General features: G+C 46.0%; 3 protein-coding genes across 3 annotated transcripts; 1 reads left to right on the forward strand and 2 right to left on the reverse strand.

Moving 5' to 3' along the window:
• The first annotated feature begins 72,061 nt into the window (after positions 1–72,061).
• On the forward strand, positions 72,062–95,052 carry syndig1l (synapse differentiation inducing 1-like). The gene is made up of 4 exons (XM_023802418.2): positions 72,062–72,955; positions 78,759–79,273; positions 87,791–87,928; positions 91,393–95,052. The coding sequence occupies exons 2-4, from the start codon at positions 78,842–78,844 to the stop codon at positions 91,549–91,551; spliced, it is 729 nt and encodes a 242-aa protein (XP_023658186.2). The 5' UTR covers positions 72,062–72,955; positions 78,759–78,841; the 3' UTR covers positions 91,552–95,052.
• Positions 95,053–125,289: 30,237 nt separating this feature from the next.
• vrtn (vertebrae development associated) lies at positions 125,290–129,329 on the reverse strand. The gene is made up of 2 exons (XM_023802187.2): positions 129,050–129,329; positions 125,290–127,887 (listed from the first exon to the last, which is right to left on the reverse strand). Exon 2 carries the CDS (start codon positions 127,883–127,885, stop codon positions 125,864–125,866), a length of 2,022 nt encoding a protein of 673 aa, XP_023657955.1. The 5' UTR covers positions 127,886–127,887; positions 129,050–129,329; the 3' UTR covers positions 125,290–125,863.
• Positions 129,330–132,645: 3,316 nt separating this feature from the next.
• On the reverse strand, positions 132,646–138,347 carry LOC111838830 (uncharacterized). The gene is made up of 6 exons (XM_023802190.1): positions 138,205–138,347; positions 137,420–137,728; positions 136,710–136,985; positions 133,282–133,407; positions 133,110–133,141; positions 132,646–133,021 (listed from the first exon to the last, which is right to left on the reverse strand). Exons 1-6 carry the CDS (start codon positions 138,260–138,262, stop codon positions 132,908–132,910), a joined length of 915 nt encoding a protein of 304 aa, XP_023657958.1. The 5' UTR covers positions 138,263–138,347; the 3' UTR covers positions 132,646–132,907.
• Positions 138,348–144,179: the final 5,832 nt, after the last annotated feature.

Below are 144,179 nucleotides of genomic sequence, written 5' to 3' on the forward strand. Positions count from 1 at the left end.
CTTCCAGCCATGTACCTAGCATAGGGATCTGGTGAGCAGGAACCATATCGCAGGTAGCACAGTGCATATGGCCCCCACACCAGTGCAGTGAAGCTAATTTAGACACATCTCCCCTAACCACATACTTTTGTGGAAGGACCCCGAATCACAAGAAGGAAAATCCTACAGATTTGCCTGTATTTGGAATCACACAAGCAAATTGTGTTGTCGTTTCAGAAACATCCGAGCACATAATTGTCTGAAGATATGCAAAAACCACAAAGCTCTTAGACACAACTTTGTGTTTTTAAACACTGCCTCATTCTACAGAAACTGTGTTGTGGGAGAATTTGAAAGGAAGGTGAGCCTGATACTTTCCTTCCCATTTATGTGTAGAGTTCGTGGGGACCTCGGCCAGCCGCACGCTCCAAGTCTGGCGCCATCGCCTTCCGAGACGGCCTCCTGAATTTCAGCAGATCAGGAAAATCCCGTTAACGCTTGATCTCAGTGACGGCAGACGTTAAACTGCTGTCAGTCAAGATCACAGTATGGCAGTCCAGAACCATCCACTAGCAGTTTTTTTTGAGGCGGGGGAAAGCAGCTAAGCGCCCCCTGTAGGCAGCTAGAAAACTTACGACCTCAGTGCGACGGCGAAGGACCAGGTACAATCATGGAGGAGCACTGCATATCACAAGTGTATCTTACACTGCTTAAGCCCTTCTGCAGAGGCTAAAATCAATGGTCTTTCCATGTCACGTGTACAAACGACGTTTGCCACGCAATCAGCGGGGTGTCCTTGTGAACTGAAACCGCGGCAGCAGATTATCTGGAACCGTGCAGACATTTTGATCTCCATTCACCCTCAAATTAAAACGCTATCAGCGGCCGAACACAGTGGAGCGAGCTCACAGTAGCATTAATGTAATAAGAGAGAGAGATAACGCTTCAATGTGACACAGGCCCTGGACAATAATATAGCTGTATTCACCGGACGCGCATTCAGTGATACAATGTTTGTGTTCCATTATCCCTAACATTTTTAAATTATAAAATCATGTAACATATAAAACATAAAAATGGCATTGCTGCTCATGCTTTATTTACCGCTGTGCTCAGCTAGGATCAGCAGTATCTGCTTTTGCAAATCAGCTTAATTCGCACAAATGGTGATAATTCACACAATCGCGGAACGTCGTGACAGTGCACACCGCCAGCTTCTAAGTGGATGTGCCTGGCAGGGTGAGGGAGAAACCCTTGAGAACAAGATAATTAATTCCAAAGACAATTCACATTTAATCAACTAGCATGACAGCCCTGGGATGCACCAGGATGGGCCACAGATCCCTCAGCATGCCTGCAAAAAGAGTCGCGCTTCTTTCCCCAAAAACATGCAACCCTCCCTATGGCAAACCGAAGCATCTCGTATGTTATGTGGATGCCCACCCCCGCCAAAATGGCTGCTTTCTGCCTGGATGCCAGCCCACCACACGCATCCGCCGTCTTGGTTCCTTCCTTCCCGCATTAACGCCTCGCGATCCGCCTGATGTGACTGCGCCTATAGGATGCTGCTATTCATGTGCGCTCCTGCCGCCGCCGCTGTATCTGACAGCCGGGATCCTCCTTTGATCTCCCCGTGCGCGCGACTCCTCCAGCTTCACCTCCGCCACTGGGTCACGTGACCCCCGGGCTCCTTGCGCCCGCCGGCTTTTCCCAGAAGCCAAAGGGAGGATGTGCTTTTTACTCACATCTAGCTGTCTAACTCGCTGCAATCCTTCAACCAAAATTGACACGATTTACAAATAATTCGGCTGCTTATTACCTTTTTATTGCATGCCATTTACGAAATATTTCACAATAACTCAAGTTCCAATTACTAATTCATTTTCCAAATGGTATAAACTGACCAGCATAATCATCCCTTATAAGAACCAGAGTGTAAATATCTTATTTTTTCCCCACAGTAGCAGAAAATTTAATGAAAACCGGTCAGGGATGCTGGGATTTACATCATGCATACAGTACGACGCATATTGCTCTAGACTGTTGATATACGCAGCATTACATCAAAGCACGCCCTCATAATCATCTTTGAACGTGATCACAGCACGGCTGCATATTATTCTTTTTACAGTGACTTACAAATTGAAAACGTTTTATTCTATTGAGTATTCTGCCTCCGCTATTCCCTGCTCCACAGTAACTCAGAAACTGACGCTCAGTGGAGCTGTCGCATTTTAAACAGTGTCTGTAATTCTCGCCTGGAGAAGGAAACGGTTATTTCACTGTCAGGTGCTGCTGGGTGCTAAAGATTTTTCCACAGACATGTTTCCAAAGTTTTTTTTTTTTTCTCTCCCGAAACAATTTATTGGGGGTAGATTAGAACGTGTCAGTTCAGGGTTTTACACACTTCCTGTCTGCATTTTTCTTAAAGAAAGCAAGGCACCTTCGAGAAAACATTTCCGTTCAAATCCGCAAAAAAAGACTCCTCTTCCACTTCTGGTTAAGAATATTTATGTCACCTTATCCATGTTTTGTTTTATAAATATGAAGGAAGAGCTATATAGATATGTAAATATTGTCCTCAGGTCGTATGAATAGAAATGACTTTTTCACAGCTTTTCCCCATGTTGGTTTTGCATTCCTCCCATCAGAAAGGCAAAAGCCTTCACATACACAGTGTGTGTGTGGGTCTGGGTTGTTCCTTGCTTTGCACCCATAACCTCCGGGATAGGCTCCGTGCCCCCTCTGTCCCTGAATAGGACAAGCAGCCACAGAAAATGGATGGATGGATGGATACCCAACCTCCGGCTCCCTCACATGTCTGTACCTCCTCCCTGCGTGCATCCTCCTCTGGATTACTGAAGGCTCAGCTCAAACCAGGGAAGGCAATAATGCACAAAGAATGGGGGGGAAAAAATGAAACAGCCTGAATTTTTTAAACCTGGCAATAAAAAATGCAGCCTTCACTTGCTTCTGGACCAGCACTATTCATTCTCAGAGTACAATACCTCAAGCTAATGCTACCGGCTGTGTATGTTGATGGACCAGCAGGATGTGCGACCGCAACGAGCGCCAGCATGTTTTGGAAAAGCATATGAACAATGCGGAAAAGCACATCAAAGACAGCGCTCTGGACGTCTGCCTGCCCCAGCAAGCACGTCTGCCTGGGGCATCTCGCCACTCCGCTCCCTCTGCATAACCACACAGACGCTGTGTCGTTCTCCAGTGAAATCGCGATGGCTTAAAGACCCATTAAGGCTGATGCTGCGTTACATAACACAGGGAATTTAATTACCGCCAAACGAGTCCTAAATAATTTACTCTGTGCTTCTGACAGCATCTCTTAATATAAAAGTACTGCCAATTACTGTAAAAAAATGTGCAGCTTCTTATGAGAGAGAAAGACTTCAGGAAACGTGTAAATCTCCACGTATAATAAGACATGTCAAGCAGACAGTTGTTTAAGAACATACTGTAAATATGTTTCCAGATTTGAATTATGCATAATGGACACCCAAACCAAATGTGTGTTGTGAATTGTGGAGGCAGCCATGGAACTGCAGATCTCACACTGCCGCGATCATAGAAGTTCTTCCAGGTTTTAGGTGAAGCACCCACAGCCCTCTAACGCTGCTACTGTCAGGGTACATTTGAATTTATTATGTCACTGGAGGAAAAACTCCATACATCTCAACATCCCAGAGTACTTAAAGAGGCATGCTGCCCTTTTAGAGTGTGAGATATTAGCATACCAGCATGTAGAATAAACCTAGAATGCTGCCCTTTCAGAATGGTAGATATTAGCATATTAGCATGTTAAACAGACCTGAAGACGTGTTCATCAGGATGGGCTGTCCATTTGCTTTTTGACTGTGGGGGCTTTTATAAGCCTTCAGAGGTTGGGCTTTGCTAACGGTTATCGACAGGCTCTGCTGGATGTTGACCTGAGATAATCACATTAAGCACAGCCGCTAAATGGTATTGTTAACCTCTTCCGTAACCCCTAACAGTCGCCACAAGCCCCAACACCCTCCGATGAAATAAAGCAATTGAATGATACCTTTTTGGCGGTGGAGGGGTGTTAGTGCAAGACAGGTCACTTGTGTGGCAGAGTTGGTTTTATTGAGTGGAAACTGCTTAAAATCCAGAGAAATCCAATTGGAGGGAAATGGGTGTTTAATCATGGACTCCAGGCCTCCATTACGCCTTTTCCAGTAATAAATTTTAGGAATAATTCTACATGGATATTATTTCTAATCACCACCCACCTCTAAGCGTAAGAGGAATTACTGCATATCCAATTTAATGCAGACTGAATTACCTTGAGCAAAAAAAAATAAAAAATCTTTCATCCCCTGTTCCTTTAATTTACTGTTACACTTTTGAAATGCGCAGAAATGAAATATGGAGACATTAAGGATTCCAAATAAGCCATTGAGGCCGACACATTTCTTTAAGGATGGCTGTTTAATTCCAGTTACTTGAACTCAGACAAGGTTTTTTTTTGGTCTAATCTGCTTAACGGCAGGCCAGAATACAGGAAGGTTAGAGTAGGTGCGGACAGTCCTTCAGAATTTATATTTTATTTATGTCTATTGAGTACGCTGCTGGTTTTAAAGATTGCAGAGAGTAGCTATTGTGGCCACTGAATGTCTTCCTGTGGATCGGACTTGTGGATCTCCACAATGGAACTTCACACCCTCATCCAGGCCGTCTCTTTCACGGTGGAGGGGGCCGACTCTCCAGGCTGGCGATTACAGACTCCGACATGCAGCATTCAGCACCTCCAGGCCAACGTGGACACTTGTGTTTCGGATCGTAACAGGTCGAATAAACTTGGGGCCGTCCGTAAAATAACTTTTTCTTCTGCGGTGGGTCGGCGCTGTTCTCCGGGAGCCGCAAATTGATTTCTGAGTCAATTAGGTTTAAAAGAGATGAGAAAATTGAGCCCCCCAGATGACAGCAATGTACTCCCCTTGTAATGAATGCTAACTTTATTAAAGCAGAATTCATCTCCCTGGTGTGAGAAATTGATTGGGCCAGAGCAGCAACGGCGTGACGGGGGGGGGGGGGGGGCGTCCTGGTGGGGCGGGAGCCTGTGGGAAGCCGGCCGTGACACGAAATCTGATGCAAAACTCACCGGGTTCTGACAAACAGGAAAGACCAATTAAAATGGCCGCCATATACCCCCCCCCCCCCCCCAATTTTACCGGCCTTCCTCTAATTCTGTGGACCTCGCTGGGGGAGGGGGCAGCCCAGCCCATGCCAGGGCAGGTGCACATTGTTCTTCATTACATTAAGAACCTCAACACTTGCTGCCCATTTGGTTTAGCAAATAACGAATCGAGAAAGAAGTAAATGGACCAATAAACAGCTAAATGAAGCAGTCAGCCTATTGTATGACCGCGGTTGGAATGGGGACATCGCTCAGCTTGGGCTGCTTATGAGCTCTGATTCCCTTTGAGATGTAACTTTAGTGACGCCCTGATATACTGGCCTCAGGGCTGTCCACAGAAAGTAATTGCATTGTTTTGAGGGGAATTGCATGGAACTGTTTTTAGAGTGAATATGCGCAGCTTTTAGCATATGTAATTGTTTTAACCGACCTCAGCTTGGCAAAACACCACCATGCATACATAAAAATGCATTATAATCAACTTCTGGCCCAGCGGTTCAGCCTCAAACAGTGGCAAAGGCTTGGCTTACTCAGTTCACGGTTCACCATGCAGCCCAGAAGCAAGATACAGCTAGCAGATTCCTTTAACCTGAGATCTGGAAGGTTCCGTGCTGGTGTCAAGCACACCCACCATCTCTGATATGCATCAAATAGCTTCTTGGTCCCTTTTGGTCTCCTTAAGACCCTCGTTTTGTCAAGCCGCTTGAAAACGTGGCTGTGTAACAAGCTGCACGGCACTAACAAAACACAAACAGTCACGATCTGGTGACTAATCCTACCAGGAAGCATCAATGGTGCGCTAAAAGAGAGGACAGGCAGGCGCACGTGGTGAACAGATTCCTAATCTGACCTGCAGAGAAATGGGTCCCATTAGCGGAACACACCAGCGACTGGCCTGTTGATCGGTCACAAGACCGACCACCTTGAGTACTTGTTCGCCGTAAGACCCTCTGTGGCATGTGCAGCTGGGATGACACTGGGATGGTGTTCCCATGATTCCCCATCATGCTGGCCTTGTGTGACCATTTTAAATTAGACCGCGTGATAGAAAGACAATTATACCTCATGCAAAGCTTATGTTCACACCCATGAATGCTAACTACCCATAATGCACCCTCCGTTTCCGTCACACCGCATTGGAGGTCCGTAAAAGCTTACAGATATATGTATGTTAATGAAGCAAGGCTGTGGGGGCTGAGGTATACATGGGAAATAGCTTTTAGAGTTTAGACCACTCAACTTCCTAGATCACTGCCTTGAGTTACAGCTAATAAAAATGGTTTCTGAATGTTTACAGCCATAAAATCATGCAAAATATAACATCCTTATTATGCTAAAATATTCTAATTAGTAAATTAATTAGATGTCACCCTTCCACAAAAGGACCTAGTCCTGGATCAGGCCAAATAAGAAACGGTTGCTTGGCAACAGAATCTCGACCCCGCAGAAGATGTAACTGTAATACCACCAGCGTGGTATTACAGCCTCGTCACTTAATTAGCGCTATTCCAGTGTTGCCCGAGGATGTGATAGCTCTTCGTTTTTCCGTGGTCCTTCAACGGGGCCGGGGCACAGACTCGATTTCCTGTGGGACACTTTGGTAGTTGGAAGCGAGGATTATATTTAGAATAGATTAGCAGTAGCAATGCGTTGGGAAAACAAACCAGAAGTAGCAGGACAATGGAAGAGCAGGCAGGATATTTATCTAAATGCGTCATTATAAAACAATAACAAATAGCCCACATTAGCTCTCATTGCTACAGCAACTGTTGGTTTGTCTGCACCTGTTTTCCTGTAGTGGTTCATTCATCATACACAGAAACAAACTGACACGTACTAAACAGATCTGAAAAGCGGCACTGTAGCCTCTCTAGTTCAAACTAGTGTGTAAATATGAAAAAATGTGCATTTTTAAATTATGTATCAAAACCTTCAAGGAACAATTTGCAAAATGAAAGAATAACAATGAAAGATCTGTGTGCTCTGTTGCTGGATACTTTAGTTATTTTCTCTCTTCTTGCATAAGTTTGAAGGCTTCACTGTCTAATGAATGTGTGAAAAGTCCTCCCATGGTAAAAAGATAGACTGTCCGAAACAAACCTGCTACCCTCCTTAAAATGGCCCGGCGTCCCTGTCCTCATATCCCGCCCCCCTCCCCACCGTCACACCCCCAACTCAGCACGGCCTTATCTCTCACAGCGAAGGGGAGATAACACACCAGGGCCTGTGTTCTCCCTCGCAAACCAAAGCATCTTCAACAGATAAACCAGCCGTCCTGATTGGCTGCCGCCCACACTAATCCCCAATCTGCCCCGCCTTCCTCTTGGTCCCCTCATTTTCCCTGCCACACAAGGGTGGGGGTGTCTACAAACTCTTCAGAGTTACAATCGCATGAACGGAGAGGGAAATGGCGTGTGCTCTGGTGTAGTGTGAGGACTGAGTTATAAATTCAAAAATATGCTTCAACTCCTTATCTGCTTGGGCTGCGCCCCTGGGGATTCTGGGTAACGCCAACACCTCTAGATGAATAACAGAAGCAGTGGCACATGGCTGATGGTTTTGCATCTTATCTAATAATGCAGATCTATCTCAGCCTCCCCAAAGGGACCCAGGTACAGCACCACACTCAGGGACAGTACAACCCCGACTCAAGTCTGCCTCATCAGCAACTACATTCTACAGTTTTACACAATATTCCCCTCCCCCCCAACAACCACACAGTAGTGCTAGTCAGCCCTTACAGCTGTTTGATTACAGCCCCTGCAGGCCAGGATGTGGACAGTACTACTGGTATCCCTGGAGTATATTCTCAGACACAAAAAGATAAACCCAGATTGACTGGCTCTCATTGCTATTGGCCCATTTACTTACAGCTCTATAATGGATCACTGCTGTCTCCTTTGTGCCAATGGAGCAGATTATTTCTCTGAAACAGAGCTCGGCCTCTCCTGTCGGCCTGCTTTAAATGGTTTGCTTTAATACTTTTTAACATGTAAAATCGATATACCCATTACGGCATGGATGAAAGCTATTGATTATGGTTTTTAGGCAATGATGCGTAAGTCACAGCCTGTGCCAGAGATGCAGGATTATTTCAAAGAAACTCCCAGAGGTCTTACAATCACAGGAGCTGCAATTCACGCTCCAAGAGACAAAATGAATGGCGTTGGCGAGTATCGGTGCAGGAAAAAGGGTGCGCTTTGAAGAGCTGTGACTGCACTCTGGGGCCCACGCCATGCCTCTGTCACTCTTCCTGCGCCCGCTGTCACCGCCAGCCACCAGTTAAACTTTGGGTCAGTTTAACTATAAATTTGGGTCACAAAAATAAGCCAACTAAAAATGAGCAGAAGACTGCATCATAGTTGTGTGTGTTGCTGCCAAAACAAATCACTCCAGCAGCTGGGAATGTGTGTCTGTCCTCTATAAATGTGCTAATTATTTATGAATTTATGAATTGTGACCCAGTTTACCAACAACACAAAATGGGACAATTTGCATCAAAGGATGTCAAATGAAGTAGGACGTGTTGTCGAAGTTTCAGGGGGACCCTTTATCATGCTGCACCGCGGTGTTAGTGCGTTGACGTTGCCTTGTCACCTTTGGAGGCCGTGTCCCTCAAACGACGTCCAGACTAAACGAAAATTGAATAATCTGTTGCATCCTTTAAATGACATCGCCTCCTTGTTCATTCTGTGTCACTCCACAACCCTAGAGGGTGCAGAATGTTTTAGATGCAGCAGAGTGTGTGTGTGTGTGTGTGTGTGTGTGTCATTTTAATAAAGGAGATAACAGATCTTTTAAAATGGACGTTTCTCTACTATTAAACCAACAGCTACTATTGGTTTAATACCAGAAGCGATACAGACAGAGAAGACAGCAATTTACATCTTATTCACAGTCAGAGTTGGGTAATTCAGGCCCAGAGAGTACAAATCCAGACCAAGATTTTGTTTCAACCAACGAGTTCAGCATAAAGAGTCACAGTCACAGAGTATTCAACTGGTTGGTTGAAACAAAATCCCGGTAAGGTGATTAAGAGTATACGCAAGTACAAAGAACTAGGATACTGGGAGTATGCACGCTACACTGCTATGTGGCGGGAGTAGCAGCCAGAAGTCATACTAGGTGGAATTGGCGCGCAGAAAAAAAAAATTATGTTGCAGATAGGAAACGGAGCCCAATGAACATAGTTTGTTCTTATAGTCCTCTTCATTCGTATGTCTGAAAGTTCGTAAGTTGAAAGTTCGTAAGCACAGGAGCGTCTATATAACAACAACAACAATAGTATCTACAGTACTGGTAGCAGCAGATGTGTGTATTAAGCACTGTGGGCCATCACATGATACAGTTTGGCTGTATGGATGTCCAATAAAATACTTGCGAAATGCACAAAAAATGTCATGGCATGAGAATTGCAGATAAATGGAGCAAAGGGATGACATTTTATACGGCGCCACTTTACGCCGAATGGAACAGACCATGAGAGACATCAGCACCTGAGACATCCGTCATTATCTGGCTGGCACCTTTGGCATTTTCAAGGCCGGCCGGGAGAGCCTGCTTACCTTCTCATCCGAGGCAAATCTCCCGTTTAAGGCGGCCGTGCCATTCTTCATCTGCCTCTGTCCCGTGGCTCCGGTTCAGATTTTTACGCACGCTGAGTTCTTTGGCCCATTTGAGAAGGTGAATTCACCCCATTTTCTAATTACTACAGCTGCCTGCTCAAAGTACATTAATTAGACACCCAAACGTCCCAGAGTTTCAGTCAGGCTGACTATATAAGCAGGTTGTCATGTGTCATTCCATTTATCGACACAATATTACATCATTTATCTTGAGAACCGCGTGTTCTCTTTTACAGTTAGCAAGACAGTTGCGGGATTTGAACTACGATATGCCGAGGTGGAAATTTCAGATGCAGAATCCAGACCAAGATATTGTTTCAACCAACTAGTTGAGTATAAAGAGTCACAGTCTCAGAGTACTCTTCTACTGGTTGGATTAAACAAAATCTTGGTTTGGATTTTTACTCTTTGGACCTGAAATTTCCACCTTTGATTATATGCTTGAGTTCCATACCCAAGTAACGCTGCTTCCTGCTTCATACAGCTGGAGATTTCCTATCAATACTATTTGGGTTAAACACCCCGCAGTAGTGGAACGCCGCCAATCCAAACCCAAGATCTGAACTCAGAGTCCTGATAACAGACTGATAACTCCGGTCTGGCCCACAGTGTTTATTGCCGGCAATATGCATCTCCATGCAGCAGTCTCACACCACAACAGTACAGAGCCTCTCTGGGGACCTCAGCGGGATGAGCTGGAGGTTTAAGGCCTGGGAGGAGCACCAGTACCGAGAAACAGGGTCAATATTTGATGAGGACAGTGCCTAGAATCACAAAAGGCCCACGTTTTCAGTCACGGCACAAATCAGGCTCCTGCAAAAAAAAAAAACAAAAAAAAAAGCGTGCTGTTCGCAGTGCTCAATTTGATATGCAATTTCCTCAGACATCTTAGAAACTGGCAGGGTAATTAGAGTCTGCATGCAAGGCCTATTTGTTAACTTTTTTGGGGCACAATCTTAATTGGAGGAGGCTGCACAGATGAAAAGGTTTCCGCATTTTAATGTGACAGCTTATTGGAGAAGGCTGAGCATGTACCTGTTCTAAGAGAATAAAGACTGGGCAGGTTTGTGAGGAAGAGGAGCACAGGACTCAGCTTAGACATGATTGGAAAAGCAAAGCAGTCGTGATGATTTGTTCCCTGACAGGAAGCGCCTGCTGCAGAATGGAAACACGGACATGTTATTTCAACAGAAAACGCAAAAATTCTCCTTTACTTCACTCAAAGCAGTTTAATTCAAGAATTAATTTATGGCTACAGAGCTATTCAAGACCTTTCTTTCAAGTCCTCTAGGTAGCTGCAAAATAAATTTTGTGAAGTGAAGTTTAGTGCAGATTTGACTTTTGGCTTTATTAGGAAAATCTGAGCTATCAAAGACATGAATAAAAAGGCAAGTGAATTAACTTTTTTCCAGGAAAAATGGAATGACTGAAATGACTAATAGTAAGATATAAAAAGTTGAACCCCCCCCCCCCCTCCCCAGGAATATAAGACTTCTCTGATTGGCTAAGCTCAATGGGAATGTATTCGTTGCCACATTTGTATTTTAACAGCCCTTTGAATATTGAACCTGCTGATTACTTTCTAGTAATGATTCCCAGCTGGTTTGCTGCAAACTAATTGAATCGTATATCTGTACATGATCTAAATGGGCTGAAGACAGGCTAGAGCAGCCAATGACATCTTCACATATGTACAGGAAGTTATGTATTTAGATTTCCTATTCCCTACCAGTGTGTGTGTGTGTGTGTGTGTGTGTGTGTGTGTGTGTGTGTGTGTGGGAGAATTATAGTCAGGAGACCACGTCTGTAGTCATATCGCTGATATACCGTGGCACAGGGTATCCTGAAAGTATGACTGACACGTGTTAAAAGTCACAATGGCAAAAAAGGCAATTGTCACATTTAATCTCCTACATGACAATGACTGGAACTGTCCCATAATCAGATCAGTTGAGCCCATTAATGGAACAATCCTCTAATGTCACTTTAAAATGGGGTCACTGTCCTCCTAATCTCATGAACATGGATCTCTCTTTCGACAAACTGAATTTTACATACTTGTTCATCTCTCCATGCTTGTCCACTGGAAAACCCCAAATCATAAACTTAATAGCATGTTACTTGTAATACTTTTCCTGTTTTGATCTTGTTGAAATTAAAATTTTATTTAATTTATGATTATTTTAATAAATACCTTTGTCCCAGTTCCGCTAATGTGCAAGCAAAACAACAACAACAAAGTATGACTTGCTATGAATTGATAACAAGTAATTCAAGGCTTATCAATTGTTTCAAAACCGGCTGTCTTCTCTTCCTAGTTTTGAAAGTTAATGTAAGAGGACGATAAGTCCATGCCGGATCTATAAATCAGCCTTTTAATTCCCATACTGCATCTGTCAGGAGGGAAACCTTTAAAGATCTACTCCACCAGAACACATTACCGCTGTTACATGTTCCGCTGCGATAAGCCAATATCCTTAATGAGCAAATGGAATAAGACTGATAATTAATATTTTCTCTCCTTTTCTACCAGCACTTTCTGATAAATGATGTATGAGAGTAAAACCTCGAGGAAATGAAAATGTAAAGCAAGTCCATTCATCACCTGGTGGGGAGGTTTCATTGAGGACATAGAAAAGCGGCTTTAAAAATCATCGGCTGGGTTAGCAAGGCCTCCTGGATTCTATCCATCACCCGCCGGGCCCTATGGGGAGGGGGCAGAACCGCTGCGTAATTGCCCTCGTGACATAACGGACCGAGAAGACTTCCTCTCATCCCAGTGGTGCTCCGTCCTGCCGCCCCGTCGTGGAGAAGCGTGGATTTGTAGCAGAGGTCTTTGATCGAGCAGACCTGTGGTGTCAATCATATATCACCATGGCAACAGGTCATCATTTAAAAAGCAACAAAGCAACACAACAGGTGGACCCCGGGGTGTTAGAGGACTCATTATGACCTGATATGACGATGCGGAGTGATGCAAACTGACACTATCTAAGACCTCTTAAATTAATAACGAGACTGTCAGAATCCAACAGGGCAGATGTGGACGGGCGTTAGCACTGATACAGGTGAACTGTTACCTTGACAACAATATGCCTTTTAACAGACGGACTAGTAGAGGGAGATTTCGTTATCACTAGAAGACTCCGCGATCAAACTTCAGGAATTATCAAGACACATTTAATGAGCTCTGTGGTATTCTTAGAAAAGTTGCCTGTTTCCATGCTCTAAAAATCCATCTTTGCAGGTATGAGGAAGACATATTTTACACATTCTGCTGCATTATTATAATGCCTACAGCGCTTACCATTTGTATAACACTGTATAGTAATTACATCAAGCAGCTACACTGTATTGCTCTAGTTTACTTGGCGTGTAATTAGTTTTCAGTTGGTTTGGTCAAAGCATTTTCCCTGTGGTTACTATTTGTTTAAATACACACTTCTGCAAACTGGTTTATAGTCAGAAGACTGTTATTACTGCAACAATTATAGTGTCATGTTTACTAAGCACATACTTTAATCAGAACACCACTTGTTGTGCTGGTTTATTTAAGGCCAGTCACAAAAAAAAGCTGTATTTCAAGTCCAAATAATTATATTTTTACAATTATATTGTAGTTATATACACATCTTAGATGCTGAATGCAGAGACAGATGATGAGAGTCCTTTTATGTGTAACAAATACAGTCGGTGTCTAAATTGTAAAGGGCTTTGATAGTTATACCATGTTAAAGGCTCATCCTGACAGACTGAGATTTCAGCTCAGGTTACAACTGGCCTACAAACTCAACCTCCTGATCCTGTCCTGTTTACGGCAGGAGCTGAATCTGATTCGCTAATTTCCAGACGCGGTTACCACGTGAAGAACACTCCATTGCAGCTACGAGATAAACAAGAACCGCATCTGCCTGCTGCGAATGACAGAGAGCTTGATCAAAACACCGGCGGAACCAAACATGTTCCGTGGGTCCTCGTTATCCTGTCTGTCATAATGAGGATTTGTGAACGAACAGAAGGTCAAACATCCAGCATGGACTGTGATGTTATTGGCTGTTTAAGAGCCTTAAATAAGAAAAAAATGGTGGACTTAGTTAAGAGGCTCCATGTCAAGGGAAATCCCAGTGTCATTTAAGAAACTCACGGTGACTGAGAGGTTGGAAACCTGACCTCTTCTGACTGCATTAGATGTTCATTACGGGCATCTGGCCACGCTCACATCTGCGGTGTCAGCACCCATCCACGAGGATTCCGGGCTGTTAGTGAAACACTCATATTGCTCGACTATTACCACGCCACACCCCAAGAAAGGATACTTGAAGAATGCTCATTCTTTTACCTCTAAAGATAAAACTTATGTTTCTAAACCTCCTTGCTTGAGCAAGCACAGAGAACAACATATGGCATTTTAGTGAATTTCAGCGCAAAGACAGGGTTTCCATTGACACACTGAAGGTCATTTTTTCCTATGTGGTCGAAAAAAGTAACAAAAATGATGGGGGGGGGGTGAAAGTGTCACTTGAAGCGTCAGGCTGAAGGGACCCTGGTTCAGGGGGAGTGACGGGTAATTAAAACGCCCATGACGAGTGTCGCAGCAGCACTCTCCACAACCCCCACCCCCCCCCCCCACCCCAAGCTCTGGCGGCTCCAGACAGGAGCCATGAAGTTTGTGACCTGCTAGTGGGAGTGGTGGGGGGGGGGTGGATTTGCAAATAGCCCAAAGGGGTCAGAAAAGAAAGACAGACGATGAACATTTTTGGATCCATGCCTGGTCTTTCAGAATCGCCATTTTATGTTAGCATCAAATGCTAACAGAATTAGCATTCACTTGTAGAAATTGCCATTATGAATCAATTCCGTTCAGCTGTTCTATAGTACTTGTTTGAGTAGGAGGTTGGAAATTTTCACGTTCCGAGTTGTCCGGACTGCTTCAATACATATGCAATACCACTAACAATGCATTACAGTATATATCCAATATATATAATGTATTTTTCCTTCAGATGATCCATGCATATCGACGTAGAACACCGGTATCTCCAGCAAATGAGGACCCACAGAAGCATAGCATAGCGTGCATGCGGACATGCATCAGGATACGGAGGGCAAACGACGCAGCTCTTAGCATGTTTACGCAGACAGGAAACTCCCCATGTGTCCAGCCTTGGCTCTACTCTCCTTGCTTTTCAATTAAAAGGTTTGCGCTGACATAGAAACTTGCAGCACATACTGACGGTCCCCCCACCCACCCAACCTGTGACGGAAATAATGATTAGAAGATGAGCCCTGACTGAATGAGGGCATGCCTGTCAACGTGGAGATGTAGTCATTCATATGGAGCGGATCAGCACCCAGCATCTACGGATAAAAGTGGAACATCAAGGCAAACACACGTCAAAGATGCCGATTCCTCTGTAACTACAGGCACCGTAAATCTATGTTCAGCATAGTCGTGGCATAGGGTGGCATGTTGAAGGTCTGCCACGTGTATCCCCCACAGAGGGGGAAAGTTCAGGTCCAGAAAGCACAAATCCAGATCAAGATTTTGTTTCAACCAACCAGTTAAATTTAAAGAGTCACAGTCACAGAGTATTCAACTGATTGGTCGAAACAAAATCCTGGTCTGGATTTATGCTTTCTGGACCTGAACTATCTACCTGTGAACCCCCCCAATGCCTTCACATTTACGGACCTCAGGGCCACCCTAAAGAGAGCTGTCTATTGAAACTCTCCCCTCCTCAAGAAAGCAGGACTCGGCACATTTGTCTAAAGCCTCACCTTCCTAAAACAGCCAAGCCTTGCAGGTGGGTGCCGACGTTAATCTCGCTGCACTGCACTTCCCATGATCTCACGCTTAAAAACGACATGATTTGGATCCATTTGCAGAACATTTAGCTGCCTTTACTTTGGAGAGCTGTGGGGGGTTTCAGGCCGATACGTTCCAGGCGCATACGCATGCAAACCCAAAGGGAGCTACAGACATCATCTGTGCGTGCGCAGGGGTACACAGAGTCTGTTAAAGCCTCACAGTGTAGTTCAGGTTCTTGGGTTTGACTTTGTAAGCTGGCAGGAAGCAGAAAGACAGCGATGGGCCAGAATTTTCTTTCGCCTGTCGTGGGGATTCCGCAAGCTGGCAGCCATTTTCTCGCTGGCACCCAGCTGGCTTGCTATTGAAAAGCTTATTGGCAATAAACAAAAACCAGCTGGGCCACGGAAAAGAGAGACGTGTTTCCGGGATGCTCTGAGTCTTAAGGTCTATGTCCAGCTTGGAGCCAGCTGCTACTGTACATATTCTCTAATGTACAAGCAGTAACCTTACCAGCAGCAATTATATTCATTGGCTGAATTCTAAAGGCATCATGTGACCTGCATTTGTTGCTGAAAGTTGCTACTGTTACTATATCACCTATTCAAAGGTTTCTTAATTACCCACAGACAGAAACCTGAAATAAACGTCTGTGTGAAGTAGAGGTGGAGATTTCAGGTCCAGAAAGTACAAATCCAGACCAAGATTTTGTTTTGACCAACTAGTTGAGTACTCTGTGACTCTTTGTACTCAACTGGTTGGTTTAAACAAAATGTTGGATTTGTACTCTCTGAACCTGAAATCTCCACCTCTGGTGTGGAGGAACCCCATGGCTGCACCTCTGATCACATGGTGCCAGTCAGGATTAACACGGAAACAGGCATCGCATGCAATCCTCAGCTAATTTGGCCCATAACTGATGGACTGTCAGCTCTCACTGAGTGTCGTTCGACACCCCACCCGCTCTCTGTGACAAACTGGATGTGAGTGGGACTTGGGGGGGGGGGGATATTAAATTGAAATTCACGGTGTACTTGTTTCACGCTGGTTTCCGTTTCCTGTGCCGTCTTCGCAAAGGATCACTGTCCCTCAAGGCTGTGACTGTAAGTGAGTGAGTAGCAATGTTGGAATGCCAGGTTCTGTGTTCAGAGCGCCTTTAAAAGCTCTGCCCACCCTCTCTCGCATTGTTACATTAACGCTGAGTGGCTGATGCCTGCTGCCATTTCCAGCTCTTTCAAGGATTCGGTGCGCCTTAAAAAATTGGCCTGGTCTGAACCTTGACACAAACACAGCCGGAAAATTATATTTAAATGCACCATGTCCTTGTCATGCTGACCAAGTGAAAGCAGAGTGATGCATGGCCCCAAGTGGAGACTCTCCTTTGGTCCTTCACTTCTGCTCCGTTCCTAAAACATATCTGAAGATGCCCAGGGGCAGAGTGGACAGCTGGCGGACATGGTCAGGTTAGTATGACACGGATTCCTCATCTGCAGTTTGAGAAGATTCCAGAAAGGAAAAAGCTATCACTTCTCCTTCCGAAAGCCCCCAGAGAACAAATGCTGTCCATTTTCTTTTATTTTGCTTTAAGACGCCATACATTTCTCTGGCTTCCTGTCCCACGATGCACCCCGCCCCTCCATCTCCAAAATTAATCTCTGGAACAACAAGTTAACAAACCATAGAGGGAACCGCTAATGAGCCCATGAATCACTTCAAAGAGGTGCTGGATGCTCTCAGGGAAATGTGGACGTGAGCCTTTGTGCCGCTGATGCTTGTGGATATCGACAGAAGCATTTCTGTAACTCAAAGGGGTTTGTCGATCACCCTGTCCAAGGGCACTGTCTGTGCGTGGAGGACATCAGGCATTTAAACCGGGCTCAAATTTCACACACTTGTACAAGCACATCCATCTATCCAGTCATCCCTCACCACTGCTCCAATACAGGCACACAGTGAGCCTGGGGTCTATTCCAGAAAACGCCAGGCACAAGGTAGGGGAGACCCTGGATGGGATTCCAGTCATTCAAAGACACACAGACACACACTTACAAAATCACACATTATTAGCAATTTAGAGACGCTGTTTGCCATGGAATTCAGATTTCCTAGAGGAGCCATCAACATGACATACAGACAGAATCCATCCCCTACACCAGTATTTCCTAACTCGGTCCTCAGGGACCCCCGGAGAGTCCATATTTTTGCTACCAGAGTGCGGGAGCAAAAGTGTGGACTGTCTGGCAGGAAGCTGGGAGGGAGCAAAAACCTTGAGCGTCTGAAGGTCCAGAGGACCGGGTTGGGAAACACTGCCCTACACAGCGCTGCCCCATGAGTCTCTAGACTTCCATACGTACAGCTAGTCAAGGAAAGGGGCCGCAGGTTCAGCTGTAGCCTTTTCAGTTCACACTGACATGAGCAGAAGCCTGGGCCTTTATCGGACGCCACTCTTAAAATAAGTGTGCCACCATTCAATAGCCAATATGATGTGGATCTGGCACGGGGAATGCTGGGAATTGGGAGGTCAAAGAGGTGCTAGCCCGTGGGAAGTGCAAAATAATGGAGCTGGCAAATGGATCCTGGTGATGGGGGGGGGGGGGGAGTACGGAACAGGGGAGGATGGAATGGAGCCTCGCTTTGGGCTTTTGGGGTGCAAAACACTGAGGGGTGGGGAGTCAACACAAATAACAGGCTAAAAAATTGGGACAGCTGCTTCCTCATAGGAAGAGCAGGACATTTCAGTTCCAGAAAGAAAAATTCCAGGCCAGGGTTTTGTTTCAACCAACCACTTGAGTATAAAGAATCACAGTCACAGAGAACTCAACTGGCTGGTTGAAATAAAATCTTGGTCTGGATTTTTACTTTCTGGACCTGAACTATCCACCTCTGCTCCTGGGTGATGTTCCTGCATGACAAGGGCGTAGTGCAGAGAGACAGAGTAAACATGGCAGCCAGGAGCTGCCTCTCCCCCCCAGTCACTCTTGAACGTCGGGGTGCTTCGACATGCTGATCACTCAACAAGTTACAGCAGAGGGGAGTGTCTCTGTCAGACTCCTCACTTTTGTTTTAAGTACGAAGGACCTGCTGTTTCATCCCTAAGTCACAGACGAATCAAGACCTTAGCATCAATCAGACCTGCAATCTAACACAGTCGAGTGTCTGTGAGGCCTCTTAAAGACAGCAGCTTCACACACTCACAGCAGTAGGCAGTGCAGTCAACAGGACCCTGCGCTGCTTGTGTGAGCCTGAGATGGAAGAAGGCAGAACGTAGAGAGGTGAGTGATCCAGTATCTGAGAGTATCTGAAACTCATGATGGGTGACTCACCATCGAACAACCAAAAAATCCTAAAAATAATGGCCTGGGGTCATAATCTCGGACACCGGGTTTGAGCCCTCCCCGTGACGCCCCCCCACAGTGACTGCTGTAGCCGTGGTAGCATATACGTAGACACGGCGTCCTCACAAACACAGGGGCCTGTTTGCAAACGCCTGCTGATTTCAGCCCCCTCCTGTTTAGCGTTCACCACACAGCAACCCCATTACACACCTGTCAGGTCTGCCTCGCTCAGCCGGCCTGTGGGGAGTGAGGGGGGGGGTTAAAGTGTATCCTGCGAGGGGGGGGGGGCAGCAAACTGCCTGTCTTAATTTAGCCCAGTGACTCCCTGTAAAACTGCTGGACACAGTTTCTGAGGACACACAGGGGACAATCTGTAACTTAATTATCAGAGCTGGGTCAATTTAAATGACGGAAATGAAACAGATAATTATTAGTATTGAAGTTTCTTCAGTGTCTGTTTATTGGACAGATCCTGCCTGTTTATACTGCATGGACAGATTTGAGTGTTTTAATATCACATTGTTAGCAGGGACTCTGGCCCCCAGCGGACGGTGACGGCTAAATGGGGGCATGTACAGGAACGCCTCATCCATGGAGGTGGCGAGCTCGTGTTCCGCTGTGTGACAGGGACGTTCGGGGGGCTTTCATGTGACGATCACAACAGAAATGCAGAGTGATGGGAGAAGCACTCTGCTGTCTGTCAGCCCTAATGGCAATAAGCAGATCCTCATCACGCTCGATAAAATTAACGGAGAAAAACAGCAGGTGAGCTGACCTTTACCGCGATTGTCCGCTTTTCACCGCATTGACCGGAGACCCGCATCGGACACGATGGGCTCACTTTTTCACCATTACATCCCGCTGCGGTGCACCTGACACGCTGCTCAAAAATGCCGATTTCTTTCTAATTCAGAGCTTATTCATCTCCGCTATCCATTGCTTTCCTCTGACGGTTCGGGACCCCTTTCTATCCTGTGAAAGCAGCCCATCGGGGAAAGCCTTGAATCTGGGTCACGGCCGGAGTATTGCCGAGCTCTGGGCTCATTGTACACAGATTACAAAGCGTGGATGTCTCAGACTATCTGAAATGGGGAAGGTCCTTCGAAATCCCCATTAGCAATTTATGGGCTTTAAAAACGCAGATGCTCTGCAGGTATCTGACAAACAGGCATGTGAATGAGCCGACACATGGCTGAAAGACCTCTTCTCGTGTGATGAAAGGCTTTTTCACATGCTGGCCACTGTTAGAGACGGGCTGCTGAAAGCGGCGAGATCACAGCTCTGTCACCATGCGGACTAGCTGCACGCGCACCGCTCTCCGCAATTACTGCACTGCAGCCAGATAACAGAGTCACGCAGAGACGCATCAGAAGGGCGACTGTGTAACTTCACCGACACATTTCCGAGGGAGAAAACATGTCTATTAAGTGCCTGAAGTTCAATGCGCCAACCTGCCTTATCACTGCCGTACGTCATTGCCATCTGTAGAACACCGGACCGCCAACGTGACAGCAGTGACAGGGCTGTTGTACCCCAGAGTGAGACAGGGAACAGTGAACATCATGTGCATCAGATCCATACACCTGCTGGACACGCGGAATAAAGATGACGGCCATCTGTGATTGGGTACAGCCCGCATCACTTGTGGGCTACACCTAGGCCCCGCCCTTCACCTGCTATAAACCTGTGTTGCGCAAAATCCAACATTCGTGAATTCATCCCCAATCCATTCATGCACTGGAATTTGAACTGAATTGGCCACTCCCCCTACAGGATGATGAATTGTAATGACAGGAAGAAGAATTTAATGTCTTCAATTCAAGGAAATTCAATGCAATCACACCACACAGGAATATCATTTAATCTAGCTAAAGATAAATAATTATATAACTTTACAGTTGAATTAGAATTCAGGGCCCTTCTCGATTCCATTGCGAATGGTGAACAAGCCGGCTGTAAATGCCATACAGATGCTCCCAGAAGCTCACTGGGTGGGAGATCCGTCCTAGATTGGCAGACATTGCTCTACCATTAACACATGTTACCTGGAAAGAAAAATTACTGTTAGGCAGCACGCGGCACATGCTGTGCTGTGATGTATGTCACTCCTTGGTCAAATATTACAAGCTTAGGTAACAGCATGTTATATTAACTGTATTACCCATCCTCTGCTTTGTTTACTGAAACCACTGTGATAGATGAACAAAATCATTGTATTATCACAAAACAGAGCTGAAACAAAACGCCCAGCCCCACGCGCTAATACATGCAACACGCGTAGAATAACATACAGTACTCAACATAGCGTGTTTCCACCCTGTGCTAGTGGGTCAGCTGACAACGGCTGGTCATTACACTTCCAGGACAGGCCATTGAGTTGCTGTTCTGGGGTTCGAGTAATAGGGGTTTAACCCCAAAAGCTTCAGCACAGTCTGGTTGAGCAAAGCACAAAGACAGGTCAGCCTTGAATGTAAGTGTCACGCCCAGCTCCGTCCGATCCACGCCCCCTCATTACCTCGTGTCAATTCCTGGTTGTGATCACCTGTGTCCTGTTATTTCTGGCTAGTCTTATGTATTTAGTCCGCGTCTGAGTATGTCTCGTCAGATCCGTCATTGTATCGTCTTGGTGTTCATGCCTGTTAACCCTTCGTCTACCATTAAACCCTGCTTTGTCCATCTTCACGGCTCCGCTCGCTTGCTTTCCGGCTCGCTTGCCCCGCAACCCTGACAGTAAGAGCCGACAGGGAGAGAATCTACTTTTAAGGAGTGTAAAGGAATAAACCAGCAGGTGAGTGAAATACGTTTTGTTTCTTAAAACTAAATAATTCACTAACCCGATTTTGGTTCATACATTAAGTCCCACAGGGCCCTGGGGGTAATAACTCTAAGTAAGAATCCACAGGTTCACAGAATCCAAGATGGCCTCTCATCCCCGTCCTTCCAGTTAAAAGCGAAGCACGATGGCACATCTCTGCGTGAGCTGGGCAGGCCGTGGAACTTTTAAATGTGATTACGATGAGCCGGCAGGGAGCGGCTTCCTACCCATAATTCAAATCTGTGCTTGGGGAGCAGACGGCTTTGTTCAGGAGGTTCGTGGTATATTGATTAAAGTGAAAGCGACAAGAGAGCGGGGGGAGTGATGTAGGAGTGTCCCCCCAGCTATCAAGCTTGGTAAGGTGAAGGAGACTCAGGGTGGGGGGGTTAATCATGAATATTCATGAGGTTTGCATTTGACAGCCCCACCCCCCCTCTGCCCATCTCTCAAGCCCCCTCTAATGTATCAGTCTCCCACAACCCCCCCCCCCACAAGCACTGGATGGCACCTTGTTTATCTGCCACACATCTCCATGCCCCGACAACACGTTCAAATGCAGGACATCACAGCGTGACCCAGCAGGGGCACCTGCGGCCCACGGACACCCCCCAGGAACTCTGTGCCTTACATGCTGCTTTAGACACAGCGCCGCTAGTGCCAGGTCCACAGGGAGCCCCCCCCATGCGGGCCCTGTAACCATGGTGACTGCCAGTACAGCTCTGCCGTTTGGACTATTTTAGGAAATGGGTCTGAATTCACCCCCCTAGCAGACACGGGCAAACAGCCTCCACTTCATGTTTGACTGTATTCCTGTCTTTGCCCCATTGAAGCCCCCTGTCAGACTTTTTACCCAGTACACTACCCCATTTCCCAATATCCTGTCTTCTGATTCGCCGCCCTCACGCCTTATGGATCAGGACAGCCTGAACTTTGACCCCATGCTCCCTGTTAGGGATGGAAAGAAACACAAGAAGACGGAAAGTAAGAAACAGAGAGAAAGTCTGAACTACAATTTCATACAGTGACAACCCTAAAGTATATATTGGAAAGCTTCTAAGTAAGATTGATTTATTCCCTGCAATTTGCCAGTGAAAGGGAGGGAAAAACAGCCCCCCCCGAAGAGGCTGCCATTGAAAGCAATTTCAAAGTTATTATCTAAGTGGGAGGAATAACGTTTCTGGAAATTTCCGACAGTTGTTCTTTCTATAGTTACAGAGAAGATTTTTACCCTTCGTATTTGAGCTACAAAAATAAGCCAATTTTTAGTATAATCCTTGTCAGACAAGTCAAAGTGCTTAGAGCTTCAAGTCCGCTGAATTTTTCTCTTCAGGTCCTGAGCATCCTTTAGAAACACAGTGAAGAGTTGAGATGGGACATGCATTCCCACAATGGACTGTGACCTCAGTGAGGTTCCAGACTGCGCTGGTATACGTCGACTCCCAAAACGGACACTCTCCATTTTGATGTCCCCAAGGTCCTTCATGCATCATTCATGTTCTGACTGAAATCTCTGCAGGATGTGTCCTGGCCTTTCCGACAAGGGAAAAGAGCAAACCAAACCCCACTAATATAGCTATTTAAAATCCATTTAAAATACAGCTATTCATTTCAGTCTCACCATCATGGTTTAATTCACTTTAGAAGAGACGCACGATTTATCAGAAAAATGTAGAATTACTTACTGCTATCAGCAGTGTTGTTGCTGCCGTTATCTGTTTCTTGCTGATTGCAAAGGTTCGCCCTAATTTCTGCTCCCAAATGAGTTGTGATGGGGAGTTTTTCTATGACGGCAGACTGAGCGCGGGTGGGGTGGGGGGCTACAGATCATCATTGACACCCATGGAGATGTTCACCTCCCATTTTGGGGGAGGGGGCTGAGCTGAATATTAGAGGAAGGGGGTACCAAAGTCCGACATTTGGCTTAACAAGTCTCCGAACCTACTTCTGGCAAGCAGACCGGCACCGTGCTCGTTTTTCTTTGGTGAAAGACAGTGAGGGCAGCATGACCCGGCACTGCAACCTGTGTCAGTCCCACAATCACCACAGCATTACTCCTGCACTCAGTCTCTGTGTGATATTTCTAAGGCCCTGCCAGGTAAAACCAGGAAAGGTGATGAAGTATAATATGACTAAATGAAGTACATCGGGCTTCCAGCAGTGACTAGACAGATTCACAGTTATTGCAATAAAGAAAGAAGTCATCCGTAGCTGGATTCGTCCGTTTGCTTTCAAACGTTTGGCTTGGCTTGATGTTCTATATGGAAATGAGATGAAGGCCACTCACTAGGGAGTCCAACAGTCAATTCGCATAAAAATGTATCTGCCACCTGCCAAGATCTGCTGGATGCCATGAGGAACACTGAGTGGTCCATGGAGACCCAAGATGACTGAGTCACCTAGAGGCCTTGGGGCAAGCGTGTGGAAGCTCTGATGAAAGTAGTTTCTACTAGGTTCTCCCACTCCTGATGGTCTGTCACCAGTTCCCATTGTCTTTACAAGCAACTGCGGCACCACATCTATCACAGAAAACAGGGAAACACGGTATCCAGAAAAGCAGCCTCTTCTTGATGATTATTGTAATAAAAACAATTACCATTATGCTTTGTTTATCAGAGACCTTTTTCTGAAGAGACTTAGCCAGTGTGCTGCTGTGCATTTTCTTACAGTTTGGCTGCCTAATCAGTCGCTCTTCATGTTTTTAAGGATGATCATGGTCAGAACAACATTCCCAAAAAGCCCCAGCCCATGTCCAGATTACTTGGCCCCAAACTCAAAATTCCTGAGGGACGCCCACTTGGCTCTTGGGAAACTCAATCTGCAGAGTCAGGGCCTGACCCCATCAAAATGACAGTGGGACAATCCACGATGGCAGTAGGTACTTCCTGGGAGGGCAAATGGAGCCCCCATGCTCATCCGAGAAGAGAGTTCAAGGGTTGGACAAAAGGAGATGGGTACGGTGAAGCAGTTACCCTGGATTCCAAGTACCCCGAACTCCCACACTCAAGCACAAAAAAACACAACATACCTCCATGACCTAAGCCATCTAATTAGATAACTAATGTTAGAATTAGCTAATGTTAGCATTACGTTAGTTAGCAATGGTCAAGCTACCCTCAGTCCCTTTCCCTTATGTTTCATTATGCATTGTCGGTGAACGCAGACCGGCTAAGAACAATCAGGAATTCACACAAGGTTGATGAGGTGGCGTGGCACACAGGAGAATCGTACGAGCAGGTCATGACAGAACCCTCCCCCCCACAAGGTGTGCACTCCGGGCACGTCTCAGGGGAGGCAAAGGACGAGACAAAACCGGGAAGACAGGACCTGAAAAACAAGACAAGATCAAAACTAAGGCACAGGGAACAAGACCAACAAGCAGAACTGACACAGAGCTAATGACCAGGACAAGAACTGACAGACAACTGGGAAGGCAAGCAGACACAGGGACAGATGGACCGGAGAGACAGGGGAAAAACCAAAGGGAGAAACAAAGAGACCAGGAGTGAACACCGGAGGCACAGGAGGGTGAGGAGCAGAGACAGGCGGGACGAAACAAGGAGGCTGGAAGGCAAAGGACGGAGGACAACGGGGAGCACAAGGAGACCCTGGTGGAGGATGGAAGGCGGAAGCCGCAGTAGCGGCAGGTGACCGCAAGGTCGGAGCCGAAGGGACCCTCGGCAGACACGAGGATGGAGCAAGAGGGAGCGTTGGAGGGGCCGAGGAGGAAGGCGGAGGGACAGGTGGCGAAGGCAAGGAGGGTGAGAAAGGGGCAACCGGTGAAGGGGCGGAGGGAGCAGGAGCCACCGCAGGTGAAGGGAACACCACAGCTGGCAACGGCGTAGGCGACCGAGGAGTCCGAGCGGGGAGGAGCGCCGGTGACCAACGAGGCGTCAGAGACAGGACCATAGGTGGCCGAGGAGGTGCTGCGGGCGGGACCAAAGGCGACCGCCGAGTGGAGGCCATGGGGACCGCAGGCGGCAGCCGAGTGGAGGCCGGAGGATCTGCAGGCGAATGCTGAACAGGAGTCCGGGGAACCAAGGGCAAGCCAGGGGGCAGGGCAGGTGGGACCCGACCCCTGCGTCTGTGTCCTCTCCCCTTTTGGGACACTGACAGTTGGAGACCTGGCCGGGATCGACCACATTGGTGTGATGGCTGGGGTGACTCACCAGAGGGGTTCATTAGGGCCATCAGGTAAACCCCTGAGGGATCCCATTCAAGTTCCTACTCCTCCAAGGGGGAAGGAGCTATGTGCAGACAGTCTGGGATCACCTCAGGGACAGGGACCTCAGGTGCGGGCGGAGGCACAGGAACCTCAGGCGCGGGCGGAGCACAGCGGGTGCCTCGGAGGGTGGTGCATCAGCTGGCGGGACTGGGACCCCACAGGAAGGCGTGTCAGCCACCTGTACTGGAACCACTGGGGCCGGTACATCGGCCTCCAGGTCCAGCAGGTCAGGCACATAGGGCAGGCCCGGGATGTCAGGTGAACCAGGAACAGCAGGCGGGCCAGGAACTACTGGCGGGTCGGGAACAAGCTTAGCAAAAAGGGCTGGAATGGGCGTGCGGTCAGGCAGCACAGGAACAGGTTGGTCAGGCACCACAGGAACAGGAGGAGCCAGCGGGACAGGAGCATCAGGCGCCAGCGGGACAGGAATATCAAGTGGGTCAGGTACTGGAGCCAGGGTTTGTGTCTCCACTGCAGGCCTTGCCCCTTTAAGGGACCGTGGTACCCGCAGGATGGCATCCCAAATTGACCTGGCCCCTTTAAGAGCCAGGTGAGTTCCCAGAAAGGGGCTGGCAGTCGGCGCTGGCCACAAAGCAGCAGATTTGCGGGCTATGATAATATGATACAGGATTTAACCTTCCTTTTTGTTAATTTAAGTGTTAATTTAAGAAGTTGCAGCCCAAGGCTTCAGGAATGGATGTGTAACTTTACGGCACATTTTACTTTACCCACAGAGCCCCTGCCAAGTCCTGTCGTTGTCCAGCACGAGGGGCGTTCCTGTGCACTTCCAAACATCGCACAGCCGTGAAATTACTTTGTCATGGATTTTTGAGTCCAGTGAAGACCTTGAAATTCGAGTCTGATTTTCTCACTGTACCCCGGTTACCCTATTACCATAAAAGAATGGAATCATGCCCCCTTCCTTTATAAGCAACTTATTTTTTTGAGTTTTTTGTGAGACTTAGTTGGTAGGTATGTTACTGAAAACATGACTCCATTACTGCTTTATTTATGCTTTAGCTTTCAATCCAACCAACCAGCCACTATCTGGCTCCCGATTGCATGGGCAGGAAGTCAGACCATATCCATCCATCCATCATTTTCTGCAACTCATCCAGGTCTTGGTCAGTCTAAGCAGGGATGCCCAGACCACTTTCTCCCCAGCCACCTCCTCCAGCTCCTCCGAGGGGAATACCAAGGTGTTCCCAGGCCAGGCAAGACATAAAATCTCTCCAGGGTGTCCCAGTCTGCTCTGGGCTCTCCTCCTGGTTGCACATGCCCAAAACACCTCCCCAGGGAGCCATCTAGGAGATATCTTAAATAGATGCTTGAACCACCTCAGCTGGCTCCTTTTGATGTAGAGGAGTGGCTGTACTTTGAGTCCCTCCCGAATGTCCAAGCCCCTCACCCTGTCTCTAAGGCTGAGCCCAGACACCCTATGGAGGAAACTCATTTCTGCTGCTTGTATCTGCAATGTCATTCTTTCAGTCACTACACAAAGCTCATGACCATAGGTTAGGGTAGGAATGTAGATCGACTAGAAAATCAATAGCTTACTTCAATATTAGTTCAAATACAAGAATTCATTGCAAATGCAAATGCAAGTCAATATTTTTTGTAAATGCGAAACCAAACATTTTCATAAAAATATTTTTTACAAATATAGAATGGTTTTCAAGTACAAAACCTGTATTGCAAATCCAAGTCTCTTGCAAATACCAACCTTGGAGTGCAAATTCACACTTGCGCACATAAATGAGAACCATATGAGAACCATAACCTCAGAGTTGGACGTGCTGATCCTCATCCCAGTCATTCCAACACTTGGCTGCAAACCACTCCAGTGCATACTCGATGAAACCACCAGGACCATATCATCTGAAAAAATCACACAAGCAACCCTGAGGCCACCAGTTTGTATCCCCTCTGCCCTTTGACTGCACCTAGAGTGCACAGAGTACTCAACTGGGAAACAAAATCCCGGACCAGAGTTTTGATCTCTGGACCTGAATTACCCAACTCTGCTCCTGGTATCAGAATCAGAATCTTGTGGTTACTTTACTGTATATAGGGCACTTGCAGGCTTTATTATTAAACTAAAACCAGGGGTCTGAAATCAGAGTCCAGATGCTACAGCAATAAATATGAAATAAAGAATAAGATTCAGGTGGGGGTCATATCTCAGATTTAAACACACGCCTGGAGAACGCTCTCATCTTTGAGGACGTGTTGTCTGGGACCAACTCCAAACTGCCTCTGGGTTTGCGGACCTCACAGCACGGCCGCTTTAATGCCCACCTGCTATGCAGACATAAATCGATTTTCCGTTACACTCTTGCCTCCCAGAGGAGTGACATCAGGTCTGGGTAAATTAAAACGTCGCCGTTCACGCCTCCGTGTTTTTGTCCTTCCGCTTTTGTCATCGTGCCACATGTATAATATATCGAATTTCCCGGTTAATTTAACTGTCCCAGGGAAATTAACAATTTTCCAGCCACACATGGTGACTGTGTCCCTTCCAGCCACTATATCTACCCAGAAAATCCTGGCAATGGCCCAGTAAAGTGTCCTGGCTCGGACCTCTGCAGCACAGCTGGAAGGGAACACGGCCCACATCTGTCCATGTTCAGTCAGGCAGCTCCTGGATTCAAAAAGAAATATGTAAAGGACACCCTGCCCCTCGATCAGTTGGGTCGGGGGGGAAATATGGTGGATGCCACATTCCCAACATTTAATTAAGTAATAATTATAGAGAAGGCATGGGATACCGGGGTATGGGGGATGTTACGAGTAGGGAAGATCCTGCATGTTTTGAATGTGGTTAAAACTCTGTCAAAAAGACACAAGACACAAGAGCCATTTATGCCCCTAACATAATATGTACTCAATAATATAACATACTTTGTCAGCCTTTGTGAAGATAGAAGTTTTTTTCAATGCTAGTGATAACGGTAGTGCAAATGCAGATCTTTTCTTACGGAATTTTTTTTAACATATTATCACTGATGTAGCACTAATGTCTCTGACTCCAGTCAGGTCAGACCCGCCCTCTCATTCTGCCTTGCTCTTATCAGCCAATCAGAGCATGCCTATTCAAATGAGGCCCTCTTTCATAAAGTTGTCGAGCTGCATTAATTACAGCCTGTCAGTCAACCCTCCCACTTACTTCAGCTAAGGAAGGGGGGCAGGCTGCATTATGGAGATGGGCTTCTGGATGAGATTAATAATATAGGAGATTGATCAAAGTTTGAAACAGATTACAGTTTCAGTATAAAAAAAAACATTTGTATGTGTTTTAACGACATTTTCAGTCACACTGAAAGCATGGAGCCACTTTCCTGCTCACTACGCCCCCCCCACCAAATTTTGTGATGGCATCAGTCTTCCTAGAGGTGGAAAGTTTGTTAGTGGGGGGGGGGGGGCATATTTCAAGGGACTGAAAGAAATTGGGCCCCCTGCTGGTTACCACAACCACAGCTCCCAGGACGACCCCGTTGCTGTGATAATTGCCATGGTTTCAAATCAGAACCACGTTTTTTTGCTCTCGAGGAAACTATCCAATTTTCTTATTTCTGGACAGCAGGACTAAAGGTGCCTAGTCAGTTGTATTAACTGCACTCACAGGAGCATAATGTTCCCTGCGGGTGCGAGGGGGCATCACCCGGCCAAACTGAGCTGGCACTGCTTGGATGACTAAGCGCCATCAGACCCAGCAGATTTGGAGTTATTCCTGAGGGCCCCCTTGCCTCAGGGCAAATGCCATCTGATGAGGCTCCAATCGAGGGCTGAGACTGAATCCTGCGGCCTCTGAATGTTACGCTAAACGAATGCTGAGTGAACCTGGGCAGCCGCGGCCTCATGGCAGCCATTTTTGCATCCCCTTCCAAACTTGCCTTAAACTGGATGACTCACACGGGGAGACTGGGGCCTGAGTTGGCCCTCCACAGGCTGGACACATCTAAGGCGACTCAACACAACACGCTGAGCACGTACAGGGGCGCCGCTAATCATCAGCTCAACTTTAATGGGGGGGGTTGCAGTGCAGTACAAAAACAATAAAACTTTGCCTCCCCCATGTTGCTCTGCATGACACCCATGCAGGTGAGAGCAAGCTTGGCAGCAAAGGGCAACCCCCTCAGTGGCACCCCGGGAGCTGGGGGGGTAAAGGGCCGACTTCAAGGGCCCACGGACATGTGACTATGCTGCCGAAGCTGGGGCTTGAATCGGCGATCTTCCCATGACTGGCGCAGTGGCTTAGCCTGCTAAGCCCAAACATATCCCACTGAACGAGGACCAGGAAGAGTTCCAGTACATAGCAGCAGTAGCTGAAAAGTAGGCAGATTAACTTGCATTTAGCTGCCTAGGTCACTGAAGACAGCTTCCATTCACCCATTTATTAAGATTAAGATGTACTTTGTTAATCCTGAAGGAAATTCAGGAAACTGTACAGCCCGGTGCTTAACTAGAGTTAGCCAGATTAAGTAGCTAGGACTTTAATCGGTTACTCTCAGCGTACAAGTTTGCCGTTAAACCATCACCCGTCTTGGCTGCCCCTGCGGCCTGTTTTGAGTGGCGGTATTCAGCCGGTATACCCCAGCCTCAGCCCGGCGGTCACGCTCTCTGCGTCTCCACAGCCAGCTCCGCCTGGCTCCCGATCCGCGCGTCTGGCCTTTGCACCCGGCTCGCACCTGCCCTGCCTACACGAAGCCCAATTACCCGCATCGCTGACCCATTTCCTGTGCCTGTTTATACAGCCACCACATTGGGGCCGCAGTGAACCGGCCGCTCCGGGATGTCAGCTGAAGAACAAACCATGAGGAAATGTGGTCAGCGTGAAAGCTTTGTGTAAAGACTTCCTGGCCTGTGGAAATGCAGGTTTGGGGCTGATTTGATGTGCTCCCCCAGTTCTGTACTTGTGCTCATGCGATTAAACGCATTCTCGTAGATTTGGGAGAAGCTGGCTGTCACACTCCATTCAGTGGCCAAACTGTCCAGACCAACGTGAGCCAATCCACAGCACTTCTCTTCCTTAATCCTTTTCACTGTTTTGAATGGCAGCTCTTAGAGTGATTCACAGCAAACTAATTGGTGCTGTGGCTGCACTCCCAATTCTTTCTCTCACTTTCCTGCTGGGTATTCTGACAGTTTTGCATAGAGGGCTGTTTTCTGGGGTTATCTACAGCTGTACAGCCTGGGTTCTTATGAAATTTATCAGATCTTAAACTGTACCTCAAACATCTTTGTTGGACTTTCATGGTGCAGAATTATGGAGACTTTTTTTATATCTCATATGGATGGAAAGGGGGTGGTGTGGCGCTGCAGTGGTTAGCACTCTCACCCCGTACCTCCGGGACCTGGGTGTGAGTCTCTGCTGGGATTCCATGTGTGTGCAGTTTGCCTGTTTGCTCTCTGTCATCGTGGGGTTTCCCCCCACAGTCCAAAAGCATGCTGAGGTTAATTAGAGGTGCCAAATTGCCCATAGGTGTGTGTGTGTGTGTGTAGGAGTGATTGAGGTATGAGTGTGTCCTGTGAGAGGGTGCCCTGTGAGGGGGTGTCCTGTGAGGGGGTGCCCTGTGAGGGGGTGTCCTGTGAGGGGATGCCCTGTGAGGGGATGCCCTGTAAGGGGGTGCCCTGTGAGGGGATGTCCTGTGAGGGGATGCCCTGTAAGGGGGTGCCCTGTGAGGGGGTGCCTGTGAGGGGGTGTCCTGTGAGGGGGTGTCCTGCCCCATCCTGGGTTGTTCCCTACCTTGTGCTTATATGCTCTGGACCCCCCATGACCCTGAATAGGACAAGCAGTTTCAGAAAAAGGATTGGGTGTGAACATAACCTCAATTCCTGATTTAATGTTCACTTCTTTTCTGAGCCATGAGCCACTTTTCTAGGTGTGAGAAATGGCATGTGCCTGGTAATCAATCTCTGCATCCCACTGCCTGGAGTGAAAGCCCAAGCTGGCCATCTTCAAACAGACTGGTGTTTTCGGGTTAAGCATCCGGCTCAATCTCAGGACCCTAATGAGCTGCCCTGATGATCGCCTGCCTCCCAGTGGAGGACCAGTGTGATGTCAGCACATCACAGCCGTAGGTCAAAGCTGTATGCGTGGGGTGTTCCTCCAAACATGTGACCAAAACCCCTGAGCTCAGCACAGAACAAGGGCGATGGGCAGCAGCCGGTGATGTATGGGTACCTGAGCAGCCCTGTTTCCCAGTCCTCATGCGGTCACAGCATGGTAAAATCATGGTAACCCCGGCTGCACAGGGGTGGCAGAGGTCCCCACGGTGTCCCATTTAAACTGGCAGGCTCCAGCGAAAAGCTGTGTAAATAATCGGCTTGGCACAGCTCCCAGTGGCCGTGGGGGGGGGGGCACCTCCTCACGGCTGGATCACAGAGACTCCATGCAGACCGCGATAGCATGCGGCATGCCGTGAAATTGCACCAGATGGCGTACCGAGCAGCTGACTCCCAGTGTGTCCAATGGCGGGCAATGTGTCACAATACAGCGCCACACTCGGTCCGATTGCAGGTAGCGTGTCACAGTACAGCACCATGCTGGGTCCGATTGCAGGTAGCGTGTCACAGTACAGCACCATGCTGGGTCCACTTGTGGACAACGTGTCGCAGTGCCACGCTTGGTCCGATTGTGGGCAGCATGTCACAATGCAGCTCCAGGATCAGTCTGATGGTGGACAGAGTGACACAATGCAGCGCTATGCTTGGTCAGATGGCGGCCGGTGAGGCCGTGTCACAATGCAGTGCCACGCTCAGTCTGATGGTGGTCAGTGTGTCACAATGCGGTGCCACGCTCAGTCTGATGGTGGTCAGTGTGTCACAATGCAGTGCCACGCTCAGTCTGATGGTGGTCAGTGTGTCACAATGCGGCGCCACGCTCAGTCTGATGGTGGTCAGTGTGTCACAATGCGGCGCCACGCTCAGTCTGATGGTGGTCAGTGTGTCACAATGCGGCGCCACGCTCAGTCTGATGGTGGTCAGTGTGTCACAATGCGGTGCCACGCTCAGTCTGATGGTGGTCAGTGTGTCACAATGCGGTGCCACGCTCAGTCTGATGGTGGCCAGTGTGTCACAATGCGGCGCCACGCTCAGTCTGATGGTGGTCAGTGTGTCACAATGCGGTGCCACGCTCAGTCTGATGGTGGTCAGTGTGTCACAATGCAGTGCCACGCTCAGTCTGATGGTGGCCAGTGTGTCACAATGCGGCGCCACGCTCAGTCTGATGGTGGTCAGTGTGTCACAATGCGGCGCCACGCTCAGTCTGATGGTGGTCAGTGTGTCACAATGCGGCGCCACGCTCAGTCTGATGGTGGTCAGTGTGTCACAATGCGGTGCCACGCTCAGTCTGATGGTGGTCAGTGTGTCACAATGCAGTGCCACGCTCAGTCTGATGGTGGCCAGTGTGTCACAATGCAGTGCCACGCTCAGTCTGATGGTGGCCAGTGTGTCACAATGCAGTGCCATGCTCAGTCTGATGGTGGTCAGTGTGTCACAATGCGGTGCCACGCTCAGTCTGATGGTGGCCAGTGTGTCACAATGCAGGGCCACGCTCAGTCTGATGATGGCCAGTGTGTCACAATGCAGTGCCACACTCAGTCTGATGGTGTCCTCCCTAGTTCCTTCAGCACAGAGTCACTAATACAGACACACAGGCTGAAATTTCACTGCTGCTTAGCCTTTATCCCATTGTATTTATTTCATTATACACAATGTACTCAACCTAACGTGTACTGTCTAATCACATAGAGATTTATGCAGGTATTTTCACCTTTAGACCTTGTAGCCATCTAGATAATAATGTTTGAAAAGAACGAGTGCCGTTTATGGCTCATGCTGGTGATTATGTTTACCGCCATCACCAAGTTAATGAATCTTTGGCAGTTAACCTAGATCATTCGCTAAGCCTGACTGACCGCAGACAGGATGCTGGACATCAGGTCGGACATCAGGAACGCCGTGAGAGTGTGAAGCGCCAGAGAGCGTTCACTGGAGACGGCACAACGTTTGACTTTCCACAACCTCCGGCTATAATGTGACACGGACTCCATTCCACAGGGGAGCATCTGTCGTGCAGAGAATGCGCTCACTCTCAGCACGGAAAGGGAACGCCACGCTCACTCATCACGCCGCCCGTCACTCAACTCACAACGCAAAGCGTAATATACTTCCTGTCAGAGGAAAAGTGATGTAATTTAGTCTATAGCAAGTTCCTTAATATTTATAAGGAATACATTTTTGTAGAAACCATTTACTTTGAAGGGCAATATTGTTACACCCAGTTTTAAAGGACCTTGATTTATAATTCAGCGGCTTATTCTGGATTTATGCATCACTGTCCTATTATCATCAACGATTTCATATTTCATTCAAGTCTGCAACCTCTTTTTTAATTATGTAATTTGCATCACTGGTCGAGACTCTCCGAGTGAATATCTGTCCTCACGCAAACCGGCGGACTGTGTGTTTTGTATTTTTTTCCCAGTGTTGCATTGAATGCTGGCTCTTTGTTGTGGAATGACAAGGTGTGAATTTGCATTTTGATTGCATTTTGAATGTGGCTCACCGGAGCCTCATCTTGTGTCGTCACGGTGCTTCAGTCCGCCCCATGTGTTCGTCACCAAGTCGCTGCCATCGGGCTGCGGGGCCCTTTGTTCCCATTCTCGTTCACACACGTTGATGTTATTTGGTGTTGACCTCCTCACCCCCATTCCTCTTGCCCCTGTCGCCACCTCACTACTTACCGTCCCCAACGTTTATCCACCATTCTGCTTGATTGTGGGACAGGCCAAAGAAAGCATTAAATCCTAAAGTGACGCAGATCTGGGGCAAATTTGGCAGGTGGGTCTCATTCTCATTCCCATAAAGACAGGGCCATGACCAGGGTCCTTAGGAAGAGCAAATCACTGGGGATCTGTTGCAATCAATTTCCAGCAGACGCTTCTTTCCGAAACCCGTGTTGACTGGTCTAGGTCACAAAGCCCACATGGTAAGAACAGTAATAGGGGCAGGATGGAGGCAAAAGGCGCATACACACATACACACACACACACACACACACACACACACACATACACACACACACACATGTTGGGTAATCATATCTTTATGGGGACCGCTAATTCATTTCTATGGGAAAAATGCTAACACTAACTATGACAACCCCTACCCAACCCTAACCATAAGCGAATAGTTTTGCATTTTTAGTTTTTTCATTGCAGTCACAGGTTTTTATTGAATTGAGGAAACTGGTCCCCATAAGGGAAAATAAAACAGGTATTCATCACATTGGGGGGGCATTGTGTCCCCATAAGGTAAGGTATACCTGCTCATACACACACACAGGTACGCACACACAGACAGGGACACACACTCACACAGACACAGGTATACACACACACAGGTACATACACACACACTCACACAGACACACACAGGTATACACACACACAGGTACACACACACACAGGTACATACACACACTCACACAGACACACACAGGTATACACACAGACACAGGTACACACAGACACAGGTATACACACACACAGGTACACACACACACAGACACACACAGGTATACACACACACAGGTACACACACACACACTCACACAGACACACACAGGTATACACACAGACACAGGTACACACACACACTCACACAGACACACACAGGTACACACACACACACACACACACTCACACAGACACACACAGGTATACACACACACAGGTACACACACACACACAGGTACATACACACACTCACACAGACACACACAGGTATACACACAGACACAGGTACACACAGACACAGGTATACACACACACAGGTACACACACACACTCACACAGACACACACAGGTATACACACACACAGGTACATACACACACACTCACACAGACACACACAGGTATACACACACACACAGGTACACACAGACACAGGTATACACACACACAGGTACATACACACACACTCACACAGACACACACAGGTATACACACACACAGACATCTCCAGCTAATACACATCACTGCAGGGCAGAGCTCCCCAGTGTAGCACTAAGGTACCTGATGAATTGCAAACCCAAAGCACACCTTGCAACCCCAGTGACTAAAATAACAGCAGTTCTTCATGTCAGGAAGCCCTTTCCCATTTTTTTTTCTTCTCTTCTGCCTAGAATATCAATGGAATTCCTTCTCCACATAGGGAGAGTTTCATTGTCTATTATCCCATAACCCCGTGGCTCTGTATCCAGTCCCCACTCCGAGGGGCCCTATTAGCCAGCCTCTCCGTGGCCTGCCCCCCCCCCGGCCAACCATTTCCTCCCTTCAGCAGAAGGCATGTTCCTTCATCCTTAGGTTTGTAACCCAGTCACAAGAAGCTGCATTTTTTTATAGGCTGAGATCAAGAGTTTAGACCAAGATAAGGATAACCTACTTCGCTTTGGAGTTCAGAAAATTTCATCCCAGGTTGGTGGTGTGTATTTCCAGTCTGGAAACACATATTGGTTTTCACCTTAGCTCTACTGCTAATTGGTTCCATAAATATCCATTTAAAACTGGCTAAAAATGTTCTGAGGGCAGAAGAAAAAAAGAAAAACAGAGAACCAATCAGATTATAGGGGAGGACGGTCGAAGCAACTAGAGGAGGCGGGACCAAGACATCTGATTGGTTGGTCCTGCTTCCTCTAGCTGCTTGGGCCTACCTCCTCTGCAATCAGATTGGTTATCTCTCTCAACCTATCATTTTTCCTTCTGCAATTGAAACATTCTTGTGCAAGTAATACTCTCATTAGCTTAAAGATGGGTCAGCTCATGTAAAATGCTGAGCCCTGCTTTCAAACTCACAGGGGTCTGGCCTTCGATGGCTGGGGCTGAGGACCCCCAAAAAGCAACAATGCTCTTTCTGCTCCTCCAGAGCACAAACCTGCCTGGATGTCGGCTGCCTGTACCTGAGTGTAAGGGTCTCAAAAACTAAGGCACTGCTGATAAACACACACTGGCTTAAACAATCCCTTAAAATCACTGTGGTGCCCACATTCAGTGTTTATCTGCACTCGAAGGAATGCTCCTCCATTTGCTGAGAACTGCTCTGAAATCAGAATCAGAAAACTTTATTAATCCCGAAGGAAATTACTGGTAAAGGAATGGCTGTTCGGAGGGAAAGCGGTGCAGAGCGAGCGAGCACTCAGCTTATATATAGACGTAAAACAATCGCGTTCATTTGTTTGTTTCCAAGCATTTGCAGGCTCATGAATTCACCAGAATTCACACCTCGGTGTTTAAATTCACATTTTTGCGCACCCAAGTGATCCACCAGGAGCACGGATTCTCAGAAGGTGGTAGTTTAGGTCTGCCAGGCCGCCCCCCCCTCACAACCACCAGGCCATTGGACATAAGACCAGAGGTCCAATCAGCTGCTCCATCTGTCTGCCTCATAGCCGTGGCCCAGTGCCTGCAGACGATTACCCGGCCGCGTTCTTGCCCAATTTTATCCCCCTTGAAAGCGGCCCTTTAGCACTCAGGTGGGTGGTGGGCGGGATTCGTAACCTTAATAAGAGCAGAGGCAGTATGTCGGGAAGGGAGAGAGCATCATGCCCATCGGAGCAGTCACACGTAGCCCCGGTTCCCTTCAAGTGGAAAATAAACAATTAATGCTGACTGGCTGCCACCTGCATGGCCAAATTGAAAGGAATGGCTGTTTGGAGGCAAGGCGGCGCAGAGCGAGCACTCAGTTTATATATAGACGTAAAACAATCACGTTCATTTGTTTGTTTCCAAGCATTTGCACGCTCATGAATAACGCACCAAGCACATGTATAATTTATGGAAGCAAGTACAGGGGCTGCGCCGCCCCCCCAGCCGACCCCCAGCGGCCTCCATTCTGAAGCTTATGAACCGGGTCAGCGCTTAAACGGGGCTCACGGAGACACGCAGCCCACAGAGCGGCCCTCAGAATAGCCGGGCCTCTAAAAATCGGAGGTAGTCGGGAGGGGAGGTTGCCATGGGAACCGGCGATACAGGTACGTTGGAGAAGAAAAAAACAAAAAGCAGGCGGCAGAAAATATCAGCGTCCACATCTGGGTATTTGCATAATCGTGTGCAGCTTGATGTCTGTCGTGCTGCGTGAGCCGCTCCTGGGCCCTGATGGCAAGAGAAATTCACCAAAGCAGTGCTGCCTTCCTGCACCATGCCTCTGCGGGGACTCGTAAAGGACGTGTCAGATACATCTTCGGAGCTGAAAACGTGCACAGTCTACAATGCACTCGTTTTCCAAAAGCTTTCTGTCTTCTGGGTTTTTCGTTAGATCCATTTCTTCTGATAGTCAAGAGTCCAGCAAAATGGATCCCAGGACTAACCAAGATTGAAGCGACAGCCCGACTCTGCCTCACAGCTCCCTCACTGCCTCCCACTCTGCCTCACAGCTCCCTCACTGTTTACCAGCTCCCACTCTGCCTCCCAGCTCCCATTCTGCCTCCCAGCTCCCACTCTGCCTCCAAACTCTGCCTCCCAGCTCCCTCACTGTTTCCCAGCTCCCACTCTGCCTCCCAGCTCCCACTCTGCCTCCCAGCTCCCTCACTGCTTCCCAGCTCCCTCACTGCTTCCCAGCTCCCACTCTGCCTCCCAGCTCCCTCACTGCCTCCCAGCTCCCTCACCCCTCACTGCTTCCCAGCTCCCTCACTGCTTCCCAGCTCCCACTCTGCCTCCCAGCTCCCTCACTGCTTCCCAGCTCCTACTCTCCCTTCCAGCTCCCACTCTGCCTCCCAGCTCCCTCACTGCCTCCCAGCTCCCTCACCCCTCACTGCTTCCCAGCTCCCACTCTCCCTCCCAGCTACCACTCTGCCTCCTAACTCTGTCTCCCAGCTCCCTCACTGCCTCCCCTCTGCTCTCCTCACCCTTGGTGCTCTCCGACGCCGCCCACTCACTGCTCAGAGAGCCACCGCTGGGGCTAATCGATGGGAATAAGCATGATTTCATCCGCCTGGAAATAACCTTCCCTCTCGGCCCGTAACAAGCAACATACAGCTGCTCCCCATCCGCACTGGAGCAGAGCTTTGCTCAAAATCCCCCATTTAAAAGCCTAATAACCATAATTAACTTTGGAAAAAAGCATGACAGAAGCTTCTGTCGACATAGGGGCATTTCAGCTCCATGTGGCATCATTTACTTTCATCAGTCACACAAGAGCATCCACTGTGTGTATCATGTGACATTTGACATCTGCCATGAAACACTTCTCAGACTGCAATACTTCCAGAACATCCTTTGCACTTGCTCTTTGACTGGTGTTCTTATAGCCGTGTCATGCCGGTGGCCTTCTTACCCCATTGTCATGGCCGCGCTGACCTCCCCCTTGCCTGCGTGTGTGTGGAGAGGAATGGACCCGCACTCTGGAAGCCCACCAGCAGGGGGCCCTCTTCAGCATGGCTGCTGAGCAAAGCACACAGGAACTCCTTGTATCACCTTCCCACCCACTCTGCTCAAATAAGTGGCTCAAATAAAATAACAGACAAGGGAAGAAGGAGGCAGTTGAGGGGGTGATGAGTATTGTCCTCCAGGTCACCTGTGCTTAATATTATATTTATCTTTTAATTTTAATCCCCAGCAAAAATGTGCCCAGAGGCCATTTCTCCTCAACTGATGCAGAAATGTTTTTCTGCTTTTATTCCCTCCCAAGGTTATTTGTTTACCCATCTCCACCCTCTGCACTCTTCCTTCCCAGCAGCCCCATGTCACATGGCCTCCATCCGCTGCCCTCCTCCGCCCCCAGGCCCTGCCCTCCATATCATGGCTAACTAGTGTATGGAGAAATGCTTTCGTGGAGGTTGGCTGGGACACTATCCCACACCGAGCATCACGGGACGCGCTGACAGTCACGACACGGGGGACCAAGTCTGGCAACCGCAACAGGATGTCACAAGGCTGAAAGCATCCAGGATGAAGACCCCCCCCCCCCACCCCTCACCCCAGAGAACCCTTTGTCACAGAGGTGACACTTCTGCCAGCCTTGCCCAGAGGGCTGCCATGACTGGCCTTAGGGTGAGTCTGCGGGTGAAAGAGGAGAGAAAACAAAACAGGAAGATGGAGCCGTGATCACAGAGGAGCTGACAGACGGCCGAGCAACAGGACTCGCCCCGAGGACACATCCACCTGTGACGTGACACCCTTGGGGGGGGGGGACATCAAAGACCAAAGTGCATATATCACAAGCATGAGGAAGGTAAGATGTATGAATGTGTGTTAAAGCTAGTAAGAGCAGGATGACATAAGCAGCGCAGATCAAAGCCCACATCACTGATCAGTTTTGAATAAAGTCCCTCCCCCTCACTAATACTGTCTCCAGGCAAGTAGAATATCCCCCCCCCCACCTGTACCCCCCCCCCCGACTGTAAACCATCTGTGTCTCACAGCCTAATAGCTGGATACTCCTGGACAAGTCATTCAGCATCGCAGGCTCGGCCCACACTCTCTGGTGCAAAGGTGCGACTGGGGTCAACTGGGAGGATGTGACGGGGGGGGGGGAGCCGACGAATCGATAAGAAGACCCATCAAGGTCTGCTCTGTGGGTCGCATCGATCGGGCCGCATCCGCAGCCATCTGCGCTTCGGGGCCGATTTGCAGAGGCACAAGGGACTCCTGCCTTCGAGCTTCCACCAGAGCTACCCCCCCCCCCATTATAAACAAGAGCTGCACTGGCCCCCCAAGACAGAAAATACTGCAGCCGAATGGCAGAGAAACACAAAGACAGTGATGGAAAGGGGAATTTCAGATCGATAAGGTAGCGCTTGTCATGTGACCATCTGTCAAAGGCCCGAACCTAACGGCCATTAAATTGGGCACTTTGAGACTAAGGATATAAAATCAATCCATTGGCTGCTCTCCTCCAAGCCCTGCTGGCAAGAGGCCTGGCCGAATCCACGGCGCCCGACTCAACCAGGGGCCACTTTGCTGTGTGTGACAAATGTCCGCTTCCTGCTCGTCCACCTTCCACTCACCCACTTCCTGCTCTCTCACCTCCCACACACTGGCCACCTGTCTGCCCGCCTCCCGCTCACCCATCTCACCTCTCTTTCACCCATCTCTCACAGTCCTCCCATTCGCCCACCTTCCGCTCGCCCGCCTCCCATTCGCCCACCTTCCGCTCGCTCGCCCCCCATTCGCCCACCTTCCGCTCGCCCGCCTCCCATTCGCCCACCTTCCACTCGCCCGCCTCCCATTCGCCCACCTTCCACTCGGCCACCTCCCATTCGCCCACCTTCCTCTCGCCCGCCTCCTATTCGCCCACCTTCCGCTCGCTGGCCCCCTATTCGCCCACCTTCCGCTCGCCCGCCCCCCATTTACCCACCTTCCGCTCACCCGCCCCCTATTCGCCCACCTTCCGCTCGCTGGCCCCCCATTCGCCCACCTCTCATTTGCCCGCCTCCCCTTCCCTGCACCCCCCCCTTCACTTTGTGAGACTCCTCCACAGAGGTGGCTGTGGGAGCAGAGCACTGCCAGCTGAAACTCCTACGAATACGCCGTCACCGAGCTGCAGCATGCGATGCGGCGCTGTTTACGTACGTGCTGCTGCACACTGAAGCCTCCCACTGCCTCCGCATTGCGCACACACACACACACACACACACACACACACGCACATACACAAACACACACACACAAACTTACACTAACACACACACATGCAGTCACACACACGCACGCACAGACAGACAGACATATTTTCAACACTCTTCCTGTCCCTGTCCTGGGCACCTGTCTGTCTTTACAGCACACGTACGCTGTATGGGACACTCACACCAAGCAGTGTAGGTGTCTTTTAACAGCCATCGGACCATCTGTACTGGTCTCTGCACACCTGAAGGGTAATCAGTTCAAATCCCAAGGCAGAGTAGGCAAAAGGACAGAATAGTGAGGTCTGGACGGCGTGAGACTCCTCACGACTGTGTTTCTGAGCTGCTTTTAGCCTTACGGTGTCAGACCAGGCTGTCTCTGCAACCAGATGTGACTTATTCTGAAAATACCTAATATGACGTTAAGTAGCCCTGAAATATAAGCAGACCCGCAGACTTACATCCGGCTCCTGCAGTATGGCTGGCCAAACGGGGGCGCATTCCCCTGGAGGATGGGCAGCAGGCCGTCTGGTGCTAAACATAGCCAGCCTGTCCTGCTCCGTTTCCCTGTTCGGAAGCACAGTCACAGACGGCTTCAAGCAGGGCGAGCATTTGCTTCTGAAAACAAACTGCCTGCCTGCCTCCATTAGCCTCAGCCGCTCCGACTTCGGTAATTAATTCGGGGGAACGGCGGGAATGGATCCCGATGGCGCTGATCGTAATGAAGGGTGAATGTTTGTCGAAGCGGATCCATAGATTCAGCTGCTTGAGTCGAGACTGAGGAGGAGGAGGAGATATGGGGGGTGGGGGTGGGCTGGTGGCCAAGGGACTAAAGGTGTCAGAGTGGCTTATATCAAAAAACTCCAATGACCACCCCCACGACGGGCAGTAGACGGTGTGGCATGTGCCAGGAAGGCTTTGTCATAAAGGCGGTATATCCTACGACACACCCCCCCCCCCCCCCCCCCCCCGCAACCCTACATCCCTGGTAGACAGAACTAGACTTAGACCTGGACCACATAAGATGTTCTACCATAATGGGGACCAGGTCTAGGCCAGATGATCCTACCAAATCGATTCTGTCCTTCTATTCATCCTCGTTAAAAATCCTGGTAGGGAAAGAATTAAGGTGCAAAGTGCTTTACCAGAATGCCTGAGACTTAGAAATGCAATCTGCATTGTTAACTCTGCAGATTATCTGTGCTAGCAGCTATTGTCATCATTTATTATTTATTAAACTGGCGAATGATAAGTCAATTTAGTTGTTTTCTGTTTTGACCATCTTGGTAATCCCCCCCCCCCCCCCCCCTGTCAGGTTCTAACGCCCTTTAAAAATGATGGTAGATCTCTCCCCCCTGGCTTGCAGGGGGGCTGAGGAGGGCATCTGTCTAGTCCCAGGTGTTAGTCTATGCCCTAATATCCATGCCTACTGCCACCTGTTGGTGTACAGCCAACAGAATGGGCCGTTTGGTTGATGGGATGTGGTGGACAGGCCAACAGAGAGCCACCGTTCTTGTTGGAACTCACCAGGGGAGGCCCCAAGCGGCCATGCCCCATGAGATTCGCCAACACAGCTCATGTTTCTCCCAGGCTCAGAAACGGCACACTTGCTACCATCTGGTACCTGACAAATACGGGCCAGCTTGGCACCGACGGGGAAGCCCCGGCACAGCGGCATATTGTGCCCAGACACCAGAGCACTTGTTTACAACACCCAGCCCACGGCCAGCCAGCCGCCCACTCACTGGGAGAGCTGCCGCCCACTCGCCTGGACGGGATGGCAAATGTCTCACACGCTCTGGCCCTTTAAGGGCCCTCAAATGTGAAGTATCGCCGTACAGCAGCTCCTAAACCAATTCTGTAGAACCTCGTGAGTGTGGTAGCCCTGGGAGATGAGAAGACAAAAGCATCATGCGGATCTGCTGCTAATTCTTCTATTCACAAAAGGCCAGATTGTAACAGTGCCCAGAATCCGAACGTCAGCAGAATCTAAGATGGGCAGTAATTGGAGTGCGGTCTTCAGGGCAAGGACAAACGGAGCACGTGCCGCATGGTACACACTCACAGAGTGTACCACAGGAACTGAACCACCTCTGCTCATTACCAGATTCTAGGACATCTTCTCCCCTAATCTGTCTTAATCTGTTAGCAGTTAAACCCAGACCCCTTGGACTTGGGCTTCATGTGAACTGCGGTTTATTAAACATTACCCACAATGTACTGACCTCTGTACACCTGAAGGGTATCAGTTTAAATCCCAAGGAGCACTGCTGTGTTAAACTTTCACTAAACGCTTTTTCCACACATCCACAAGTCCCTGCAGCCAATTGAGCCAGAACCGGCTATCTGTTACTGATAGTATCACCGCTGTTCCCCCTGAGGCCACGTGGCCCATGGAGACCCATGAAGGCCAGGTACCGCAAGGCACCGTACCCAGATGATCTGGACTGTTCCGTAAGCAAAGCTCAGTGAACTAACCTGTATGAGGCCACAGACAAAATCGATGATGTGTCTCAGCACAGTGTCCATGACATGAATAAGCCTCTATTTACTGAGAGCTCAGTCCAGTGCAGGGAGATGTCTCACACTCACAAACAGATGAGTTGACCCCCAAAAGCCTCCATCTATTCTGAAAACATGCATGGGGTCTAAAAGTGCCCCAACCCTCTGCACAGCCTTCTCTTTCCCTGACCGGATCCTTACAGTAATGCTAGATAGTTTACCAGACCGTCTGCCTCACTATAAATGCCTGATTGAAGGGGCTTAGTGCCTCCCCACCAATTTCCGATGCTTTACAAGAGGACAGTCTTATAGACAGAATCCCGCACAAGCGTGGCTGCGTCCACCCGCTCCTTTAATGCCCGCTTCACTGCCCATGGGCCATTTCAGCACTACCCCCGCCGGGCATAATGTAATGACAGTTCACCTGGGCTTCCGGTGAGGGCACACGGATAACCCGGCTAATTATGTCTCCCCAAATCAACATGATCAAAAGCTGGAAAAACTAAATGGAAAAACAAGACAATGGAACACAAAACTCTCCGTTGCTTCTGGGATGAAGGGCAGCCTAGCCTGGCTCAGATCCCATATTGGGCATCCCTGGCCTCTCCCCAGGCCAGACTGTGTCGGTGCGATAATAACGGGAAACGAGGCAGGAGAAGCTGGTCCCCCTCAGCCATACCGCTTCATTTACCTGGGGGGCCAACATGCGGCCTGCTCAGTGTCTTCCCAGCCACCCACCTGCTGCATCGCTGGGGTGCCCAGGGACCTGTGGCAGCAGCAGCAAGCCGAGGGATGCGGCGTGGGAGCATGGAGGGAATCGGGACTCCCTGGACGCCTCGTGGGTCTCGCTGCAGCATCATGCTGGGATCCTCTTAATCACTTTCTCTGCTTCAATTAAGCACTGAAATTACAGACTATGGACACTTCCAACTCGACGTGCAAGTTAACGAAGCCCCCCCCCCAATGGCATGTGACGGAGCCCCCGCTGTTAGTTTGGCTCAGTGGTACACAGAGCCAGTAATTATGGGATATCATCCACTGACAGGTTAATGGGACGTCCTTCAGAAGCCGTTGTGGAGTAACAATGTAAACGTATGGCTGCATGCCCTCAGTAAAGAGAGAGGGCGTTACCCTGTCACATGGTACGGACATGTGCTCCAGCCACTGTGGGCGTGGCTATGAATGATGAACACAGCGAATGGCAGAGGGGGGAGTTTGCAAGCACCGCCCCATTTCTGTGGCCTCACATGCACCCCCCCCCCCCCCACCACCACCACGGCACATAACTATATATCAACTGATGTATAAATGTGTCATAAACACCCCCAAAACAGACAAAACCTATCAGACAATAAATGATAAATGTGACAGAACTCAGTTTTGATTATTTAGCATACTTTGGATTCAAAGACAAAACTTTTCAATTAGATTATAAATAACATAAAATGTATAGAGCTATATATTTTCTGTTTCGATTATTCAGGTGCTACTGTTTATAATGAGCTATTTGCACTTTAGACAAAAGCTAAATTAAGTTCCATCCATTTTCTATACCTGCTTGTCCTATCCAGGGTCACAGGCTAAATAAAGTTAATACAGCAAATATTTGCAGATCTTTCACAGCTCAACAGAGCCGAAGTTTTGAAAATCCTTGTAAACAAATATTAAGGTAATTAAGAGTTGTACAGTACATCCCACGGGGCATTTTTTAATTTAAATTTCCAGCAACTGAAGCTTAAAATCTTGAAGGCATATCTGCTTAAATTGGAGTGCGAGGCTTTCACAGAGTAACCCTTAGAAAATTTTAAGTGATTGAACACAGCAGTTATTGCCATGTTATATTCACCCTGTACATAGCGAGGTTCATTTGCTTTTTCATCTGTCTGGGTTTCTTAATATACTTTTGCAGCACATCACTACAGAAATCTTTACACAGTTCACACTCACAGAAACACTGATTTCCAAGAGTTCTCCTTCATTGCAAGCTTTGAAGGTGCTGGGGATTTAAGTCTTTCCCAAAATTGATTTTTCCACTTCCCAACAAAATGAGATAAACTGCTTTGTGACTAACCTGTAAAGGTGGGTGAAAATAAATAAAGACTGAACTGAAAATGGCACAAAAGCATGAAACAGTCCAGTAAAGTTATGAGTAAATAGCTGATGCGTGACAATGAGGCAGGGGGACGTTTCCTTGACGCATGTCTTCAGAAAGGGGACTGATATTGACAGACAGACATCAGGCAAACGGAATCTCCAACTACGTGCTGCAGGAGTGACGCATGTAGATCGATTGAAAGGATCTGGATTCAGTGTTTGTCTTTGGGCTGATCTTGTCCAACATACCTTTGGTGGCTGATGAGGTGAGTGTGAGGGATTGTTTTTCAGGAAGGGTGGGAAAAAAACATTCCAGACTTACTCTAGGAATGGCCAAATATTGTGAGTAGGACATTCCCAGCTGAATATATCAGCTGACAGAAAGTTCTGGTGCAATGGGGTTTCCTTGAAATGTTCATCAGAGGTGGACATTTCAAGTCCAGAAAGTAAAAATCCAAACCAGGCTTTTGTTTCAACCAACAAGTTGAGTCTCAAAGTACTCAAGTGGTTGGTTGAAATAAAATCTTGGTCTGGATTTTTACTTTCTGGACCTGAAATGTCCACCTCTGATATTCATTCCTGCTTAATTTGGAGAATTTATCAAACACTTGAATTAATACTTAAGTCACAACAGGGGATGAATTATCATGGGAAAATAAGTAGAGCTGAGTTTGTCCCTGTGCTCCTGGAGATCCAGAGATGTTGACACCTGCTCTGCACCCCAAAGACGTCGATCATCCACGGTTAAAGACAGAGGTCACAAAAATAAAAAGGTGAACCACAGACCTGCCTTCTCCAGCGCAGGAGGGAAAACTCAAACTGATATGACCCTGCAGTGTTCATATAACATATCAAAGCCATCCTCAACTAATAAATCCGATCTTTTTTTAACACAAGTTGAAAGCCATTCCTTTGGTAGACGGGCCTCTCTCCCAGATCTCATCTCCAGTCCCCCTAAGGAGGATGACAGTCCTGAAACAATCTCCTTCAACCAGAGTGCGGACTGTTAAGGAAGGAACCCCAGACACTGATCCGAGCTGTGAAATTCAATCACAATGAATCAAAGGCTGTCGTAGCCTTCTGAAGCTCAGGGAGGAAATCAGGCACCATACAGCGGGAGACAGTAACCTATAGAAGTGTTAATTATCGTTCATGCATGTATCTTCACTCTTTATATATACCTGGGAAAAACTCGAGATCTTGGTACCGAGGTCCGCAGGACACAGGAATTGGATGCTGTAAGGCGGATTTCATCTTGCACCCTTGTGGAATAACGGTTAATTCAAAACACTCACAGTGTGATTTTTTTTTCTCTAACTCAAATGAACAACTGGTACATCCCCCCCCCCCCAGAGAGCTGCCCCTTTGTTCCTGTTCTCCATCTCTCTGTCACACAGTTTATTTTAAACAGCTACCAGTTGATTACACATGAGTAGAGGGGCTTGCCCTCTGAAATATTCCTGTATTTTATAATATTGTTCATATTACCATAATGAAAAATAAATAAAAAAAAATTTATATATATATATATATATATATACACATACACACACACAAATGCAGATTGCTGGGCAAATCTGTAACACATCATGGTTCTGTGGTCATGGGTTCGAATCCCATGGTGGTGGCCAGCTGCTGATAAGCTGATTGGTTAATTTTTGCAAACAAATGTGCAGTAGTGATCACATGTAATTTACAAACTCTGTCGGTGTGCTGGGACAGCCCCCCCCCCCTGCAATAACACACCAGCCAGGGCTAAATACAACAACAGCCAAGCAGGTAAATGCAGAAATGCATCTCCTTCCTGTGCTGGAGGGCATGTTAGTCTGGTTAAAAAGCCAGGTGGGTGGGATCTTGACCTCCTGCAAGAGACAGGACACACAGCATGGACAGATGCCTGCAGTCTCCCTCTACATGGGGCGGACAGTGGGGCATCAGATGGAAAAGATTTCCGCTCACAAATCCTCTCAAAGACTAGGATAATAAAAGCGAGAGACGACAAACATGGGCTTCACTGCCGTGATTCCTGCTTTTTTTGAACAGCACATACCCTTGCAGGGAGGAACCTAAAACGTTTCATGGGGACAAAGACTGGGGTCAATGATCTGAACTGAGATCAGCTGTGCCTGATGAGCACATCTAATGACAGGGTAACCCAGCCAGCCAGGGCAGATCCTGTGTCAGTGTTGTGCCTTTTGATTGGGTTTGTTTTAATGCCTCTGGGGCAAAAGCTGGGCAGTGGCCTTTACTGGGGCATTTCTTTGACGGGCGGCTCGATTCATCAGGTCCCTGGAAGAGGTAGGTCTTCTATTACAATGACACAGATGAAAAATGCGGGTCTTTTCTAGACTGTTTTTCTGTGTGTATACTGGTGGGGGGGGGCGGCACTACCTCAATATAACAAAAAAGGGTCTGGTACCACATAGGGGACCATGCCAAAGGAAAAGAAGATAACACAACATTTATCATAAAGCAAACGACGGACTCTAATAGGGAGCTCGCTGGTCCGGAAGCTCATCCTGAGAAGAATGATTCAGGACTCACCCTCAAGATTTGGGCCGTCAGACCACATTTCATTTTAATTTTCAGTGACAGCTACGGACTAGGAGAACTTAGCGGGACTCTCAGGGGAGACCAGAGATAGATTTTTGTTCCTGACTGAAGGAGGTGTACACAAAGCCACAGGAAAGTCCATTAGCACACAGGATGGTGCTCCCAGCCGAGCGAGAAAGGAGAGGAGCGGGAAAGGTGCCTGTCTGGGCTGAAATGCACGGTAGGAGCCCGGGAGAAAAGTGGTGCTTCGTTTATATGAAGGTGAGGTAGTGCTAGTGTTGCGCCGTCAGCATATCACTTGCGGGGGGGGGTTACCGTGACGGGGGCAGTGCATGGGAAGCCAGGCTGCGACTCCGCTGGCAAGGCAGCTGCAGGGCGCCAGACCAGATGTGGGAACAAAGAAAATCCTCCCAACCAGCATGCAGAATCAACTGGATGGGGGCTGCACCAAGGCCTGAGATCAGAGAGACACATCTGGCAACCAAGCGGGGCTCCTCTGGATGGCCTACGTGCTCTGCAAGCCCCAGCCGCCTCCGGCGGTGGCAGGATTTAGGTGGAGTTCCATCGTGTACGTGCAGACACACAATACCTAGCAGACAGAGCACGACGCATCCAGGGGCGATAGCTGTCTTTCAGTACACAGTGCTCCTTACTCAACCTCCCTGCATTAATCCTCCCCCTCCATGATCATCCCTCACCCCGTGAACCTGGAGATGAGAGAAGCGCGACTGCAGATCCTACCCAGGATTCAATTGAAATGGACAAGGTGCTTTGAGTCTTTGACGGACTGGTACAGAATAAGCCACTTAGGACCCTTTCTGTCGAGCACCTGATGAATCCGAGCCATTCAGCAAAGTGGGAGGGGGGGCGGACCTTCTAATCCATCACAACCAGCATCTATACCTCCCAATTCTTGACATTTACAAATGACTACTTCACACTTCTGCTGGTCAGATTATTTTGCGCAATAACTGCACAGTTTAATATCCCCCCGTAATATTTCCCTATAAAAACAAAAATGGACGGAAATCCCAAATGGCATTGTTAATGTATCCTTTTCAGAAAAGATCACAAGCGTTTACTGCTCTCCCAGTGCAGCCCTGTGGAGAGTTTTGTTTTTAGGTTTCTGGCTGTCTAATAAAGATATATTTGCACATTATGCAGCCCTCACAAAAGACTTATAGCCCCCGAATCGGCGATACTCTCAGAGGCGTGTATCTTCTGATCCAAGCCCCCCAGGTCGCACTAACTTGTTAATTAACCATACAGTTATTAGTGTATCTAAAAACAAAAGGCTGGCCTTTGTGAGTCGCTTTAATGTGGAGCATCAGAGCCAGAGCACGGGGATAAAAATAAAAAGGTAGACTTATCCCCTCGACACGAGTCCACGTCTTCTCCTTCGGCAAGCTCCAGCAGAGTAAATGACTTTGCAACACAGAGCACGACTACGGCGGCACTCGGCCCGTGAGATAATCTGTGCCGTTTCCGCTAAGGCCGAGTCTCCGCGGGTGTCGGGGATCCCTGTGGGAGAGGCAGCGGTGGGATTTATTAAAAATAGATGATATGTGGGTTCAGTCGTGTGGGAGCAGAAACACCGAATCTTGTAGGGGCTTCTCCCAAGTCCTGCATGCGGTAGGCAGTCCAGACGATTTACAGCACATGAACAGCCAATTCCGACATGACTACCCACATAGCAGACAGGTCTGGCCTGGATCTGGCGTCAAGCCGGCACTGCTGGCTGAGTTCTGGCATGGCAAGTGGTATGTCAACCAGATATGGGCCAGGTCTGGCAATGATGGCACTGTTTACATTATGACATGCCAGATGTGGCCCGATTGTGGTTTGGTCTATGTGGCCCAGGCACATAGAAGACAGGTCTGGCCCAGATCTGGCGTCAAGCCGGCACTGCAAGAGGACATCCTTGTAATTCATTGCCCTCCGCTGGTGATTGTCCAATGGTTTCTCATTGAGACTAACTTGTTCACTCAAAAGAAGGTTCCAGCCATGAAAACTGCCTCATCCATTCCAGACGGCGATACATAGCATCCCATTCACGCTGATGGCCTGTGGATACACTTGTCATCTTTTTGAGAAACCTTTTATTGGTTCTGTTAACAAGGGCTATAAATATTTTAAATGTCTTTATTTGCTGTACTGAATAGTCTTACTGAAGCTGTTTAGAAACAGCAATTTAAATGAGAAAGTTTTCTGAAGGCTGCAACTGTGAACTCAGCGCAGGTCAAACGGTTGGTTATGAACTGAAAGGGAAGTGATTCAGCTGCAGTTAACCGAAGGGTTTCTGAAGTGAGCTTTAGCAGGGAAAGAGGCTAATCATTAGCATTAATGCACTAGCCAGTGATTACTGTTTGAGTTCAGTGCGGCATCATGGTAACTCAGGTCGTCTTACACCGGCCATGACAGATTCACCGCCCTTATACGTACAAATGCTGTAGTTTTAGGGCAGTATGGCATTTCATAAACGAGGGTGTGGTTCACCGTTCAGTGCCACTGAGGCCTGAACCCTCTTCAAACCCGGCTGAAAGGTCAGTATCGCTGCCAAGACCTGCGCAAATTCACAACTGATGAAATCCCTACAGTAGGTCAGACAGCCTACATGCCGATAGCTTCTGATTGGAGGAGAATGCTATGTCAAAATGACCCAAGTTGCTGTACGTTGCCAAGCCCCACTTGTGAAGTACAGAATGGTCAGTCATTCAATCTGACCCACAAATCGAACCCCCAGGTAAGCTTTAAGGTCGGCCCTAGATGACGTGGCTCATCTGACAATCCAGAGCTGGAGTTGGGCCTGTATCCTGCATGATTTAACCATGCAGTGGTATACAAGGAGATTAAATGGGGGGGGGGGGGGGGGGGTTTACCAAAAACTGTGCAGTTTTGTTTGTATAATAATCCCCAATGCATGGAGTTTATCACTCAGGTTATAATAAAAGCAGCTCCATTCTCGGAACAGGGAATGTAATTTGATAAATTACAATAATTATGAGTCACAGATGGCTTTCCTATTCTGCATCTGTATGAATTTTATTCAGTAATAATTTGTGTACACATTTTTTTAATAAGCAGGCTCACAGATATTTATCCTCCTTTAAAAATATTTATTGTATTGCTCTGCAGCCTCTTGGAGATAAGCAAGCTCATTTCCATACCAATTTTTAATTAAATGTTTTATCAGTCAAGTGTGTCGAGACTTTAGGTAAAAATGCAGCAGTTGTGAAAATACCGCAACTGGGATTCTGCAGTAGGGAATGTTTACTCTGTAGGGGTCTCACTGCTCGGCACTGCAGCTAAAGCGCACTGACCTGTGTCTTCATGCCATCGGAAAGACGGCGAGAACAGACAATGAATCAGTGAATGGAAGTTCCCTCCATAGAGAGCATTTTAATAAGCAGGCTATCATGACTTGGCAGAGTAGAAATGGAAATAAAGAGATTTGGGGAATCTAAAGAGAAACCCGAAAAACAGCATTTTTCCATGTGAAAATTACATTAAAATGTATGAACAGTACGATGAATAAAACTTACCCCATCAACAGGGTTGCCAACTGTTACGCATCTGGTGTGACACTCTCTTTGACTTTCGCCAAATCTATATCATTCCATTATAAACCTAAAATTAGCTACATCACAAGCGTTGGGGTAGTTCGCAAACCCTACAGACTATTTACAAGGTAATAAAACTCTTACATACATGTAAATCTGTGTGCAGACTTTTCTCGAGTTGAAAATCTAAAATCAGCCAGCTGACTGAAGTTGACAACCCTGAATCAATAACTAATATGCCAAGTCACGGATTGACCTTCTCATCAACAGTCCTACATGCAGTTTTAAAATGGGCTTGGGCTTAAAACTGCAGTTCTCTTCCTAGTGATGTGTTGATGGCAGGTAAGAAGGACAATGCCTGAATTTGACCAGCACTGAATAATATTCATCTTGCTCTGCAAGATGGTGGATGTTTACAGCTCTGGGTTTTCAGGATGAAACAGTCTGTATAAATTTGTCCGAAACAAGACAAACTACACGAGCATCATTACCAATATATTTGACTAACGATGCTTGGCCATTCGGCCAATAGACATTCTTTGCCGCATCGTTAACCGATAGAATTTAATGAAGTGGCACAGGGCTGAAGCAGATGACGTCCAGTCAGACCTTCTCCAGCGTTCTGAGGTTGGCAGCTCGATGTTCTGAATGAAGGAGCATCGAGGAGCCATTTCTAAGGTGGCCTGAAGAATTTTAACAAATCCTGGATCTCTGCAAACACCAAGCAGAGGCTAAAAGGGGCACAGCTTCCCGTTAAGTTCCCAGAATGTTCAAGACTGTGGGATCGATGAAGATTCACCCCACGTCTCCCTTCCATTCCTTCCCCATTCGCCGATGAGATAAAGTGTCACTTTGGCAGCAGTGACGGGACGGTCGGCAGATTGGCAGGTGTCCCCAGTGACATTAAAAAACGATTGTTGGTGGGGGGGGGGGGTGTGCAATGCAGGGAAGGGGGGCAGTCTGGATGTCTATGGAGAATCTGAGGTCATCACCCCAGTCTTATAAGACTCCCCCAATGGTTCTCGTCTTCCCACTAAGAGATTTAGTTCTTTTAGACTTTTCACTATCACATCATCCTAACACATCCTCCTCCCAGTTTGTCCATCACAAACCTGTTAACCATGCATATTGGTTTAACCATTTCCATCATTTAAATTTATTAGAGATGGCTTTTATATGTTGAGTTTATTATTCATCTGGAGTCGGTAATATCTTTCTTGCCATTGTACATGTATAAAAGGGCCAGATTAGACTGTCATTACATCAGGGGTAATTGGAGCTGATGGGCCTCTGCTATATGTAATGATGGAAATGGCAATAAGTGAAAAGTGATGATTGCAAATCTGTCACCCTGATATTTGGTTATGTCAGTATCAATGTTCTCCCCACCGGATTCATCCATGTCAGTGTCTGTAAGAGGGGGTGGGACTGGAAGTCGAGTGACGAGCTCATCGCCACCCGTTAGGCAATTTTAAATAATAAGTGTCCCTGAGTTTCCTGAGGCAGGGTACATGTCCACTCCCACACCTACCAGTTAGACCCAACGCGTGGTTGGTTTTACCGGCTGACTTCCCAGTCTGTTGAAGCAGTTCGTCCCCCGCCACCCAGTATGGTTTCAACCGTAAACAGAGGTCACTCCATTCTTCCGCAGTGATCTGATTATTACCGTTTACATGGGAGAAATCAAGGCACACTGTGCTTTGCAGGCAACTAGCAAACTAGATGGATGACACAGCAACCTGGAAACCGGCACCAATACTGGCTGGCTGAGAAAATCGATGCCAGTTACGATGAGCTGACACACGGAGTTGGCAATGGTCTAATGAACGCGATGCACTATTTCCTTCCATTCCTGAAGTATATTATGATTCCTCACTGCACCACTGCAGGTCAACACACGCGGGAAAGGCTGCAGGATTTCACCCCTGCTTACTGAACTGACCACTGTGCTCATGTTGTCAGGATGGTGCCGTGCGCTGATAGTTCAGATGAAGGCTAACCCCTTACCCTTGGCACACTGACGTGAAGCCAAACCACTCGCATAATTAAAACGGTGTTATGCTGAGCGGAGCGGAACGGCGTGTGACATTGTGCTTACTGTCTGCTGTCGGACTCTGCGACGCCATTTCCTTGTGGGTGATGTTCCTGCATGACAAGGGCGTAGCGCAGAGAGACAAAGTAAACATGGCAGCCGGGAGCTGCCTCTCCCCCCCCCCAAGTCACTCATGAACGATGGGGTGCTTCAACGTACCGATCACTCGATAAGTTACAGCAGAGGGGAGTGTTTTAAGAAGGACCTGCTGTTTCGTTTTTAAATCATACACAATGATTCGGGACGTCAGCACCAATCAAACTTAGAATCGAACACAGTTGAGTGCCTGTGAGGCCCCTTAAAGACAGCAGCTTCACACACTCACAGCAGTAGGCAGTGCAGTTAGCAGGACCCTGCGCTGCTTGTGTGAGATGGAAGAAGGCAGAACGTAGAGAGGGCCGCAGGAAAAAGTCCGGGTCAGTGATTCAGTATCTGACTCAGAAAACCCGCGATGGGTGACTCACCATCAAGTAGCCAAAAAAATATTCTAAATAATTAAACCCCAACAGAGTTAATGGCTCTTTTCCCTCCACACTCCTAGAGACCTAAGGAACCAGACCTGCATGCTTATGCCAAAGGATTCTGCCAGTCTGGATCTAAGGGTCCAAGAGAAGAGTCAGATAAAAGGACTTATAACTGGGAAAAGTATGCATATCCCATGCTACCATTTCCTCGGTATAATGATACAGCCGACTGGCCTGTCAGTCCATCAGGCAAATCCCTAATAAGTGATCTACACCTCCATTTGTTTACTCGGACACATCCTATAAATAAGTCCTATCCTTCGCCTTAATGACGGAACACATGTCTGCAGAATTTATGCTTCGCAACTGCAATGTTTAATTCATGGACTGTCTCAGGCAGGCTTACGCCCCCCCCCCCTCCCCCCGCCAGGTCAGTGGTCGACAGATCTGACGGAGTACAACACGAGAAAAAACAGCGAAATGCACAAGGTGGGGGCACGTTCCATTTCTCACTTCTGTCGAGGACAGTCGGGGAGGGCAGGGGCCAGGTGTTGGGGGGGATTAGTGAGTCACCGGCACGTGTCGCGGGACTGGAGTGCGGCCCATGCTTTCAGGATGGCCGTCACTGGTGGGGTGTCACTCATTGGGGGGGGGTGTCATAAAGGGGGTGATCAAGCTCATCCATCACAGCCCTACCTTCCGCTCACTTGCAAGGCGGCCATTCGGGCCTCCAAATCTGGGCAGCTAACAGCAAGTCACTCCATCAACAGCCACAGCTGGATGCTTTGCCTCCAATTCCAGTCAATCTGCTCCTTATTTTTACTTTTTATACCCCTAACAACACCTACACACTCAACCCTGAATCCTGCCTGGGGGAGGCGGTCCAATACTTGGCCTTGACTCGCCATAATGGTGTTGATTCGAGCTTGCTTACAAACAAGCTCGAATGATCCTGGCATGATCCTGGATCTGTCGGTTTTTCAAAACTTTTGCCGGATGTGTTGTCATAGCAGCACATCCAAATCCTCAAACCTGCTCGGAGCATGTTTGTTCTACGTAAACAAGGATTAGCTCGCACACTTAATCAGTGTCCGTGCATGGAAATCCGTTCAGTCATGGCCTCGCCATTCATGGATGACCGACTAATTGCAATCGGTGCACAAATAATAAGGGAATTTCAAATTGAGAGGGTTTCGCGCGATCGGCAAAACCCTCTTGATACTGCTTCAGCTGAGATGGAATATTATATCTTAAAGATTGTTTAGCTCCGTATAGTAGAAGTCCAACTAGGCGAAGTCGGGTTCACAGCCACACAGACAATGTGCATCGCCTTGAGATATTTACAAGCGGCATTTTTTTGTATAATGTAGGTGATACGGGAAATACATCAAAGGGTACAGTTTTCCAGGCAATTCGCAGTTCGTGAGTGCAGGCAATTAAAGATGTGTTTTATGCCATTGCAGGTAATGTATACTCAATAAAATTACAGTTCTATAAAGAATTAAAAAATCACACTAATATTTTCATTACCCAGAATTTCCAAAGGTTTTGTCTGCCTTCTTCTTATTAGCTTCAAAAGGAATGTTTTATAAATATTAAAGATGTCCTACATTTCATATACATAAAATGAACAAATACATACATGCATACATACATACATTATATATAAATGAATGAAATAGTTTGAAGTATATTTTTGTACTACACTTTAACTTGTTCCCATGTCCCGCATGATTGTGCTTGTATTTGATCTGTAATTATGACAATAAGATAATAATGTAACACTGGAAACGTAATACTACAGTCAAGTGATAAATACAATAACTGAAAACCACTTACACATTTCATTTGTCGGACACTTTTTGCCAGCCGTCTCTTCTGGTTCGGGCCGCTTTTGATGCGTTTCCTTTAGTACATATTAAATCTTTGAATTCATCATACCCTCTAATAAAAGGTCCTGCTCAGATTGCGTGAAAAATTGCGCCCTGTGTTTTGACATTTTGTGGAAGCCAATGAGAGACTTGCCGATCAAGTTTTCTAGACTCGATATATATGGGCTTTTCAGGCAGTGCGGGTGCACGCAAAAACTGTTCCCCCTGTTTGACTTCACATTGGGGCACAGGCCAAAGTGCCAGGGAACCATGGAAACGGTGGCAAGCTGTGCTTGTGGGAATTTTACTTACATAAAAATGTTCTGAGGGCAGAATGAAAAATGATTTGTTCAGAGAGATAACCAATCAAATTGTAGTCTACTAGTTGCTTAGATCAGTGCTTCCCAACCCAGTTCTCGGGAAACCCCGGACAGTCCACGTTTTTGCTCCCTCCCAGCTCCCAGCCAATCAAAAACACCGAATACCTGGTACAGGTGCGCTGGGAGCTAAGAGGAAGCAAAAACGTGGACTGGGTTGGGAAACACTGGCTTAGACCCACCTCCTCTACAGTCTGATTGGTAATCTCTCTGAACCAATCATTTTTCATTCTGCCCTCAGGACACTTTTCTGTAAGTAAAACTCCCATGAGCACAAGATGTAGAAGAGCTTAACTGAGGCAGCCTCGCCAAACTTTAAAAGATAAGGTGCTAGCTGTGAGGTGTCTGCGATGGAATTGAAGGCTCTATTATCATTGTTGGGAACCATGAGGTGTAATATGCTTCTGAGGCGCTAACAATGAATGTAACAACAGCCATGCTAATAGCAGCACCCCCGCGGTATTTCTACAATGCCTGGAGTATTTCCGGTCCGGCTTTACCACTTTAGTGCTGTGGTCACACTTATACAAAAGGCATCCAGTCCAGACAGACTCACACAGGTCCTATTTTAATGAAACACAAAAGAATGATGTTGGCAAGTCAATTTCCAGCCTGGTCCGGGTGCCACTCAGTCAAGGTGTCACAGTGGCTGCCTGTTTGATGTGAGCAACAGCAGTCCATCAAAATCTCACATCTCAATGTCATTTACGTAATTAATAACCTGTAAGATGCGGCCTGCTAGCATCAGGCGCTATATGAATACAAATAGCACTGCCAGATATATATCGGAAGGCGAAAGCCTAGGAATTCATTTTTGCTGACAGGAGGTGAACATGGTTCTGACTGTAGATTATATAAGGAAAGGGTTAATTTTCTTATACGTCTGATTTGCTAGGATCTACACAGGGGCTGCGAGTGTTACATTGCGCTACAAACTGAACTTAATGCAGGATGAGGCACCAAAAGGTTGGTGGGAAAATCTACCCATCAGCCCACACTTCATCGTCCAGACAAATATACGGCGATACAAGTCCAAAAGGCTCCTTGGAGCTTACTGCCATATTGGATTCCAGCAGAAGGCCAAAGTGGCAACCCCTATGGGGAAAGGAAAAAAAAAACAGTAGTTTCAACTTTCCTTCAGCAATTTTATAACTTGCAGGACTTTTTGGAAGTAGCTGGTTGGTGGCTGGAGAATAAAGTAACATTATGAAATTGCTTAAGTACCTCATTTCCTGCCCCCCACCCCCTCCCCCCCGCATCCACCCACCTTCGGCACACCTTGGTGCTGCGTGGGATAATACCAACTTAAAGACCATAATTAAATTTGCCGAAAAACCTTTTTAAGGCCCCCCGTGCTTTTAAAATTCAGATGAAACTAGCCCTTAAAACAACCAGCTCTTTTGATAGGCGCTCTCTAATTATGGAAACATATTTCCTCTTATGTGGGGCAAAAAAGGGTTTTGAAACCATTTAATAAGCACCCATTACAGTTTATTCAGTGGGGATGGACGTTTATAAAACAAACAGGTTTCTCCTTTGACTCTGGTGAGGAAATGCGGGAGACAGCATTCCGTGTTTTTGGCATAAGTGACAGCGAGAAAATGAGCCCGAGTTCTGATCATAACTCAAATGACAGAGAGCAAACAAGCTCCGGCACTTTCATGCGGCTTCAGACAGACGTTGCGGGGCTAAGTTTATACAGACAGCACACTCTGCATGAACCTGTATGTAACACGGATCAATGCAACATTTTCTCCTGGTCCTCTTGCTCGCTCTTCCCTAGATACCTCAAAGAGACCTTGTCGCTGGTCAGCAATCGCCAGAGTCAATACATCAATATCAAGAACCGCCATAAAGGTTACAAAGATTATGTTCCTGTGACTGTCCCCTGCTGTGTCCACAACACACTAAGAGACATGCATCACCAGGGGTGGCTGTTTAGAATAACACTCCATTTAGCATTTGCATTCTTAGGCGCTGAAGGAAATAGAAAAAAAAATGAGAAGCTTAGCTGTTTTCACTGTGGAGACCCCTTCTACTTCTCCATAGTCTCTGTTCTTTGATTAGTTCAAACCTGCTCAAAAAAAAGACACAAAACGTCACTCTCCAGCCATTGCAGTGTGACATTTGTGCTGCGATTTGTATCGTGGACCATGGGGATCAGAGTTGGTTCACTCTGGAAGCAGTCGATCCTCTGAATGCAACATCACCACATGCAACTTTACTTTCGTCCGTACGTGAGCTCGGCCTGTTAAGTCAACATTCTTGATATTTAGAAGATAGAGCCCCCCCACCCCACCTGAATACAGAAACATCTATGGTGCATCAGAAAGATGTGGAGTAGCCAGTGAAATTGTCACTGAGCTAGAAAAGCGAATAGGTAAGACAAGGGCACTACATCCATCCATCCATGTCCAGTACAGGGCAGCTATGTTATTCTCCAAAAACTAAAGAATCTGTTTGTGCCAATTCCTACCAAAATACACACAGAGATTGTCTCACAGTCAGTTATGGTTGCCTCACACCTCTGTGACCTGGGACGAAGTCTCTGCCAGCATTTCCTGTGTGTGGAGTTTACATGTTCTCCCAGTGTCATCATGGGGTTTCCTCCAGGTACCCCGGTTCCCCCCCACAGTCCAAAAACATGCTGAGGCTAATTGGAGTTACCAAATTAGCTGTGCTTGTGCGAGTGACTGGTGTGTGAGTGACTGGTGTGTGAGTGACTGGTTTTATGAGTGTGCCCTGCGATGGGTTGGCCCCCCCATCCTGGGTTGTTCCCTCCCTTGTGCCTGTAACCTCTGGGATAGGCTCTGGAGCCCCCAGTGACCCCTGCACAGGACAAGCAGTTGCAGAAAATGGATGGATACATACACCTTATACTCTTTTGCAATTCCTTATATATTTTTCAATACAATGTGGAATGTTGTCAGGCACAATACGTTACACAGCTTAACGAGTTTAACTTAAGAACTAAGTTACATAGAACAATAATGTTGCGTATTACACATGTGCAACACACAATATGGTGCCAACTGATCAGATGAAAAAACAACTGTTTCTTGATAAAAATCAGCTGTGATTTAGACATGTACATGATTACAAGAAACACATACACTGTTCTTTGAATTTAATTGCCATTTAGAACTTTTCAAGACAGGGGTATCAACTCCTGTTATAATAAATTTTCCCCTTAAGATGATCTGGATCAAGGACAAAAGGAAGTACCTATGAGAATCTAGTGTGGATCACAGTCGGACTTCATCCATAATCACCACAAAAGCCCCATGCTTTCTAGCGCCCTCTACTGACATACTTGTGGAACACACACCTGCATTCTTACCCTCACAAACACACAGATTATTCCAGATTTATCCCCTCAAAATAAATGGCAACATCATTAAATATAGAATGGCCATAATGTCGGACTGTTTTCATGCACATTTCACATACTCATTAACTTTCCCTTGCCTTTATTATTCACAAGAGCACAAAACTTTTTGACTTCCTTTACAGTAATGAAGGCAAGCCGAAATGTAATTTTCTTCTGCCTACACATAATTTTTAAAAAATCATGTTCAACATGTGCTGCTTCAGAGCCAGAATAATAAGGGTGAGTTCTTGACTGATACGCAGGAATATTAAATACATTTGGGCTGTAAATTCCGAAGATGCAGGGCACAGAGGTTCAGTATCTGTACGGGCACGGATGACCTCTGCAAGCTTCTGGTGGAGGGCGGACTTAATGAGAGAAGCAGTCACACGGTGTGGATTGCACTGAGTTGCCTCTTAAGACAAATATGGTCCATTTTCCACAGTCCAAGTAGGAGTGTGTTCACTTACTCCCTTAATCAATGGTCCATTCAGGTGGTGACAGGAGAATGATTAAGCCGGAGAGCAACAGCTGGATGGGTGTCACCGACCCCCCCCCCCCCCCCCCCCCCCCCCACGCTTCTGCACCTAAGTGTGTTACAATCTCCCATCCCAGTTTCACGCCACCCATTCCCAGCTGTCCTTGGAGCAATTAAGAAATATGAACTTCCTGTTTCCTGTTCTTGAACCTTACTCTGGACTGAAGTTATGGACTGAGGTGACTCTATGGGCACAGGGGGCCCCAGGCAAAAAAATTCCCCGGGGCCCTACAATGCACCCACATGGTCAAATTTGTGACAGTTATTTTAGAGTGAAGTCTAAAGTAATAATATCAACAAAGAGAATTTAATAAACATAATTCCTTTATTTTCATTTTACTGTGAGAAGCAGAATACACAAATAAAGCAGATTTGTCGATGTAATGTACTAGGTAATCAGCCTTCCTCAGAGGCCCCTCCCAGCTCAGGGGCCCCTGGCAATCGGCTGCCTTGCCCGTCATGTCCCTATGCCTCTGGTTGAGGATACTGAAGAAAGTCATATTGTACCACAATCAAACGCCTTTGATGTCCTGTTACCTGGGTCCACAAAAAGCTTTCACCCCCTGCAATCATCTTACTGCATTTAGCCCCATGGGCCAGCTGGAGTGCTGGATGTGAAGCTCGTAATGTTTGCCTGTCCGCTAACGAGGTTTATCCTGCTAGTGCGGCGGGCCGGCCTGGCCATGCCTCTGAAAGCAGCAAAGCGTTCTGCAGGCACGCAAAGAGGCCAGCGTTTACCAGGGGGCAAGAAAAACACCACCATTCCGCTGAACCATGAAGCCGTCGGTTCCTGGTCCCCCGAAAAATAGTACAAATTTGAATACTTCCGTTGATGAACATGTAATAGGAATGTGGGGGTGGGTCACCACCACTTCCAATGGGGGGGCACAAAGTGGAGATTTCACTGACCAACGAGCCGTGTTGCTGAGAAGGACGTAGAGTCTCGCTGCACGAGAGCACCGAGTGCTGGGGTCATTTTCTCAATTAACCTAAGAGGTCTGATCAGATGTTTTCAAGTTTAGAAGAGCCAACAGCAAACCAGGCTGGCCCCCGTCAAAAAGTGCAATTATTCTTTCCACGCACAGGAAAATACATAGCACTCGTTTTGATAGCAACTCAACTCGCATGGGAGGACTTGTAATTTTCCTTTAAATAAGTTGTTCACTTTTTCCATGAATCGAAAGAGACAGAGAGCGACAAAATTCACAATCAATTGCGAAGCAAGAGATTTAAACAGCCAGTCTTCGCAAAAAACCAATTCAAGGGACATTAGCTTAAATGAGAAGCGTTTTAACTGGGTCCTAATCACAATGTGAAACCTTGTCATCACAGAGCCACCAGCCAGAGGAACAATACGTGCTTGGGTAGGTCACCACAAAGCACTACCAGGGATTCAGCTCAATGCGTTTCATTGTGGTGAGCTGGGCGAATATTGACCTATTTCCAAGGTCAGTGACAGGGATCAGTCAATGAAATTAAACACATTCGGCTGTGCCAATTAGACTGCACTTACAAAAAGCCACGTTAAAATCTCTCCTTCATTCGAGCATCGGTGTGATACAACCAACCGCAATTAAGTAGGCAAGTAGAACATTACTCATGAAGGCACACCATGGTCCAAAGGTTCACGCAAAGACCAGTGGGCTGAGGTGTTACTGAGCCCCTATATATATAAGATATATATACATTTCAGTACATGTGCTTACTGATAACTCCACAAAGCAGATACACACTATACTCAACAACGAAGGTGACGATTATCATCTGTTACTTTTGCCTTTACACCCTGCCTCACATCTACAAATACTGTATTGTACAACCTCATTCCCATACTTAATGATCATTATTGCTGTTGGTACTTTAAGTATATCACTTATGGCTTGTATATTGTGCATTATCTGTAAAGTATTGTTCATTGTCTGTATATTGTCTGTCTAACATGAGAGACACCATTGGTTGGAACCAAATTCCTTGTGTGATTTAACATACTTAGCCAATAAATTTGATGATTCTGATAAATTCATCCAACAGCTGACTAATTTAGCGTCTAGCACAGGGGGGGCCAATCTTATCCGCAAAGGGCCGGTGTGTATGCAGGTTTTCGCTGCAACTCCCTAATTAGGTCACAAATTAGAGGACTGATTGGCTGAAGAGTCCTCACACCTGGGTTTGAACAGCTGACCGAAAGGTTATCCCAAAAACCTGCACACACAGTGGCCCTTTGTGGATAAGATTGGCCACCCCTGATCTAGCAAGTCTGTCTAAAGAAACCACCGGTCAATGCCTCCAATAGAAGTTGATTTTCTCTGAAGACCCACAACGAAGGCAAAGCCACTAAACATACTTCAGTGACGCTCAAATAAGTTCAGATGCTTTTGGTTGCCCCAAAGGCTCATGTGACAATCAGACCACCACAGGTTGCTCTATGTGAGTCCGCTACTGTCCTTTTCGAGCACAGATGGCAGATGGGACCCCCTGAACATTACAGCGCGTTAAACACCTAAATTGCTATCAAAGAACCCAAGCCAAAAATCTCCTGGTTTTGACAATAGGCAATTGGTATGATTGATGGCTTGATGGTTTCCTGGTACTGTAAATGGGGTTTAAGATAATTAAGTCTTTATCTGATTAAGGCCAATGTGTGGACACTGCTGGGCGATTCAGAGAGACGTCAAGAGCGATAAACCAGAGTGAGCGGCAATGCAGGCACAAGGGAGGCCTCTTCTTAAATCTACACAGGGAATCTTTTTCTCAGTATAAACAAAAAAGCAGATGCAATTTTGCATCAGCCACTCAGCACGCTATAAAAAAGGACTCAAACATTTCCCATTATCAGTTCTGTTTTTTTCCATCTGCATGCAAGCTGAGTCCCTGCTGGAAGATGCTATTTCTGTGTCTATTTAAGGCCCAGGGCCCATATTCACAAAGTATCTTAAGGCTAAAAGTACCTCATAACTTGTCTATTTAGGAGAAACTCCTAGAAAATAATGGGTGTATCAGTCCTAAATGTAGGACTCCTCATTTTTTTGACTAAGACTAATTCCCAACGCCCCTTAGCGCTAAAAGTAGCACCTAAGTCTGGGAAAACTAAAAAGTAGTTGAGAGGATTCCAAGTTGAATTTCCCCATAAGGAATAATGTAAATGAATTTAATCCATTCCAGACCCCCAACCCTATTTAAACTTATCTACCTACCTAACTAATGATAAAAGTGTTACGCTGTGCGTGCGGGCGAGCAGGCAAGCAGGTGATCGAGACGGTCATATTAGGTGAAGCGGGGTTTATTTCGGCTTCACAAGCAGACAAGGGAGAACACAACATACGAACGTCAATGACAGACCTGGGGAAACAGACTTGAACATGGACTAATATACACAGGACTACAAGCAGGAAATGCAAAACAACAGGTAAACGGAAGGATTCCACACGGGGTTAATGAGGTAGGCGTGGTCCACATGAGGGCGGTACAGGCAGGGTGTGACAAAAAGCCATTAACAATCAATATAAAAGTAATACACACCTGAAAAATCACACATACAAAAGCAATAAACATGATATAAATGACAATCCCACACTCCGAAGCAAGAGTAGACACACGTGCACCACCTTTAGCTGGTCTGTTATGTTTATGGTTAGATTTTTCCAAGATTTCTGTCGAGGTACAAATAAAAAAAAAAAAATAAACTGACCTGTTTGATGTCCGAGTTGGTCGAGTTAAAAGGCGTTCGAGATCCAAGGTTCCACTATACGGTAATAAAACGTACAGCGTTGCTATGTACTGGATTTTATTGACTTTATTTTATTGAAGCTTTTCAAATTACACTATTGGACAAATTAAATTACTGGTTTGTGTGTATTTCAAATACGCTATAACATAGTACTGTACATAAAATATACCTTATTGTAGTTTCGCTGCTGCATTTTCTTGGCTCGGTTAGTCTTAAGCTTTGATGAGTCTATATTCGTAATTAATTGAGAGAAAATAACTTCCTGTCATGTTTTCTGTGCACGCAGCATTAGCCTCAGGTAGCTAGCCTGAGACAGATGGGTTAAGGCAAAATAGGCAAGTAAAAAAAAGAATTATCGTAATTTAATTTTTTTCCCATATGTTGTTATGTATTAAAAGACCCAAAATGAACACTGTAAGCAGACTACTTGATCACTATTAGCAAATTATTTAAACAATATTTGTACAGGAATGATTCTGTCCCAAGCTTTTTGATCCATGTAAGAGGTTGATCACTATAATAGGTTTCCACTGTATTTGTGTTTACGGGATGTTGTGTATACATTTTCACCAGCACATTTTGTTATTGCCTGCAAGCTCGTGCATGAGAACTGACGTCAGCCATAGCACTGTAGTCTTACTCTTAACTTAGGAGTTGGCTCTTTTCCTAACTAAAAGTTGGTCTCAGAATAGGTTTTAGGAAAAAAATCGTGTAGTGCAATATAGGAATACTCTTAGTGGTAAGATAAAATGCGTTGTGAATATGGGCCCAGGTTTTGAGTGACATGTAAGCATTAGTTACTGGTAATATGACAGTTTGAAGTTTAATGCACAATGACAAAAGCAAGAAGAGAATAAAAACATAAATGACCTGGGCAGCTGTACATAAACCTCAAAAAACTCCAGTGCTATTTAATGACAATATAAACCAATGTGAGAACTCATTTTTATATAACATATTCTCAATCATAGAAGCATAGAATGCAGGTTTAATTCATTAGTGGTCCTTAGTACTTTCCTTTGCAGTGCTTAACATGCTCTTTTCCCCTTATTTTTTATTGGCTCAGGGAAAAAAAAAGTTGCAGTTGCCATGGTAATGTCAACCAAAGTGAAAAACAACAGACTGTGAAAACGAGCATGAGAGAGGTCCTTGATTTAAATCTGTGGCGTGCCGTCTGATTTGGGACGCTCTTCAGCTCCATATATTGAGGCTGGTATGCTTTGATTCTTATGACTGATAAGACAGACCCCATGTTAAAAAAAACTTCTAAAAAGCCATTTTTTACATGCCAAGCCCTGCCCCCCTGCGTCAGACTATGGCTGGACAGCCGCCAATCAAGTTGTGTACATGCTGCCATAGGCTGGTCACAAATGCTGAAATGTTTCCCATGGCTCAGAGCACTTTCCCTCCTAAGGACCTTTGCCAACACCACATGCAATATTGCTTTTGTTCCTGCTGATTTGATTCTGCCCCCGTCATTTTGCCTGCGGCTTATTGTTCCAATTCTGTTATTATTTTTGTTTTTCCTAATTAACCCATTACACACGTTCACTTGCACATACTGCAATTTCAGAAACATGCCGCATGGCAAAAATGGATCTTTAGGATCTTTAGAGACGTGGTATAACGGTCCATAGCCCTAATGCTCTGAGAATGAGGTCATCCCAAAGGGAGTCAACCGGATAGTGGGCACAGGGTGGTAGCAGGAGCGGAACCAGCGCTTCTGGGTTTCATTTGGACCTGTGAGGCTATTCTGAGGCGGCTGAAGAGCCAAACAGTGTGGGGGTCCGATCGAGGGGGGGCGAGGCGCGATGGTGGGTTGCTGCTGGCGATCGGTACTGATGGGCGCACAGCCACCACCGGGGGGAGGGTGACATTTCATCACACCAGGAGCAGATTTCCCAAATAACCGACATAAGGCTCGACCCAACGATCCAGAACCGCTGCCTATTATGGGTCCTATTAGGGCCGCGTCCCTTTCAGGCTGTCGGCCTCTCTGTCAGTCACACGGTCTGATGCATTCAGCGATGCTTTCGGTCAGCCACCTAGCTGCACCCCCCATCTAGCCGCTGAATTATAAGCGAGGCAACGAAACCACACAGAGAGAACATTTCTGGGGGCGTGCAGAGATAACATTCACACTCTTAATACAATCTGCACTCACGTAGTAAAAGATCAGTTTATTCTGCACTACGGGAATGTTTTAAAATCAGCCAGAAACAGATCATCTTTATAAAATATAATATGCTTCTCAGTCGTATTGGTAATATGGATCCATTTCCAGTATCCTGTTTTTTTGCTGGAACTCAACAGTACATTCCCATTTTTAGCGCAGAGGATTTGTCATAATCGCCCTGTTCCCAGGGCTTCATTACATGAGCAACTATATTAATGTTATGTAAACATTTCCTCCAATGTTAAATGACGTGCATGGAATCTGGCGGCAGCTTATGAGGGCTGCACAGGGGTGCGTAAATTGGCAAGACTATAAGTTAATTTACGAAGAAGCTGTGAAATATTAATCAAATGAGATTCCGGAGATGAACGCGGCGACAGCACAGACCCTGTCGCTCCACCGTGTTAATCTCAGCTCGGACCTGGAGCTGCACACCGGCTCTTCTGCTGTGGATGATTTGGATCAGAATCCCCGATCTTCTCGTTTGCTCATAGTGTCCCTCCTGATGTGGATTAGGTGGTCACCCTAAGCAGACATGATTTGTATTCAAGTTTGATATTTTTATACTGAATTGTGTTGCTCTTTATGGATTACTTGCTTTATTAGTTAATTGCCATATTGATTGGTTTATTGATTAATTGCCTTATTACATTGGACCAGGATGAAACGTATCTGTATCAGTATGGTGTCTATCTGCAGTTGGCTTGTATGGAAGTGTTGACAGATTTTTTTTATTGTTTTGCCTTTATAGTCAGAGTTCTGTTTATGCTTTGCTGAGTTATCTCTTCCACCTGTTCACTTTAAATAAATGACACACTTTGCATTGCATCAGCGTCTGCAAGTGGTATGACATCCAGTTTACGGCCCACGTTGCAGTATAGGATTGACCCCCCCCCCCCCCCCACGTAGGCAGGTGGGGCAGCCTTACAGAAGCTATGGTGCATGTTAGAACTCCCCCCCCAACCCATAATGTAATGCGTGACAACCCAGATCCGGCAGGGTTTAAATGGCACATTTCAATTAGAGCCTGACCGAAAGCTGAAACGGCAGCTGAATTGACTTACAATCCATATAATTACTCTGATAAAGACATTAAAATCTGGAGGCAGCCTGAATCCCCTGCGGCTCCCCTGGGCTGGAGCTGACTGGCCTTCTGCAGCCACAGCACAACACACTGCAGAAATAGTGTCATTTCACCCTGTGTAACTTTACCAATGTTCTACTAGATAAGAGGATATGCAGCCTTTCCCCGGGTTAAGATGGGGTCATATTCCGATAAACGTACCTTAAGGCGAAAATACCGTAAAGCAAAAATGCACTTCAATACAGTACACCTTACCTAACAAACATGATAGCCTAGCCTCGCCTGCCTTAAACATATTTAGGGCACTTACATTAGCCTACAGTTGGGCAAAATTATTACCACGAAGCCTAATTTATAAAAATGTTACATATCTTTATTGAAACACTTTACTGTAATTTATTGAATAATGTACTGAAAGTGAAAAACATTTATCCACCATAAAGTCAAAGTCAGGCTGCATAGGACAAGCAGGCATAGAAAATGGATGGAGGGACAGATACATATAAGTAGGCGATTGATCTACTGGGCTTTCTCCATGGCCCTGCCCACCTGAGAGCCCCCCCCCCAGCCCCCTGACCCACCTTCCAATCCGGCTAGTCACGGTTTGCATCCTTCCAGAAAGTGCGAAATTCTCACCGTAAACAGCCATCGATAAACCTGGCGGATCTTCGCGTGGCCTTGTCGAGCTGGGCACAGGGGGCCGGAACTGGGGAGTGGGCGGCAGGGACCCGCAGCGAGGCGAAGCCAGCGCTCCTGCTGATGCCAGGGACGCGTAAGGACCAGACGCTGCCGGCATATGTGGAAGGATCAGAAGCATCTGCTTATGTGGGAGAGATAAGGCGGGTATGCATGAGTCAGGCTGCATGCTGATGCCCGGCTTGCTGAGACCCAAAGCCTAAAGGGCTGCCTTCTTCAGGGTCGGCTTGACAGTGACCCTCACCGAGCAGAACACATAGACCAGAGCCCAGCAGATTATGGTGGGAAAGACTGTGTGCTGTCACCATCTATTCAAAGATCTCTTCATTCCCATTTATCCCACATATACATCAGATGATAAACCATCACTAAAATATTCACATGCTAATCCGTCTAAAATGCTGCTGGAATAATTATGACTTGCGAATATGCAGCTTATATCAGTATTTAAAGGCATTTTACAGTCTGCTTGCGTCCTCGCCACTAAAGTCACTTTCTCTGCAGGTAACTGGTGTATGATGGAGGATGACGAGTCACTACATGCTGATCCTGGAGCTCAGGTGAAGCTCATTAAGCCATGAGAGGGAAATCTTAATTACAGTGGCCTCGGATCCCCAGCTCCCTGTTTCTGTTTGCTATGCACTGTCCAAACACAGTGTATAAATATGATGTCACTTCTGTTTCCCGGGAGGACGCTGACACTTCCTGGTGCTCCATCCCCATGCGACATATCACTCTAGTGTGCGGTTCCTCTGTGGTGAAACAAGCTACCCATTCACACCCAGTCATCAGAATCCTGTTCAACCTTCAACACTCTCAGAACAAAATGTACCAATTTGTACCTTAGAGGGTATGATTACTTGCCACTGGGGCTGTACCCTCAAGATGCTGCCAATTGTAACCAAAGTTGTACATAAATGTGCCTATTAGGCTAATTTAAGGTACAGAAATGGACCATTGGGGGTACATTAATATTGTTTGTTGCGGCACAGGCGAGGAAAAGGGTGACGATCCACTGGTGGTTCCAAGAAAAGGGGGTTTAGTAGGGCACTGAGCACTAGGGAAGGAACAAACAAAAGGACTACGAGAGGTCAGGAAACAAGCAGGGAAAAATACTGAACTAACTAAAATCATGAAATAAAGCACAACTAAGAAAGCAAGCAAAACCACTGGGAATAGAACTGGCTGAGAATCGAGAACAACACATTATAACATTCACAAAGGCAGACTAAGGAACAGGACAAGAGCAGACACTTAAATACTCAAATAACGAGAACTAACAAAAGGTAGGTGTGAATCGTCAAGACAGTTAACCAATGAGCACAGTGCAGGGAAACAGGCCACAGGTGGAGAAACTAAACTAATAATTAACAAACACGGAAAACTAGGGGACTTAAACAAATACCAAACCCAGGAAGCAACCAATAAACACTATAGGAATTTCAACACAAAACTGAGGGCTAACACTAAGATGCACTAGGAGTACAAACACAAGCAGAACAGAATTAAATTGGACACAGGTAGGATAAACCAAACTTTAACACTAGAAAACAGAAGCCCAATGAACGAAGGAAATGAGGCTGGAGTCAAACCCATGACCCAAAGGTTACAGTCTTGGTATCACACACTCAACCCACTGAGCTATGCGGCAACTCAAGGAAACAGGAAAACACACTAGGGACTAGTATAAAGACAGAGGGAACAGGATGGCCAGCAACACCTGCTGGCCAAACGGGGACCTAAACCATAGGACAGGGATGGACAGGCACTGACCCTGACAGTTTGCACTTTGGAGAACAAGACTGTACTAGGGCTGTACCTTTATTATGACGGTGAAGAAACACCCCAAAACCCATCTGTTCCAGGAACATCTATCCTCAACTGAGCAAGTCTCTCTTGTGTCCAGGACACTCTTATTTATGCACTCGTCGTGTATCTGAAGCGGCCTTTTATTATCTCCTTGTATGGTACTTTATAACATATTGTATAGTTTTCTCCAAAGCTACTCATGGAAACTGAATCATTTCATATCTCACAATCTAACTTTCAACTGCATCAGAGCTTGACGTGTAATATAAGGGAGTCCATCCATTTTGCTTCTGGCAAGCAAACATCTGCGCAACAGCTGGCAATTAACAACAAGGCAGCCAAATCTGACTGCAGCCACTTGTTATGCAGCGGGTTTAATTTCTGTGTGAAACTGGCAGCCATTTCCACGTGTTCTTTCTATATGCTGGGTTTCAGCTGTTAATGCATCAGCACAAAAGGAACTTAAAATTAAAAAATGCACATTTAAAAATTAATAATCAGGTACAAATAAATAAAGATTAAAGGGATTAACAAAACTCACTGAAGTAAAAGTAAATGGATCTCTCTCTAAACACGTTGTCTTTGCTATGAAATAATAATAATAATAATAATAATAATAATAATACATCACATATCAAGATTTATTTTCTAACCTGAACTGGCCCACAAATACAATTGACCATTATATATTCACAGTATACAATTCTGATTTTATTTAAAGTACGGTGAAGATGTGGGCAATTCTGCCATAATAATTTTGCAAGGATGCTCTGTGCCGAGCGCACTAAACTGCTGTTAACGAGGAACGCGGATGTTCATGTGACTTTTAGTCCCGCGTATGGATTAAGTAATTTGACGCAATTCGTTCCATTTCTTTTTTACTGAAAATGTTTTTTTCGTTCGTTGAACGATTCACCTTTACGCGATGGGAATCTAGATCATCGTTGGCTTACGGTGTAAGTTGCAGAGCAGAAATGCGTCGGGTCACCGCTTTGTAGACCTACAGAATTAATGAGTCAAGGGAATCGATGGATGAATCGTTGGAAAAAACATAAAATATCATAGGCCTGTCGTAATTTATTAATTGACTAATTTCTTATTGTGATATAAACCTCTCCACGATGATGGAGTGTGTTAAATAGTCATACCATTAAAAATGTAAACAACAGGTCTTTGTAGAGGCACGACCACTTGTTAGTCAGTCTCCATAAATATGGAAACAAAGTTGACATGAAGTTGTCAAGAATACATTTCAGATTATTTTGATTCAATTTTTCAGCCAATTATTTATAATAGAGGTGTAAACGTTTTGGGGTAATTTGCTTGTTTAAATGCGAAACAGTTGATATAATCTTGTTTATTTGTTCGTGCTACTATGCAGCGTTAGTAGAAACACTTAGTATTTAAATATCTAAGCAAAAACGTATTGTACAAACATCTAGTAATTGTTTTAGTTTTGGCCAGATCCCGACAGGCACAGAGGGATTTGTGTGTGTGTGTGTGTGTGTGTGTAGTGGGGGGTGGTGTCGGGGGACCGAATAATGGCATACCTGGGCGGCAACCAGTATAGCGCCGTTTTTATAGCAGTACATTACAAAGGATGAACGCTGTCACCGGAGCATGATCGGTGACTTTACAACTCACACTCAGGAGAAATCGGGACGAGCCGGCGGTTTGATAGAACCATATCCAATATCCATCAAGGAAATGTTCGATGTAATCGCTTTGCATTGCAAGAAAACGTTTTCTTATCAAGAAGCTTTACCGAGATCTATATAATAAGGATTTGTCGGGGGAGAGGGTGACAGTGCCCAAGCGGGGCAGCTGACCCGGTCGCATCGTAGGCAAAGGCAGTCTCTTTGAACGTCTTTATAATATCCCCTGCCTATTTCCTCTCTAAATGGGTTTTATATTTGGGGTGCTATTCAGTGGGCTGACTCTTAATGGCCCCGAATTGTGTAGGAAAAATCCCATTTGGCTTCCCTCTTCTGCAGAGGCTTTGAAACACATTTCCTTCTCTCGCTCGGCGCGCAGAAGACAAGGCGCTACGTCCCCGCTCGGGTATTGATCCCGCAGCAATCGCTTATGCAGCCCTGAAGGACAGGCTAAGGGAACTATTTAAGCGACGCCGGAGTGTGCGGCATGCAGTCTGTCATATGTTTTTAAATCTCAAATACATATTAATAAACATCACCACTTGAAAGCTGAGATTACTGCGAACACCTGGAGAATGAAGGTTGAGATGCTCACACGCTCGGGGTTGTGACAATATTGTTCTCTTATGGTCTGGGATGAAACAGACCGCGATCTTAATTAAAACAACTTGGCAGATTTCCTTCAGGGAAATTTCCTTAAGGGACTAAACCCGTAATGTTGACCTTTTTTTCCTCCTGCGATGTTCAGAAAATTACATCGGAATGGTGTTCAGACCAACAGCGATAGGATTCTCCGAGAATAAAAGGTAGGAGTTATTTATGACAGCCGAAAATATAGTGGGAAACCTGCCGTTAAATTCTACGAATATGCTGTGTTTATTGGAAGACGCATTATTAATCTGTTATGATGACTGTAATAAAGATATATTATATATTTTTAATTAGACATACGGTATAGTTCACGTTCACTTAGTAGGCTACTAAATATACATGTGGGGAGCATTTTTGCACATCTTAAACATATTCACGCGTTTCTAATGTAACTGATATATAAAACTGCATATAAAAACTTAGAAGATTGTGTACAGATTAGTGTGAATTTGATAAAAGTCTGTTCAGAAGCATTGCATATCACAATAATTAATGTGTTGGAGTTTAAAAATAAAACGATGTCGAGCTTTTAATTCGAATCACTGAAATTTACGGTCTTAAGAAACGCAAACTAAATGCATAAAATAAAGTACTTCTGTGAGGATCGACGTTTCACGTCAAGTTGAAAGCAGTACAAAGTTGGTGCTCAGTATAACTGTTCGTTACGAACCACATGACGGGTGACTTACAAAAAAAATGCGCTATGTGATTGTATAGTTGTTATAAGTCTGTTATTTTCATCACTTGTTAGTGTAAAAGTAGACACATTTGAACAGGAACGTAAAGGAACAATATAAGTACTTCTGTTATTTGCAAGTTTATGATACATTTAATGTCTAGCTATTAAAATGGTTCCTGAGAATGGCGAGAGACTCGCCTTCTCACACGGACATTTTTAAACATCCTGAGAGCAGCACTTCCTGCCTCGGGTTATCTGTTGCCGTCAAGCAGGGTGTCTCCGTATGCAGTCACATAATGGAACTCGCCCTTATACAAGTGGCACAGATGAAAGTTTCCATGATGGTGTTTTGGTGGTGGGGGGGGGGGGTACCCAAGAGACCCCCCCGGGGAATGTCTGGATCGGATCGGACAGCACATGCATGGTCGGAACCTACAAGAACAATGTTATTAGAAATTCAGGTAATGGATTCATTTCTCAATCTGTCAAAGCTACCTGGTCAGATAAAAATATCTATTGTCTGTGCAAAGAAAATAGAATTTCATTGAATTTCACAAGGGGGGAGATGTTGTTGGATGGAACTTCATCTATTTAGCACAAGGGTGCAGGACTGAATAGATATTTACAGCGATGTACGGCGTGTTGAGGTATTCATTTGGAGGTGCCCAGTGTGGATCAACACCCACAGTGACAAGGAGAGAGGTCTGGGCTGTTGTTTACGAGTGTCGGACGTCGCAGCGGGAGCCTCCAATGGCAGCCGAGTGCGAGATGGTCGGAAGCATCGATCTCGCCTCCTCTCGGCCAATTAGCCGCCTCATGTGGAGGAATGGTTTGCACTCAGCTTTCGCGGATTTATTTAGCACCTGTACCAACGATCACCCGACGGACGCTAGGGCTGACTGGGCAGCCTCTGTGACCCCTGTCCCCCTGCAGGGCGTTAAGGGTGGAGAGTTAAAGAACAGAATCGCTGCGGTACTGTACAGATGTCGGTATGATGCGACGGACGCATGTAGCTCATTACTGCAAAGTTTGCGGAGGTTGAGACAGAAAGCCTCTTAACGGACTGGCTGCTGCAGGCTCCCTTGGGATACGACACCCCCCTTTATAACGCGGGCCCAGGCGGAAGCGTCATAGTCCAACTGGGGCACGTCACTGCGCCGCACTGGAGAAGAGACAGGGTCGCCTGAATCCGGCTGGAGAGGTAGTCACATGACCCACAGCATGTAAGGAGCAGGCTGGAGCGGCTCCACGGCAACCTGAAGGGGAGAAGTGGAAGCGAGTGGGTGAAGGAATGAGACTGTGCCCTGGGGCAAGGTGCCCCAGCAGGAGCACCCCAGTGATTACCAGTCAAAGCTAATTGATCACAGAGTGCAAAACATGCTTAACTAAGTAACCTGACCCCCTGGGCATTGTCTGCTTCGCAGATCAATAGCGTAATTACCTGTTATGCAAATAACACAGCGCCAGGTGAAATGTGATCAGCAGCCGAGATATAACTGATAGCACAGGTTTATACTCAGGACACTCAGCCGATTACCGAGCTGTGGAGAGCGTCAATAAGGAAAGTGCCCAGCAGCATGCCTTTTGCCCATCGCTGATCAATGACATTTGGACAAATCACTTTGTGACTGGTTTGAGGGGGGGGATCAGATTACAACAGAGCTGTTCATTGGTGTCTTCTTTTCATAATATACACTGAAAGCTTCTTCCTCTGTGTAAACATGCATTTTCCAAAACTCATTAAAAGAAACTACTCATCCCTCTCTCATTTCTCCTACAAAGCTCTCTTTTTCTCAGCTTGCATCCTGCCGCCCCCATTTCACCCCCTCCACTCCCCCAACTGTCTAGGCATTGTCTTCTTGTCCTGCTTTATTTCTCTGCTTCAGATTCTGATGCTACCAGCATGCGGGACATCATGGTGAGGCTGGATCTCTAGAAATTACATTCCCAGTCACGGCTTCCCCGGACTTCGTCACACTTCAGCTTTGTTTGAGGCGGCCATAAAATGTGTTCATTTTGTGCTCTTTAAAGAGTGCAGATGGACAGATGGCCTATAGGGGGCACCCAACAGGAAAACCCTTCTGTTTTACTTATACAATTTATACAAAATTGTTCTGAGGCCAGAACGAAAAATGATTGGTTCAGAGCGATAACCCAAGTAACTACAGGAAGCAGGACCATTGGTTGGGTTGGACCCACCTCCTCTACAATCTGATTGGTTATCTCTCTGAGCCAATCATTTTTCGTACTGCCCTCAGAACATGTAAGTAAGAATTATGTAAGTGAAACTCTCATGAGCGAAAACCCTCTCATCTGAAAACAAAATAAGTCCTGGCATACTAGTGATTTTTGAGGCGGCATTTACCACAGACCACAGAACTGTATCCACTATGACCCACCTGTCCTGTAGGTACTCTTTCTTATTTGCCATTGTGTGCAGAAAACTGCCTGATTTCACATTTCAAAATAAAGCTGCTGTCATTTATTATTGTGATGACTAAATTGAAAACTCCTACCTTTCAGCTGACCCCGTGAAACAGATTCTTTTTTCAAGAGCCACGACTGATTAATGTTGACATAGAAGTTCTTTATTGGAGTGGGGAAAGAAAATTAAGAATTGAAATCCTCCCAAGTCTTTGGGAAACAGTATTAATTCGCAGTAGATTTTTGTGTACAAATCATGTGTCTGGAAGCTGGAAGCGGACAAGATGGTTGATGTAGGGATAAAGGAGAATGATGAGTTTGATGATCCTCTGGCAATATCTAGCTGGGAGACAGAGCAGTGATCAGCAGCCAAAAGGCCCCTGACCTTGCAGGTCACTCTAAGCCAGTGCAAGTCACCAAAGGCCACGTCGCACACCAGCGTCCATGTCCTCAACTGCCTGCAATAGCCGAGAGGAGTGAGGTGATCACCTGGAGGATTAAGGGGGATATTTGTTGGCCTCCATAAGTGGGACTGAGAAAGACTCATTTGCTCTACAAGAAGCTCTTTCCTTTGACCTTCCCGGAGACCGACCCTACAAGTCTCACAGCGACTGCTTATTTTTATGCTAATTCCTGTCGTGACAGAAGTAGGTGTGCATCGTCTTGCCGGCCTGGCATTCTCAGGCTAGGCTGAGAATGGGGTGCTTAAAACAATGCAAGAAGGTTTCACGCGTGAAGGAAAGGATGACACCTGTACTGTGGGGAAGGCAGCAGAACTGCAATACAGGCAGGTATTAATACTTTTCTTGGACAAAAGAATGTGCTTCTATTATTTCTATAACCCTTAAAATGGGCCAGAAGGACACTAGGATGATGGGGGGGTATGCAGGGGGGTAGCAGACGAGTGCCCAGCTTCTATTGTATTTACTGCAAAGCCAGCATGGTAACCTACTTACCCCCCAAGCCTTGTTGCCCCTACCCCCGCCATTGTGGGGACCACCGTGGGCCAGTTCGCAATCTGCAGAGCTTGTCGTTTCGGTGACGGAAGTTCGACACCGGAGGATCATCAAGCGACGAAAAGCTGAACGCCGAGCAGCGTCGCCTGCGTCCGCATATAATAACGCCAATAACCGCCGATGCCGCTGCTCGCACACCAGCATGCTGAATGCACTGTTACAGCTGCTTGTGCGAGATAAACACGCGCTGTTTACCCAACATCCGTCTCTGGAAGTATTACACTGACACTCCAGTATTTACACACTGAAGCCTAGCAGATTAGTTGTAGATTATGGGCAAATCTTGCCTTCGCAGAGCCATAGAGAAAATGGCTGCTCTTCTATCGACGAAAAACGGAGCATATTGAGATTTTTTTCTCCTATAACGACATACTGACTGACGTGTATAAATGCACATACTCTGTCTTCCCAATGCAGAATAATAACACGATCAGTCATCTCCAAGCTATCAAACAATATTTGTTCTGAATTCCGGTTATTATTAATATTGTCATTGTTGTTGTTGTTATTATTTGAACAGTAGCCATATTACCTGCAGTTCTCTCTAGGTAATCTATTTGAAGCGAAGCAGGTTTGAGGTCTGGTCAGTACTTGGACGAGATACTAACTAGGAACACTGGGTTGCTGCTGGAAGAGGTGAAGAAGTGGCCAACAGGGTATACCCCATCCTGTGGTCCGTGTGGATCCCAATGCCCCAGTCCAGTGATGGGGACACTGTGCGGTAAAAATGGTGCCACCCTTCAGATGAAACGTAAAAGTGAAGTCCTGACTCTCTGAGGTCATACAAGATTGCTGGGCATCTTTCGAAAGAGTAGGGATGGTACCCTTAGGTCCCAGCTAAAATTGCCCAATGTGGCCCTTTCAAATCTGGCCTCCTAATCATCCCCTATGTCTAATTGGTAAATTCTCTCCTGCCACTTCACCACCTTAGCTTAGCTACAGTACTGTGTGGTGAGCGTATTGGTGCAGAATAGCTGCTGTTGCATCATCCAGGTGGGGGCTGCACAGTGGTGAGGGTTGAAGTGGCTCCCCTTTGATTCGGTAAAGCATTTTGGGTGTTTTGAACAGCGCTATGTACATGCAACATTCATTCATTCATTGAAGACTGTAACTAAAACAGGTTTCACATGTCTGAAGAGACTGGGTGTGATTCTTCACACATACACACCCACTGCTGTCATTCAATGCATGGCCTTCCTATCTTGCTTTGTTCGCCTTCACCATCATTCATCACTCTACGCCCGGATCGCAGCACCGTGCTTCTGTATGGACACCTGCAGCTGATGGAAAAAAAAAAATGCTGAAAAATTCCCTGCGCGTGACACACTAAACACAGCGTTGGCTGTCAGGGCCGTGAGCGAGATAGAGTGCCGGCCTTTAAATCCCGCCGGATCTGCCTGTGAAGGGCCTGAGGTGCGCTCTGCTGCGGCCAGGTGCCATGACGCGGAGATGGAAAGTAATTGGAATCTGGTGTGAGATGTCAGCGGCCTGCCCTCAACAGGAGGCCGTTTGTAATGGGGGCACCGCACGGAGGCGGCGATAAGGTGGTACGATACTGTACGCCACAAGTGCCATCGCCGGGGTTTACACGCTGCTCCGCATGACACCATGTAAATGTTAGGAAATCTCCTGAAAACCCCATGGACAGGCTGGTAAAGTTTGAACAGCACTAGAAGCAGTCAAGGCCCTAAAACACCTGAGTTTACATAATGTTTATAATTAGATGCAATTTTTTGGTTCAGCATAAGGGTTCCCAGAATGCAACACTCAGACTGGCTACGCCACCCTAGCCATTTTAACCATTCACACCCGATTAATCAAGTTTCCTGTTTTCCGTAGCTCCCAGGGAGGTGAACTCAGTTAGCTCCCATCATCCGCCTCGAGCTCCCTTCTGGTAGGACCTCTAGACCAGCCCCTCCACCATGGAGAGCCTGAGCGAGTTGCAGAACCCACTCTTGGACAAGGCCAACAAGCATGTGGTCAAGGGCGACTACGGCTACCAAGGTGACTTTCCCAGCAACCAGTACCAGGAGAACATCATCAACTACTTTGTGGCCGGAGGGGGAGGCGGTGACAGGGCCAAGGCGCAGCAGCTGCTGGACGCCACCTCCTTGCATCTGGCAGTGGAGGCCTTCTACAGACCCAACTTCATCCTGTACAAGGACGACGCCGTCAAGGCCAAGGATTATAAAAGTGAGTGCTGCGAGACCACCTTCACGGAGACTAAGGAGGCGGCCAACGAGGGCACCACCACCACCACCGACGATCCCCAGGCCAAGCTGCTGGGGGAGAATGACGTGAAGATCCAGACCGTGTCCTACGAGGTGGAGGAGGAGGAGTACCACGAGTATGAGGTGAGGAGCACTGGTGGTTAGCTTCCTTTCATAATGCATCTCGAGAGGTAACTGGCTGTACCAGCATTTGAATCCTGGTCCATCGGCTGGTGATCAGAACCACGAGCTGAACCCTCTATGTGAGGCAGATAAAGAGTTGGCTGTGTGCAGCGTCGTTATAAAGATTTCTGAAACACGTGAAGAGATGCTGTGGGGTATCTGGCTATAGCAAGACTGGGACCCCAATCATGCAGAAGGAACATCGAGGCTTGCGCTCCGGAACCCAGTGTTACACCCCTGGTCTAGGTCAGGAGGCCATAACAAGTAAGCAGGGGACTGAAGTGCTCTACAAGCAGGACAGCGAGTAGCGTGTTCATGTATCACACGGCTCTGAGAAGGTTCAAAACAAAGCAATTTTATTCATGTCTTTGTTATGGACACTGAAGGGAATTAGGGACAAGGGCGGAGCCAAAGACAAGAAAAGAAACAAACAAAACAGATCTCAAAACCCTAAAGTTTACTATCAAGAAATAAAGCAAAGAAAAAGAGCTACTTACCTCCTACCCAAACAAAACATAGAAGGGTTGCCCCCCCCGCCCGCCTACATAGTGTGTTTAACATCAACAGCCCTACGTGGATGTGTAGGTGTGCACTGCCTACCCAGTCCCCTTCCCTAAGCATATAGGTTTGATGAATAAAAGTCAAAAGTAGCTTAAAGGAAGGCAAAAACGAGCTTCACAAGCTTCAGCCCAAAAGAGCCGAATCCATCGCTGGGTGCAGTCATCTTTAAACGTTTTGCTCCTCCCAGATTGCAGGCTGTTCGTCGGCTGGCGCTGATTGGCAGAAAGTTCAACCAATCATGGGACCCAGCAGGAAAAAAAAAGAAAAGAGACAAATCACACAGGCTTGCATGTGTACATGTCACATTCCACATTGTGGAAATACTTCCAATTTTAAGAGATTGCAAAACTTTATTCAACGGTTGCTCTAATTACTTATTTAATCATGTATGATATTTGTAACATTCTTTGATTGTGTATAAACATTACCGCCCGTATTTGTGTAGTAATTTTTAAAGCGTAATGCCGAAAATGGTAGGTGTTTCCACAATTTTGGCCACCAGTGTATTTACACCCACAGCTCTCCAGGACATACTGGCTTCCCAGGACTGCTCTGTCCTCTAGCAGCTGTCATTTGCTCATACTGAGAGAATCCAAAGAACATACAGACCAGGGGATTCATAAGCAGAAATCAACACACATTATTAAGCAGTTGTATACTGAAATGTTGAAGTCAAGCAGAAAGCCAAACCTGGAAGTGACATTTCCTGAAGCACCTCTGATAGGCAGCGGTGTGCTCACAGGTGGGGGGGGGGGGCTCCGCTCTGTTTCACAATAAGTCCCAAAATACACCCCCCGCCCCCATCAAAACAGGAATGTCACCCCAAACTAATAATATATAATAATATAAATTCTCCATCTTGACAAGCAAGCTCAGGCATATATTTGTATCCTTAACTACTGGACAAACCTACGTCTGGTCTGGAAGAGGATTAAAGGACAGACTGTTTTATATATATATATATATATGGCTCTAGTCATGCACAGTCCAGGCCTTTCAACGGCTAGTAGCCTTTTCTAGTGTGAACCTTTGTGCATGTCCATTACAGGCATAAAGGACTTCCTCCACTTTACTCAGTGTTGAAAAGAAGCAGAAATACTTCGGAGGCTACAGCAATATTTCCATACCTGGCTTTTCAACGGCATTGTTGGTTGCGAGGGGAGGCGAGCTCTTAATTCGAGTACCACAATCCATTTACAACTCTTCAATGCTTGTTCATTTTAAAACCATACTAATCTCAATAATAATGGATGGTTATACAATCTATTTTCAACACAAAATGACTATCATTAGCAATCACTATTATATAACGATGATTATAACTGTGATGGAGAGAAACAATGGCTCTCTTTATATTATATGAGGATGATTATTATAGTTGAGGCGATGATGGTGATTATTGTCATCATGAAATTAGTCATTCTTGTCATTAACAAGATTATAGGGACCAAGGAACCCTGCAAGGAGTTGACATGGGGTGAACAGGGTGGACTGTCACAAACCAGCTGTGTCTACCTGAGCTGTCATTGTCACTGACATTGACTTCAGGGTGGGGGAAGGGACGTGTCCCACTCAATGTTATGAGAGTGATAAACTATACAGGAAATGGGGAGCGGAGCCTGACCAATGGCCCCACCCCTGCCACTACAAAACTGAGGAAGACTACTTTGATCTTGTAAATACAACTGTTTTGCAAAATCTTCTGCCCCCAGACTCCTTTAAATACAGGTGGGCATTTGCTATAACCTGATACAAGGCCGGGTGTTTTTTTTCCGATGCTAATTTTTTTTTTTCTAATTTATAGCTGTATATTAAAATGTTAAAGTCTTGCAGGAACCCAGACCAAGTACTGACATTTCATGTCAGTCCCTGGCACTGAGAATTACAGGCATGGCAGTGTTATTAAATCCCCCCCCCCCCCCCCCCGTTTTTATACACGGCCCACCCTACAGCTTCGATTCCTCCTCTAATATAATCAAGCCGACCATGAAAATTAATTTCATGCAGAGAGCCGCTATCCGCCTGCATTGCTAACGGCTCATCGGTCTCCTCCGCTGCTTCCCGTGGGAATATCCCTTTCCACATTGTCGCAGTGAATAACAAATCAATTATCCCATGTCCGCTGCTGTCTGCGCACCCACCCCTCAGAAGCGGAGCCGCCTCCCCCTCTCCCCGGTTCCGACCTTCGGAAACGTCCTTTGGTTTGACCCGTGATCACGACTAGCAGGCCTCTGAACATGAGGAACGTTATACTGAATCTGACCACCATGGACATCAGAAGGGGGCAGGATGGGCATGACGAGGGTGTGGTTGCCAGGGGTAGCAGGATCAGGTCCAGAAAGTACAAATCCAGGTCTTGTTTCAGCCAACCAGTTGAGTGCTCTGTGACTGTGACTCTTCATACTCAATTGGATTGTTGAAACAAAATCTTGGTCTGGATTTGTACTTTCTGGACCTGGACTTTCCATCTCCCATCTCTGGTTGTAAGACCCTTAATGTCACTGAAACATGATTCTACCCCCCTACACACACACACACACACACACTTTTGTTGGATTAAACAAAACTAGGGTGATATTACTACCCTCCCTCTCCTAGAATCCCCCTACTTTTAAAAAGGTTGATTCGCTCCTGCTGTCCACAGCAGCTGCTAAATCTGCCCAAGACTGAGCAAGGAAGACCTCCAATGCTGCCATGGTGAATTATGCATCCTGGAAGCTTTATGTTTTATATCCTTACCCTTCCTGCAGTGACCGGCAGATTGTTTTCGTCTCTCGGGGAAATTAATTATTATTATTGTTGATTTCATTCTCCGTTTCTTATGTAGCTAGCCAGTCAGTAGTATTTTTGCTAGGCAGAAGTGAGGAATGCAATGAGAAGAGCCGGCCGCCATCGAGCAGGAACATGAAGAACAGGCACGACACCAGCATACGATGCTACGCAACCCACCTTCTGCTGAAAGAAAAAGAAAAAACACAAGTGATCTCCCGCCGTGGAGGGTGGCACCAGACGCTGGAGGTCCATGGAAGCTTTCTCTGCCCAGGGGTCCACAGGCACGACAGGGGCTCATCTCCGGGCTTGACGCTTCCTGATGAGAGAAGTGGAGAGGGCGAATCAGCCGCCCCGACACACCGCAGCGTCTCCAGGCCAGGATCCCGGAAGGAGCCGTCTGATTAAGGCCAAAACATGCAGCAGCATTCAACTAGAACGCGGCTTGGGCTCCCTCATTAGTGGGGGGGATATGGGGTGACAGGACCAGAGCGCATCATCCGCCTGGCACCCAGCCCTGCGCGTCTCTGTGACTCCTGCCTACCGAATCTCCCACTCGTCTCCTTACTCCCAGGGGAGGGGATGAAAGGGTTTGGGGGTCTTTCATCTGGGTTTTTTTTGGCACTGCGTCTGATAGAAGAGCAGGGGGCCCCTGGGGGTTTGTCCCGCGGTGAGACCTGCTCTGATCCATGATGCTGGGTGCGTGTTACTGGTATTGGGAAAGGTGACGGGCTACACACCTATGCAGAACAGGCGCATGCTGAGGGCGTGCACGCATGTGGATGCGACTAGTCTGCTCAGGCATTTGTCTCCCGTCGTGTTATGGACGTCATCACCCAGGGCGAAGGATGCTTCCCATTTATGCAGCTGGATATTTTACTGGAGTGTCTTGCTCAGGGTTCATAGAGCACTGCACCCTCCCCTACTGTGGGACGTGAACTGACAACCTTCTGGTATGGATTCTAACAAGCAACAAAGGCTACGCACCTGAAGTGTGTGCCCTGAAGAAGTAATCTTCTGAAGAAATATTTGATTTTCATGTACAAGCCCTTTCCTTAGGGTGTCTGATGTAGCATTTTCTCTGTGGATATGGGTTATAACCCCATGACAGCTTTGGAACACCATAACGGCCTCCCAGCCCATGGGCCATAATCACACATTGCTGTCAGGTTGAGCGTGTAATCACTGGGGTACATTTTCAGGTTATCTGCACCTGAGGGGGGGGGGGGGGGGTTCTTGTGTGATTGTCCAGCACTCTGGCCCTCATGCCGAAGTGGGCAGGGCAAGGAAACACATGGGGGTCACAGCGTGTTTTGCACCGCATGCTTTGGGGGGATAATGGTGCATTTCTAGAAACCTGCACTTCTTACACATCTTTTTGGTCGGGGGAGGGGGCCTGTCGGGGGAGGGGGCCTGTCTCTGATAACATGCCTTGACGTTGTGGTGTCATAATTAACGAGATTGCCGAGAAAGCAATTCTAGGGTAATTAACACTATTAAAGGTTAAGAAATCCCATCAATATTACTTAGCAGAATAAAAATGTTTTTATATAAATTAGAGGTTACCAAATATGGGCCTTAAAATCTGCACCAAGATTTAGCACAAGACTAACAGTATGAGTAAGAAAGGAACCAGCACACAAGTAGCTTTTCCCTCCTTGCTCTTCTTCTCAGCGAATTCTCTCTCTCTCCCACTCTCTCCGTCTCTCCCCCTCTCCTGTATCCTGTGCGCTCTCCTCATTCCCTATTGGTCCAGTCATTCTCCATCCCCCATCATATGATGTGTTAAAGTAAACATGCCCGTCAACGCCACACGCCGCCAAGCAGCAAACGATACGAATAAATAAGCACGACAATATTCCCGTTTTGGCCGCAGACTGAATATCGGAGGCAGAATGCCGGGTGCAGCAATCACCCCTACCCTACCCGCGCCTGATATCCTGCCGGTTTGTTTCGATTCGAAAGCTAAGATGCCCGGAAACACATCCTGACACTCCGACATCCTGCCGTGAGGAAACCGAGGCCCTCATCGGCACGTGGAGCCCAGTGCAGGATGTTTTTAGGTGCCTGTTGTGCTTGCCCGTTGGAGGACTGGGCCTCTCTACTACGTTACTCTGATGTGTTTCACCCGACCACGCGGGTGGCTGGCAACCCAGGTGGTGGGTAAAAATAACAGCTGCATGTCATTAAACAAGTACTGCATAGAGAATATGGGGAACAATGGCATGTATCGGGAGCATTATTGAACAGGTTAGCTTTGGCAGACCTCCTCATACAGCGTCATCGATGGCATCAGTGCTGGATTGTCTGTTCTATGCTGCGTTGGCAGTGATCGAGGCTCTGCAGCACACGGCTCTTATGTAATTGCAGGTTCCGATGCCACTGGAACTGGAGGAAACTGGTACGTGCAGTTATTTGGTAAGACAGACCCAGATGGCATCACATGACTTACGCAAGCCCTTTAGCCAGCAGGTCAGGGACAGCCTGCTTATCCTCTGATCCAAACGTAATCCAATCAGAAGGATTTCACCTGAAAGCTTACGTGACATTGGATGGGAAGGAGGTATGGTGCTACTTAATGATTGGCGGATGGCTGGCTTGTATATATGGCACATTCAGGAGTTTGTATGCTTTGCTGTCATGGATTGATCAAACGCGTGTCTGTAAGAGCATGCATTTTGTTAGAGAAACAATGGGGGAGGAGACGAGGACTCTCCCAGCCAGGGAGGGGTTGTGGCCACACTGTGCAAAGTGGCACCTGTAGGGTCACTATTGGCTGCCTCCTGTAAAAACCGAGGCCTCCACATCATCATGGGAACTGAATGTAGGGGTAGACGTTAGTCAAGGCAAAGATGGTGTGGTGAAAATTCAGGGCTGCACCCCCAAAGACCACTGAGGCCAAATGACAGGGAGAAGCTCGAGTGGACATGCCAAGCATTCAGGATGTCAGGCCTGGTGGTGAAGGTCCATCCTTCATGGCATGAAAAACTTGGGTGCTCATTACTGTCACACCATTAAAGCAGCCTGACCTGTAGCTGAGACATTCTGCCCACTGTTTACCCTGCTGATCCAGGGCGAAGTGAGCAGCACTCGACACTTCCACCAGGGGGCAACAGCATGGAATATGGCCCATATGTAGGCTTTAGACAAACGTTGGTGTTTATTGTCAACATTCTTAGTGGGAAGGTCATGACACATGAGTGGGTGACAACTACAGTTTATTTACCTAGCACGGTAACACCATGAACTGTAAAATAGTGCCATATATTATGTAATCTCACTGCCAATTAATGTTAATAAGGATCTTCCTCCATCCATAATTCCAATAAATAAACTAGCTTGCATGAAATTGACTGTTTAAAATGCTCTTGATGTCTCCATGCAAGAAGATACCTTTTGAAGGCACTTATTAGTATGATGGTAATTAATGTAACGGAGTATCATGGCAAGTCCTTGGATCAAAGCTGTGTTTTTACCTGTCCTGAGCTGCTAGGGGAAGTTATTCACACACTAACGTCAACCTTGCGATGAAAAGCGAAGCTCACAGACTCTTAGCAAACGCACAGATCCATGAGCAGCTTTACATCATACAGCCCCGTTATTGTGAACGCAGAGAGGTACAGAATCGCTAGCAGTCTGAAAGTGCTTTTCACACAGCGGCTGAATCCAGGCCTGCATTTTCCTATCATAACTCCCGGTCCATCCACTCTGCCAAAGAGCCACCCTGTGTAGGCAGCGAGCGAGCGAGCGCATGCTGACCGCGCTAGAAGGTCTGCGCTGGGGCCGGGGGCCGGGGGCCGGGGGGGCGGGGTAGAGCTGGGCGATATCCTTCTCATACACACACACACACACATTTGGCACCAAGCAGGACATTTCTTAGCCGAAAGAAAAATCTGAAAGCATGAAAATATGATTTATGGCTAATTCATTAGATAGCCGCTGTTAAACCTTGCCGACTGGCCTCCGTGGAAAACAATCAGTGGGCCGGATTTAATTATGATTTAAAAATGTCTCGGACTAAAGTAGTGGTTCACAAACTTACGGTAAGCCCAAGCCACATACCACCGTTATAACCAACGTTTACATGCACTGATACCTTTGCGTACCATATTAGAAGTTCAAGGACAGTAGTGATAAAACTTTAAAAACTGCGTCGGAAATGTACACTAGAAGCCAGAACTGAAAGCCAAAAAAAAACCTTTCTGTATAAATCTTGCGTGGTCTGTAGCTTAAGTGTACCTCCCCAGCAAAACTAATAATCACCAGTTAGTCACTGTCAGACACCAGGTTACTGTCTGATATCATCAAATACCGATAAAATCATGACATCACACAGCCCTGGAGTGGGCAATCCTGCAGTACCAGCGTGTGTTACAAACCTGAGCACCTTTCAGACTCCTTCCTCTTACCACCAAGACATGAAGCGTTTACCCTTAACACGTATCAGCCGGAATATGGCCACCAGCAGCATCACCACACACTACAGCCTTAGCTGCCTCTCTGGCTGATTTCTCAGCAATTCCTCACTGAAAGCCCCTAAGGGAGAGCGAGCTACAGGCACTCTAGGTATTAAGAGCACCACGTTGCCAGCGTGCCCACAGATATTCAGCACAGGAGAGCGTGCATCAGGATGCACGGCCGGATTTAAACACCCTGACGGTGTTAGCTGTCTCCACACAGCGTGAAACTGCGACACCTAAGAGACTGTTTTTTGGAGGGGGTGGAAATATTGACACTTGAGGGCAAGTGCACTAAAAGCTAGATACTCCCCAGTAGATAAAAACTGAAATATTTATGATGCCTAGCACACTTTAGCAAATGGCTCAGATGGTAGAGTGGCCTACAGAGGTAAAAGCTCCGCACTGTACGTGACGAGTTTCCATCAGTCGCTTGGGAGCCCTATAGGGTTCACCTCTGACCCTTAAGAATCAGCAGCAGTCAGCTGCCTGTCTATTGCCTTCAGAGAAATTTTCAATATTATAGATGTCCAGGTATTTGCATAAAATATTTATGCACTATTTTGTCTTTTTGGTTAGAAGGGAACGTTTGTGTCTCACATACAGCTCTTTGCCAAATATAGTTGATAAGGTTCTCACAGGTTCTCTGACCTCCCCTGTACTGCCACCCCCCCCCCCCCCCCCATCCCAGAGCGACTGCTCCAGCGAGAGTGAGAGCGAGGACAACTTCGTCATGGTCCCACCACGAGACCACCTGGGCCTGGCCATCTTCTCCATGCTCTGCTGCTTCTGGCCCCTGGGCATCGCCGCCTTCTACTTCTCTCAGGGGGTAAGAATCTTAACGGCTGACCCAGGATCAGCTCAACACCGTATCTGGTCCCTAAGAACCTGCACGGCTGACTCAGGATCAGCTCACCACTGCATCTGGTCCCTAAGAACCTGCACGGCTGACCCAGGATCAGCTCACCACTGCATCTGGTCCCTAAGAACCTGCGTGGCTGTCCCGGGATCAGCTCACCACTGCATCTGGTCTGGATGCCATGCTTGGCACTGCAGTGGCATGGCTCAAACTGGCAGTCACTGCTAGGACTGAATATATATACTGTTAGGGCCATTCTGTTCTAGGCGGATTATCTCAGACAAGGGGAACTTGAGACATACTCAGGGATGTAACCTGTCACTCTGGGCTTGTGATGACTGCACTTTGATCCGGCATCAAATTACGTGATCCCCCGCTGATGTGAATTAAGAAGCGTGGGGAGGGACTCGGCAAAGCGGCGGTTCCGTTTAGCGCTGCGGCTCTGGGCCGCGCTGTCTGGGCGCTCGCCGTCTGCCGGCTCGCAGCGAGGGGCTGCTTTCCATTTTCTCAGCTCTTTGCAGAAAAGCCCCCCCCCCACCCTTCCCCCGTCACCCATCTCCAGCCACCTCCTGTCTCTGCCTGTAATAGATTTATAGACACACGCTGGAAGGACGACGGAGAGCCTGTGGATGGGGTAGGGAAGGCACTTATTTCAGGGCCAAGTATAATGATCTGCTGGAATAAGGTACAGGAATCTAGCATCATCCATTTTGTGCACTGAGACTCAGCATCATGCTATGAGCGCGCACTCGGCCCAGGTGAGAGCTCATTAGGGAATATCTACCGATGCAAAGTAATAACCAGCCTTCCGAAAGCAATACTTCCTGATCCCTGATGTTCACATTTTAAACCCAGATGTGTTTAGTGATTAGCACAATCCACTGTTTATATTCAATCAAATTAAATAAAACACTTCTATACTCAGTCATCTACTTTAACCATCCCAAGTCCGTGCCTGTCTTTGTGTGTAAATGAGGTTTGTGGCAATTCCATATGCAGAACACCACATGCAAGCACCATCCTGGGTCTTTATTAAGATTAATTCTTCAGAAATGTAAGAATCACTGGCAGGTGGCAGATTTCCCCATCCCCAAAGTCTCTTTTTACTAATAAACAATTTGGGGTAAGAAAGCTCGATTTCAACAGCATGCAGGACCAAGCGAGACGTCCACCCTCGACATTGCAGCAGAATCGATACATTTACTCTGGATTTAAAAGGTCAGGTGCCACCAACGAGCAGCCAGCAATGCCCCCCCCCCCCCCCACACACACACACACAGCATACACAGTGCGGCACTGAGGCTTGCTGCTCCCCATTGGCCAGGCAGGAGGAAGGCGACAAGCGCCCTCCCTTAATGAGACGTCTGCTGCCGCACCTCCTGTGGCAGGTGAACAGCTCCTCCTGCTCTGTAACTAAAACCCCATTTACACCCCCCCCTCCCCCAACCAAGAAAGCTGATGTGGATCCGTGATTAATTCGATTTACTTGATGTTGCCAAACACAACTGTCCACCTCTGAAGGAAACGGCTCGATATGACGTGACGAATCGTCCGCTTGGCTCTGAGAGCCAGCGGCTCCCCCTGGTGAAATTTGGGCTTGTTTGGATGTGGGGGGGGGGGGGGTCCCGGGGCTGCCTGGGTCCTTCCTGTGCATACATCACATTAACACACACTGGCAGCTGCTCACACAGGAGACTTTGACAATATTTGTCAAACTGTCTAATATTTAAACTATTAGCCATGCGTACGTATCATATGTATGAGCCTAGCAATCACAGATATGAGTTTATTAATCACATATATAAGCCTACAAAGGCAGCTCTTCAATGGAACAAAGCGTGATGAAGACCAAGCCTCCCTGCTGGGTCAATTGGGGTGAAAATGACACTATGTCTGAGGTCTAACTGCTGTCCTGTTACACCGAATATTCCGACGCAACGCACCCTGAAACCTCTGGCCTGTTCGTTCTTACATAGCCTGATCCGATATGAGTTTCAACCTCTAGTGAAAGCAGCCGCAGAGTGTGGTCAACCATCCACGGGGATGGTGGAAGACATGTGAGGGAAAATAACGGAGATGCTTGTCATCACAGCAACAGCGTGGGGGCGCTGCATAGAGCCTCCGGGTGCAGCATGTGGGCAAAAAAAGCGGCTTGCTAACTGGGGGCTGTGTAACCGTGGAGTGGCCTCAACATCCCTACAAGGGCTCCTGTATTCCATCTGCAGCCGTGACTGCAAGTCATTTCTAGTGCAAATGAGATAATGGACCTGATGTTAGGTTTAATTTTTAGTTGGTTGTCATAGCAACTAATGCTTACCTCTTTCTGAGATCCTTTTCGCCTTCCCATTTTCGACCTTGCGCCATAGTCTGCTGCATCTAACCTGTTTGAAAAGATTAAAGGATTAGACCAGGAAGATCCTGTTTGGTTGCATCCTTTCAGCCTTGGCTAATTACCGCAGTTGATCTGTAACTGGCTATTAATATCGTAGGGCAGGTCATTTTAGTCTTTTCATGAGTGACATAAAATAAAGGCTAATCAGTCTGTCCTCAGCATCCTAAATCCAACATCAAAGTTGAGGTGTATCTGTCTGTGAGGTGGGTGAGGGGGCGTGACCGAAAGTTTTATGTTCTCCGCAATGTGTATAAACAGATGTGTTGGTTGTTTTTGCCCCATTACTGTTATTGTTTTCTGAGACTTGATCTCCTGTAGATGATTTCCTATCCCCGCCTCACATGCCCACTGACCAATCCCTGGAAATAGACCCCAAACCCCAAATGAAGGCCCCATTCCAAGCGCAGAGCCACAGTTGATATTGCCACTCACTCAGCCACCTGCCAGGCAGATGCCATTGCAGTGATGGATAGAGTGGCAGTGAATTAAGTGAATTTCTGGGACCTTTAGGGTTAGGGTTAGGGTTAGGGTTAGTCTAACATCCCCATCCTGAGCTGCTTACGAAACCTTGCATATCAGTTTCTCTTGCAAAAATGCATATTCCGACACAGCTATGCAATCCGGAATATCATAACCATTAATGGATTTATGACAGCAGAACAAGCTATTATTCCCCCCTGGCATTTCCCCCCCCCAGCGGCTGAGCCGGGGGAGAATCACTGACAGTCCTTCTCATCCCATTTTAGTCATTTCCCTCCAAACACGTCACCCCCGAAGAAGAGGGAGCAAGGGGAAGACACTCGCAAACACTTCCTTGCATCGTTCATTACCGTCTCCAAGTTAAACGCTTTAACATCACCCCTGGAAACCAAGACTTTGGCTTTCAGACCAGGAGGAAACGCACCGTCGATCCCCATCACGCCATGACAGATCACTCACTCTTTATTACATTTGCTTTGTGCTTCTCCCTTTTTGTTCCATTCTTTTATTTCACACGTTCTCTTTCTCTCTCTCTCTGTCTCTCTCTCTCTCTTTCTTCCAGACCAGCAAGGCCATCGCTAAGGGAGACTTCCCCCTAGCCAGCACGGCCTCCCGGCGAGCTCTCCTCCTGGCCGCTCTGTCCATCACCATTGGGACGGGGGTCTACGTCGGCGTGGTTGTGGCCCTCATCGCCTATCTGTCGAAATCTGGCCACGTATAGGGTAGGCCTCCGCGGGCCCCCCCCGACTGGAGCCTGACTGACGCGGATGTGGGCCGTCAGACTCCACAGCGCCTCCTATTGGCCAACATCCACCCGCCACATCGGATTAGCCAGGGAAAGAAAGGGTGGGGGGGGGGGGTCACAGGGAGGGACTGAAGACTGTCTGCCGAAACGTTACCTTAACGAAACGGATATAAACATCACTCACATCGATTCTGGACTAAACCTGCTATCCAAGCCCTATTCCAGGCTGGTCGAATAACGGGGGGAGACGGACCAATTAGCAGAACTCCAAGGGAGCCTGCACAGACGGCGCCTGGAAGAGCGGGGGGCGACGCTGCTCTGCGATTCCCTCTGATTCACATAATTAGCACTGAGTTCTGCTTGGAGGAAATTGTAGGCTAACCGCTAATAGCTCCTCTTAATTCATAAACACAAACATATCCTGGAGGTCTAAGAGGGAAAAAAAAAAACCTACTTATCCCTCTGTTTTCCGGGACTAAAAGAGCCGATCTGTTCTTTTTTTAAAAAAGAATCCATGATGTACAGATGGTGTGTTAGCATGGAAACTGTTCCATCTGGAAATTGCTCGTGTTTGCCCAAGTGTTTTTGCAGGCATCAAGGCCCACTTTGATCTTGAAAAAGGTACCAGACGAGTGGCTGAGAACCGAGGCCCTGAACGGCAGGCGAGAGAATCGACAGGAGGACTGAGATAAAACCGTGACTCAGAAGAGAAAGAGGAAAAAGCCAAGGGCCGCCGTGGAAAGGAAGCAAAAAAAATGCTACCCATTGTGTCTTTCCCTTCAGAATAAATTAATCCGGCATGAGTGAGAATTCTCCCCTTTCTGCTGCAAGTTGCTGCACAGCCATGAGGCACAGAGGTGGAGATGGAATACTGCTGGATGTCAGGGACATGCAGTACAGTACATCGAGGTGTCTAAGGGAAGCCTGAAGGTCCGGTCCTTCTCGGATTCAGGGACCCCCTCAATCTGTTTCTCCTGCTGCCTCGTGCTTCCAGCTGAGTGTCGCCTGAAGCCCGGTGGGAGCTGGACCGTTACCTTCAGACGATTGATTGATGGAGCACATCAGGTACAGGAGAAAGACGATGACGTCTGAATGAAAAGAGCCAACTCTTGTTCTGGAACCTGTGGGACTTCAAAGTCCATGTCCTTGTCATTCTTTCCTTGGGGTCTCTACTCAACATAGGTGCTATAACAGCAGACAACCCTGATATATCACCATAGAGGCTCCTACATTGATTTCTTTGAAAGATCTCAATCTCAGCCGGTATCTACCCTGTCAAGACGACTGCTTTCAGCTGGCAGTTACTCTACCCGAAAATGCTATTTAATCAAAAGATGAGCTGCGCATTGTACCTTGGACCTTGAGTTATGACCCTGGGAAGCAATTCCATAAAGATGGAACAGTGTCTATTAATTGATATTCAGGACAAAAGTTGATGTCTCCTGGAGAGGAACGCTGCAGCAACTAGGCTAGACATTGCTTTGTGCTCTAAAGACTGCAGCCCAGACAAAACAAATGAATCACTGTGCTGCCACATTTGTTATCTAACACATGGAATACAGACCACTTAATTCCCATCAGTCAACAGGGCAGAATCCTAGAGTGCTCTGAAAGGCTTTTGGGTGACTCAGAATTCACCACCTTAGCTAAAATAAAAAACATAATCCTCAACAGAAAACAGGCAGTGTGATGTTAGGGCAGCAGTAGTGAAAATGAAAGGAGCAGGCAATGATTCTCAAACGGTGCAAAAAAAAAAAATCTTCCGGAAAATGAAATGTCTAATTTAATGGCACTGAATATGTGCTAAAAGAGGCTTCATACTTCCGGGGGAGTCAATATGATTCTGCTGGCCCTGAAAACCTTTATTCTCCACGACAACACCAGGAGCTGGAGCAAAAACACCAAAAAAAACAGCGAAGAGGTTAAAGTAAGAAACCTTTAGCCCTTTAAAACTTTTTGAAAAGATAGCATATGTTTACTGAGACCGCGAACGCATTAGCCTTATGGAAATTAAGTTAATGCTTGTGAGAAAAAACAAATATGTAACAGGTGGCAAAATAATTGATGCTGGGGAAAGAGAGACACAGACGGGCGAGTTTGGTGGCATTAATGTAAGCCGGAAGAGGATGAGAGCTCCACAAGGCTGAACTTGAACTAATCAGAACACCTGTCTGGATGTGCAGCTCCTCGAACAGGAGGACACTGATCAGGCAGCTCCTTTGCCCATATGAGGAGTCTGGGGTTCTAGGGTGCATCAGGGAGCGTAGGAGATCTGGGCTTTGCGTGATTCACTGTTGACATTCCGATACATGCCCAATGAGTCCCATAAGCAGCAGAGGGCCTCAAACTGGAGGTCACACACTGCACTGGTGTTGTATCCCAGCTGAAAATATTAGCTCACAGACCATTGTGACCTCGGTTTGACAGCTGTCACCATAGCAACTTCCATATGTGAGCAGTAACGACAGCTTCGAGATTTTGCGCCACAGCATGATCACCAGGAAGGATCCAGCACTGCACGCAGTGACAGGAGAAGCCCTGAGATGGATTTTGAGACGCGTCTTTCTATATGACCTGATTGGACATTTGATGTCTTGACAGGCAGTGTAAATACACATATATCTGATAACGCGAACTTCACGCCCGTGAGAGCATCGCTTCGACATTCAGGCGTGCAAAATCAAGAAGAAGACTGATGCTTTGATTCAGGCAGGCCTTCAATGAACCAGTGCTTCGTCGAGACCTAACTTCCCCCACCGTCCAGTCTTGGCCTTGTTCAGCTACTGGCCCCTTTTGACTGGTCATGTTCCTATGGAAACCGTCTCTGTGCTGAGCACCAGTGTTAACCTTGAACCTGGCGACTGAAAAATATCTGGAAAAAAAACAGTGTACATCATTAATGAGCTGCTCTGTAAATATAGTACCACTAAGTGTATTCTGCTGTTTGAGCGAGTCGAGGTTGTTTATCAGCGCTTTGAACCATCTAACACATACACATTACCATGTGTCACTAAGGAAAGAGACACCTGTACATATCGGGGAGAGCACATATTGTAATTATACAAAGCATTTTTAATTTCAGCTTCCCTGTGGATGTGTTCCTGATGATGTTAATACAAATGTATATCTCTCTGATGGACTGCCTAACGTTACCATAGGGATAAATGTAAATTGTTTGAATGAAAATATTTCCTTATTAAAATGTAATATCCTTCTCTGGATTTGCACACTCATGTGGCAGTGCAAATTCCATGCCCAAGATCCAAAAGTGCCACTAGGGGGAGTACCTACAGCTTGATCACAAAGAGCCAATTAGATGGCGCTTGAACTGGTGCTCCTCCAATCACATGGCGCGATTTCGGTGGGTCATTTCGGCTGGCCCTCGGTGGGTTGCCAGAGGGCCTTCTGCAGAGCTCTGTGGCAGATGGTGCGACTGTGTTCATATCTGTTGTTTGGAAATAAAAGGTGCAAACAGAACATGACAGATTGCCTGTTTCATTATCCGGGAACGCCTCACGCACGTCAGAGCTGTGCTGCACGGTCAAATTTTAAAGCGACAGCTCATAATTTTGTTACCGTAGGCGATCAAAATCGTGATGGTGTCACGTGGAATTCCCTGACAGCATTAAATCTACCTCCTTGCCTTGAAGGGGCTACAGTCTGTTTACGGGACCACTGGGTGATTAAATGTCAAGGATCCTGTATCTTTCTGATAGACAAATGGTCCCATGGTGAGATCATTTATTGCACAGTAACATGAGGGGGAGGAGTGATGCTACATATGCCTGCCAATGAGAGAACACATCCAGTTCCAAACCATTGTGATTGGTTGGTAGGGTGATGACAACACACAAGTCCAATGAGCAACAGGAAAGATATAGATACTTCTCTGCTTTCACCTGCAGTCATTATTTAGACCTCTTAAGATCATCCGTCGACATGAACGTACTAAAAAGCCAGGAATTATTAAGACTCATCTACTACTGTTCTTACTGTGCTAATGACAATGGCAGAAGGAATTCAGGGGTGAGGCCACCTGAGGAAAGTCCCACTTAGGAAGGATGTGTGACCTGCACATTTAATTTACAAGATTCACTGGCTATAACCAAGGTAACCTGAGCAAGAAATGCTACTCATGGGGAACCCGAGGGCTGGCCAACGTTTATTGTAGGAGAAGGATAAAGACTCTGGTGAAGCAGCAAAGGACCCAAACCTGGGGGCTGTAACTTCAGCAAATGATAGTAGATAAAACAGAAGGATGATGTCAGAACCCTGTACAATAAAGACATGTGTCCAGACCAATGGGCCACTGCATTCCACAGAACAAAACCTGACGTTGTACCATGCATTACAGGCAGCTCTCGACATGAGTAACCTAGCTAAAATCTGGACTTAAACATAAATGTCAAAGATGCATAGAGTTCATGGGAGTGCTAATGCTAAAAGGCGACATCCGCAATACGCAAACCATCCGAGGCTGGGCCGTACTCTGCAAAGGCAGCATCCCGTAAATCCGAATTACCCAAAACAGGAATATCATTAGGTTTTGTAGAACAGTTAACTTGCGTCAGTCAAGAACTGCCTGTGTAGAGCTGTTTTCAAATCAAGAACATAGAGAGGAGGCAATTTAGCCTATCAAGCTTGTTTGGAGAGAACTCAACTAATAGCTCAGAGTTGTTAAAATCTTATCTAGCTCTGATTTAAAGGAACCCAAGGTTTTAGCTTGCGTTACACTAACGGGAAGACTATTCCATATTCTAACTACACGTTGTGTAAAGAAGTGCTTTCTCAAATCCAGTTTCAGCTCAGCTAACCTGTCCTCATAAGGCATTCCTCTAAGACCAGGAATTATTCTTGTAGCCCTATGCTGAATACTTTCTAAAGCAGCAATGTCCTATTAAAGATAAGGTGACCAAACCTACGCGCAATTTTCTAGGTGGGGTCGCTCTTACCAAGGAATTGCATTATCTTAGCATCACCTCCCTTGACTTAAACTCCACACACCTAGAGATGTATCCCAACATCCTGTTAGCCTTTTCAATTATTTCCCCGCACTGGCAAGAGTGGGACATGGAAGTATCAACATACACATCAAGGTCTTTCTCATAATCAGCTACTTTTATTTCAGTGGAGCTCAGAAAATATATGTACTTTATATTTCTGCTCCCTACATGGAGTACCTTACATTTGTCTACATTAAATTTCATCTGCCAGGTATCAGCCCAGGTCAGGTCAGAGCAGGTTGGGGAGCATGTGCTAGTGCAGTGCGTTGCCGCACCCACCGCACGGCGAAACTCCTTGGGATCCTGGCCAGCAACCCCCAAGGCAGACACACGGTCCAGTCCCACCCTCCGGAAATGGCCATCCATCTGCCATCAAGCCAGATGTTACGTGGGCGTCCCCCTTGGCCTGGTCCAGCCGCTTAGGTCCCCAACAGTGAGGATCCTGTGAGCTGGATCACCCTCATGGAAACGCGCCACATGGCCATAGTGCCGTAACTGATGCTCCCTCACAATGCAGGTAATGTGCCTCATTGGGGACTCCTCTAGCAACTTCTCATTCAACACAAAGTCAGACCAGCGGTTCCCAAGGATTCTCCAAAGAGACACAGTACAGAAGGAGTCCAGTCTTAGTCTCAGCTCACTGGATAGCGTCCATGTGTCACAGCCATACAGCAAGACAGGAAGCAGCAGGACTCTAAAGACTTGGACCTTCATCGTCTTGCAAGGATATCGCCAAATACCCCTTTCCAGTGACCTCATTACCCTCCATGCTCTTCCAATCCGTCTGCTGATTTCATAGGAAGAGTCACCAGAGACATGAATTTTTTTGCCGAGGTAGGTAAATCTTTCTTCACCAATGGACGCCCCACAGCTGCTGGACCACACGACCCTGCCCAATACCCAGTCTCAGGATGTCCCACAGGGCAACTCGATCAACTGAGTCAAATGCTTTACAGAAATCGACAACGGCTGCAAAGAACCTCTGTCGATATTCACACTTGCGCTCAATGAGAACCCTCAGTGCCAGGATACGGTTGATGGAAGACTGCTCCGGTCAGTGATAGATAAGAAAGTGATCATGGATCCTGTTCAGGATGACCCTAGCAAGGACCTTACCCGGCACTGCAAGCAGTGTTATCCCCCTATAGTTGCTGCAATATAGGCGATCACCATTCCCTTTCCAGACAGTCCCATTTTCCAGTCAGTTGGGATGACGCCTGACTCCCAAATGGAAGCAAAGATAGCCTGCAATGCCAGGAGGACAGCCTGGAGAAGTTCACGCCAGATACCACAGATCCCTAAGACCTTCCCTATCCCCAGCTGATTCATCACCTGTGCAATCTCAGTGAGATTGAGTGGTTCCAAATTGATCGGAAGATCATCTTCAAGAACCGTGGACCCAGAGATATCCAACATCCTACCTGGAGGGTCAGCTTTAAACAACTGCTCAAAGTAGCCGGCCAAGCAGGTAACAACTGCAGTGTCATCCGTAAGGACTGTTCCATCACCCGCCCTGACTACAAGTCTCCGAGGAACAGATTCAGATGTGCGTAATGTTTCGATTCCTCTGTAAGCAGGACATGGGTTACTAGATCACAGATGGTGTGTCACCTGCTCACAGATTCGTCTAACAAACGCCTCCATATCTACCCTCAGAGCCCTCACAGCCATCCTTCTCTGTTCCCGGTACAGACTGGAGTTGACACCAAGTCATGCGCTGCGACTCCTCTTGTTAATATCCAAGGTGCTCTGCGAGATGAAACACCTCCTACTGGAAACACTGGCAACACCAACACAACCCTTGGCAACCTTCGGGGTTTAATCACGGAGGGTATCCTACATCACATTAGAGTCAGTAGTCGCACCCAAGTCTCACACAAACTGCGTGGAAACTCATCAGAAACAGCTTGATCTTGGAGTCTGAAGTCCAGCCTCATTCTCCTAGTAGGTGATAGCCTACTGGATCTAAGCTGAATCTTCAGTAGTAGCAACAACAACTCTGTGGTCAGAATTCACAAACTGGGCACTTCTGTAGACCCTGCAGTTCTGCTGGAGCCTCCAGCGTCTGTCCATGAGGATATGGTTGATCTCCTTCCACCAATATTGGAGTACCAAGTCCAACGATGCAGCTCAGGGCACTGGAATCAGGATCCAGCGACCCACAGCCCCTGACCTTCCACAAAGTCAAGGAACATAGAGCCACTTTTACCCCTGTCTCCCGACCAGTGGGGACAGACACAATCCTCATAGCCAACCCTGTCAGTGCCAGTGGTTGCATTGAAGTCATCATGACCAGAGGACTATCACCTTGTGGGCACCCTTCAACCACCAAGTAAAGTTGCAAGTAAATTGACTCCCTCAACGAGACATCACTCACCGCAGTCGAAACATACACTGAGACAACAGACAAGACACTCAAGGAGTGTCTTATCCTGAGTCTCAAAATTGAAAGGAATATTATTTTTTAAATCAACCTGTATAGACTTAGATACTCCTGCTTTATCCTGACATCATTAATTATTTTCCATTTGTAGAACAGATCTCTTTTCCTCCTGATGTTATTCTTAATTTCAGTAGTAAACCACCTTGGTTGCAGTTTCCTAGATTTTGTTTTGCTGGAAACAAGTATGAAGTCCTCTTGTGCTTGCAGTGTAATGTGCTTTTAAACAATTCCCATGACACTTCAATAATTTTGTTTTTGAACTCCATCCAGTTTACAGTTTCTAGTTTCAGTCTCATACCATCAAAGTTAGCCTTCCTAACACTGAATATTTCTGTTTTGGACTTTGCTCTTCAGTCACTAAAATTAACCTCAAAATTAACCATGTTATGATCAGTACTGTAAAGTGGTTCTATAACCCCAAATTTTCCAATCTTATCCTCTTTATTAGAGAAAACAAGATCGATAATGACTTCTCCCCTGGTAGCGGTTTTAACAAACTGAGTAAGAAAAAAACAATCCTGTACCAATTCCACCATCTCAAGTTCATTTTCAGTAGAGCCAGAAACTATGTCCCACTGTATCACAGGTAAATTAAACTCACCCATGATTACCACACGTTTTACAGTGCCCACTTTCATTATTATTTGGTGCTTTCTATCTTCTCTCAATTTATATTCTTAACTACACTCCCTGCCCATAGTTTAAACTCTCCTTAACTACTCTACACATACACCTCCTCAATACACTGGTTTCCCTCTGGTTCAGATGAAACCCATCCGGCTTGAACAGGTCCCACCTGTTCCAGAAGGTCCTCCAGTGCCCCACAAACCTGAAGCCCTCTTTCCTACACCACCCTTTGAGCCAAGCCTTTAATCTCATTATCTCAGCTAACTTAGCCTGGCTCGCGCATGGCACGGGAAGTATTCCAGAAAATGCCACTGTGGACGTTTTGCTTCTAAGCTTATCTGTGACTTCTACACATTTTTCCTGCAGGACAGCCCTCCTACCGTTGCCTATATTGTTGGTGCCAACATGCTCCACGGCCGCTGGATACACCCAGACTGGGGCCTAAAGCCTGTGCAGACGGTCCCCTACTCGTGCACCAGCAGGCAAGACACAGTACGGGACCTGGGTGCACACATAACTGTCTACACCTCTAATAACTGAATCCCCAACTACCACAAACCCCCAGGGGCGGACATTTCAGGTCCAGAAAGTAAAAATCCAAACCAGGATTTCGTTCCAACCAACCAGTTGAGTACTCTGTGACTGTGACTCTTTATACTCAACTGGTTGGTTGAAACAAAATCCTGGTTTGGATTTTTACTTTCTGGACCTGAAATGTCCGCCTCTGCAACCCCCTATTCCTTGGGGGAGGTGTCTTCTCGGTGCCCAAGGCTTCACCTGCCTCCCTAGTCTCTTCCAGCTCTAAATCTGGAAGCACCTGAAAGCAGTTTCACACAGTCAGTCCAGGTGATGCTGCCTCTGTAAAGGTTGTACGCCCTTTCTTACGTCTGTGACTTACAGTGGCCCAAAACTCTCTGTTCTTCATTCTCCCCCTTTCCCGTTTGTGACGTACACAGTATCTCCCTAAAAGGCTTATTAACTATCTCATCTAACTCTGTGTGGTGTTGGATGAGAGCCAGTTACTCCTCAAGGTCACGCACCTTGACCATGAGTGAGTCCACCATCTGATATTGCTCACAGATGAGACCATGTTAAATGTATAAACCCCCACCCAGGACTACAGCAAGCAATGTGATATAGCAGTGGATCTGATGCAAATAATCCATCCATCCATTGATTCATAAACGTATTTTCATAAGAGGCTTGCAGTGGTGGATAACACCAAAGAATGTTATCCTAAGGCCAGTATCTAGTAATCAAATAATTCTGCATTATTCTCACAGTTTAAACATTCAAGCTGTGTATACTGATGAATATGCATGTAGTGTTTATGTTGACCCAGAGAATATAAACGTACATGTTTTTCATATTGTCCCGGAATGTTCCACAGTTAAACGCTGATGTCATCCTCACCCGAGCCATCAAGGACTATTCGTGTTGGAAAACTTTCCAGTTGCATCATACCACAGGACAGATGAACACTACTGAAAGCCACATGCAATGATGACAAACTGTACATCGCGTCACTGTCGTGTCAATTACCCAGAGTAAATTTTATTAAAAAGTGTTTTAATCAGCCTGAAGAACTGATTTTGTTATGAAATACTGTGACATACAGCACAAAACAACACCAGAAAATGACCATCCTTTTGGATCTGCAGTGATTCATCATATTAATGTAATTGCTAATGTTTCTGTTGCTTGCAACAGCTAAGACAGAGGATAACGACCAGAAAATAACAAATCAAATCAGTTTCATAAATTTAATTTGCCAACGACTTACTCATTACGGCACTCCATCTTCACGGTGACACCTGGCTGAAAGCAAGAACCATAAATATAAACACATTTCTCATTGGACAAAGGACACATCCATCAAACAGACTGCCAATCAAACAAGAACAGCTAAGTTCAGAGAGCCCCTCCCCAAACCAGCATGGTGGACGCCTTGCTGCATTTAACGCATCTGATAAAGCCTCTCTCCATCTCACTGGGAACAAATATTTGAGGGTTCTGTTGTCATTTCTTTATGCCGGCTGCAGCTTTTCTTTGGGTGACAAAGAGTTCCCCAAGAGTCACCAGGTGACATGGCGGTTAAGGTTACATGCTCGTGAGTAGCGGGAGGTGTTCATGAGAGATACACAAGTGTCACTAACATTATATTAAGCAACAAAAGGATGCAGAGAGAGCAGCGTCTGACTCATATTCACCCGTGCAAATGTGAGTAAGGGCTACAGCCCACAGTGCAGCTGGCTCCTCATGACAGCAACACCCCCGTCTTTCCGAAACACGGCCGCGGACTTTTCTCCGTTTGCCGCCCGTGTTGTTTTAGCATTCCACACTTCCTCGTGAAATGCAGGGATCTGTATTTCAGCCGCGGTAAAGTCTTGGGCGCCGAGGCGGGCCGTGCTGCCTGCGAGGCTGCTTATCGCCGACCGGGGGGCTACGGGAATCCCCCACTCGCGTCCCTGACAGACAGCGGCTGACGGCAATGCGTCAAACATAACGGCCGTGACATTTCAGTAGGGTGTCCGTGTCCAGGGAAAGAGCAATTCGGCATGGATCTACGAAGAAGGCCTGGGCTGTCGGCTGATACATGGGGCAGGGTGGGAGGCACTGGTTAAAGGGATGCTGGTTAAATCGATGTGAGACTGTGACTTAAACCGCCCCCGCTATTTTCTGAAAGCACTCTTTTTAAAAAAAATTCAGATCAACCCACGGCAAATTGCTTAGTGCAGGGGTGAGGGGACAGGGGAGGAAATTAAATGGGAGCTGGCCAGCCCTTACGGATGGGGGGAGGATGAGGGGGGGGGCATGTTACTGTTCTGGCAATACAGGGCCCTAGCGATCCAGCAGACCGGCACAACAATCAGAACTCAGCTGGCATCCCTAACATTCTGTCAAACTCAGATTCAGCAAGCAGTTCACATATCTCTCTCTGTCGACGTTGCGTAAGGTGGGAGGGGAGAGTAAAAAGGACTGGCTGACTGTTAGATTTCATCCATATTTTACAAACGCTCATTTCCCGGCTCCTGCATCTCTCCGTTACCCGGCGATGAACCCAAGATGAAGCAGCCCTTCAAAAAGATGCATCAACTCTGAGGCAGCTATGCTGCCTCGCAGTCGGGTGGAAGCACAGCAAGGCCAGGAAGCCGGCAGGCCAGTGCTCGGCTCCAAAGGCATCCGCCGAGACCCAGACGCTGACCTGTTTTCCGGGAAGAGAAACCAGGGACCACAGCCGGCATGCAGGGCAACAACAGGGTCTATTAGGATGATGTGGGGAAATCTAGATGCAAGATAAATGACCATTAATATCTTTAGAGGTGCACAGAGACAGTGACTTGCATTAACTTTTATTAGGTATGACTCAAAGCATAATACTCCCAAGGCCCCTCATTGAAATATTTTTAAAGAGAGTCCTGTACTGCATTTCCCACAATGCTTTGCATCAACACACTTGTTTGAGGATTGGGGCCATAGGGCTCTATCACATATGTCAGTCAGGTACCAGATAGCAAAACACTGTGTTTTCTGTCCTACAGCTCCTGTGTTAGCTGCTCCTCCGTTTCCCCCAATTCCTGCCCATTTATTGGCATCCTTTATCAAACACTCACAGGTCATAGATTAGGACTCCAGCAGTTATGCACTGGAAGACGGAGACAGGAGGAGGTGTGGGCAACTGCTTAAAGACTCTTTGATCTTTGAACTTCCTAAAGGAACCAAGACCAAAAAAAAGAGAGACTGCAGACTGCTCAACAAAGATGCTGCCCGTTGAAAAACACTGGGGCACTTAATGGCAGTGATGCAGTGACACAGGAGGGAGCTCAGTGTGTACACAAACCTCAGTGCAGCATATGTGGTGTAGCACATGGCTGTAAAGCACCTCAGGGGGTGCCATGACTTACTGCAAGGGCTCACCCCCCAAACATGATGTGATTACACCTCACATGGCGGGGGGTTTCACCAGGCTCCTGGGCCGTAGACGTGACTGGTTTGCTGCTCTGTGCAGTAATGGCGGTTCGCTGAATGCACTTTATCACTCCATCTGCTCCTCCGCGTGTAGCGAGACCTTAGAAGGAAGCAGGGGAAAAGTCAGGTGGAACAGCAGCAGGGGGGGTCGACCTCTCACTGAGCTGCCCCCCCCCCTCCTCCCGACACATGTTTCAGACGTGGCCTGGTGGAACAAAAGAATAAAAACAGAACACTTTCTATCACCATACTGGAGTTTGGAGACCCTGTGCGGAAAAGGCGAATCTCTGTCCCAGCAAAGCCTTCAGTGAGAGGTCACTGACAAAGGAATCTCATATATTTATAATGTATGTAGCCATAACTCTTGTTTTAGCCTTTTGTTCTGTTATTTTTTATTTATTCCATAATTACATACCTCTACAGTACCTATTCATATGTCTACTTTGATATTTGTAAGTGTCTTCGTGGTGTTTTGTGCTGTCTGATTCAGCTGACTGCTATGTGTTACTGGCTAGATGGTGCAAATAATAATCCCTGTGTGCTGATAGGCAAATAAAGACCTTTAATCTTGAATGGAGGCAAACCAAGGGTGGGGGGATTGATTGAAGAAAAGCAGGACAGGTGTCTGAAAAGCTGAGACAGGTTGAATTAGGGCCAGGTTTATCTCTGCCATGATAACCTTTAGAGCAGGGGTGCCCAACTCCAGTCCTGGGGGGCCAGAGCCCTGCACATTTTTGGTTTCCCCTCATTTAACACACCTGATTCAACTCCTTGTGCTAATTACCACACAGCTCTTGAGCTGAATCATTTATGGTGGAACAGGGAAAGAACTAAGCTGCACAGGGCTCCGGCCCCCCAGGACTGGAGTTGGGCACCCCTGCTTTAGAGGTTAGGGTTAGGGTTAGGGTTATACAGTTTTGGGAGGGTTTGGGGGGGGGGGGTGGCATGGCATTTCAGCCGCCGCCCCCATCCCCCCCCCCCCCCCCCATTTCACAGGGCATGAGGAATCTGGCCAGCAGAACACAAACCCAAACCCAGAACTACCACCATACATTCAGAGCAGACTTCGTGTGAAACCTCCACTTGCCAGAACGAAGCAGAAAAGCATATGAAGGAACCCAGAAGGTCCTGGCAAAGATGGCAGCTCCCCTGAGTCTGAGAGATTGTGCTTCAAAAGCTTTCAGCGATGAGAGGAAATCTATCGGCAGAGGATTTTGGGACCTCTAAGCCCCAGCCCTGTTTACCGTCGGGGTTAGGAGGTGGAGCGGCAAATCGGGCTCCTCTGAACCAGCCCCGCTTTCTGAACATTTCCCTCTCTGTGAGCCCTGACCCCCGGCCAGGTCTCCGATTCCACGCCTCCCATCCTCCGACTTAATCGCCGTCGCCAGAATGAGGTTACCATGGTGATGTTTCCGGGTTTCAACTCACAGGGTCAACGGCCGCGTTAAGTCTCACTTAATTGTGACTTCAGTGCCGGTGAGTCATTCCCAGATTCCCATAGTAAGAGTACAGGGGGACACGCTGTCACACATTCAGCTAGCGCGACTATTTAAGTCGCTTCCGCTAACATTATTAGCTATCCCCACGCGTGAGTGCCGTTGTCACACTATGAATAGAATTTTTTTCCTCGCCTAACTACAAAAAAATACAAACTAGCCGAACACCACAATTGCTGTTTCTAGCCGGTCTTCATACCCACACAAGGGAAAGGCAGAGAACCACAGCTCACATCTAAAAGAAATCAAGATTTTTTGGCTCCGCGAGTGACAACGCAGTGAGGGGGGGCAGCCCCAGTGAGGAGCGCACCTTTCCGCTTACACTGCATCAGTTGTCGTTGTCGTGTCTGAGCCTCAGGGCCGTTGTTCCATCGACACCCGTCTGGCGAGAGCGCACTTCCGCTGCATTCTCCCGTTCTGCTTCATTACACAAGCGTCCCTGTTTACGATTTCAATTTTACATTGTTTTTTTTTTTTTTATTGACCTCAGAGTGGGTGTAATACACTCATCTACCGAGCACATCAAAGGAAAAAATACTTCGACTAGAGAAGAAGCTTCCTTTTCCCGGGCTCCTCCTCAGTGTTAGGATTAGTGCCGCTGGGGAATAAGCTGTAGGCCTCTCCATCGAGTTTTACATTTGTAGGAATGAGGGGATTTGCCCAGTAATTTCCCACAAATGGTGATATCCATGCTACGGAGAAAGCGAATTTCCCCGTCGACATGCTGTCGCTCGGATAACGTCATTCCCCTTCACCAATCCGTCTGACGGCTCTTTAATGTCTTAAGCCGGTATCATAATCGCTCTGAATATGCGGCAGCGTGATTGAAATTTCAAAGCCTTCTCACTGCGATAAAAGAAATTAATTTCGACTGCAGGATGTCGCTCAAAGCGGCCTCGTTAACACGCACGGAAGGCACGTGAGAGCGATAAGCAGCCTCCGTTTGCGCTTCATGCGATCGAATTCTATCGAGTGTCAAAGATTGGTTTTATTTCTTCCGCAATATCGCACGCTTGTCCCTCCGTCACAGATAAACACAATCGCTGCAGGTATAATTCTTTGCTGAAATCCCATTATAATACTGATGCGGTGCTTTTGATTGTATGTCATTTATTTAAGTTTGAACAAACAAAACTTACGTTAATAACTAAAACAAAACTAAAATGTATGGTTAGTTGTAATAGACACTCATTGAACTTCTGTGCATACACATGTGTTGCATCTACGACATTCCTGCTCAGCAATCGGGCGGCACTGCCCCGGCCTGCCAGCAGGAGGCGCTGTAAACCCCAGCAGCTTTTATAAACGAGAACAGGAACAGATGAAATTGTAAGAGGTGAGGAGGCGTTGGGGGCGCTCAGCAGGCAGCCAGTGTGGAGGCGTGGATGGGCCAGCTGAACCATTTGGGATGCTTTTAAGTCGACACAAGGTGCGAAAGCAAACTACAGTAATCACTGAAAGGTGGCAGATTTCACCCCCTTTGTGAACACTTAAGGGCTTATAATAAAAATTCACATAACTGTAAAATGATGGCATGGTACAGACATCCCAGAACGGGGCGGGGTCAAGCGAAGACCATTCATTTTATTTACAAGCAGCATGCTGGTGCGGTGTAACATCAACTCGTGTTTCACATTCAATGCACATTCTTCTGAACACATATTACATTTACGGCCTTCAGTCTTCCAAATGAATTCATATGAATACAGCATAAACACTTTTTACTTTTTTATTTATTTCGCGTATTTTTTTATCCAAAAAAAAGCAGGATCAGCCAATCCCTGGAGCAACTGGGGTTATTGGCCCAATGTCGAAATCACCCCGCTGACGCAGAGACTTGAACCGTCAACCTTCCGATCACAGTATGAGCTACATACCGGCCCTACTTTTTTTAGTGCTACATAATCACATGTCTAAATTGTTTTGATTGCATGACATCATATCAAATGACAAAAGCACAAGCTGTCTCGTTTTCAGCTGCTACACAGGAGTAGTACGTCGTTGTTGTTTCAGAGGAAATACCTTACAGTAAAGGTACCACTGGCTTCTCACTGGCCCAGTTCCAAAGGCTCCAAACCCATCAAAATGCAAAGTATGGAAATTAACTTTTCCTTATAGTGCTTTGCAGTCCTTTTGAAGTGCCTCGGAGTACTGAGTGAGTACATAAACCTCAGTGGGTGGCCATGAAGCAAAATCATGAAGTGTGAAAGGAGCGCTGTCCCTCCTAATGCACTTCCAGCGTGTTCTGCTGTCTCATTAAATCCGTTGCTCTGGTACCGCAGGTGTAGATGCATTCCGACAGCATAAATAAGCATATTAAGTATCCACTCGGTCGTTTTTCACCGCCGCCGTGTCAGAACCTAAAGCCCAGGCTGAATGTAAAGTACAAAAACATACCGTATGGCCCGAGAGATGGAAAAGCACACGAGCGGGTCTGTGATTCAGACTCGCCAGTGCTCAAAGACGAGGTCGCGTTGCTCTGTCAGTAAACAAGTGGCATTCCTTTGGAGTGCCAACAAGGAGACTCAGCAGATCAGTCCGTGATCAGAAGATCGCTGGTTTGACCCCCAGCCTTGCTCAAGGGCCCACAGACATGTGACTGTTCTGCTTAACCCCCAGCCCCAAGGCTCTCTCTCTCTCTCACAAGGGCTGACCCTGCGCTGTGACCCCCCCCAAGCTATGAAGCGCAAGATGGGGTAGGCGAAGAGATGTGGTACTTGTGTAAATGGCCAATAAAGAATTTATCAACAAGGTCGAAAGTGAGATATACTCAGACACTGGCATTTGTCCTGATATGTGGAGTGAGACCAGGTATAGAACCAACATCCAGGGTGTACGGTGTCCTATGCTGCCTGCAATGGCCTCCAGGGCTCCCTGAATAGGAAGCAGTTGGAAGATGGCAAACAGATGGACAGATGTTCATTGTAGGCCTAACAGACCTTAAGATGGCTTTGATTGCTCCAATTCATTCTTTTAACACATCAATAATAAGGGCTTGCACATTCACAACTGTGTGTGTGTGTGTGTGTGTGCGTGTGTGTGTGTGTGTGTGTGTGAACAGCATCACATACAAAAAAACGCTACAGCGAGAAGTTAAAGATGCTAATACTAAAATCCTGTTAATGTAATCCCGCGTCAAACTCCCGTTAAATGGATTCCAGTGCTTAAGGAATTACAAAGTGCAAAACTTATAGACTGGGTGATAATTACATGTCACAACAGTTTAATTAATTACATCTCCAAGCTTTTACGAACTCGTGCCAGAAGGATGCATCAGCTTCCCATCTAGCTAAAGAGTCTAGAGCTAAATCTATAGGCCACTGCCTTACTGGAAACTCCCCATACATCAAACAAAAGAGATTAAAAGTGTCTCAAATCATACTTCATGGGTTCTTCAGCCAATGGAAAGTTTCCCATTACGCTAAATGGGGAGGGTCTCGATCAGACATGCAAGGAAAGTTAACAGGATAAACTTACCTGCACCTTGCAACCAACCTTCTACAGCCAAGATTCTATCATCATAATCAGTGCTAATTGCTAATACGCTAATGTGATTTTTTTTTTTTTTCATAAGCATGAGAGTGAGGAAGTGTTACTGGTTATGGTGGGAATAAACTGATTCCTCTCTCACCACAAACCTCGATCGCCCCCCCCCCCCCACCACAACACACACCATCAGACAAGCCAAGCCATCTGTGGAAAGACAATGGCTGTCACTCCAATGGCACTAATTAGCAGGACAGCGAGTTCATCCCACCACGGGGGCCCAGCTGTTGCCACGTTCTTCAAAAGGGAATGAAAGGGGTGGGGGGGGTACGAGTGGGACACTTCCTGTTCTACAGCCATCCCAACACATGCTGACATCTATGATGTCACTGCACAGTGATGCAGTCTTCCAGAGCCTGGGCTCCTTGAACCACCTGACCATAATGATGAGAACACACCTCTACAACCATAAGAGAAAACAACCCTATCAGTCTCCATTAGAACAGCCATAACAGTAAAGTGTAATTATACCATGATGGTACTCTCTACACCATTCCAGGAGGCAAATAAATTTATACATCTCAGTGGGCCTGGTTTGGGCCACAATGTGCATATAGAGTATCTGTGAGTGAAGCTTCCCCTGCCTCTGCAGCCTGAACAGTCAGACTCGCATGTTCTGAGGACTGGAGCCTGGCTGGGCACGTAACAGACACTGCTTTGTCTGTTTATATCGAACCAGGAATTCTTCAGGGAGCTTAAACAAAAGGCCGTTAAGCACCTTGAATGCCTGGTAGCCTCAGAAGCAGACATGTCAGTACCTCTAGATGAGCGCGTAGGGGTGGAGCAAGCCAAGACTCAGAACCACTGGTGTCTAAGGTGTCAGATGATGGATGTGGAGGCGTAACGCTAAGCATCACTCGCATGAAGGCAGAGCAGCCGGTGGCGTCGAGGTTTAGGAGCAGCATGTTTACCCCCTAAAGCCAGTTAGCTTGAATTTAATCTACTGTAAATCTATCCTCATGAGCGATGGTCGCCATAAGAGCAAAGCAGCAGGATGAGGTGTCTTCAGATCCCCCTGAAGCATCAGCACCGACTGTAGTAGGAGGACCCAGCAGGTCAGACGCCCAGCATGCCTCAGCTCACAGAAGAGCAGACAGAGGATCTCTGAAGCTCGGCTTCATTTCGTGCAGCCCATTTCCAGCAGGCCCGCTGCGGGTGGCGGACGGTACCACATCACCGCCGTTGCTAAGGGCCTGGGCACGGTCGCTATGATGAGTAATATGCAGGGATGAAGTAACTATCCAGCATAAACATGTGTGCATAAAAAGCAGCTTTCAGGTGAGGAGAATGGCCAAAATAAAATACCCCCTGTGAGGGAGAGAGAAATGTCAGGGTCTATTTAAAGGAAAGCCTAATCTGAGATCAGACTGTGGAATTTTTCATTTTGTGCACACATACACACACACACACACACACACACACACACATACACAAAAGTCTTTCTTTTTCCAATTGCATGCTGGTGTTATCTAAGCAGAAGAAATCTCTTCATGTCTCTCTCTCTCTCTCTCTCTCTCTCTCTCTCGCCTCTTCTTCACAGCACTGCTCTGCCATGATAGGACCTGCCTGCCCCTGGGACGCCCAAAGCAGAGTTGACCTTTGAGGCATCCTGCACAGCCTTCCTGCGGTTGGGCTCTCTGTTTCGGGTGGAGCGCGGCAGCAAACCCAGCTAAAGCCATGGGGACTGAGGGGCCCAAGACGGAACCCATCCATTGTTCAAAAGCGGATTTTTGTACTGTTCTGCAGTATGAAACAGGTCAGAGCCAAGACGCCATGCTGGCACGCTCAGATAACTTCAACGGATGAGAGGGGTGCTGTTAAACATTTGGGCCTGACAGTTTTGCAGATTTGAAGGGGTTTCATGAAAGGTCTGCTGCTATATTCTTGGCTGATTCCTTGACAAGAAAATCACAGCTGTATAACCATCCAACCGCACAAAACTGGTGAAAAGTAATATTACCTCAGCATGGGGCATTCAACAGAACGCTGATATTATTCAAAAAGTGTTTGTCTGGTCGCCCAATAAACTCCTATTCCCTCTCACGCACAAACACACAAAGCCATCTCTCCCAGCATCTCATCCATAGACAGCCCTCTTAACACAGCCAGGACTGTCAGTGACAAAAATGAATCTTCATCGGAGCGAGGCCGAACGGCCTGACATCTAACCGCTCGTGTCCCAGCCCACTGGTTGCATTAACTGTTTTTTCATTAACTCCAAAATCCCTAGGAAGCAAAAGTTTGCTGGAACTCCAAAGACAGATAAACATTCAAAAGAGTGACAGATAAACTCAAAATCGAGGCTGAGCACATTTAGAGAGGCCCTCTGCTGGTGGCTGCCGTGCACTGCAGGCCGGCCGGCCACTTCCCCTCACCTTAGGGTCTGCACGCATAAGGGGCTGAAAGAAGTCATTTTCTCCTGGCTCGTCTCCTGCTGTCTCTCCTTGCCCTCGGCTGCTTTGTCGCAAACATGCCAATTCGTTTGGAGATGCGGCTGTGAAGCCCTTGTCCTCAAAAGCATGGCAGGCACTAAAAAAGCCTGATGGGTCATTTCATCGTCTGACTGCGAGTTCCCTGCTAAGTGCCCAGGATTACCAAGGGGCTGCAGGCCTCTGATATGCCAGCCCACATACAACATGCTTTTATCTAAGAATAATACATTCATTCATTTTAATACATTTTAATGTGAAACCATACCTATCCGTGCATTACTGCTTTTCTTGTACAGGATCACAGGGAGACCGCAGCCTCCAGGAAGCACAGAGCATGTGGAAGGAGATGCCCTGGATGGGGTGCCAGTCCATTGCAGGGCACTCTCTCTCTCTCTCTCTCTCTCTCTCTTTCACACACACACACACACACACTGGACTATTTTGAGATGCTAGCTTTCTGACTGGGACAGGAAACTATAGTGCTCGGTGAAAACAAACACAAGAGGGATTGCAAACCCCAAATGCAGACCTTACCAGGGGTGTCTTGACCAGAAGGAGAATAAGACCACAATATGGCGTGATGTTCCAGGTCATTCTATGGATTTGGTGCCGTTTAAGTACTTCTGATGTCCTATACTACTGATAAGACTTTTCAGAAAAATTGATAAAAATACACATCAGCTTCTGCATATCAAAGTATTGCGTTTTTTAATGTGCAGTAGAAGAGAGATTAAAATAAAAAATTATTTGAACATTTGTTGTTCCTTGGACCATTTGGAATTTCGCCTGTCCCAATTAACCATTATGATAATAACATAATTCACTTTTTGAATTCAGATGCCAATATTTCATGTAGTAGACAATTTCTCTGAACAAGACTTATATAATACAGAAGTGTTTGCCCTTGTCCTTGTGTTCATTCATCCCCATAATGCAACCACTTTCCCCTCTCCATAAAATAATGGTATGATCCATTTGACATAATTTATGAGGAACTGAAATCATCAAAGTCTTCAGAACAGCATGGTACTGCAAGTGTCTCTCTTTCTATGAATATTTTGTCTTTTTTATTCACATATGGACTTTGTCAATCTCAGATTTTCAACACTGTTAGGGGGAAAACTCATAGTTAACAAGGTTTTTTAAAAAAATGGCTATGAAGTACAAAAATATCCCAATTGGATAATACCGTGTGGTGCACTGATAGATGTTAGCATCAACTCATTAGCAACACATTAGCACGAAATCTTCAGCCCGTCACATTTCTTAATGTAACGGAGTTGAAAACTTGTTACAAGACTGAATTTCTGTTACGTCTTTGTAATATTTAACTTTATATATGATATTTAGTTATTAATGGGAATGTTTATTGTTAAAGGTTTTACAATATCAACTCGCTAAACGGGGAATTTCCTGATAAATAACTTATAAAAGTGAGAATGATCTTGTTCTCTGGCACTGTAACGTCTTTAGGAGTGTTACCATCAAATTAATGTTCATTGATTTTATTAATAGATAGTGAGGGATGTATTAAAGGGCCTTGGGGGGGTAAGCAGGTCACTGAGATGTCTGTGCTGTCAGTGTCAACAATGGCAATAACAGCAGCAGAAAGGCAAAGACAATACAGGGGGAAAAGAAAAGCTGATCCTGAATGAAGGCCAAGTACCTCAGGAGCGAACACGCAAGATGGAGAAGAGATGCTGAGGCAGCGAAGGAAAGAAATGAAGATCTAGATAAGAAAGGTCAAAAGATGAGCAGAAAGAGGTGGAGAGAAATGAATGAATAGCAAGAGCGAAGGGGACAGGACTTAAACAGTACTGTCACCCCTCTACAAAGTCCTGAAACATTTCCAGTGTTGATATCACAAAAGGAATCAGTTATCATGTGTGTGTCTGTCTGTATCTGTCCGTGTGTCTGTGTGTGTCTGTCCGTGTGTGTGTCTGTCTGTCTGTGTGTGTCTGTCCGTGTGTGTGTCTGTCTGTCTGTGTGTGTCTGTCTGTCTGTGTCTGTCTGTGTGTGTGTCTGTCTGTGTGTGTGTCTGTCTGTCTATCTGTGTGTGTCTGTCTGTCTGTGTGCCTGTATCTGTCCGTGTGTCTGTCTGTCTGTCTGTGTGTATTTGTGTGTGTATGTGTGTGCCTGTCTGTTTTTCTGTCTGTCTGACTGGGTGTGTCTCTGTATGTATGTGTGTGTCTGTGTCTGTTACAGTGAGTGAGAATATTCGTGCATATTAATATGATTTTTGCTTATAGCAGAAAAATGTGACACTGACATTTGTTCATTTAACCCTGTTACATGATTTTCAACCCTGCTGTTGTGCATTCAACCCTGTTATGTGATACATTTTTTTTTTCATTTTTGTATTAAATAAACAAAATATGACATCAATATGTGATTAATTGTGTGCATTAAATCTGGAAAAATATGTTGATGTAAAATTACTTAAAATTACATGACATCTCTGCACATTTCTAGCAAAAATACTGACAGATGACAAATTATTTCATCATAATCATTTTTCAAAATTTAATTATAATATTTGATTATTTGCAAGTGACATCTAAACCAAGTCATCATGCCAGAATATGTATTGTAAGCATGAATAGTTGAATTATAAAATGACTGTCACAGGGTTGAATTAAAGTCTGACATGTTTCTGAAAATAATGCAAAATAATCATTTAAATTTTGATATTAAGATGGGAAAAAGTGTTTTCTATGAGGTGTAAACATTATTATGTCACATCACATCAACAAAAGTTAAAATTTTTAATATACTTTTTTCAAATTTTTGTCAAACACAAATGGTACTGATTCTATAGAACCACCCCCCTACATGCAGCAGCTGTGTGGTGTGAGCCCCACAGAGAGGCGTCACTCTGGCTCCATTACAGATGGGCGTGGCTTGTTACAGAAGAACAGTGAAGAAGAAGCCGGACCGTTTCCAGGATGCCGGGGTGCCGTCGGCCCGCTGCCCCAGCTCCCAGCGTCTCTACATCTGCTTCAAGAAGATTAAGTCTCCAGAAAGAGGTTCAGCGGCTGCTCTAAAGCTGCCCCTCCCCAAAAAAAAAAAAAACAGAGGATGTGAGGACGGTGGGCCACCACAACGGTGAGAACTGTTGGAGAAGCGAACGGGTGCTTGCCAAGAGGAGAAAGGGGAAGAGACCAAACCCACCATGAGGATAGAAAGCTTAGCTGCCACCATTAGAAGTGCTGAAACATGCCCCTAACAGATAACCTGCAGGGGGCGCTGCACATGCCCTGGCCAGAGTGGAAGCATCACGTCATGATATCTACTACGACTGAATGGAGCAGGGAGATTACAAAAAGAATAAGAATATTTTATTGGATTATTGATAAAAGAGCTCCTTTTTACTCACATGTAATATTTAAGAAGAGCTGATGATTATGAAGTATTGGGCCTGCCCTCATTTTCAAGCCCTGCTGCTGTGTGATGTTTTCATTGTTCTGATAGAGGTGGCTCTCTCTCTCTCTCTCTCTCTCTCTCTCACCAAGTTCTCTCCACAAAGGATCTTGTGCTCTCCACTCAGTACTAACAGCTCAGCAGCCATCAGGCCTGACCCTGTCTGATCTCCCCCCTGCCTCAGATACTTGGAACATGTCCGCCTGACAGTTGCTGGACTTAAGTATCCACCTCAAACCCTCACTTAATCCTTTCCCGCTTTCTCCGAATGAATTAATCTTTCACCCCGATCTGGGGCAGCACGTTTCTTCTGCAGACGCCACCAGACCAGATCTGACCTCTGCTCCGCACCAGTCTGAAGGGGGCGGCTGTGTTCGGGCTTATTCCGCAACGGGCGAGTAAATGACATTTCTCTGTTCGCACTTAGAGTAAACATTCTAGCCCTCTTCCCAAACATGTTAAGGTCACAGATGGTGTGCCGGAATCACGCATCATGCTAAAGATGAGATGTTCCCTGTCCGTCCAAAGAAGCCATCCATCGAGAGATTAGGTACAATTACATACATAGGGATGGATCAAAATTGGCTGCAAAATGAAACAGGAAATGCTGAAAATCCTGGAAATAGAGCAAATGCCTCCAGGATCGGGGATCAATAGGATGAGAAGCATCATTTACATATCTAAACCAAACATTTTAAGACTTTTTTCATTTGGACTCCATCTGCTGGTCTTAGCAATGTCCTGACTGAGATTAATAGGATGAAGCAGTCCAATATATATATATACACACACACACATACAGACACACACACACACTGTATTGCCAAAAGCATTGGGACACCATACCATGGTAGGCCATGTAAAATCACAGAGCAGGGACGACCCATGCTGAGGCACACAGTGTGCAGAAGTCACCAACTGTCTGCAGAGTCAATGGCTACAGACCTCCAAACTTCGTGTGGCCTTCAGATTAGCTCAAGAACAGTGCGTAGAGAACTTCATGAAAATGGGTTTCCACGGCCGAGCAGCTGCATCCAAGCCTTACATCGGCAAGTACAATGCAAAGTGTCACCACCACTGGACTGTAGAGCAACACTCTGGAGCGACGAATCACGCTTCTTTGTCTGGAAATCCGAGGGACAAGTCTGGGTTTGGTAGATGCCAGGAGAACGTTACCTGCCTGACTACATTTTGCCAAGTTTGGTGGAGGAGTGATAATGGTATGGGGTTGGTAGGCCACTTGGTTCCAGTGAATGGAACTCTTAATGCTGCAGCATTCAAAGCCATTTTGGACAATTTCATGCTCCCAACTTTGTGGGAACACTTTGGGGATGGCCGCTTCCTGTTCCAACATGTTCCAGTGCACAAAGCAAGGTCCATAAGGACATGGATGAGTAAGTCTGATGTAGAGGAACTTGACTGGCCTGCACAGAGCCCTGACCTCAAACTGATAGAACACCTTTTGCATGAATTAGAGCGGAGACTGTGAGCCAGGCCTTCTCATCCAACATCAGTGCCTGACCTCGCATATGCTCTCCTGGAAGAATGGTCAGAAATCCCCATAAACACACTCCTAAACCTTGTGGACAGCCTTCCCAGAAGAGCTGAAGCTGTTATAGCTGCAAAGGGTGGGTCAACTCCTTATTAAAGCCTGTGTATTAAGAATGGGATGTCATTAAAGTTCATGTGTGTGCAAACGCAGGTGTCGTAATACTTTTGGCAGTATAGTGTGTGTATATATATACAGAGAGAGAGAGAGCTATTACATACTCAGTAATAGTGTTTTTGGTGGTCGATCACATTCAGAAAATTTCTGAAGTATTTTTTGAGCCAGGAAGTATGTGTCAGAACGTGGAGTTGTGTGATTGAAGGCCCTCCATAGGAGAACCATTCGCTGCTGGTGTTTCTGCTTGATGATTGACAGTCCGTGTCCATGCTGAGTCCCTGTCTGAATCCTTCCCTATATATAAAAGCTAAAAGTTTTTTTTATATATATCTTTTTACTTTTTCACTATATTTTACCACTGACCATTAATTGTTTTTTTTTTGGATTCATTAAACATCTTTCACCCTGACCCTGTGATCTCTGCCCCCACCCCCTTACAGGTCTGTATATAACTAGTTAACAAGCAGTAGACTGTGTGGTTAAGGTCAGCAAACCCCTCCCTCCACCAAAACCACAGACCCAAGGCCAATTTTACACTGGTGCCGGCTTCACGGCAAGACTGGGCAAGGTGGGCCAGATTAATGGGTTTTTTTTCTTTGAAATGCCAAGGTCTTGGGTGAGCTCCTGTTTAAAATCAGCCTGTCCTTCGTTCACTGCTAAGAGTGCAGAGTAAATGCTGGTTGCAAGACACTCGGCAGGGAACGGACCATTTGTTTTCCACTCAGATGATAATTAGCGATGGTTTGTTAAATTATTTTCCTGTCACTGTTTTAATTATCTGCAGAAGAGGACGTCACTGAACCCAAACTTGCGGTACATCACGGAGTGCCCGTGTGTTTTAAAGTATCTCTTGCTTATTATTTCACTGTGTGACTGAACATAAATATCCCAAAATCTGAACCAGCTTTACCAGGTATATCCTGTTCGGGGGGGGGGGGTCAACTTATGGACAAAAACTTCTCCCATAATGCACTACATTTGTCTGAATGCCTCCCTAGACGTTCTATCCATTATAAATGAGTGAGTCATCTGTTGCCATACCGACCTTTTTTTGTGCTGAATAACTGGTCTCACGTAAGCAGGAACAGGAGGGAACGTTCTGTCCCTGCCTCGCATTTGACGGTGGGCACATGCCGTGGCTGCCCAGATAATGCCGCCCTGATACGGCTCAGAGCAGTGAGGCCGCACCATAACCACCGCAGTACCATCTTGTCCCAGCGACCCCCACAAGCAATCAGCGCAGAGATGAGCGGCAGTAGAGGTCAATCTGGCATCGCCTCAGAGGTGCTTATGAACCTCCCCCCCCCCCCCCCCCTCGACTTTCATAGCCTTTCAAGGCATACCAGATTGGGGGGTGCATAACTGCCGCACAAGCACCCGGGGGAATCAGGGGAGAGGGGTTGCTATAGTCACAGTTAAAACAGACCACCATGGCTTAATGGTGGGGGTGGGGTCATCAGCCCCAGAATGGGCATCGCCTCGTGTCTTGGTTACTCAGATGCAGCGCTGCAATTAAATTTAAGTCGTTTCACAGGTAACGCTGTACTGTTCTGGACAACAGGCCTGGAGAGGAAGCTGCGTGTACGTCTTAAAAAAGGGAGAGCGAGAGAGGATCTGTGGAAAAACACATTCCATTATGCTCATGCTCACAATTGTAAAAACAGCAGATGAAGCTTCATTTCATTTTTCATTACATTTCATTTCATTTTTCATTTCATTTCATTTCCAAATCCCCAAACACACTTTGACTATAAATAAAATGCAGAGTGTTGGGAACTGCACAGCCCAGTAAAACATGAGCAGTTCGATTAAAAGTGACACATCGGCAGCCCTGCTTGGCTGCGCAGAAGCTGTGCCTCTCTTCTCCATTTCCCGTGAAGGGGGGGTTCCTTTGCAGGCACCCTCTGAGGGCTCCCTGGTGTTCTTCACATTCGGGGTGAAGATGGAGCCCAGCTCGCCATCTCCTCTCATCCAGTCAGACTCAGGGAAATAATGCCGGCGTTCCATTTAGCTCAAGAGTCGGAGCGTCACAGCCAAGCTAACCGCAACAAGTCGGAAAGCCATTTACCAATGCCAGTTCTTGCCAGGTTCATCCTTAACCATTGTTACCAGTCGATAACGCATTTCGCGGTATTTTGTGCAGTCCCAGGTCAGGGGGTGTGCCAGTTGAAATTCCCGACTAGGGACCTGGAAATTTTGACTTCCCAGTTCAAATGGAATGCACCATAACACAAACAAGCACAATATACTCTGAATGCAGTAAGTGTGCAAAATGCCTCGGCCAGGTGTCTGTGTGTGCGTGTGTGTGTGTGTGTGTGGGGTGGGGGGGTGGTGGTGAAATAAAGTGCAAATAGAACTACATGCACTCACTGAATTTCAATTCACCATTATTACTCCAGCATCTAATCCTCTCCGCTCAGAGGTGCCTGGCCAGCTGATCCGTGGGCCTCCTCTGCACTGGCTTACCTCCCTGCGAGGGGGGGTTGGAGTGGAGGGGGCCGATGAGGGCTACCAGTGTTAGTGCCGAGCCGTTCAGAGATCCCTGCCCGAGAGCTTCATCCCTGGATCGCTCCAGAAACTGAGCTTGTCCACTTCATGCAAATGACGGCCACATTTGGAGAGGATATTTAAACGTGCGAACAGAGGAACTGCATTAACTGCATTAAGGCCGCACATATATTTCAAGAGTTCTTTATAAAAAACATAAAAATCAACGTGCAGTTAAAGGCAGGACTTTGGGCCACCAGTGATGCAGCTGCAGTGGCACAGGCACACACAAGCAGACAGATGGAGAGGTTCGGCTGTTGTGCCCTTCAGCAAGGTACATAACCCAAACTCCGCAGTGTAAATGAGCTAGAATTCACTTTGTACATTTTGCATAAGTGTCAGCTACGTAATTAAAAGATCAAACACCTGCAATATACTTCACTGGCCAACAGGGGGCTGTGGGGGCGTGAAACAGGGGGCAGAGCTCAGGGATACAGTGCATCTCAGGGCACGGCACAGGATACGATACATCAAGGGACATGGTGCAGGGTATGGTATGGTATGGTGCATTATGGGAAGTAGTGCGGTGTCTGATGCATCACTGGGCATGGTGCAGGGTATGGTACATCACCGGGTGCAGTGCAGGGTATGGTACATCACCGGGTGCTGTGCAGGGTACGGTACATCACCGGGTGCGGTGCAGGGTACGGTACATCACCGGGTGCGGTGCAGGGTACGGTACATCACCGGGTGCGGTGCAGGGTACGGTACATCACGGGGTGCGGTGCAGGGTACGGTACATCACCGGGTGCGGTGCAGGGTATGGTACATCACCGGGTGCGGTGCAGGGTACGGTACATCACCGGGTGCGGTGCAGGGTACGGTACATCACGGGGCACAGTGCAGGGTATGGTACATCACCGGGTGCAGTGCAGGGTACGGTACATCACCGGGTGCGGTGCAGGGTATGGTACATCACGGGGCACAGTGCAGGGTACGGTACATCACCGGGTGCGGTGCAGGGTACGGTACATAACCGGGTGCAGTGCAGGGTACGGTACATCACGGGGCGCAGTGCATTGCGGCACCTCTGTTTCGTTTTGGTGATATGTACTTTTCTGCTGCAGTTATAGTTTGAGTCACCGGTGTGAGTTTGAGTTGATCTTAAGCCAGATGAACAGAACACTACTCAGCTGTTGTTGTTAGGTCCAGCATTAGTGGCAGCTCTCAGATCTGAACTGGAATGTCAGTTCTTCATTTCGACAAGAGGATTAAGGTTAGAGACAAAACCAGCTCCCCAGACTCGATAAGGCGAGCAGCGTTTACCCGAAGCCATCTGGGCAATCAGTGTGAACACAGTGCATGGAGGGCTGCTGGGATGTCCCAAATTTCAGCATTTGTGGTTCCATGTTACTGGCATGTTACTCCTAAGCTCGGTGCTTCCACCTACGGGTCAGCCTCCGTCTTGAACCTGCAGCTAGACTATGCAATGAAGTTTCCTAATAAATGGAGTTTATACTGATTCAAGCATTAACTACACACAGCCAAGATGTAATACAGCTACACTTCACTGCAAAACACTCTACAAAAAGCTTAGTTAATAATCTATTGATCAGTGGCATTATGGTACTGGGGAAGGGGCTAAAATGTTCTGGCAAAATCTATTTAAAAAAAAAAATAGGTTAGAATGCTGAATCTTGGGACTACCATTGATTTGGCTATCATCACCTGCCATCTTGATGCCTATTATGCCTACAGCTGATGCATATCTCGGTCCTGAAAGAGATACAGCAAAATCCATCATGGTCACGAAAAACATCACTGTAGGAAGCAAGGTGTCAAAGATACATTTATCTGCAAGGTCCTGAAAAAGCAGTCGAGACTGACAGCAGACCCTCAGCCAAAAATAACGCAGAATCGCAGCGGAAAGGCCGGGTTTGGTCAATTTTCCGCCACACATGCATTAATATCGCATGTTGCCAGGCACTGCGGACACATTTGCCACAGACAATTTGTCAGGCACGTGCGATCTTAATTTGGAGCCGAAGCAGGATGGGTGAGAGCAAATGTATTAGAAGAGCACGTCCTGATTAGCTGAGGCTTCGCCCCAGTGCTGTGGGGGGATTTTAACACTATAGGGCCACGTTAAACATCATCACCGCAGAGCTGCAGTGGAGCGAACGCGAATGCACCAACAGCGACCTCATTGCACAGCAAATCCACTGAAGCGAGTTGCAATGTTTAGTTACCACTGCAGGGATGTCGGCCCCAGCTTGGTGCCCCCCCCCCCCTCGCCCCCCGTCACACAGACCTCATCCAAATAAACCCCAAGTGCCCACATCAGCCCATCCGCATGCCGATCGAATGCAACGGCAAAACGCGTGCTGGGAATCGTGCATTTGAGGGGTCCCAGAATTTCTATTCGGACTACAAACATGGAGCTAAAGGTTCCCTGCACGTGACGCACTGCGAATCGCAGTTAATACCCAGGACATGGCTTTTGACATTTACTTTAATTGTTCCATTATCTTCATTGAAACTGGGGGGCTGTGAATGGAAGTCAAACTATATAAAGCATCCTGTACTTCCCCCAAATGCATGCAAAATGTTAAACTTAACCCCCACCCCCCACCCCTCCCCTCCCTCCCCTCCACCTACACAGTCACCTGCTCCACAGTGTTCAACGTTTAAAAAGCAGCTTCCATATTTAACTTAACTGCTGACTTCCTCTGGCCTCAATGCCACATTTCTCACTCTTTTTATATACGCTGAATTTGCCAGCCCAGTGAAATAGTGGGCGAGCTTATCAAAGCCAGATGCTTGATGGGCAAACACGCTGCTCCAGCATGGCCTAAAGTAAAGGACCAGGCTTGTTTGGGAAGAAAAGATATTAACTTTATAGTAACATTTCCTATGTCGCTCCATTCTGCCCCCTGAGTACTACATGGTCTGTTTCCACAGTAAGTTAAACAGAACTGTTCACATTTAGCTGACCAAGGCTGCAGGGACCTGGATCCTATCCCAGAAAGCATGGAATAAGGACACACATGTGGGGGAAGGTATGCAAACTCATCGCATGGTAAATCTCCAGCAGTATTGAGGAGACACAGCCCAGCAGAGGTAATGTGACAACATGAAAAAGGTCTTGGTGCTCAATGCAGTTTTGCACCATTAAGACCGACACTGAGGCGGGACAGGGCAGAGAAGCGTGTTGGGTGGGTTTAGAAGTACTGGGATTCTCTCCCAGTCTGCCTCCAACACTGGATCGACATCAGTTTGCCTATCGCTCAAACAGATCAACAGAGGGCGCCATCACCTCATCATGCTCTGATTCGAACCGCCAGGACAACAGCAACTCCTTCGTTAGGATGCTATTCATCGCTTTTAGCTCAGCTCAAGGTCAAGCGTCTGTGTACCAACATCATGGCCCAGAACAACCAGAAGTTCAAGTTCCTAGGTGTCCACATCTCCCAAGTTCATAGTTGGGCCCTCAATAAAACCAATTCTCATAAAAAGGCACACAAGCAGCTCGACTTTCTGAGGCTACTTAAGGAAGTTCACCTATTCCCCCTCATTCTGGTGAATTTCTACCTGTCTACCACTGAGAGCGTCCTCAGAAACTGTGTACCAGTGTGGTACCGCAGCTGTACAGAAGCAGGACAGAAGACTCTCTGACGAGCGGATTAAACCATCCAGCACATCACTGGCACCCAGCAACTCATCAGCAGAGATGGTCAGCATAAGGGCTGCCTGTGAAGGGTGAGTGGGATCACCGAGGGTCCCTCTCAGTCCAACCATGGCCTGCTCACCCGTCTCCCATCCAGGAAGTGCTCAGGAGCTTCTGCTGCCACACCAACTGGCTGTTCATGTGCTCAGTAGCACCTTACAGAGTTAATTCTCCAGCCCACCCCCCCCCCCCCTCCCCTCCACACACACACACACACATTACTTCCCATAAATTCCCATGAAAATTTTCCTCCTCTGAAAATTCCCGGATTAGCATCTCTTCCCATTAACTACTTAATGATTATAGAAAAGTCAATATTTCGAGTACGCTTTGCCTTTTCAATTAACTGGAAGGGAGAACATTACTATACTTATTCATTGTAACTTCTTCGGGAAGGAGGTCAAAGAAATAATTTTGAAGAGAAGCGGCAGTGTGGAAGAGCTAATTAACGTAGAGAGTGCGGTGATATTTCGCTTTAGTGTCCTTTAAATTCCCCAGGTATTTACGTTTTATGATTTTTGGGAAGCCAATAAACAATGTTTAAAGTTTAATTAAACTGATATTCGCAGAATTAATATAGGTATACGTATTAAAATAAAGTGACGCTAAGCAGTCAAGAAACACGCACGACGCCTTGTATGAAAGACAGCATTTACAGCTCACCATCGCCATCTAGTGGCTACATTAATGCGTCGCTGTTCCTGTCGATTCTATAAACCTAACAAATATAGTAACTGTTAGTTATGTAAAAAAAAAAAATTTTAAATGTAAAAGAAAAAAAAATGTTACAACTGGTTAAGGATGAATGAACAAGGTAAATATATAAGTACATTAATTAATAGAACTAATAGATAAGTAGTGGTCAGTTCTCATATCTTTTTACTTCTGCAAACCTACTTACTGGTTCATGAGAACCATGATTACCAGTACCTAGTAGGTAGATAATGATTATGTACCCAATAAAGTGAGGTGTAACTACATTTCACGAATTGCTGTAAAGTATATAATTAGTCGTTTGCTTGTAACTAAGATTTAATATATTAACCACAAACTAAGTAACTGTTAGTTCATCATCATTATTTAAGAGTATCATAGTATATTATTTGTGTCCCCTTAAGTAAAGTGTTACTACTCTTTGCCAACTTATGGGTCACGGCAAGTTCTGAAAGGGTTGTGAGTCAGAGTTGGAAATTTAAACATTTAAAAACCAGCCAGCTCCTAAATGCTAATCTATGATCAGATTTTCCAGACCCAATCCCAGCATTCTTCATAAACAAATCCCGGCTCTGCAGTTGCTTAGTGCAAAACACTCAATCACCGAATACGCAATCAAATAAGCCTAACCCCAGATGTTTAATTTCAAATGCACAGGCATGACCAGTCAGATTTGTTTGATACGTGTTGATTGGCATAGATTGCCAATGCACCGAGCATTTGATCACCATACTGAACTCGGCGAGTTCAGAGCCAGCGTTGCAGGTGAGTTTGCACTCAGAGTGATTTTTGCCTTTCAGTACCATACTTATGTAAGGCTGGCTTCTCTGCTCTCACCCAGCTAAAGAACAAAAACAGAAACAAAGTGAATGCTGAACAGAACCTCCAGGTAGCAGTCCACATTTTTGCTCCCTCCTAGCTCCCTGCCAGATAGTCCACATTACCAGGAGCTGGGGGGGGGGAGCAAAAACGTGGACTGTCTGCGGGTCCCCAAGGACTGGATTGGGACACACCGTTATATAGTAAAGCAGTAAATCTGGCAGAGAGCTGGGAAGGGCCAAAACACGTGGACAGGGTTGGGAAACACTGCTATATATGGTCGTGACAGGTTAAAAATTTGGTGGTGGAACAAAATAGGTCGAGAATCACTGCCCTAAACTATACATTAGCAGCAATTAATATCCTTCCCCTTCATGTGTAACAGAATTAGTGTACAAAATGTCCTCTGCTGAGTCACGGAAGAACACTCTCTATAAGGACATCACAGTACAAGACAACTTAAGTGGACAGTTTATTGATTTCCTGGTTTCACAATGAAAATCATTTTCCGCATTCCACTGAAAATAGATATATTTACACTGTTCATTTTGGTCATGCACAAACCAAGTGAAAAAAAATACAAGAATAAAGTGATTCAGAGTAGGAACAATCCAAAAAACAGGAAACCATTTACTTAATGTTACCTAATGTCTTGGGGGAGAAGGATGTTCTTCACATAGAATCCTGGAGCTTATAACATAATTCAATATAAAATCAAATAAAATGTCCCATATGACTGAGGTATCCCTAAATCAAAGTCAGAGAGAAAAGAAACAAGCTTGAGGATTTTCAGAAAATTAAAATAGAAAAATATATTTTACATCATCTTTTGGACTAATATAACCCTGAATAGTGGACGCATTTCTCAGATGGGAAATAAACATCATGGAGCGAATTCTAAAAAGATAAAGATCGAACAGCAAACATAACCACATGCTCCGCATTTCTCGCATCAAGAGAAATTCTTAGTGCAATATATACATACATCTGCTTTGTCTCCTAACAGGACCCAGAATTTAGGAATGGCACAAATAGTCATCAAAAGCATAAACACAGCAAAGCCCCTTTTCATTCCTGCCAATTTCAACTTGTGTGATACTTACAAAGCCTTCAAACTCAAGGAAACAAGGTTTTAGGAAAGAAAAGTACCCCTTTAACACAGCTTTAGTACCGTTCTCCACACGGGGGAAGGGAAGAGTAACATTCAGAAAGCAGGTATACATTCATAGTACTCAATTTTCACCAAAACATTCCAAGGAAATTCCCCAAAACAGGTAAGGAAATAAGTACTCAAGTCCCAGTGAACAGAGAAACGATTTTGCCCTTTAAACTTTCAGTGAAGTGTAACAAAAACATTTTTTTGGGGGGGGGGGGGGGGTGGCATTTTCTCCTTTACACTAATGGGAATTGTAACATGATCTGCACATAGGGAACAAAACTTCAATGAATTTGATTTTTGATTGCATCCAGCCAACAAGCAATGAAGGCAGGTCAGACCCAGAAGGTACGGGGATGGAAGGAGTTGGAGGGGATTTCAGACCCACCACTTTGGAATTGACAAAAGGGATTTTAGAAAGCCGGATTTCCAAAGACAACCCTTCATTATCTAGTTGAAACTGCTTTTTGCCCAGAGGGCATCAGGACGTCTTAAGTGGAGTCAGGGTCTTGTTTCAAACACATGCAAATTTCGACATGTTGAAAGCAACACTGAATAGGTGAAGAGCTACTTAAGATGCTGAAACTGCAATTAGATATTTTCAGACTTCACTTGGATGCCTGACTCCAAAGAGACTGCCCATTGCAGCTGAACTGACCCATGAAAAAGCTTGTCTTCTCCTACTTGAGGCTATTACCAAAAAAGTAGCTTTAAAAAAAAAAAAAAAACCTTTAAGACTTACTGCCAGCTCAACCCACCCCACCCCCCAACCCAACCCACCAATCAGCCATGAACTAGTGGAAGCCCATGGTGCAATGCTCTCTTCCACATGTAGTAGGTGGAACGGGGGGTGAGAGGAAAGTAAGACCTGAACTCTTTGAAGGTGGGGAAGGACTTCTCCTCGAAACGCTGCTGCAGGAACAGCTTGGCTTTAGCCTTGAAGTTAGCCAAGGCCACCACATCCATGACAAACATCTGCTCTTCTGCATGCTTCTCTGGGAAAGTGTACCCTGACAAGGTGACATTATAAGGGCTCAAGGTGTGACCATTCAAATGCTCTACATTCTTCTCAAATGGAAGAGCATTCGACTCCATTGATGGCACCTTCGGGTCATTTGAGACTTCAGACCAATCAGATGCTGAGGTCACAGGCTCTTTGGCCACCTTCTTATGGCCGAGACCCTTCTTCCATTTCCAATAAGAGAAGGATGAAACAGAGGGGTACTTGAGCTTGAACTTGGCAAAGGTCATCTTTGACCTCTGGGCTCGTTTCTTGGCCTCGTCCCTCAGTTTCTTCTTTCGAAGGTAGCAGGTCTGAAAGCTCTTGTGATTTTGTCTGCACACCTTCACCCTTGGGGTGCTGGTCCACTGGGCATCGTGCTGCGTAGGGTCAGCATCAGAGCCATCTTCGCTGCTTCCCAACGAATCCTTGAAGCCAGGATTGGCCTGCATTGCCTCTCTCCTCCAATTGTAGTACGTGGACCTTGAGATGCCAGGGAAACTCCTCTTGAAATTCCTGTATGGAAAGGAGGTGTTAACAGCAATGCAGTTCTGCAGGCATCTCTTTGCCTCTTGCATGAAAGCAAGGTTTTGAGCTCGATCCGCTCCGACCTTCTCGCCCGACTGATTCACTAGGCCAGAAAAACCGTCACAGCGGGTCTTGGTGCTTCCTTCAGGGGATGGCCAGGAGTTCTGCTCAAAACTTTCCCCAGATCCCACTTCTTCACCGTTCACCGTCATTGAGAAGCAACCACCTGACGCTTGCAGCTCGTGCTTCCAGGCGTAATATGTTGAGCGAGATATATCAGGGAAGAACTCCTTGAACTGATGAAGAGGTAAGAGCTTTCCCTCTGTGTAACATACTTGGAGGAAATGTTTGGCTTCATACCTGGCTGCCGCTTTTTTCCGATGTTCCTGGGTTTGCCTCTTCCACCTGTAGAAGGTACTTTTTGTGATGTTGTACCGGTCCTTGAGGCTGGAGTAAGAGAGTTGAGGGTCCTGATTCAAAAGCTCCAAAGTCTTTAACGGCAGACCTTGATGTTCATCATTACAGCTTCCCTTCTGAAGGTCAGACAGCTGGACCAAAGCCACAAAATGATGGGGCTTGAATACAGAAATAGACTCTAGCTCCCCTGACCACATGATATGGAGGGTCATATGACTGGAATACTGGGGCAAGGCCCTGGGGCGGATGAGGCGGTTGAAGTATGGCCGAATCTTCAGGTTGTACATTGGGTAGATGGAGTAGATGTTGCACTTGAGGACAGATGCCAGGGCGTATATGTGCCACATGTTGGCAAAGGAGCCTGGGAAACAGGAAGCTTTCACATCTGCATCAAATATGGCCTCCAGGACAGCCATTGGCAGGTTGAGCATCTCTACAGACTCCTCTGTGCACAGGGAAAAGCGAGCGGCCTGGAGCATCACCTTGGAGTCTATCATCCCATTCAGGTAGTACCTCTTCCAAAGCAGCATCTCCACAACAGTCCTCACTTGCAACTCCAGACTGAGGGTTGTATTTCCCAAGAGCAGCATGCTGGCTGCATCAAACAGAAGGTTCCCCTCCCCTTTGCAGGCCAGCGGCACCATGTCTTTGGGGGCATCCCCAGGATAGAGGCAGTGGGCAACCTGGTCCAGTTCCACCTTGCCCTGGAACTCCTCACAGAGGGTCGTGGGGAGATGAAATGTGGCCAGAGCTCGCTCTACTTCCTGGGCCACCCTGACCAGCGAGTCCAGGCCCTCACACTCCGTGGCCTCCTGCAGCTCCCCCAGGACAAAGAGCACCACTTCATTCCTCTGAATCATTTCTGAAATTGAAGGAAATAAGATGAAAATACCTGAGTGTGCAAGATGGGCACAGAAGACTAGTGAACACTGACATTAATATACTGGGTATAGTGTGACCATCACATATGCAAACATCAGAAAACTCCAGTCTTATGGAGAGCTATGTAATCTACATTAAAGTATTTAAAAAGAAAATAGATTAAATGATATTATTAGGCCATTACTGTTCCACAATCAAATGGATCATCATATGAAATGTAACATCCATCCCCGTATGATAATTTGTAAATGTATCACTCATGAAGTTTGGTTGTTCAGGAATACACCACAAAAACTAAGCACAAATTCTAAGTATTAAAACCCTTAGCTTAGAAAAAAGAAATCTGAACTAAGGACAAAAAAAAATCAGGATCAAAAATTGATCTGATCATAATGCTAATTATGTACAAAGCCTAACAAACAATTCATAATTTTAGACCTAGACATCATGCGCATAAGCTCAAGATTTATAGGTTTAAGGTCACTCCTTTATTAATTTACCCCTATGATTAAGACCGTATATGCCTCAGGAATTTAGTAATGCAACATTAATAACCAAGCTCATACTACATATTTAGAATTTAAATCCAATATCCTATAAATGAACCATTATTAGCAAAAGAATTTTAAAATGCAAACAAAATAACTCATTATGGTGGTAAGTTTGAAATCCTTTTTACATTTCACAATATAGTGGGCATGCAATATTTAAAGTGACTCTAGAGAGGATGGCGAGTTTAAGTACGCAAACTAGTACTTGTACTTTAAACCACTTATGAACTACGTGGAATTCGTTGGAAAAAAAATGAGAGAGAAAACACGTTTCGGGGCCTTTATGATTTTATTTCGAACTTCAATTGTTTCACGGCGTCAATAGCTAAGCACCAAACACGAATGGCAAACACCAAAGATCCGCCGCCCGTGCGAGATTTACTCTGATTTGATTGTATGATTGAACAAAAGGTTAACAGAACAGTTCAAGCAAAAATTGCTGTGCGCGCTTCTTCACTTAAAGCAGGGGAGAAAAACAACATTTACAAATTAACAAACGTAATGTTGCAATGAGGTCCATAGAGACCAGACGGCCAAATGAGGCATTTAGATTTGGCTACTCGTGCAACTAAAATTATTTGCTTTCCATACCTGAAACAAATGCGGTTAACCTCCTCAGGTTTGGTTTCTCTGATAATAAAAGCAGAGCGTTGCAGTAACTTCTGATCCGTATTCAGTGGGAATCCATTTCAGGTCGGGTTCTGAAACCGGTCTACGGACGAACGACGCAGCAATTGAAGCGAGTCCAAACCGGACTCCAAACACTTGAAATGATGTCAATGGTACCTCCCTCCAGGAAATAGTCAATCACCAGCTTCTTTTTGTCTTCTGCTTGAAAAAAAAGAACACCCCCCTCAAAGCCAGGGTCAATTTCAATGTAAAGCGCGAATTAAAGATATTTGTGGGGAAACACCACAAACAGTAACTTAGTATAGTTTCGCCCTGCTGTTTATGTTAAGCGATACACCGATGTTACAATTTGCAGAAAATGTTTAGTTATACCGGACTAATAAAAGCCCTTGATAAACATGAAACAATGTGGGTAGTCAACAGCCCTATATATTTACTTTAGATTTTATTTAATCTTGAATAACAATTAGTATTTGGCACCATTAAGGTCCTTGAAACACTAACTGTTTTTTTTTATTGGAATAGGTTACGTAGGGCCATAGTTTTACATGCATATGAATAATAATAAATGTTTTTTTCCTTTTAAAACATTCATTCAAATGCATTGCCCTATATTTTAGAAATCTGAGTGAAATATATGCAGTGTCATAAAAAGCTTATTTAATTTCGTATTAGATTCTCTGTCAGTATATTTGAATTAAATGACTCATTGCATTTTAATATTTGATAGGAAGAATACTGTCACTATAATGAGTTCATTTTGTTACGCTGTCATAAAAGAAAAGCTAAACTGAGTGGCTCTACAAATATCACATTTCCGTGTCATTAGTGTTTTGGCTTTCGTTGAGCTCCTGGCTGAATACATATTTTTTTAAAGGATTATTTTTCGCACTGCCGACAGTTCCGTTATTGTGCCATTGATTGGGAAAGGTTCTTTTCTGGCACATTTCCGAATTTTCTATTACTATTTTTGAGCAAGCAATTGTGTTTGTTCGCATCAAATCTCAAGTAAAGTCTGCCGCTCGATGGAAGATCAGATCTTTTCTTGATTATATTAGCAGGTTCATCGATGATCACAGGCAGGGCCACCAGGAGAGAAGTTAAGATGATTCCAGGGGCTCATGAATGACAGGGACCGAAAAAAAAATGGAAGATAATTGGATTGGTCTGGGTTGGGGGTACAATATGACATGCTGTCATGGGCCCCAGACCACAGGAACAATCAGAACTGGAACAGCTCTGCTGTTGTACTCTATACTAGTAAACAGCATTAGAAGATGACTTGCCTTAGAGCTTGAGTGATCTCCCTTCCTTCTTAGGGATGCAATTTGCCCACATACACAAACGGACTTGACCAGACAGGGTGTGAGCGAATGCAAGCCCCAGCCCCCTCGCGCCCCCTCCTCCGGCAGATAGCTCCCGACACCTCGGAGCGGCCTGCCTTTTGGAAGACGTTCAGAATCAAAGCTTCCTCACCCCCCATCACCTTGACACTCGCCTGCCCTCGGCACCCCCACCCCTTACCCCCAAATCTGTCGAGCCAGGATCTCTGCATTTGTCCCAGCTGTCCAGGCCCATGGGGTGGTGTTTCGGGGGGGGGGGGGGGGGGGTTGTTTTTTACTCACAGCTGGACGTGTAGATGTAGACAGCTTGGTGCCGGGGCACTTCAGCCTCTTTCAGAGCAAGGAAAAACCCCCTCAGCTGATTCACCCCTTCATGTGGGCCCATGCGGATTCAGCGCTTCTGTGATTTACCACAATGAGCCCAAAATGCAAACGATGCCACAGAATATGTGTGCGAATGTAAGGCCCACAATCCGAGTAACCAGACTGTCTAGATCTTTTCCCTGTAAAAACTTTACATTTAAATATATATTTAATTCTCGGCTTCATGTTTGTTCAGCCTATTATCAAGCCTCCAATATCTTCATCAATGTATTGCAAAAAGGAAACTTTCTTGTGTGTTTCTATATATTGGTGTGCTTTTGTTATGTATATTATTCCTCAGTGATGTCTGTATTGTACCTGTGTCAGCTTTCAGCCTTGCGCTACTTAAATTTGTAGAAACCACCGTATTTATCATACCTTGCATTTGCCCCTCTCTGTTGTGCATCTTGTGCCTTGTGATTATTCTCTGAAATTGTTAATTGTCTATTCTAACAGTGGCATGGTGTGTCAACAAAAAAATCCACCACCCTAAGTCATGTTGCAATAAAGATTCTGATTTAGAATGAGTCCCTTTCCTAATCCATAGATGCCTGACCAGCAAGAGAGAACATTTATCATTTAGGAACTAAATGGAAATAGCCAGAGTTTAGCAGGAAGCATTGGTGCTTATTGTTTCAACCAGATCATTCTTTTATGACTTCAGCTGGGGTCCTTCTGGTCTTGGTAGTGAGGGAACATAATGGAGAAAGTGTATTTAAGATGATTGACGGCTTTTTTTAATCCACGAAACCCATCTTTTCAAATGAGCTTTTGTTTTCAGTGCACACAGTACAGAGGATCTGGGGCTGGATGTTCAGGTCTGAAGGCGGGTATCGTTGTTCCCTCTTTGTTCCGACCAAGCCCATAAAAACCACCAACTCCCGTTCACCAGACCCCACACCCCCCTACCCAGCCCCCTCGCTCCATTCCACACCTTAAGTGTGCATATTATCTGAGCTGGGCCACATCTTGGAGGAACAGTGGTGGGCTGGTCACAAGTGTTGAAAATGCTAATGGGGCAGCGGCAGGGTCGGCTCCGTTGGTCTGGCACACGGCAGAGGAGGCGGGGGGTGGGGGGGTGGGATAGCACAGGACAACAGGTCAACCCCCACTCTTCAAAGGTGCAGCAGGGGACAGGGCTTGGAGATGGGAGCAGGAGGTATGCGGCCTACCGGCTTTTGTTCTTGAGCTTGGCATTGTGGGCCGTGACTCAGTCAAGAGCGAGGACTTCACACCTCTGGTGGGGGTGGGGGTGTGGGTGGGGGTGGGGGGGGGGCGTCTCCCAGCATGCGTCCTGAATGTCTGTATGGTTAATACTGGTCATTGTTCCGGGATTCACCCCATGGTGTCACAGAAAGACCTCTGTTTATTTTTTGTCCTCCTACTGTCTAATTTATGTTTTGTTTTTTTTCAAAGTATGTTTAAAACAGCCAGAGGGCAACATTGCATTTTTCACATGACTGTAGGTGATAGGAATTTGAGTTTTTTTGCTTGTGACCACAGCCGGACCCTCAAAGCACAATTATTTGCCCAGGCACTCCGAGATCTGGCATACGGGTGTAATACCCTTGTCAGCCACAAATAGTTCATTAAATGTGAACAATGTACGCTTGAAGCTGTAATGCATCATTTCTGTATTTTCCCAGATTATGTAGGCTACAGTAGTCGAAACAAATCCAGCACTAGGTTCTGATTTTGGCCCCGTCACGGCCGTCATATTGACCCTATGATGTTTCTGTTCACCCTCTCCGTTTGGGCCAAACATGATTTAAAATGTTATTTTTAAAATTTTCAGTGTTCATGGCTGTGGTATGATTTTTAACTTTTAAAGACACTAGTGATATCAGTGAATCAATAGTTTAATCAATTTTGTTTAATAAAAGACATAAATCATGAATATTTTGTTATTCCAGGTGGTATAAAAAAAAAAACCCAAAAGAATCCAGTTTATCAATATAGCGGAAAACTGGGATATGCAGGAAAGACAAAAGAAATAAAAAAGGAGTTACCTTGGGCTCACAGTGGAAAATGTATTTGGATATTTTGTTAGATAACTGTTCTGGGTTCAGTTCTGAGTTGGTAAAGCTCACACACGCCATCTGGGAAGTTAAACTCAGACTTTGAGGGTTGCATATTCGGTGTCGGGGTGGACGTGGTCTCTGCCCTTCTCCTGCCGGCCATCCACTCTGACACAAACATCAGCGTACACCACGGTCCCAGTTTCCACCTAAAGGGAAGCAAATGCAGCGTGACTGTAGGGACCATCACAGACATGAGTAAAATATCAGACTGTAGCAGAAAATGGGTTTGCTCACTTTGTCCTGAGAGGAAGGGGTGCTGTGATCCTCTGAAAAATGGAGAAATGCTATTATTCATCCATCAAGCATGGCTACATGTCATCGTGACCATAAAGCCGGTGAGGTTTTGTAATTAAACTATAGCTTCATCAATATTAATATTATTTTAGTTGGACTTCTTTTGTGTCACCTGTTCTTGTCACATCTCCCCTCTTCTCCTTTCTTTTATAAGTTATTATAATTATTGTGATGCAGACTCCTACACACAGGACTGCGCACAGAGTAACTACAGCAATCAGAGTGAAGTCTGTCGGATCTGGAAAAGAAAATTAGACAGATTGAGCAAGGACCTGCGGTCGCAAATGATCACATGATGATGACTGACCAATCGGATTTCAAGATTCTTCATTGTCATCTCACCACGTAGGGATACATGAGCACAAACATTTGTGTACCATGCCCCACATGGTCTATGGAATGTTGTTTCTCCAGGACCACTATGCAAATTGTGATGAGGTATCAAACAGACAATCCAGTCAAAAATAGACAATATTTCAATAAACAAAATATACATCTAACACACAAACAATAAATTATTTAAAATAAATAAACAATATACATACATACAGTGGTTAGCACTGTCACCTCACGCCTCTGGAACCTGGGATTGAGTCTCTGCTGAGATTCCATGTGTGTGCAGTTTGCACGTTTTCCCTGTGTTGTCATGGGGTATGGATGGATGGACATATGTACACAAGCTACATGTATGTACAAACTGCAGCCATAGAGATTATACATAGTATATTAATATACACACATTTCTAGGGCATATATAGTTCACTACTATTCATGTAAACCAATTCAAAATGTGAATGGTAAAAACTGGTGGTGACCAGTCACACTGCCTTAAACTCTCGATACTCTCTCTGTACTTATCTGTCTCCACCAGGATGAAATACTGACAATTTATATTTATCACGTAATTATGTAGGTGCCATAGAATGAAAATCTGACTTAACCTCGGCATAGCTGAATAAAGAGTTTAGTACATGGAACTAGGGTGACCACCTAATCCATGTCAGGAGGGACACTATGAGCTACTTCAGCTTTTACGAACTACTATTAAAGCTGAAAGGGTTCTGTGCTCTGCTAAAATGTTTGGTTAGTTCCTAGATTGAAAGACTCATCCAGCTGTTTCGCATTAACATTACTGACACATATGCATGATTATAGGAGACTGACCAGTCAGCATACGGCAAGAGCCCAGTGCTTAAGTGAAATCCTGGTCCTTTTAATTGAAATGTATGAAATGGTAGTTTACAAATCCTGTTGTAGCTCATAGTGTCCCTCCTGACATGGATTAGGTGGTCACCCTACATGGAACTCACATACTGTGAGTCTCAAACACTGTTGTTCCCTCTTTCTAGTGTAAATCCTACATGTTTACCCCCTTATGCAAATTAATTAAAGCTGTCATGCAGACATGCATGCAGTGGCCTGGGACCTGCTAGTCTGCACAGCTAACAGGGCAGAGAGCATGCTGAGTGGATGGACAGAGGAGGCACTGTGCCCACAGACTGGCAGGCCTGCTCAGGTGGGGTTTAGAGCTGAGTGGATGGACAGTTTGTGCGTTCGTTATTAAGAACTATTGTATTAAAATTTTAATATAATAGGTTTTATAGAACAGTTAGTTCCGACCAAGAAATCTAATTGGACAAGAAGCTTTCTATGAGTGTGGTTATCAGAGTATGACATCACTCGGGCATTTCACATTAACTGTATCACTCCGCTTTACAGGTGCATCTAAAAACCGTTACATGTGCCTCATTTCCACCAACACGGAGCTAGTGCTGAGCTGGTTCTCGCTCGTTGCCTTTTGAGAACCTGCATGCGTTTCCACCGGAAGTTAGAGTAAAGGTTCATATGTATTCTGTTTTGTTGGTTTTATTTTGATCTGTTTTGGATTTTAAGTTTTTATAAGCTGCTGACCACAAAATAAGTATAAGAGAAGAGTATAACTCGGTGCGCCCTGTCTCTATTGCCTCTATCCGCTTTTGTCTCCTTAAATTCTCCCCGTCTGTGTGTAAGTGAGTTTATTGTTCTTTCACTTGTTGTTTTACCGCTGCCGTTTCAGCGCTAATAACCGAACTTTGCTGTCCGCCTCATGATCTCTTCGCCACTCGAGCGCCACAGTATTTTATTTATTAGACCTGCGGCATGGCTTTTATTTACAATGCAAAGTTATTCTGCTTATAAGCTATAGTTGATTCACTACACGCATCAAGTGTATAGAAACATAGTTATTAAAAAATATTTGGCTCATGCTGTAGAGATGTGGGTTCTGTGTGAGCTATCACAGTGGCTCACTGTAAAGCAGCCAATCAGAGCAGAGATCATCAACGTATTAATAAGCCCAACAAAAAAAGTGAAAATGGCCTGTTTCATTCTTGGGCCAAGTAACTGTTTTAATTGGCCTGTAAAACAGATTCATTTAGATTTTCGACTGAACCAAGTTAATATACCTTCTACGTAGACACCAGAGAACTATTTAAAATACTTGAATAATGCATTCTATGGCACCTTTAAACTTGCCGTATGTTGGCAAAATCCAAGCATATTTTGGTGCATGGTGCAGGCGGGGGAAAAAGGTGACGATCCACTTAAAAGCTCCAAGAAAAAGGGATTCAATGGGGAAACTGAACAATCTGGGTAAAACTAGAAAACAAAAGGACCGTGAGGGGTCAGAAAAACAACAGGAAAAAAAAGGAATTAGCTAAAAACCATAGAATAAACACACCTACGGAATTAAGCAGAACATAGGGAACAGGACTGAGCAAAAGAGCAGGGCGTCAAACACACAGTAACATTCACAATGAAGCAGCAAGGAACAGAAGGAGGGCAAGTACTTAATTACAACAGACAAGCGAGATAAGGAAGAGGCAGATGTGACACATAAGACAATTAAGGGAGGGCAGGGAAAACAGGCAACAGGTGCAGTAACTTATACTAACACACAATTCCCACACACTGGGAATTACTACATTAGGATAAGTAAGGAGCACAGACTGATTATAGAATGTTTTTGCACCCAAAACACGACGAACCACCTCAGAGACCTATAGGCAGCCAGTGATTCCTCAGCACCACCTTAGTCTGAATGAAATAGTGTGAGTTATATTCTGGTGGCTGGAGTGCAAGTCCTGCCACCACCCCCAAAATTTGTGAGTTGGAGGACCTCTTTGCAGGGCAGGATGACCCCTGGCCAGCCTCAAACCCATGCCCAGAGCATTAATGGTTTTTGAGCTACCTGATCAACCCAGTGAGCTATGGGGCGGTTCAGGGGGCAAAAGAAACACGCTCGGGCTAAGGGACAAGATGGAAGAGGGAACAGGATGGCCAGCCACCTGCGGGTCAAAATGGAGCACGTAGGACAGGGGTGGATGGACACCAGTCCTGACACACATATGTGGCATTGCAGATGCAGTACTATTACTCTTACTATGAAGGGCAGGTCTGCTACTTTGAATGTGAGTCCGTAACCATTGTTTGATACTATATGAATATAGTTTTTCTTTTCTGGCACCATTCTAAGTGAGACAGGAGAAGAGGAGTCCCTACCAGAGAGAGTGGTTATGTAGCTGGCTGAGCTCTCCAGTCTCCCATCCACAGTCAGCTGACACGTCCACTTCCTGTTGTGGTCTGACTGATCCAGAGTCACAGTCAGAGTTGAATGACATCTGGTCTGTGTGATATTGTACCTGGTATCTTGCATTAGGTCACTGCCATCATCATTCAGCCAAGTTAGTTTCATGTCTTCATTTATATGTTTAGTACAGAACTCATATGTGTGCAGGCAGCAGTTCAATGTCTCAGGTTTTAGCTGTGAGGAAGTGACTGGGGAAGAAAGAGAAAGAAGATTAGTTTTAGGGAACCATGTATTGTCTGCTCTTTATGTATGGAATGAAGACATGACCCTTTTAGTAGGAAAAGCATGTCGCGGATGATGAGTCATTCCAGTAGATGTACAGCACTGGCCATCTATAAATAGCAGGTCTATGGTGAAATCTGTAGCACTAATGATGCAATACTTTTGTTTTTGGCAAAAAAATTTTGTTGCTAGCATTATTTATTTATTTTTTTTAAAGAAATTATGACCAAGTAATTTTTAATGTCTATGTCTACGTAAGACTCTTCTGCCTAAGATGCCTTAAAAACTTAAAACAGAATAACTTCTTCAGCATTTGTTTCCAAATGTCATTCTTTTAAGTATTTAAAATATTGCTGTGACCCAAATCCTTGCATTCCTTGGGATTCACAGAAATACTTACTGTTCAGAACAGTGAGATAAACGAACGAGTCGTTGTATGCTGATTGACTGCTATACACCCGGCAGTTATATTGCCCAGCGTCTGCAGGTTTTACATTAAGAATCGTTAGAGAGCAATTTGACTCCACTTTCAGGCGGTTGGTTCTGCTGTCAGCCAGGTTATTTCTGACCATCCCATGTGCAACTATTTCAATGGTTTTGTCACTTCCATAGTTCCAGGTGGTGTTGGAGCAGTTAGTGGACGTCCTGTGACATGGCAGAGTGACCGTCTGTCCCTCGCTGGAGAACACGGTGGGTTCCGAGAGATTTCCTTTAAAGAATACCAGTTATATACATTAAGAACATTAAATTACTGTTGATTCCTAACAATACATGTGATCCAAAACCACTGTTCATTAACACCATAACAGAATTAATAGTTTGTTACTCCAAAATATTTTTCTGAATTCTATTCATCACTACAAATAGTCTATAGAGAGAAATATTCTGTAGACTTACTCAAACCTGATCAGAATTTACTTTTACTCCAGATGCATTAAACATTTAAATGTATATAAAAGGAAAGTAACATCTGTTTATTCTATGGATTTCTGCCACCATGCATGTGTGTCTTATGATGCACACCCACAATGCTGAGCACTGAGTACAGCCTGCATGTGTCAAAATGTACAAACAGTGCGTAGTCCAGGTAATATGGGAGTGAAAGAGAGAGAGATTGAGGAGAGGGAGGGAGGGAGGGAGAGAGAGAGCGTAAACATTAGGAGTCCCATTTCCCATCCTCCTTACCTTTACCCATTCTGAGAAGAGCCACCAGTACAATGCTGGTCCATACGCTGGCTGCCATTGTCTGGCTCTCAGCTGTGTCATTTAATGTGTGTAGGGTTCATGGTGTATTTCATGTAGAAATTAGGGAACTTGCTCTCAAACTGAGGCACGGAGCCCCCGAGGGGGATGGGAAGCTCCGCATTATTTTGTAACACAGGAAATGACAAAACATCTTAAAGATGAGATGAAGAGCCAAAGCCAAAACTTTCCAGTTAATTTGTGTGCTAATCACATAGCTAATAGATTTATTGTGTTTTACACCATCGGAATAAGACTATTCACATGATGATAACACTTAGGTCTACACAAAGATCAGTCTGCGGTCCCAGAGTGGCGTGGGGCTAATTTATGTGAGATAATTAGTGCTGTTATTTCATATTGTGGATGTACATAGTTGAATAGGATACTTTAAAAATGCTGTTTGGGACTACAGTGAATAAAGTAAGATGAGACTGCATCTCTGTTATTTCAGCAAATTATTCTGTATTCTTTTCATGTACACAGAGCACATACATGGAAAAATAATTAGAGATGAGGTCAGAACCTGTCACTCTGACGGATTCCTGACTTTGGATGACAGAAAAATCTGAGAGGGAAGGACAAAACACTATATATATATATATATATATATATATATATATATATATATATGTTTGTACTATATAGTAGTTATATGTAATGGCGTTATGTAATTAAATTACAAAATAAATAGAATTATAATCTGCTAGTTACTGAGAAAAAAATATGCTACTAAATATCAAAATGTTGGTAGGCCTAATTACAAAGACAGGGTTTCCAACTTTTTGCACACGTACCTACATGTACCGAACAGTTTTATAACCTTGTAAATAGTCTGTTGGGTTTGCAACCCCCCCCTTCCAATGCTTATGATGTAGCTAGTTTTAGGTTAATAATGGAACTTAACATTCATTTGCTGTTTTACATCTTTTCACTGTGCAGAAATGCCTTCTTTTGGCATATTTCCAGACAACATGGGTCAGCAAAGCCGTGGTGATATTTCAGCTTTACTGCCCAGTGTAAAACATTTGTTAAAATAGTAATAAAAAAATAATCAAATATAATAAGCTATATAACTTAGATGAAGCAATTAAAATAGTTACATTACTTATTAATAATCTTACTTGTTATTTTTAGCAGGGTAACTAGTAACCTTCCCAACACTGGTTGTCTGCACCAGTAACCAGGCTAGATGTTATTTAAAGGATACGTGAGAAAATTGGAGACACAAATTTCAAAACAAATAAAAATGTTGATGGTTGGATCTATTACCGTACCTGATTGCACAACTGAGGACTGGGCAATTTACATTTAAAAAGAGGAACTTAACTGCTACATCGTGGGAAAATGACTAGAAAGTGGCTGTTTTACTGAGTGCAATGGACACGAAGATGCATGGTTTACTCTGAAGTTTAATAACCTCACACAAACCAGCAGACAAAAAGTTTTAATGAAATCGTTGATATGTTATAAGAGCAGGTTTGCCCAAAAGCTCATAGTAGATACACCACCGGGAGACAAACAGTCAAAAGAATAAGCAGGTCTGTAATTTCCATGAGCCTGAAACCCTGATGACCTCATCTGGTCCAGACATGTAGAGACTCAGATCTAAAGCCAGACATTGGCTGTACCATCTCAGGCAGCTGAGGAGGTTCAAGGTCTCTCCAGCCATTCTTGGGTGATCCTACTTGGGAGCATTGAAGAGCATCCTCATCACAAGGATCACAACCTGGTTTGGTAACTGCTCTGCTCTGGACTGCAAAGCTCTGCAGAGCGTGGTACATTCAGCAGAATGCATCAGCAAGACTGATCTGCCTTTCCTGTGGGACATGTACCTCAGAGGATGCAGGAGCAGAGCTGCCAAAACCTGCAGGGACGCAACCCACCCAAACTGCTACCTCTTTACCAGGCTGAGGTCTGGAAAGGACTTCTGCTGTATCTCAGCCTGAACCGAAGGAGGAGCTTCTAACCTCAGCCATCAGGTTGCAAAATACAGGACGTTTATGTAAACCATATACATATCTTAACTGAAATGCACCAGTCCCTAAATACACAGTTATTTGTCTTTCTTGACAAACTGCAATGGCAGAGCAAAATGTTCTTAGTCTTGCTTGGACTCTGTGAGTGGCAGGTTGATGCCAACATTATTGCCAGAGTAGCTGTACTATTTTATTAATCATTCTCTGAAGAGACACAGTACCGAATATATAACTGGTATTCTCTAAAGGATATACCCGGAACCCACCGTGTTCTCCAGTGAGGGACAGACGGTCACTCTGCCATGTCACAGGACGTCCACTAACTGCTCCAACACCACCTGGAACTACATACAGTAAGTGACAGTGGAGTCAAATTGCTCTCTAATGATTGTTAATGTAAAATTTTCAGATGCTGGGCAATATAACTGCCGGGTGTATAACAGTCCATCGACATACGACAACTGGTTAGTTTTTCTCACTGTTCTGGGCAGTAAGTATTTCTATACATCCCAAGGAATATAGAATAGAATAGAATAGAATAGAATAGAATTTTTTGTCTCCATTGCACATTCCTTGCACAATGAAATTTCCAGGGCAGTCCCTTGGATATACACATACCTAGTGTATTTTGTTTGTTTGTTTGTTTGTTTTGTTTAATAGAAATCAATCCATAAGAAATCAGTCAATCGAGACAGTTTCTTAGAGCCTCCCTAAAGGTCTCGGAGGAGGCTTTCTAGGGAGCTCGTGTCCTTTTCAGGCGAGTCGAGCTCCCCTTAGAGGAAACCCTTATTATTATTATACGCTAGATAATTAAGTGGTAAATAACTTAAGGTTAGTATGTTCAAATGTTTTAAATACACTACAAAGTCATTACAATCGCTCTTTTGTTTTGAAGACATTACCAAATTGCCTTTGATATTACTGAGGACATTTTTTTATTTGGTGTTTTGGTGCACAGAAAAACAATTGCATTTCTATTTTCCTTTTTGCCATTTTGGCTAGTTGGCAAAACACAAACAGCATGTAGGTTATTTACCCTTTGTCCTGTGTTAGTTTCCTATTCATATCTCTTATGTTAGACAGGTCGGTGCAGACCCGTGTATTAAATCAGCCATAAAATATGCTCAAAACAATAATTTATCATCCAATTTGTTTCTTACCTCTTGGTTACCTTGTTGGGCTTCCTTATCCATGAAAAGATTGGTTTTAATATTTTTGGTGTGGCTTTCTGGACCTTTCTTTAGACAGCATACCTCTTGTTTTCAATAAAAAATAATAATGGTAAAGTAAACCTCAAGAGAATTATATAAATAAACTTAACTGGTATAATCTTGCCTTACATGTCTGGGCATGCCTTGCCTAGTAATTTTTTATTTATTTATTTGTTGTATTTAAATTGAGGTTCCTGATGCAGTACACAAATTTATGTGGTGCTTTTATGCATTTTAAACTTAAAAAGGGGTCGGTACCGACCCCAACACCACATCTGTTAGCTAATAAACTTAAAGGGTCACCCACGAGGTAACAGAGCAAACAAGATGCAGTCTGGTTAGAAATGTAATTGTGTGTTATTTTACTGAGTGACAGAAGTAAAGCAACATGTTTGACACATCCAACGTTTTAAGTGCATTTTCAGAGCAGCTACTTACTGGTGGTCATTCCCCATTGAGCCACTGACTCTCAGGCTAATGTGTGTGGTACTGCCAATGACTTATAATTACTAGACCTGCTATCACGTGATTGCAAGTGCAAGTTCCCTAATTTTGACATAAAACACACTGTCACACCCGACACACTCTAAATAACCGGGCTGTACGCCAGACAATGGCAGCCAGCATATGGACCAATATTGTACTGTGGGCTCTTCTCGGGATGTGTAAAGGTAAGGAGGACGCGACATGGGACTGTTAATGTTCATGCTCTCTCTCTCTCTCTCTCTCTCTCTCTCCTCTTTCTCTCTCTCTCTCGCTCATATTACCTGGGCTACACACTGTTTGTACATTTTGACACATGCAGGCTGTACTCAGTGCTCAGCATTGTGGGTGTGCATCATAAGACACACATGCATGGTGCCAGAAATCCACTACTGCCTCTGCATAGAATAAACAGATGTTACTTTGTCTTTTTATACATGTTTAAATGTTTAACGTGTCTGGAGTAAAAGCAAATTCTGACATGTATTGTTAGGAATCAACAGTAATTTAATGTTCTTAATGTATCTGACTGGTATTCTTTAAAGGAAATCTTCCCACCGTGTTCTCCAGCGAGGGACAGAAGGTCACTCTGCCATGTCACAGGACGTCCACTAACTGCTCCACCACCGTCTGGAACTACGGAAGTGACAAAACCATTGAAATAGTTGCACATGGGATGGTCAGACATAACCTGGCTGACAGCAGAACCAACCGCCTGAAAGTGGAGTCAAATTGCTCTCTAACGATTCTTAATGTAAAACCTGCAGACGCTGGGCAATATAACTGCCGGGTGTATAACAGTCAATTAGCATACAACGACTCGTTCGTTTTTCTCACTGTTCTGAACAGTAAGTATTTCTGTGAATCCCAAGCAATGCAAGGGTTTGGGTCACAGCAATATTTTAAATACTTAAAAGAAAGACCTTTGGAAACAAATGCTGAAAAAGTTAATTCCGTTTTAAGTTTTTAAGGCATCTTAAGCAGAAGAGTCTTATGTAGACATAGACATTAAAAATTACTTGGTCATAATTTCTCCAAAAAAAAAGAAAAAAATTCAAGCAACAAAAATAATTTTCTTAAAAACAAAAATATTGCATCATTAGTGCTACAAATTTCACCACAGTCCTGCTATTTATAGTTGGCCAGTGCTGTACATGTACTGGAATGATTCTCAGCACTTATCAATATAAATGCAGCAAATCTCATCATTGAACCTGGACGTTGGTCCAAATTACATTCACTGTCTCACACTAGCTGTCTAAAACTCATCATCTGTGACGTGCTTTTCCTACTAAAAGGATCATGCATTTGTTCCATAGATAAACAGCAGATAATACATGGTTCCCTAAAACTAATCTTCTTTCTCTTTCTTCCCCAGTCACTTCCTCACAGCTAAAACCTGAGACATTGACCTGCTCCCTGCAGTTCTGTACTAAACATATAAATAAAGACATGAAACTGACTTGGCTGAATGATGATGGCAGTGACCTAATGCAAGATACCAGGTACAACATCATACAGACCAGATGTCATTCAACTCTGACTGTGACTCTGAATCAGTCAGACCACAACAGGAAGTGGACGTGTCAGCTGACTGTGGATGGGAGACTGGAGAGCTCAGCCAGCTACATAACCACTCTCTCTGGTAGGGACTCGTCTCCTCCTATTTACACACATGCTGGACAGCACCAGCATTCCCCAATTCTATTACATTATATATTAATACTCTAAGGTGTAGCCCATTCTCCTGGGTATTTGGCTGTGTGTGGCTTAGCACTTTAGGATGCTGTGCCAATGACCAGAAGGTTGCTGGGTCAAATTGCCAGTCAACTCATACTTACGAACGGACTGCCATCAGGCCTCTTATATTAAAAAATTTGATTAATTACAATGGTTTGTAATAATGAACTTCGCACTACTTTGTGACGCCCATGAAATCATTGCACAGCTTTAGCGGTTCATCAGTACAATGCTGTATATTGTTATTTTTATCATCACTGTATATTTATTTTTTATCGTGCTGTATTATTATTTTTCGACTTACCTGCAAATTCAGCTCAAAGTCAGACTTAGGGAACGGAACTCGTTCATAACCTGGAGACTGTCTGCACATCCAAATCCTTTTTACCAAAAAGATTAGTGTTTTATTTTCAACATGTCCCAATTCATAGATAAACATAAAAGAAATCACCACTAGAAAATACATGTAATGTTGTTCAGTTGGTAGTTTTATGCAGGATCTGTC

The sequence above is a fragment of the Paramormyrops kingsleyae genome, chromosome 14 (genome assembly GCF_048594095.1).
Source record: "Paramormyrops kingsleyae isolate MSU_618 chromosome 14, PKINGS_0.4, whole genome shotgun sequence".
Classification (NCBI taxonomy): domain Eukaryota; kingdom Metazoa; phylum Chordata; class Actinopteri; order Osteoglossiformes; family Mormyridae; genus Paramormyrops; species Paramormyrops kingsleyae.

Bases quoted from the DNA above. Each gene is read 5' to 3' on its own strand.
- syndig1l (XM_023802418.2), top strand. From the start codon at position 78,842: ATGGAGAGCCTGAGCGAGTTGCAGAACCCACTCTTGGACAAGGCCAAC. The intron at 79,274-87,790 runs GTGAGGAGCACT...CCCCCATCCCAG, and splicing joins AGGAGTACCACGAGTATGAG to AGCGACTGCTCCAGCGAGAG. The intron at 87,929-91,392 runs GTAAGAATCTTA...TCTTTCTTCCAG, and splicing joins CCTTCTACTTCTCTCAGGGG to ACCAGCAAGGCCATCGCTAA.
- vrtn (XM_023802187.2), bottom strand. From the start codon at position 127,885: ATGATTCAGAGGAATGAAGTGGTGCTCTTTGTCCTGGGGGAGCTGCAG.
- LOC111838830 (XM_023802190.1), bottom strand. From the start codon at position 138,262: ATGGCAGCCAGCGTATGGACCAGCATTGTACTGGTGGCTCTTCTCAGA. The intron at 133,408-136,709 runs GTAGGGACTCCT...TTTCTTTTCCAG, and splicing joins CTACATAACCACTCTCTCTG to ATCCGACAGACTTCACTCTG. The intron at 133,022-133,109 runs GTGAGCAAACCC...GCTTCCCTTTAG, and splicing joins CCCCTTCCTCTCAGGACAAA to GTGGAAACTGGGACCGTGGT.